Raw genomic sequence first — 137,810 nt, 5'->3', positions numbered from 1 at the left:
GTCCTCAGTCCCGCCGTGATTCCCCCGACTCTGCTGTTGGACCCTCCCACCGACCCTTCCCGAAGGGTCCAGCGTCAAACCGGGGAGGGAAAAACCTCCTCTCCTGCCCCGGGAAGGGAGAAACCTCCTCTCCTGCCCTGGGAAGGGAAAAACCTCCTCTCCTGCCCCGGGAAGGGAGAAACCTCCTCTCCTGCCCTGGGAAGGGAAAAACCTCCTCTCCTGCCCCGGGAAGGGGAGCCAGAAGCCAGCCCTGCTCCAGCCGCCGGGCGAGGTGATGAAGGGCACCTCGAGGTGATGAAGGGCACTTCAAGATGATGAAGGGCACCTCGAGGTGATGAAGGGCACTTCAAGATGATGAAGGGCACCTCGAGGTGATGAAGGGCACCTCGGAGCCTTCCTCCTCCTCGGGAGGGGTCGCTGGCACGGAGCTGCCCACCCCGTGTCTGGGGCACAGGCGCTTCCCACGAGCAGCTCTGCCTGGAAAACCAGCCCTGGAGTGTTACTCCAGCCTCCTGTCCCGCCAGGGGAGAGCCAGGAGAGACTTGATTTGCTTAAGAAACCTGTGTAGGTCTTAAGGGTCGCTTCAAAAACCAGTCCCAGTCCCTGCTGGAGGTCAATGGACGCTCCCCCAGCACTGCCCACTCGCTCCAGGGAAGAACAAAGAATTCCTGCTCCCTGTGTTGGTTTTCCAGGCAGCTCCAGCCTCGGAGGGTCCCCAGGCTGGGCTGGGGGTCCCTGTCCTGGGAAGCCCTGTGGGTTTTAGTCCCTCAGACCGAGCTGTCCCGTTGCTGCCCACCCTCAGCTCCCTGCTGGGGACAGGGCAGCGGATCCAGGGCGTTAATTCCATGTTCTAATTGCCGGGTTGGTTTTCCCGTGGTTGGTCTGTCGTGTGGACTCGGCTCCGGGCTCGTGGTGTGAGCCAGGGGGGGGAAATTCCTGGCTGGGGCTGGTGGGAACTGTCCCAGGCTGTGGCAGGACCCGTCACCTCCTCCGGGCAGTGTCCAAGGGGCGTCTCAGTGCCAGGAATCCTCGGCTTCCAGTGGGATTTGTGGGAAATGAAGGGACCTGCTGTCCCAGGACGGGCCGGAGCAGAGCTGGGACAGGGCAGGATGGGGGGAATGAGAGTCCCTGGTCACCACAGGGGGGGATAAACTCGATTTTACAGCGTTGGCTTTGAGCTGGTGGCCAGTTTTGTGGGGGGGGGTGAGGTGACAGCTCTGCTGTGAGGGCCAGGAAGGGACTGGGGGTGTGACAGGGGGGGACACGGGGACCCCTCTGCCCAACTGGGGCAGGGACCCCCCGGGCTGTGTGTCCTGAGGGCAGGGCACTGTGTGAGGCAAGACTTTGATGGTTTGATGTGCTTGGAGTTGATGGCCTTGAGAGAGAAAGCGTGGGGTGCTGTGATTGTGTCAAAAAGAGCTGATTTGGGGGGAGGGAGGAAGGAGAAACCTGGCTCCGGGTCTACCCCTGGATCCAGGGGGGGATGTCTGTGGCACGTGGGGCTTCCCAGCAGCTTTGTGTGGGAAGAGCAGCCACCAGGGATGGTTTGGTGTGGGAAGAGCAGTCCCTTCCCTGCCACCAGGGATGGTTTGGTGTGGGAAGAGCAGCCCCTTCCCTGCCACCAGGGATGGGTTTGGGGTGGGAAGAGCAGCCCCTTCCCTGCCACCACGGATGCTGTTGTTGACCCTGGACGGTGTGGAGATGTGGGAGAGGCTGTGGGAGCAGCACCAAGGGGTTAACAGGTCCCCGAGGGGGGGGGGGGAGCCTGGAGGGACTCACACCCTCTGCCCAATCCCGGGAATCCCTCTGTGCTAATTGAGCACTAAGCAGATCAAAGGCTCCAATCAGGGAATCAACACCCCCCTGGCCTCATCTCCGGGTCCCCAGCCCGGGCTGCCCTTTGTCTGGAGAAGGAGAGCAGGGCAATGTGGCTTCTCCCCAGCCTGGCCTGGGCTCTCCTGAGCCCCGTCCTGGGGTCGGAGCTGAGCGTGCAGGAGAGTTTGTTGTTGAAATCCTTGGGCCTGAGCACCAAGCCCAGCCCGAAAACCCCCACCCCAGTGCCTCCCCTGCTCTGGAGGATCTTCCAGAAGAGAAAGACGCCTCCCCCGATGGACAAAGACCCCCTGGATGCCTGTAGGGTGGAGGAATTTAATGTCCCCGGGAACATCATCCGAGTCCTCGCTGACCAAGGTACAGACACGCTTTTGGGGCTTTTGGAGGCCCCTCATTCTCTGGGATGAGAGGCTTTGCCTCATTCCTTCCTTTCCCTGAGGCTGAGGGAGGACAGGGCAGTGCCCAGAGCTGGTTTCCAGGAGAAATCCCTGCAGTGTGAACTCGGGTCCCTGGGGATGTTGCAGATGGATTATTCTCAGTTTAAGGGTGAGGGTGTGGGGCTGTCTTGGAACCCCCTAAAGCCACCCAGAGGTGCTGATTGGATCCCAGGTGACTGGAGTGGCCTGCTGGGCTCACGGTGGTGGAGGTGACTCCTCACCTGGGCAGGGGGATGTGGCTCCATGGCCGGGTCTGTGGGTGCAGGGTGCTCGACCCTTTGGCTGTGTCCCCCCTTCTCCTCATTGATCCCACACCTCTGGCTGACCCCACAGCTCATCTGGCTGACCCCACAGCACCTCTGGCTGACCCCACAGCACCTCTGGCTGACCCCACAGCACCTCTGGCTGCTCAGCCCCTCAGAGCCCTTCTCAGTTCACTGGGAACTGTTCGGTCCCTTTGAGGTCTCGAGGCACCAGAGAACTCCTTTCTCTTGTGGTTCCAGTTTTCCCTGTGGAAACCAAGGGCTGGATAAACCAGGCAGCTCCTCGGATTTGCTGCTGTTTTGCCCTCCTTTCCCCTCCATCCCAAACCCCTCCCTGTCCTGGGGGAGGTGGTTGTAGCTGGGGAAAAATAACACCTTGAGATGTGAAGTAGCGCCCAGAGGAGATGCTGGAATGGCAGCAGCAGCCCAGTGCCACAGGCTGGAGCCCAGTTTGTGCCTCCAGCCCTTCCTGAAGGCCATGCCAGGGGGCTGATCGCCCTCCCTGCAGCCTCATCAGCTCCATCCAACCCTGCCAGCCCCGTCTTCCTCTTGCTGTGCTCAAATTGGAGCCCTGGGAGGCCGATCCTGCCCAGCCCGAGGGTCCAACCGCCCCCACCTCTATTTCTCCCTCTCTGTCAGGCCCCTTCATGCCCGAGGAGCAGCCCCAGGGGTGGCTGTGCCTGCGGAAGCGCCTGTTCTTCAACCTCTCCGTGCTGGAGGAGGGCGAGCGCTTGACCATGGCCCAGCTGGAGATCAAATTCCACCACAATTCCTACCACCCCTCCCGCCAGGGGCAGGTCTTTGAGCTGAGGCTCTTCCAGACCCCCGAGGTGTCCCCCCCGGGGGTCCCCGAGCCCAGGCAGAGCCCGCTGGTGGAACAGTCCTTTGCTCAGCTGCACAAGTCCCTCCTCTTCAACCTGAGCGCGGCGGCGAAGGAGCGGAGGACGCGCGGCGGGAGCTTGGGATTGATCCTGGAGATCTCGGTGGGCGTCATCGGGGCTTTGGGAGCCCCGCGGGGCCTCTGCTCCGGCATCGACTCCTTCCTGGACACCTCCCTGCTGGTGGTGACCCTGAGCCAGCAGTGCCAGGCCCCCCGGAGGAGGAGGAGGAGGAGGAGGAGGAGTGCCGGGCTGCCCCCGCTCACCCCGAGCAACCTGTGCAGGGCGCGGCGGCTCCACATCAGCTTCAGCGACGTGGGCTGGGAGAACTGGATCATCGCCCCCCAGGGCTACCTGGCCAACTACTGCCGGGGGGAGTGTCCCTTCCCCCTGACGGCCGAGCTCAACAGCACCAACCACGCCGTCCTGCAGACCATGGTGCACTCGCTGGACCCCCAGGGCACCCCCCAGCCCTGCTGCGTCCCCGTCAGGCTCTCCCCCATCTCCATCCTCTACTACGACAACAGCGACAACGTGGTGCTGCGGCACTACGAGGACATGGTGGTGGACGAGTGTGGCTGCAGGTAGAGGGGGAGCAGGGGGGTGGCTGCCGGGTGGAACAACCCCCCCCGGGTGGTTCCATCCCCTCCGTGCCGCCGTTCGGGGAGTTTCCCGTGGGTGCGTCGGGGGTCGGAGAGCTCTGGGGTGGCAGGAGTGAGTTGTGGTTTAGGGCTGAAGTTGTGATTTAGGGCTGAAGTTGTGTTTTTTAGGGCTGGACTTGTGATTTAGGGCTGAAGTTGTGATTTAGGGCTGGACTTGTGCTTTAGGGCTGGACTTGTGCTTTAGGGCTGGACTTGTGCTTTAGGACTACCTGGGCGCTGGGCTGGGATTATGATCAAGCCTGGTGCTGGTTTTCCATTCCCTGCTCCACAGGGGGTGGCAGGACCAGGCTGTGAGTCCCAGACCCCCCCTGAGCTGTTGGTGCTTTGGGTTCCTTGGCTCGGCACCTTTCTCGGGGCACAAACGGCTTTTGGGGGTGAAACGGGGCTGGGGGGTCCCCGGGCGTGGCCGTGAGGGGAGGAGGTGACTGGTGCTGAGGGCACGAGCTCTGGGTGACCAAATCCCACCCCCGGGGGGGAGGCAGAGCCCGGGGTGGGACACACGAGGTTTTCTCCCTGGCTGGGGGAGCTCAGCCCTGAGCTGGTTTTATGGTGACAGGGTGGCTTGGGGGGCCAGAGGGGGTGGGGGGCCAAATGCAACGGAGGTTTTGCCCCAAAAAAGCCCCCTGGGAGCTGCAGGATGGACGCTGTGGCCGAGGGGGGGGCTGTGGGGGAGGGTGGGCACGGGCAGGGAGTCGGTGGCATCTTCTCCCCTCCCAACCTGCTGTGTCAGTATTAATTTACCTCATTTGCAAATGGATGAGTGTCCCTCTGTCCCCGCGTGTCCCTCTGTCCCTGTGTGTCCCTCTGTCTCTGTGTGTCCCTCTGTCCCCGCGTGTCCCTCTGTCCCTGTGTCCCTCTGTCCCCGCGTGTCCCTCTGTCCCTGTGTCCCTCTGTCTCTGTGTCCCTCTGTCCCTGCGTGTCCTTCTGTGTGTCCCTCTGTCCCTGTGTGTCCCTCTGTCCCTGCGTGTCCCTCTGTCCCTGTGTGTCCCTCTGTCCCTGCGTGTCCCTCTGTCCCTGTGTGTCCCTCTGTCCCTGCGTGTCCCTCTGTCCCCGCGTGTCCCTCTGTCTCTGTGTGTCCCTCTGTCCCTGTGTGTCCCTCTGTCCCTGCGTGTCCTTCTGTGTGTCCCTCTGTCCCTGCGTGTCCCTCTGTCTCTGTGTGTCCTTCTGTCCCCGCGTGTCCCTCTGTCCCTGTGTCCCTCTGTCCCCGCGTGTCCCTCTGTCCCTGAGTGTCCCTCTGTCCCCGCGTGTCCCTCTGTCTCTGCGTGTCCCTCTGTCTCTGCGTGTCCCTCTGTCCCCGTGTGTCCCTCTGTCTCTGTGTGTCCCTCTGTCCCCGCGTGTCCCTCTGTCCCTGTGTCCCCCCCAGGTGGCAGCCGAGCACCAGGCACGGCCAGAGCTCTCAGGCCCTTGTGCATTTTAGGGTTATTTGGGGTTTATTTGTTGCTTTCTGGGTTGGGCCCAGGCCCCTGCAGTGGTATTTAACGCCCCTAACGAGCAGCCCCGGGCAGCAGGGCCCCAAATCTGCCCCATCTCCTCTTGTTGACCACTTTTCTTCCACTTCCCAGCGCGTGGGCTCCGAGTTTTCCAGCGGCTCGAGGTTTAAGTCCTGGGCCTGGCTCCTGAGTGTCTGTTCAAAGCCACCCCCAGCCCTTCAGGTGGGGCTTTCCTGACACCACTTTCGGGGTTTGTTTGGTTTTTTTTTATTTTAGGGTAAGGGGTGGGAACAGAACAGGAATCCGAGTTAGACTTGAATTTTTTCGCCTTTTTTTTTTTTTTTTTTTGGAACTGTGAACCTGCCCCTGCGGCCTCTGTTTATTTTCTCTGCTGTTTTTGCGTCTTCTTCGAGGTCTGATGAAGTTTTACCACCTCCTTTCCCCTCTCCCGTGGCGAGCACTGAGGGTTTAACCACTGTGGGGGTCCCCTGTGATGGTGTTTTTTTTGCTTAACAACACCCCCTAAAATGTGTAGCTGAAGACCAAGACCGGAGCAGCTCGGGTACTTTTAGGTGTAGCTTTTACTAATCTTTTCCCACCCAGGTGTTTTCCTGAGAGTTCCAGGGCAAGCCCAGCCCAGCCCTGCTCCTGCTGAAACCCACCTCAACCACTGAAGATGTTCTAAGGGCTTAGAGTAGGGATTAACTCCGGGGAGTTAAATCCTAGATTTGAGATCAAGAGAAAAAAAAAAAAAAAAAACAAACCTTGAAGTATTAATTGTTTTGTTCCTGTGCTGGGGCCAGGAGGGGACTCCTGACCTGCTCCTCCAACACCACGAAGGGCAAGTGTCCCCCTCCAGCAGCCAGGGAGCCACTGGAGCCACCCTGGAGTAGCTACAAGGAGTTTATGCCCAGGGTGGTGCCCAGACCTGGCCTAAACCCCCCCAGGGTGGTCCCAGGAGCAGCTCTGCTGAGCCCCCAGCCCTGTGCCACAGGGAAAAGCCATGTCCATGTTTACTGCAGTGCTGGACTGGGCCCCTCCAGGTCCAGCCTTTCCCAAATCCTGGGGGCTCCCACCCTGCACCCCCCCACCCCCAGGGCTCGGAGCAGGGAAGAGGGTTGGGGCATTTCCCAGTTTTCCCAGTTGAGTTGCTCACCCCCCCCCCTCCCCCATGCTATGCACACCCCCCCCACCACCACTTTTGTACTAGTCTGTGTTTAAAAAAAGTAATAAACTTGAAGTTTATACAATCAGACTAAGCTTTAATGAACGTTGCATGGTTTCCTCATTGAAACTTAAGGGGCCACCTTGAATGCAAGAGCTGTTTATTTTCATATTTTATTGATGACAAACAGGTTTTAAAACAAACTGAGACCAAAAAAAAAAAAAAAAAAAAAAAAAAATCAAAATATAGTTTGTTTTTTTTTTTTAAAAAACACGTGCTAGCACTGATGTCTGGATTTGTAAAACTCAGAGTTAACTGCGCTACAAAGGAAAAAACCAGCACAAAGCAGAGGCCAAGCATTCCCAGCAGTGAAATAAAGGGGTGAGGGGAGAGGAGGGGGCTACATTACTCATGGATGGCGTTGCACAGAGGGGTCCAGCTCAAACCTATCAGAAAAGTCTACGCCAACTACGCAGCCTACGGAAGGAAAAAAAAAAAATTAAAAAGCCCTTCGGCAAATGTTAATAAATAAAACAGTCCATCCCACGAGGAAGGAAGGTGGCCTGTGTCTCCATTCTTTCACTGTTTTGTTTTTTTAGAAGTCTAAACTCTGGAGGCTTTTGATGAGAAAAGAATGGGGTTGTGGGTTTGGTTTTTTTTGCAGTTCTCGGACTCCGGTCGGGGCAGGACCGAAGGCAAAGGGTGAATCTGTGTCCTGGGGTACTGGGGGGGCTGCACTGGGTGGGGGGAGACACCCTGGGGAAACTACAGCAAGAACAGGTTGTGAAAAAGCAGGGGCAACAACCCACGGAAAGGACAGGAATGGAAGGGCTGCCCCCCTCCCCCCCCCCAGGTACAAAAAGTGGGGTTTTCACGGCGTCGAAGTACATTCATATGAGAGGTATTTTTGAGTTCTCCCCCCCCAAAAAAAAAGACTAGAAACACTTGGAGCCCTTTTGAGTATAAAGCTAACTTATCTCCAACTCGAAAAACACCCAGGTTAGCGGATCACTCTCTCCTGTTCTTGGCCAATTGGGAGGTAGAGGTCAGTCTGATTCGGGGGTCTGGTAAAAAGGGGGCTCTGCAGGAATTGTCGCTTCTCCGCGCTGCTTCTAGAAAGGTTTAGACAGAAATAAAACGCTCCCAGTGTTCCCATACGACTCGTTAAGACATGGGCACAACTTAGAAATTGGATGGCTTCTCTTCAATGTGCTGTTCTCAGTCCTGACTCCTCAGCCAGCATGGATGGCACGGCCGTGGCCGCCACCTGAAAAAAAGCTGCTCCGGGTTCGCTTTGCCAACACCTGGCTCTGGCACCTCCCTGCTCTCCTCACCGAAGAAGCCACGCCAAAGCCTGACCCATTATCTCTAATTAAACCCAGCTCCTCAGAGGCCACCTTCCACCAACTGCCTGCTTTGTCCGTGAGTCCCACCTGGAGCCGTGGAGTCTTTCCTTCCGCACCAATATAATCCCCGGATTCCGCTCCTTCTCCCCACATCTGCGGCGGCCAAAGCAGGGGCTGTTTTGGTTTTGCATCTTCCCTCCAGGGGCCGAAGGGCACAGGAACCCAATCCCCTTATCAAGCACGAAGTTCATCTGACAGAAAGGCTTGTTTTTTTTTCACAGAGTAGAGTCCAGACAGTAGCCAATTAAAGCAGACAGAAAACACTTTGAAACCCTCCTCCTGCCCGAGCGCGCAGGCTCCTCTCACTCTAACTGCTATCCAATGTAGGAAGAAGAGGCTGATTGCTGCAACTTTAAATCACACTGAAAAAGTTCTCAAGGTTTGGTGCTCTAATTTAAGTTTTGTTTGAAACAATATTTTTTTGTTGTTTTGTTTTGCTTTTGTTTTTTTTTTTTTGTTTGTTTGTTTTTTTTTTTAATATAAGCTTCTCAGAACAAGGATCTCCCAGGTCCACCACTAAGAATTCAGAGACAAACTTCTTTTCTTTAAAAAAAACAAAACAAAACAAAACAAAACAAAAAAAACCCAAAACAACAAACAAAAAAAAAAAAAAAACAACTCAGTGCTCCTTTTTTTGAAAGGATCTCTTTTAAAACCACCTCGTCACGAAAGACCCGTTCAGAATGTGGGCGACACGATGACAACTAAGATTTCAGAGCCAGTGTTGGACAACAAAACCTGCATCTCAGAGTTGAGCATCAGCTGGATCCCGCTGGATTTCTGCTTGGCTTTGCTGTCACCGAGTCAGGGACTCTCCCTCCCTCCCTCTCTCTCTCTCTCTTTTTCTCTCAGATACTCTGCTTCTAAAATGTAAACAGTTACTGCTAAAATATAGTACCCCTTAGAAACGAGACCAACTCTGAGATGAGGGTTTTCCTCTCCCCCGTCTGCTCTGAAAAGTAGTAGCAATGCCCTGCTCGCAAAGAGAAGGATGGAATGAAGTGAAACCTGCTTTTTTTTTTTTTTTTTTAAGGCCCTTCTCTCGAGCGTGGGGGTGACTGGGGGAGCAGGGACTCGGCTGACCACTCAGTTTGGGGTGAGTTCCTTCCCAGCGAGGCGCCAGCAGGTCCGTCAGGGCTCTCTCTCCTCCGCGGTCTCCTTGTCTCAGTGAGCTATAGCAGTGGGCTCTCTCGCGCGCTCCTTTCTTTCTCTCTCTCTCTCTTTCTCTCTCTCTCTCTTTCCGTTGGTTGGTTTCTTTCTCCTGTTGCTCTCACACAGTGGTGCTTCAGTTTTAGCAGTGGAAAACAGGTATCCATTTTATTTTATTTTTTTTATTACCCAGAATAAAATGCTGATGAACTAAGCTCCACGCAAGCTTAGCTCTTCTTCCTCAACCTGGAAGCGAGGAGACAAAAAAGGGGGCTGTGTTAGGGACAGCACCGCTCACACAAACCTTTCAGGAGCTTGGAGGAGGGGGAGGAAGCAGAGGAGGGACCCCCCGAGGTTCTTACACTCTAATACTGTGACAGTCCCGTCACTCCACCATGTTGATATGCACGTTCACCCTGGTAAGTTGAGTCCTGTGACAGCGCCACGTCAATCTGGGATTTAAACTCATCACCAAGGTAACTGTCCTGGAAGGGAAAGGCTGTGTAAAGCTCCTCATCACCCCCAGGTGCTCCCTCACGAAGCTTTTAGAACACCTGGGGGCCCAGGTTAAAGTCTGAGGGTCTGCTTGGGTTTTTAAAATCCAGTTTGGTGTGGAATTTGCGTCAAAAAGGGGGTTTTTTGGTGGCTCAAAGTTAAGGCTTCGAGTCGGGGACTCTCCCTCCCTCTCTCTCTTTCTCTCAGATACTCTGCTTCTAAAATGTAAACTATAGTACCCCTTAGAAATGAGACCAACTGTGAGATGAGGGTTTTCCTCTCCCTGTCTGCTCTGAAAAGTAGTTAATGTCCTGCTCGCAAAGAGAAGGATGGAATTAAGTGAAACCTGCTTTTTTTTTAAGGCTGAGGGCTGGACATGCAGCACTTCACCTTTCTGCCCCAGTGTGCTCTGAGTGTCACACAGTGCAGGAGCACGAAATGGTTTCAGTTTCATTTCCCCCAGTGCCAGAACAAGGCTGTGCCTGCCCACAGACACCAACATAAATCCCAGGAAAAGGTCAGACTGGACCAGACTACTCCCCCAACGCTGCTTACCTGTGATAATTCTGGTTGGGAGAGCCCAGGCTGACTCATCTGTGAAGGCTGACTCATGGAGATATAGCCCTGAGTCAGGGGGCCCTGGGAGAAAGGCTGGGACACCACATCTTGGCTCGCTTGGCTGTTGGGAAGGTTGGACTGACTCGTCCCGGGAATCCCAAAACGGTTTTTCTGGCGCCCGCCACGACCGGTCTTTCCTTTGGGAGCCCCACGTCCTGCAAGGAGGGGTGGATCCCAACCAGCAGTGAGGAGTTTGGCTCATGCAAACAGGTTCCTTGATCCCTCCCAGCCCTGGAAAGGGGGGTTCTGCCCCCTCCCAGCCCCTGTACCTGCGGCGGGTCCGTTGGCCTGGCCGAAGTATCCCGGGGGTGGCATCGGGGGCATCACCAGGTTGAAGGGGATGGGAATGTTCATGGCAGTGACGTGGCTGGGGCCAGCACTGATCATCCCAATCTGGTCGTGGGTTTGGAAGTACATGTTGGATGGGCGCCCTGCAGAGGGGGAAGGAGGAGGAAAAGTGATCTCAGGCATCCTGAATATTTAAAAATCAATTTATAGCCCTGCTTTTTATTATCAGGCTCGTGAGCAGGATGAACCAGAAATGGTAAGGACAGGCCAGGAAGCACCAGTATTTCTGGTTCACTGTTTCTTCCACGCTTGAAAATTCCATAAGCTCATCTAACACATGTTCATTCCCACAGTTACTCTGTCACAGAACCATCTGAGATTCCTGAAATGCTTCACACGCTCCCTTTTCCCCTTCATTTTTCAGACATCCAGTTAGACTGGTAGGGGTTCTATATATACAGAGAGCAAAAACCAGGCAGATTGTGAACATTTTCAGTCCTAAAATTCCATATTTTTCTGTAGTGGCTCTTGTAACATTTAAAAGCTTAAAGTGTGTAAAATACCACACACCTCAAGGACCAGTCAGGGGGAACAAACAAACAAAAAAAATCAATCTATAAAGGTGCTAATTTTGATAATTACCTTGACTGCTCCTGTCATAGACAGATCCTGGAATAATGGCCTCACGTGCATCATACATGGCAGTGGTCATGAAACGGGCACCCTGCAAGGATTAGGGGAGTTAGACAAAGCCTCTGCCTTGAAAACTCTGCCCTGCAACCTCAGTGAAACAAAAACCCAGTAAAACCCCACAGATCACGTCCAGTTTGCAAGTGTTGAGGAAATGAATTAGTCCCAAGACATGGAAAACCTCTGGTTATTTTTTCAGCTGCAGCTTGACCACGAGGAGTTAAGATTTTACAGGCAGCCTCTCTCCAAGTGTGAAACATTTGATGGGTTTTCAGCCTATTTGAAGGCTCTGGTGATAGTTTTTCCCCTTGTTCTACTCACACCACTGCCCTGTGAGGGCTGACAAGCTCCCCCCCAACAACTCCTTATTTTATGTTAAACAATCAAGTATAAAACTTGCAGGTTGAGGGTTTGATGCAACGCTGTGATGTTCCATCTGCCTCATGAGCTTGCCATTTCTACACAGAGCAGTTCCTTTGTGCTTCATTCACCTCAGAACTCACCCCTCAGGAAACTGTAGCTTAAAAACCCCCAAAATTCCAACCTAGGGACAGCTGAAGCAGCCGCTTCCCGGGGTCCCACCGCACCAACCAGGCCATGCAAAGTTCCAGGGGTGTGAGGCTGTGCTGGGGACTGTTCATTCCACCCGTTTGCAACTGATAATTAATCAATCAAGCCCCAAGTGCCCCCTGTGGCAGCCCCCAGGGGCAGCAGGGCTCACTCACGGGGTTGATGGTGTTGACGAGCTTGCGGGGTTTGCTGAACTGCATGAGGCTCTCCCGGAGGTTGTTCAGTGGTCCCTCCACCAGCACCTTCTGCTCCTTGTAGTAATTCAGGAGGTGATTCCAGAGTGGCTGCTTAGACAGGGCTTTGGGGTTCCCCACAATAATTACTCCATACCTGTGTGCAGCAGCAGAGGAGCTCGAGTTAAGTTCGTTAAAAATCAATCGATGTAAATCAAATTAAACACTGCTGGTGGAGCAGCCTCCAAATCCATCTCTCAGCTGAAGCAGCCAAGAGAGCAGGAGGTGCAACTGGTTTGTTTACAGCAGATGTTTTCCACAGCATGACAAAACACCTGGAAGGAGGTTGCTGCAGCCACTTTCTCAACAGTCACAGACTTCCTCCTTCAGGCTTGCCCAACCCGTCAGTGTGTGCCAACAACCACCACCTCCTGCTGGGTTCCAAAGCTCCCAGGAAACAAGGGAGACAACCAACATCGTGTTGGATTCCACATCACCTCTCTTGGAATCAAATCCCTTCGAAGCAAAATGGTCCAAAAATGGTTTTTGGAAGGGGTAAAGAAGCAGGGAAGGGATCTGTCCCGAGAACAGAGGGGAAGGACACAGTCTGAAAACTACTGATGCCAAATGGGAACACTGCCTGGGCTGAGAGGAACAGAGAGAGATGGCACAGAATGGTTTGGGATGGAAAGGGTCTTAAGGCCCATCCAATCCCACCCCCTGCCATGGGCAGGGACACCTTCCACTAGCCCAGGTTGCTCCAACCTGGCCTTGGACACTTCCAGGGCTGGGGCAGCCACAGCTTCTCTGGGCAACCTGTGCCAGGGCCTCCCCACCCTCCCAGGGAAGAATTTCTTCCCAATATTCCACCTAACCAGTCAGTGAAGCCATTCCACCTTGTCCTGTCCCTCCAGGCCCCTGTCCAAAGTCTCTCTCCATCTTTCCTGCAGGTTCCCTCCCTGCCCAATCCCGCTTTACCTCGCCCTGGTAAGGGCCACGTTGAGCCTCCTGGGGTCGTTGAGGAACCCAATTCCCTGGTGTTCGTTGGCCCTCACACAGGAAAGGATAATAAAGTCCTTCTCCCTGCCCTGGAAGGCATCCACACTCGCAATTTCCACTTCCTGAAAGGGAGGGAAAACACGTAAATCACGGAAGCCAAACAGTTCTGCCACCACCAGGCACTGCCAGACGTGCTGGCCACGCACTAACCCTGCCATCACTGGACAAAAATGTTACTTTTGGAATGAGGAATGATTTGGTAATTCCACTGGTCACGAAATAGTTTCCCTGGAGGAGAACAGAGAGCCTCAGTTTAGGAGGAATTGCTGTCGTGTTCACTGCTTTATGGTCCTCCCATTTCCCCCAAACTGTGGGAATCAGCCCTTTGCTGGGATGCTGCCAGGGAGAATTCTGAGTATTCCTAAACCCCACAGGAAGAGAGGTCCAAATTAGCACTGCTGCTCCCAGCTCCCAGAAACCTGAATCACAGGGACAGATCATTCCTGGCACGAGGAAAAGTATCTCCACCAAGTTTCCCTTCAGTGAAAACACTGAGCGAGTTCCCAATATTGCAAAACAAGACTGGATTAAACATATAATTGCCTTGTTTGCAGCAACTAATTCTGATGTTTGGTAGAGGAGTCCCACTGATGGGAGGACATGTTCCCAAGCAAATAAATAGTACGACCATCAGAATTTACAGAGCTTGTTTTCCTGTGTCTCTTTATCCAAAACACAAACTTTTCCACAGCTGGAGCCCCAGTGGCCTCTCCCTTCTGGGCCTCAGGACCCTTCCTTTCAACACAGATCTCAGCAGGGCTTCTTCCTTTTACCTGTTCAGCTGCTCCCCTGGCCCCTGCAACCACCTCCCAAACTCCTCTCCCTGCTCTGTTTTAACCAGTCAACTAAAAAGTGCAAAAATCCAACACGGACTGAAAATGAAAATATTTGTGAGGCTTTTCTGGCTTCTCTGTGCTCTCATCTGTACCTGGTAGAGCTTGGTGTGCAGGGAGCCACTGAACTGCATGTACTGCACCAGGTAGGAGCGCTGCCCTTCGTAAGGAGTGATGATGCCAATCTGGTCTGGTTTGGCACCAGCCTTCAGCAGCTTCGTGGTGATTTTCTCCACGTTGGCAGCTTCCGTCCTAGAGGGGAGAGAGGTTGGATTATCCAAGGAGGATTAGACACATTAGGTCTCATTTTTTGCAGCTTAATGGGTCTAAAGACCTTGAACACGGATGCTGTGAGGCCACTCCAATAAAAAGATCAATTCTGCACTGCTCAGACTAACTCAGCTCAGGAACATTCCCCACTGTCACCTCTCGACTCAGATCTCACCCCAGAGGGACACAGGCCAAACCCAACATCTCAGAGGTCTCAGAATGACACAAATTTCTCCTTAGGTGCACCTCCACCTTCTCAGAATTACACAACTGGACTTCCTGGAACAGCAAATGGAACTTTTGGTAGAGTCAGATGTCCACGTGTGCTTTTATAACCCAGACCATCCAAAACAACCCCAACCTGCCGTGCAAACGGATCCTTCAGGTGCTTTATCTCAAAGCTTCAAATGCAGAACTGTTTTTAATGTCAATCAGCCAATTATTGTGCTGTTTGTTTGTGCACAATCTGCTCTGCTGTCTCCAGTCTTGCACATGCTGCTCAGGAAAGCAGACTGGGATTAAAAATATCTCAGCAGTTATTTTTCAGAGCTTGGTCTTGGTTTCCCTTCCAGGCACATGAACAAAACATGTACAACCAAGAGGAACAAAGTGGTTTAAGCTCCTTCTTTGACAAAGAAGTTGGACTGTGCAGAAAAAAGGGGTAGGAAAAAGAAAATTTAAATTCCCATCCCTTCTGCACCACCACTAAAATCCAAGATTTAGGGCTCTGCTTCAGGAGCAGCTGGAATTCTGGCTTCAAAATGCAACTGGATCAGCATTTCCTGCTGTAACTGCAGTCAGTTTATTCATCCCACAGATCAGGCACTTTATCACCCCTTATACAACCTTACACAACCAGTGAAGGAAGACAAACTCCTCCACAGAGCAATTCAAACCCACTTAAGCTCTGAACTGCTCCCACTTGGTGCCTTTTTCTCCTGGTTTACTGTACAGGGAGCCCAGGGCAAACCAACCCCAACCTGCAGCTCAGGCTGCACCATCCTCCATGGCAGCTTTTGTTCAAGAGGCCCACGAGCCACTTCAACTGGTCATTAATTACCCCTGAGGTTTTATTAACTCAGAGCATGGGAATGAACAGCCCTGAGTCCTGGTGGCCCAGCACCCGAGTGTGGATGTCAGAGGGGAGTTTTATTTTACCTGCCTGAGTTTTATTTACCTGTTTAAGTAAGAGGTGCCTGAGCTGGCAATCTCCTCCTGTCCTTGGGTGACGTAGAAGAACATTGGTTTGTCAGGCTGTGGCCACTGGAAGTCAAAGCCTTTCTTCACACGGTCAGCTGAGGAGCAGGGGAACAGCAGGTGGAACAAAGTTAACAGGAACACTTGGATATTTCCATAAATACTCCAAACTAAGGGCAGTGGCAACTCTCTTCATTCCAAAGGAATAACCCAGGTTAAAGAAGCTTGTCTTTGACCTCCCCAGTGCCTCTGGGGGAGCAGAGTGGCTGCTCACCTGCAGTGACCCCGTTCTGGAGCGAGCCCTCGTAGAAGATGTTGGAAGGGAAGGCGCTGAGGGCGGGATGCATCCGGTACTGCACCTGGAGCCGGATGGGCCGGATCCCCAGCACCACCAGCCTCTCAAACAGGGACTGGGACAGCCCAGCCTTGGCAGCTTTCTTGCACATCACCACGGGCCCCAGCTGGCAGTGGTCACCCACCAGAATGAGCTGTGGGGAAGAAGAGCGCGTAGAGAAAGTTTATTTTCTGAAACTCGTTTAAAACAATGGCAATATCCTACTAAAATATAGAGAATCACAGGGTGGTTTGGGTTGGAAGGACCTTAAAAGATCATCCAGTTCCACTCCCTGCCACGGGCAGGGACACCTTCCACTCTCCCAGGTTGCTCCAACGTGGCCTTGGACACTTCCAGGGATGGGGTAGCCACAGCTTCTCTGGGCATCCTGTGCCAGGGCCTCATCACCCTCACAGGGAATAATTTCTCCTGAATATCCAATCTAAACCCACCCTCTGTCAGCTTAAACCACTGCCTGATGTATTAGGAACTTACCAGTCTGGCTTGTGATAAGCTTCAGGTCTCACCTAAGGCTTAGGAACCTTTAGTGTCAACTCGCTTTGCAGCTGATCATTTGGAAATAAAAGCTTATTCAGCCTCCAGATTGTTCCAAGAGCAGAAAATGTTCCAGGCAAAGATTACGCCATGGAAACCGAGAGCTGACAGGACTAACACAACCCAGAGTCGTTCAGGTTTGTACCACGGAGGTGTCTTTCAGGAAAAGGGAAGAATTCTGCATCCCTGCGTGCCTACACGGGGAATGTCACTGCTCGGTGCTGCCTGCTGGATTTAGAAACTCCTTCTGTGCTGGAATGCAAGGGGCTCACCTGCTTTGCTCCCAGCACAACGGGCACCATGCACTCGGGCTCGGTGGCCTGGGTGCTCTCATCGATGAGGATGGAGCGGAACTGCATCTTGGCCAGCCTGGGATCCCCGGCGCCCACGCAGGTGCAGCAGATCACATCCGCGTTCTGGGGCAGAAACACAGCACCAGTCACCCAGCTCCCGCCCTGGACAGCGTTCAAAACCAGCCCAGGAATGCCCCCCAGGTGCTCTGAGCTCCAGCAGTGAGCTGCAGCTCAGGTCAGGGGGGAGCAGAGCACGGGGATCCTCACCATGAGCAGCTCCCGCTCCGCGGTTCGTTTGAGCGCCCGGTAACGCTTCTCGTCGGCAGATGAGAGCTCTCCAGTCTCATCTTTGAGCTGCTGCAGTTTCTGAAGCTCTGGCATGCTGCAAAAAAAAATAAATAAATAAATCAGGAATTTTGCTTTAGGGCCTGACTGTTTGTAGGATCACAGGGAAAGTAATTTTTAACCAATCGTGACACGTACAGAAGAGCAAAGTCAAGCAAATAACTGAGCTACGACAACATCCACCAGTCGTGTCCCTCACAGCACCAGAACCAGGGGGTTCTGCTCGTTCCTCACCTGTCCATGTTCCTGATCTGGTTGTGCAGTGCCAGGAAGGACACGGGGGAGTCGATGGCCTCCCTGCTCTTCGCACACAGACGCACCACCTTCAGCCCGGTCTGGTGGATCTTCTCGGTGAGCTGGTCCACGGCGATGTTACTGGGGGCACACACCAGCACAGGCCTGGGGAAACACCAGCCAGCAAGGCTCAGCAAGCTGCAGATTTTTCTCCACTAGACTCATAGTGAAACAATGTGCAATGACACCCCCTCTGAAAATAATGGGCTGGGGAAGGGTATTTGCTGAACCCAGCCCAAGCCTTCCCAGAGAATGGCAGTAAATGATAGGAATGAGTTTGGGTTTTAAAATCAAGGTGATTCCTTCCATTAAGAAAGTCACCTCATGCATCAAGACTTGGAGAGAGCAGCTCTTACCCGTTGCCCTGTCTGGCCAGATGATACACGATGGTGGCTGATGTCACCGTCTTCCCAGTGCCAGGGGGACCCTGAATAAGGCTCAGAGGACGCTGCAGGACAGTTTTCACAGCATAAACCTATAAAAATGGGGTTTATTGCCAATTTAGCATTCAATGCATAGGATGTTGAAGTTGTTTAACCTCCATTCCTAAATCCTTCACGTAGCCAAGGGGAGAGGGGGTTACCTGAGAGTGGTTGAGATCAGGGAGTCCTTGTGCTGTGAAGCGCTTTGGCAACTGGCATTTAATAATCACATCTTCCACCTCGTGGCCCAGCAGCTTGTGATAGATGTACCCAGACACTGAGGTCTCATCCACAGCAAAGGTTTTGAGAGCACTCTGCATCCTGAAATGAGGGAAGGGATGAAAAATAAGTCAGGGAGATCAGCATGACCTCAAGTCAACCATCCCATGCCAAGGTTCAGCAGGCAGCGGGCACAAATTGAAATTACACTTCTTGGAAAAGAGAGCAGTGGAAAAAGACTTATTAAGAGAGTTAAGGGACAAAAAAGTTACACTCTCAGAACACAGAGCTTGTTTTTCTCCATGTGAACATTACAAAGGAACCAGAAAAACGTGTAGAGGGACACCAGCCTTTGGCAGAAGCTGGGACAGTGATTTTAGGTGCAAGATTTGAAGAAAAATTGCACTCATAATAAAGAATAGGATATATCACTACTACTACTACTAGGATATACTAATAAAAGGAAATTCTAATATCCTAACAACAGGATAATAAGCCAACCTACAAAATGCAGTACAGATGTGGCTGAAGCCCATTGACCCCAAATGTCTTGAAATTTTAACCAGTTAAAGCAACTCCAAGCTCAGGAATGCCAACTAAAACCAGGCATCACTTCCCTCCAGAGGAAGCTGAACGACAAAACTGTTTTTTCTTCTCACATTTCAAATATTACTAAACAGAAGGTGAATTCCCCCCTTTGCAGCAAACCTTAAGAGTGCCTTCAAAATGGGAAAAATTGACCATTTTAAGACATTCCATTTCTAGTCAAAAATCTAGTTGCTCTAGGAAGCAGGTGTTCCCACACTCCACACACTGAGATTTCTGATTGCTGGTGTCAAAGTAACACAACTTTTTTTGGATCAAAACCACCCATTGGAGGCAAAGAGAAAAAAAAACCCACAGAACCTGCACCGACCCCGTGCCAGGTTCTGAAGTGTTCTCCCAATACCTGTCAAAGGAAGTAGATTTCCATACAAAATCCACTTGGAAGTTGTGAGTAACTTCCACAGGGGCTCCCACGCTGCTCCTCAGCTCGATGGCAATCTCATCACCATAATCTGTAGAACCTTGTTAAGTAGTAATCTATAGCAACAATTTGAATTTTATTTTCCCCAATTCTGGTCATTTTTTTTTTTTTTTGACAGCAAGATCACCCCCCAGGACAAATTGAAATTATCTCAGAATTACTTCTGGACTTATTTAATGGCTTCTTGGAGAGGCTGCAGCTCCAGGCTGAGCTTTATTTAAGTAAAGGATACTATCAGGAACTTTGATAACGTGACCAATTCCTTTCCACAGCGGGGCCAGGTCTCCTTTGTACCTCAGGCAGATCTCATCTCCTTGCATGAGCCTCATGTCTGCAAAGGAAGGGGAAAAAAATGCTCTCAGCAACCATCTCTCACCATAAAAACCCTCCAAGAACTACCTGCTGTCCCAGGTCAGATCCTCACAGTTCTTCAAACATTGAGGTTTTTTTCACCAGGTATAAAAAAACCCCCCACAAAACAACCCAGTTGTGATTACCTGAGTCAGTCTTTGGCAAAGTGAAATAAGCAATTCTCTTCTTGTTCAAGCCCAGGTCCCATCTGACTGTGATGTTATCTTGGGTCTAAGGGTGAAAGAAAAAAAAAGGCATTTATTATGTTCTTAAAGAGCTGTTTATTATGTTCTTAAAGAGCTGTTTATTGTGTTCTTAAAGAGCTGTTTGCCAACTGTGCTTGAAAACACCAAAACCTGGTGTTCCAGTGTCACAGAAATCTGTATTTCTTGCTCTGGACTGAGCTGCCACCATCTGTAGGAGGTTAATTCTGTTCTACAAAAGCGAGTTGTGAGAAACAAAGCCCTAATCAGCACCTGGGTTATTCTGTCCTCCACCTCCCCAACACTCCTGAAGGGCTTCCATGACCTCACAGAACTCAGGTTTCACTGGCAGGTCCCACTGAGGTCCTGCAGGTCACCAGGGGAACAACACACAGGGGGGGCTCAAGTTGCAGCCCCGGGACAGAACATTGTTCTTGGAAAGAAAAACTTCCAACACAAAAAACATGGAAGCTCCCAAGTGTTTCAAGCTCTTAAAAAAAGAAAAACCTCAGCTGGAGGATTTTTCTTTCCTCTCCCACTGATATTAAAGTGCTGTTACAGCCCAGTAATTAAGATATTTATTCCACTTAAAGCTTCCTTCTGTGCTCGAACAGTGACCCTGAGTTTGACACCAGAGGACTGGTCAGAAAACCCCTCAAACAGGCAAATTTCAAGCAAATTACCTGAGATTCCTTGAGTTTCTTGTCATAATCTGCCTCAAGCTTGACTAGAGGACCAAATATATTTTGGTATTGATAAGCATCTTCGTATCTAAGCAGGACGTGCTGTGGTTCTTCATCCACACCAGGCTTTTCCAAGTCCTCCAGGGTTGCAGATGGATTTTCCTGGAATTTAAAGCACAGGTGTTTCGTTTCAAAGCCTGAAGGATAAAGAAGTGACACCAGGACTTGTGCCTTGGTACCACAGGGAGTTGCACCAAGGTGTAAAAGCTACACCAAGGCATTCCAATAAATCCAGCCAGGTCTGTCCTGCTCTAAGGGATGTACAGAGAAACCCCTCAAAAAATAATAATTAACAGCCCAGCTGCCCAACATCTAAAGCAGAAACACGTGGGAAGACTTGATACGGGGAAAGCTGCTTTTTCAGATGGCTGAAGAACCTAAAGGTGAAGCTTTCCCACTCTGAACAACTGAACCCTCTGGCAATTCCCCTTGTCCAGGGGTGTGATTTCAGTATTTCCCTGCCTTTCCCAGTGGCCAAAATCTTTTCCCTCCTTCCCAGCCCCCCGGAATTGGCACTCTGGGATAAGCTGAGCAGTGTTTGAGGAGCAGCAGGTACCTTCCAGAGCTCCTCCAGCTTGTTGATCTGCTGGGCCGTGATCTGGCGGGCCCGGAGCTGCTCCTGCTCCGACGGGATCTTCACCAGCCAGGAGAGGAAGCAGCGATCCTGGATGAGGGGCTGCCACTGGGAACTGTCCCAGTTGATGTCCTTCAGGCTGCTCTGGCTGGCACAGGGCTGCCTGCACGACCAAAACAAGGAAAAAAATGAATGATTACACACATGGAAGGAGTAAAACTGGGTTTAGTGTGTGGCTCCTGAAACAACTCAAATATCTCGGTTAAAAGGGGGGAAAAAAAAGGCAAAACAACCCCAGTCTGCTGTGAAAATTGAGTTTTTTAGCTCTTGTGTTTGTTGTTTCAACACTGGGAAGGGTCAGTGTTGTAAGAAGTGTTGGTTGGGTGTTTCTAGGGCTGAAAATGTCTGCATCTGAAATGTCAAATATGACACCCTTGGGAGTGGTTACAGCCCATTATAGCAGAAAATGGGATTACTTCCCATCTGCTGTTTAAACAAGTAGGACTCATTCCACAGAAACACACTGTCCACTGTCAGATACAAGCTAAGTGACAGCACTGAATTAAAATACAGTTATAAAACCTGACTGAACCTGTCAGAGAACAATTCCTGATTTACTGCTGTCTCCAATGATTCCATGAGCTGAGAGGAAAAACACCCTGTGGAAGAGTCACTACTCCAGAGTAACTTCCTGGACTGGTCTGTTCCTCTTCCAAAGCTGGAAAATCTCAGGTAAAAAAGGGGTAAAAAACCCCACCTTTCTCCCACCAAGGAATCCTTCCTTTGGGAGGAATATTTCTCTATAAAACTCCAATATCTGCCCAGCACAACAGAACTTTCCTTTCCTGCATTACCTGCTTGCAACCCTGAAGTCTGTGTGATCATCCCAAGGAAAAAGGGGTGGCAAAACAAGAGCATAAAAGGTACTTTGGTGCAAAATGAAGGCCAAGAGCTGCCCTTTAGAAAGCACAAAGGTGGCAGCAGAGGCCTCCTCTCACCTGCACAGCAGAACCACCACGGAGTCTGCCTTGGCTGGGATGAAGCCCAGGAGGAACACGTTCCGACAGCCGCAGTTGTAGCACTCCAGGACGGTCTCCCCCAGAGGTCCATCCTTGTGGAGAGTCACCTCTTTGCACTTGGCTCTCACCAGATGGTTCACAATGTGGCTGAAAGCAGAGAGGAGATCCATTTGTAGCCAGTTCGTGGGAACGTCACGTTTAGTCCCGACTGAATTGATTAAAGGCACAAATAAAATCTATTTATTGTGGCAGATGTTGCTCTTTTCACCCACCACCACTGGTCTCTCAGTGCACGGGTGTTTCGAGGTAGTTTAGTGTGAAAGAATAGGAAATGTGTCAAAAAATTCCTCACTTTTAAGTCACCAGGCTTTGTTTATCCCCTGAGTAAGTGGCAGCCACCACAACACTTCCAAACAAACCCTCCAAACCCGGAATTGTGCCAAGATTTCCCTCCTTTCCCCCCTTACCTGCCCGAGGTGTTCCCACGCCCGTTACAGAACCACTTCTTGCTGGTGTTGCAGTAAACCACACAGGCAGGGTCGTGGATCCCACAGTAACTGGAATTCAGGAGGAAAGAACCAGGAAGTGACTGGGTGATTGCTCCCAGGAAAATTCCAATGTGAGATCTAAGCCACTCAGCAGTGCCCAAAAATAAGGGGAAGTGAAGACTGGGGAACATGAGGGGTGGGAAGGGCCTGGGACACGAGCCAAGCTTCTGTTCTGAGGCACAAATATTTTAATCCTTCCCACCACTGCCATCCCTGGGGTGGCTGATCCTTGTGTTTCTTCCTCAAAGGAGTTCAGAGCTGACCCTCCCACCACTGCCATCCCTAAGTTGGCTGATCCTTGTGTTTATTCCTCAAAGGAGTTCAGAGCTGACCCTCCCACCACTGCCATCCCTAAGGTGGCTGATCCTTGTGTTTATTCCTCAAAGGAGTTCAGAGCTGACCCTCCCACCACTGCCATCCCTGGGGGGGCTGATCCTTGTCTTCATTCCCCCAGGGAGTTCAGAGCTGACCAGGAGTGGATGTGGCAGCTCTAAGTCTGTCCAGGAGCTCAGAGGGTCTCAAAATGCCCGAATCTCCCTTTCATTCCCACCAAATGCTCCTTCCCTCTGGGAATAAAGCCTGGGTTTTACCTGCAGGCATGCACAGGGAGATCCTTGGTGTAGTAGGTGTCTTCCTCATCCTCCTCAAAGTTGAGCTCTGCCAGGAGCTGGCTGGTCTTGGCCACGTTCTCATCCACAGCCCCGTTCTGCAGGATCCCATCGGGACCATTCACCTGGAACACAGCTCAGAGCTCCAGTTCTGCCCCCAAACCACCACAAAGCCAAGGAAAACCACCCCTACTCCTCCCAGCAAATGCTTGTGTTTCCTTTAAAACCCTCAACAGGGAAGAAAAATGTTCCTAAGAGCCGAAAAACACACATTATGGACTCAATCCATCAGCTCCTGGTTTACAGGAATATTTAAACTCCAGCTGATAAGTGGGGGGGAAAAGAGTTGCCAAAAGGAGATTGCTTTGCTGCAGTCCCATTTTTCCCCAGCCTTACATAACTCCTAATCAATACCTGCCCCATTACCTCCTGCTTCCTGGGATTAGTTAAACTCTCCAGCTGATAAGTGAGGGGGGGAAAAAAAGTTGCCAAAAGGAGATTGCTTTGCTGCAGTCCCATTTTTCCCCAGCCTTGCATAACAGAATTCCATTTAAACAATATTCCAGCAGGATCAAACACTGGGTTTGGTTTTTTTTTTTTTCTCCTATTTTTTTTTTTAATTTCAGGGATCCACCTGAAAACAGGATCTTTGCTGTACAGGACTGCCCTCACTTATTCCTGTTGTTGTTGACACACCAATGCCAGAATCAGGGAATTCTGCACCATTTGGTGCTGGGTCAGCAAGTTTTGCACCCCCATTCCCCCCCCCCGCCTTTCTCCTGGTAAAAATAACTCCTTTTTTGGGCACATTTCCCAGCAGGAAGGAGCAAAAGGGGTGTGGATGTCACTTGGATTTTGGCATGGCCAGGCCAGGTGGTGCCTCTTGGGCCTCCCAGGTGTCCTGGTTTCATTCCAGCAATGAGGGGCTTCAGCACCTTCAGCACCCCCCAAAAACTGTGCTCAGACACTTTGTTCTTGGACTTGTTCAGCCAAGATCCCACCAAACCTGAGGAGGGCTAAGTATGTCACAATCCAGGGTAATTTTGAGTGGAAAAAGGTGGGAAAGGGATCCCCACAGTGACAGCAGTGATTACACAATATTAACATGAAATCAGTGCTGAGGTAACTTCCCTATCACAGCAAATTCAGGTGTATTAACCCCTCCCAATGTTTCAGAAATATATTTGGTTGGACGAGATTTATCTACAAATGAGAGGATAAAAAAAAAAATCACTTTTTTTTCTGAGAAAACAGCATTTTAACAACTGGTTTGCACTGAGATTTAATGCAATTTATCAGATATCTGAAAGAAAACTGTCCCCAGTGAGAACACCAAACCTTTAGTCAAAAGAAAAATAAAAATCTGATTGAAACAGTTGCTGCAGCATTTTCAAGCTGTTGAGACTCCCAAGCAAAGCAAAACCACCTCACTCCTCTGAAAGTCTCCTTTGGGTTCCAGGCCAGGCAGTTGCAATATTAAAATTGAACAGGGTTAAAGTTAAAACCAAGCAGGAGCCACTTCACACTCGCCCTCAGCAGTTGGGGACTGGACTGGGCTGGGTTTCCTCCCCTCCAAATGAAATGAGGTGCGTTTGTAAAACACAGTTTAAATGCTCTTTTTATGGATGGCTTTGAGCAGAGAGAATCAACCAAGAGGAACCATCAGCAGAGGGGAAAAAGGAATTGAAAAAAACCCAACAAAACCCACTGAAGGAGGTGCAGCAGCAGCACAAGCCACCAGTGTGAGGAAGGCAAATGCCTCCCTGGGCAGCAGCATCTGCATGGATGTGAGGAGAGAAATATCCATTTAAATGGATATATCCATTTCAAATTGATAGTGCCATCTCAGAAAACAGGGCAACAGCTTCATAACTGAGCGTGGAACAGGTGGAATTCTGAAGCTTTAAGCTCAGCTGAATTTCTCAGAAGCAGCAGCACTACCAGGCTTTTTCTGGCCTGAAACAGGCACATTTTTCTATTCTGTTTTTTTCTACCCCAAAACAGGTGCATTTTTCTGTTCCAAAGACACTATTAATACACACCAGCTGACAAATTTAATTGGTCATTTCAATACATTTAATACATTTCTTGGGTGCTCCTAAAAAGGGAGCCAGAATACAATTGGAAAACTTGGGTTTTCTTAGGGTTTTTTTTTTGTTTGTTTGTTTTTTTCCTTTTTAGGGCAGAAAATGAAGAAATAACTGCAAGTTCCTTGTAGTTGTGCATAAGGTGACCGTGCTGGTGAGCCCCTGGCGAGCTCCTGCCCTCAGCTGGGCAGGGATGATGTCACTGATGTCACTGATGTCACCTGTCCCGGGAAGATCCAGCGGCAGCCAGAGGCCCTGGCAGGCTCCCAAGGAGGAAGTGATTGTTCCCAACCCTCCTGGGATGTCACTTTATGTGCACAGGATTAAAAATCTGGCAGCAGGAACTGTTGTGTGTGTGTGTGAGAGAGAAGGAGGGGGGGGGGAACTTCTCTATTTTCCAAGTGTTGGCTGCAACTTCTGGCACAGCAAGTTGAGCAGCTCCAAAGCTGAGGTGCCACAGAACCACCCCTGGGACTTCCCCGATCCTTTCCTGGCCTCTGGAATAGTGGTTGGGGGACAACAAAGTCCAAGCTGTGGCTGCCCCTGGATCCCTGGAAGTGTCCAAGGCCAGGCTGGAGCAGCCTGGGAGAGTGGAAGGTGTGGGACTGGACGGGCTTTAAGGTCCCTTCCAGGCCAAACCAGCCCAGGATTCTCAGGTGTGAGTCCCCAGAGAACATTCCCAGCCCCATTCCCGCTGGCTCTCCTGGCTCTCACACCCCACCCAGCCCAGGAGAGCACACCTGGAGCCACCTCCTGCACTTCCACTTGAAAGTGCTGCTTTTCAAGCTGGAACAGGAAAACTAATTGCACTTCAGGAGGTGCTGGGCTGCAAAAGGGCTTTTGCACCAAAGCCTTCGGCCCCAGCAGCCGTGGGGATGCGTTTGCAGATGGGCCCAATCCAGGGAATTCTCCTGGAATTATACTTAGGAAAACACGCATTTTTTTGGACTTGGATGGATAATCTGAGTTATTGTTTGTAGATTCTTTGCTCTGAGGCCCTGAAGTATTTACTGGAGGGTCTGATAATCCCTCTGAAGGCTGATCTGCTTTCCCTTTCAAAAGGAGGAAGTGGCTCTTGGTGAGAGCTCTGCCCCCACACCCCACCCTGGGCCGAGCTTCCAGATGGGACCCGAGCAACAAGAAGTCATTTTGCTGAGACAAAAAAGGGCTTTGTTAGGGCTGGAAATCAAACCCAGCCTCCAGAGTCTAGACCAAAAAAAAAAAACCACCCAAAAACCTGAGGGCTGCCCCAGCTTCCTTCAACCACTCCAGCAGCTTCAGCTCCCACAGCCACACCGGGGGCATGGCTGGGACAGGCCCTGGCTCAGGAGGGGAAAAACGAGGCAGAAATGAGAATTTCGGGGAATCAGAGATTGGGTTGGGTTGGAAAAACCTAAAAGGTCAACAAGTCCCACCCCCTGCCACGGGCAGGGACACTTTCCACTGGCCCAGGTTGCTCCAAGCTGGCCTTGGACACTCCCAGGGATGGAGCAGCCACAGCTTCTCTGGGCACCTTTAAATTCACCTTAAAACATTCAGGCAAATCCATTCTTATATTTCATTAGAGGGAAACAATGGGAATACAGTTTCCTGAATTAAAACCAGCAGAGAATGCCTGCCCTTTATCTTTTGTCCATTGGACACTAATCAATTTTAACAGCCTCTTAAACTATTAATTAAATATACAAAATAAAACTTTATTAACTAAATAAACTAAGTTTTTAGAGACTAATCCATCACATTTCCCTAAAAAAAAATAAAATAAAAAAAATCATGTGCCCTGCACTGCTCAACTACTTTTTTTTTTTTTAAACACCAGGACATGAAACAGCAGAGTAGAAGTTTACACCTTCAGCAGCTTCACCTATTTATTTAATTAGCTTTAATTATAATCACGGGAATAATATTTAATTAAGGAAAATGTGATCAGTTTGGAAGCTATCATTTAATAGTCCCCCTGCCAAAAGGCACAACAAGCTTCAGTTAATTTTGTTGAAGGCAGCAAAATTTCCCCCAGAACCTTTAAAAAAAAACAAAAAAAAAAACCAAACACACCAAACACACCTAATTTCTGATCTTATCACCCGTGAGGCCTCTGAAAGGGCAAGTCTGAGCAGATCCAGGGGGTTTGTTTGACTCCAGCTCAGGAGGAAACGATTCTTATTCCACTTCTGAGAGGGCCTTGTTGCAATAAATCCCTTCTCCCTCCACGCCCTCCCCAAAAACCCACGTTTCTAAAGTCAAACTGAGGACCAGAATGACCACGAGAGTTTGCAGAAATAGATTAAAAGGGAAAAAACAACCATAAAATCCCTTCCTCTTTGCCAGACACAGCAGCACCTGAATGTGCTCTCCAGATCTTTTAGGACTTTTTTTTTTTTTTTCCTTTTCACTTCAAAGGCTTTTCAAACATGTTTAGACAAAAAGAAAGAAAGAAAAAAAAAAAAGACCAATTATTAATCCTCTTGTCTGGTCTTTTAGCTTATGGGGCTTATTTTGGGGTGGTTTTTCTCCTTTTGCTGGCCATATGTTCTCTACTGGGGAGTTCTGGAGTGATCACAAGCCATTAAAGCTTTAAAAACTTGAGGTTTTATTACAAATTTTAAATCGATTCGTGTGTAGTCTGTACACAGACAGGATTTTTACTAAATAATTCTGATCTCTCAACGCTCAAAAGTGGAGAAATTCCACCCAAACGTGAACGTAAAAGAAAATAAACAAACAGCCCAGGCTCTGCCTTCTGAACACACTGCCCTGAGCACATCCTGTGACACCACCCAGGATGTCACCGAGTGCTCTCAGACACCAAAAGTGACTCACTTCGTCCCGGGATAAACCCCCAGGACAGGATAAAAACCCCTCCAGTCCCGCCCTCTGCACCTGTGGATCCCCAGCGCTGGGTCTGCCGCCCCTTTGCTCCTCTCGCAGCCCCCCGATGCTACAAAATTTGGCGAGCAAAAGGCGACCAAAAAAAATCGGCTCCGCGATAAAAAAAAAACAACTTACCTAAAACTTTCAACTCCTCCTTAAACTCAGCCCTTAACACGTGGATAATGTGCAAGCATTTGCTTGTTAATAATGGGACAACACGAGTGTAACGAGACTGAGCTTTCCACCGTCTTTAAAACGCAGAAAAGTGGGAGTTTTTTAAAGATATGGACGAGTTTTTCAGTGGTTTTGTCGCTTTTGCTACAGACACAGAGAAGGTGTAGCAGTGACAACGTCTTCACTCGCCCCTCTTCTTGTGAGCATGTAATATAAAATGTAACATAAATTCCCTCCCTCCCTTCGCTTTTGTGAACTGCTAAACAAATATAATGGGTTTTAATACCGAGTTATAGCAAAGAAAAAGAAAAAAAATAGGCCCTGAAAGCTGTTTTTAAGTCACGAGGAAGCAGAACTTAAACCTCAGGCCAATATCGACTGTCCCTCCGAGGCAAACCCCAAACGAAGCGGGGCGGCAGAAAAGGGGGGGGGAAAGGAGGATAAAACCAATAAGAACGGTAAACGAAACCCGTAAATTTTTAAACAGCAGAAGCGTATTTTAGTCAGGAGAAGTTAAAAAAAAAAATAAAAAAAAAATAAAAAATTAAAGCCGAACTCCCCTCAGCGCCCAACTTTCGACAACCAAAGCCACGTTTAAAGGAAAAAACAAAAAAAAAAAAAAAAAAAAAAAAGAAAAAAAAACAACCAAAACTGAAATAACATGGAGCTTTTGCGGTCGTTTTACCGCAAAAGCGGGATCCGTCGCTCCCTTTCCCGCTCCACACGCGGCTCCCGCTCCCCGCCCAAGCCCGACCCCAACCCGGGCCCCTTCCGGACTCCCCCCCCCCCATCGCCCTCGAAACCCCCCAAAAACCCTCCTCACCTGCGCTTCCAGCGGCCCCGGCGGGCCCTGCCCCGCGCCGGGGGGGCCTTGGCCTTGCTGCGGCCCCGCCTGGCCGGGCCCCGGCGGCGTCTGGGTCTGGCTGGGGAGGGTGAAGTCGGTGAACTCGAACTCGGAGCCCTGAGTGTCGGCGCCGAGCAGCTCGGCCTCCTCGGTGTCCAGGAAGGTGAGGGTCTGCGAGCTGGGGCCGTACGCCTCCACGCTCATGGCGGCGGCGGCGGAGCCTGGGCGGGCGCCTCTTCTCCTCCTCCCTTCCCCTCAGCGAGCGCCCGGGCGGCCGCGCTACGCGAGCGGCGGGATCCGCCGCGCGCACCAGGCCGCGCCGCCCCCCCCCGGCCACACACACACACACGCGCACACGCACACAGACGCACGGAGAGAAGGCAGAGACAAGAGAAACGAACCCGGCGCTCGGGGCGGGTCCCCCCCCGGAGGCGGCGGAGCGGCGGGGGCCGGTCGGGGGGGTGGCCGTGAAAGGGGGGGGATGTCCCGGCGGGGGCTCTCTCGGGCGGGGGGGGGTTGGGGGGGGGTCGGTGCGGCCGCGGCCGCCGCGCGCGCCAGGCCCGGAGCGGTGACGCGGGCGCGGGGGGGGGGGGGGGGGGGGGAGCGGGGGGTGACGCCACACGCACGGCGGCGGCGGCGGCGGCGGCGCCCCCTAACGGCCGGCAGGGGGCGCGCTCGCCCTCACACACAGAGGCAGCGAGGAGGGGGGCGGGGTTTTGGCGGTGAGTGATGGGAGCGGCGGCCAATGGGTTGTGGAGTTGAGCGGGCAGGGCGGGGCGTGAGGGTGGGTTGGCAATGAGATGGCGGAGGGGAGAGGCGGGGTTTGGGGCTGAGTGACGGGAGCGGCGGCCAATGGGTCTTCGAGGTGAGAAGGATGGGCGGGGCGGGGGTGGGTGTGATCCGCCCACACAGGCGGGAGGCGGGGCTTGGTTCTGAATGACAGGTGTGGCAGCCAATTGGTCTTCGAGGTGGGTGGGCCCCGCCCACACATGCGGGAGGCGGGGCTTAGTTTTGAGTGACGGGTGTAGCAGCCAATCCGCAGTGGAATAACTAATTCACAGCCTTCCAATTTTTATTCCCGCAGTTTCAGGGCTTTTTTTGTTTTTTTAATAATAAAATAGATTAGATTGAAATTTTGTCGATATAGAAGATAAATTTTTTTTTATTTAAAAAAAAATCCCAACACAGTTATTCTTTGCTCTTCCATTTATCACTGTGCAGGTGAGGGGAAATTTTAAGGAATTTTCATTTGGAGACTTGTTTCCAAGGCCAGGACGGGGCTTGGAGCAACCTGGGATAGCAGAAAGTGTGGAAGAGGGAAATCGGGGGGGACCAGAGCCCAGATGTGGAGGAAGGAGCTCTGGGAACATTCAACATCCCAACTGAGCAAGGGCTGGGCCAGCAATAAATCAATATTATAGAGCAAGAAATGCAGTCGGGACGTTTATTCTGCACATTTAATCTTGTTTCTCTCACTTCTCTATTTCATCTCTTTTTATTTCATGTCCAGGAGCTCGGAGTGTTTTAAAACTTAGAGGATCTCAGGATGGTTTGGGTGGGAAGGACCTTAAAGCTCATCCAGTTCCACCCCTTTCACACCTTTCCACACCTTCCACTATCCCAGGTTGCTCCAGCCCCGTCCTGGCCTTGGAAACAAATCTTCAGATGAAAATTCCTTAAACTTCTACCCCACCTGAATAGTAATAAATGGAAAAGAATACCTGTGTTGTTTTGGTTTGTTGTTTGTTTTTTTTTTTAAATAAGAAAATATTTCTCTTTTATACTGGCAAAATTTCAAGCAAATCTATTTTATTATTTAAAAAAAAAAAAAAAAAAAGCACTGAAACTGCAGGGAAAAAATGGTTGGAAGGCTGTGAATTAAGTTATTCCACTGCAGATGAGACACTTCTGCTCAGTTACCACGAGAGGGACACAGAAGGAAAGCTAAAAAGGAGCTGGGGAAAAAAATACTACAACACTCCAAAGCTTGACTTGGGATCGTAGCAACACACGCTGGCCTTTTGTTTGGGAATATCTGCCACCATCCCAACATTCCCAGAGCTTCCTTCATCCCCCTGTAATCCCTAAAAAGCTCCCCGGGCCTTGGAAAATGTGCTAATAAAGACGAAAATGGAGCTTTTCCCAGAACTTCATCGTCTCTTCCTGGGTTTTTTCCCCCTTGGAATGTCCTGGGACAGGGAGAGCTGGGCCTGGCTGGGGTTTTGTTCCATCCCGAGCCTTTGGAGCAGCAAATCCTGCAGGGCCGGGCCTGTGGAAAAGGGGCTCAGGGAGGGATTTTTGTTTATTCTGCTGAATCTTCGCTAATTAGCGGTTAATGAGGCAGATGCCGTGAGGGCCCAGCTCCCAGAAAACGAGCCCAGCTCCCAAAAAATGAGCCCAGCTCCCAAAAAACAAGCCCAGCTCCCAAAAAACGAGCCCAGCTCCCAAAAAACAGGCCCAGCTCCCAGAAAACGGGCCCAGCTCCCAGAAAACGGGCCCAGCTCCCAGAAAACAGGCTCAGCTCCCAAAAAACGGGCCCAGCTTCCAAAAAACGGGCCCAGCTCCCAGAAAACAAGCCCAGCTCCCAAAAAATGCCTCCGTGGAACAAGGGGAGCATCAAATCCTTCACAGTAAACACTGAGGGGTTTATTGGGCTCTCCTGGGATTAAAAGGCCCGGCCCTGAGATACTCTGGATTAATGCAGTTTATTAATTTAAGGATCTGCAGTTTATTAATCCTTAATGTCAGTAAGGATGGAATTCCAGCACAGCAGGGATGGGATCGGGAGAGAGCGCTGGGGAAAAAAGGGTTGTCCTGGGGAAAACTGGGGGGGGGAAACCCCTATTTTTTAAAATTTTCGACTTTATAGACTTCAGTTTTAACACTTGTGTTTCTTGGCAGGTGGTTTTGAAAAGATCTCAAGTGCTGTGATGCCAAGTGGTCGATTTTACAAAGGCCTGTAATGTAAAAAAAGCCCTTTTTTCACCAGCTAAAAACACCTCAGGTGTCATCCTGGAAATTGAAGAATTATCCTGGAAATTTAAGAATTATTCTGGAAATTGAAGAATTATTCTGGAAATTGAAGAATTTCTCGAAGGTGCCAGAATTGAAGTACAATGGGAAATGCAAATCCAGCCTTGATTTCAGGGATATGAGCAGTGAAGTAGTGAAAACTCAGGAAAAAAAAAGAGCTTTGATTCCTGGTCAAAGAATTTTCCTGGGATAATTCTGTTTGAACTGATTCACCTACAGGTTCAGCTGTGGCTGCATAAAGTGTTCCCAAAACAAGGCATGGAGATGTCACTTGGAGCAGTGAAGGAAAAGGAGGAGAAGATTTTGACATTTCTCCAGTGATCTGGAATGGAAAATGTCCTTGGAAATTAAGGTGATGAGGGACATTAAAAGATAACATCAATATATGAAAGCCAGGAAATGGAACTCGCTGTTTCACTAAGCACCAAAAAGCCAATAAACTTCTTAAAACGTAATTTAATATGGATTCTTAGTGTTAAGCTGTTATTATAAATATTTAATATGAAAATAGTAATTAAAACCACGGTATGTTGGTATAAAATTCGAAATCTTTCCCCTCAGAAATGTGTTTAAATCCTCCCTAACTCCCCTTCCTTGAAAACAGCTGAAGTGTGTGTTCATCCCAAACAAGGCCACGTTAGCACAGGGTCTGGATTCAAGGAATTAATGGAGGGAATTGTTGTTTTATGAACAGAACTCGTGGCATTAGGCAGGTTTTTAAGGTTGCAGAAGTACCCCATGAAGTGATCTACTCCTCTTTAACTGGCCCCAAAAGTTAAAGAGCACTAGAAAAAGGCAGAGTTTCTAAAATCTCAGCAAAAAACCAAATTCTCTGGAATTCACGGGTATATTCAGGAAGATATTTGAGAGTATCTGTGACCTATTAAATCTGGAAGGAGGAGATTTGTTTAAAAACACTCATTTTCTAAAGGGGCATCAACGTTTCTTTAAATGGGATCTCTCCAAACCAGATGTTGTTGTATCTGAGCATAAAAACAACATGTTGAAGGTCTCGGTTTTCCATGTTTGGTCGAATTCCTGGCACTTCTCCTGGGCAGATGGAGGTGATTGAGCATAATGGAAAAGCCAGGCCTTCACAAAGGGCTCGGGGTGTGTCTGAACTTCCTCAGGTTGGTGGGGGAAAAAAGGAAAAGTGGTGAGTTTTCAGGTGTCTCCTCGAAATTTAGGAATCCTTGGAGCGTTGGCAGCGTCGCCCCTGAGGTGGTGGCAGCTTGATTTCTCCTCAAAGCACCCCTGCTTGGAATTTTTTGGGTCAGGGTTAAAACAGGAGCTTGGGTTTGTGTCAGAACAGAACAAACCACTTGAAAAATCCCAGTATTTTTTTTTTCAGTCCCACCCCTGGCTTTTTCTTTGCTTTTTTTTTTTTTTGTTTAAGAATAACACGGATTCTCTGCATCTAAAGTAAATCCTTCCAAGCAAATCCTTCTTCCTGCTGTGGGAGAAGTCTGTTTATTTGGCACTTGCCTTAAAAATGGAGTGATGTCAGGAACCCAACATTTGGGGTTGGATCTGGGGGCTGATCTGAAGGTGCAAGGTGTGTTTGGCCTTAGAATGTGGCTCCAGGACTTACAGGAGGGGCTCAGGTTCCTGCTGGACTAAACACCTGCATCCAGGAAAAGGTCTGGAATACGAACCATTGAATGTTCTGGCCTCCAGCTCTCGAGAATTTTCCCCCTCTGACTTTCAGTTCTCAGCTCCTTTTGATGTTAAACACAAGAATTCCCCCTCTTCTCGTTGGAAATATTAAAAGTTTAGAAAACAAGGAGTGCAAGGAATTTTATCCTTTCCCTGCAGCAGCTACGGGGATGTCTGGTGATATCAACTTTATTTCTTGCCTGAAAAACCAAACCAGATCTAGAACTGAGGGAAACCAAACATTTTATTTTTTTTCCATCATGGGAACCCTTCAAAATTTGGGATGCCTGTGGGGGGGGTGATGCAGAGCAAGAAGGAGTTGGGTGCCTGAACCGGGCTGGTTCCATCAGGGCAGGGAGAAAGCTTGAAGTGGAAAGAATGTTTTCTTTGCGGAGTGTTGTGGGTTTGAAGGGGGGAACCAGGCCAGTGCTGAACTCATGAATGGCTGCAGTGTGGTTGTGTAACACCTTCCCAGAAGTCAGGAGTTCCTTGGAAATGTACCCAGCCCGCTGGGGGAATGTCATCCAACTGGAGGGTGGAAAGATCTGGAGACCGAGGGGTCCCGGGTTTTTTTGGTGTTTGCCCAGAGGGAACGTTTCAGTTGATTATTCCAGCAGCTCCCTAAACCCAGAGGGCTTCAGACATGCTGGATTCGCCCCTCTGGGCTGGGAAGGAGGTTCCCCTCTGTGCCACTGATGTTTAGGAGTGTTCCTTGGATAAAAATTCTCCCTTTTGCCACGCAGTCTCCCAGCCTGCTCCTCAGGAGGGATCCTCCCACCCCAACCTGGTTCCTGGGGCTCCCCTACACTGGATTTAAGACCCCCCAACCCTTCAATATTTGGGATGTCTGGGGGGGTGATGCAGAGCAAGAAGGAGTTGGGTGCCTGAACCAGGCTGGTTTCAGGGCAGGGAGAAAGCTTGAAGTGGAAAGAATGTTTTCTTTGCAGGACCTGCCCCTGACCAAGCTTCCAGCAGCACTTCCCAATGAATTCCCATTGCTCTTGGCTTCTCCCTGAGCTGTGTGAGGGGGCAGAGATCCCACAGGGAAGGGCAGCCAGCAGGACCAGGAATAAAGAGCTGGAAAGGGCCTGGAAGAGCCATGGAAAGGCAGAGAGATAAGGAGCCTGTCCAGGGTCACGTAGAACAGCCTTTAAAAAGTGGTGCCAGTCGGGATTCACCTTCCAGGAGCTGCCACGGGTGCCCTGATGGAAGTGGAGCCTGCTGGAATTCCAGGGCTCTGAGCGAGGCCCGTGTTGGAGTCTGGGAACAGCGAACTGGGGCTGTTTTCACCAAAAAAAAAAAAAAAAAAAAAAAAAGAAGGTCATTACTGGCCTTGATTTATGATCAAACAGAAGTTTGCAAACGGTTTCTCGAGCCTGGTCCAGAAATCCATGAGCTTTATGTCATCTGGAGGAGGCCCAGAAGACGGGATTATTTTTCCTGTAGTTGTTATTAGCCAGTGTTTATTAAGAAGATGAAATGTTGAACTGGAGCCCTTTCTTTTTTATTTTATTTTATTTTTCAGCCCTAGGGTGAGGGCAGAGCAAAGGTGCTCTGGGAAGCTCCTGGTGTGGAAGTGACACAGGGATTTTAGGCCACCCTCCTGGCACCACGGGAGCGCCCGACTTTGCTGGAAGAAGGGATTGCAAAAGGGACATGGAGGAGGTCTGGAGAGCAATAATTCTAAATAGCACCTCAGGAATGATGTCATTTCAACCGAACGTTGGACATTGGGCAATGAATTCCTTTGGAGCAAGAGCAACCCAGGGCCACCAGCCAAGAGGGGGGAAGAACTTCCACAGAACAGGGTAATAAAGAGCCTGTGGAAAGTCCAAAGCGTTGCAAGGTCATGGTGGAGGGAATAATCCTGAGGGGAGGCAGATAAATAACCTGGAATTCTCTCCGGGCGTGAGGGGTTACCAGGAAATGCAGGGGAGGGAGGTGTTACAGCTCCAGAACAAACAGCGGGTCTTGATCCATGTCAGGAGCCAAATCTTGGGGTAGATGGAGCACTGGAACAGCCTGAAAGATTGCTGTGATCCCAGAGGGGTCCTTGTGATCCCAGAGGGGTCCCATGATCCCAGAGGGGCCCTGTGATCCCCGAGTGATCCCTGTGATCCCAGAGTGATCCCTGTGGCCCCAGAGTGATCCCTGTGATCCCAAAGAGGTCCCCATGATCCCAGGGGGGTCCCTGTGATCCCAGAGGGGCCTGTGTGATCCCAGAGTGATCCCTGTGATCCCAGAGTGATCCCTGTGGTACCAGAGTGGTCCCCATGATCCTAGAGGGGCCCATGTGATCCCAGAGTGATCCCTGTGATCCCAAAGAGGTCCCCATGATCCCAGAGGGGCCCATGTGATCCCAGAGTGATCCCTGTGGTCCCAGAGTGATCCCTGTGGTCCCAGAGTGGTCCCCATGATCCCTGTGGACTTGATGAACTCAATGACTTGATGAAACATCAAAACCACCCCATAAAAAACTGTGTGTTGGTGGAGTTTTTAATTTGTAGGGTGACTCGTGGTGCTGCAAATGCTCTGAACCGGTGGCTCACCCTCAGGGTGGGGTGAAGGAATAGCCCTTTGACACATAACTCTGAACAAATCCCCACTAATTCAGCCATAAACAGCTGAAGGCCTGGTCAGCTTTGTGTAAACCTGCACATTTTGTCCTTTTTATCCCGTTTGTTCCCTTATCCCACCAGAGGCCACCACAAACCTCAGCTGGGGGGGGGGGAAAAAAACCCCCCAAAAAAAAAAAAAAAAAAAAAAAAAAAAAGAAAGAGGAAGAAAGCAAAGCAATGGAAGGGGCACCTGCAGCCCTGAATGGCCAAAGCTCCTGTTTTATGAGGAGATTCAGAAGTGGAACTTGGATCCCTCCAGAAACAGCTTCTCCTCCCGCTGCGTCGGGAGCGACTCCTGGATCGCGCCTCTCGGAGCCAGGGAATGATCTCAGGCCGCTGAGATCAGATTTTGCTGAGTGTGTACAGGGTTAGGCCTGATGTTCCCTGCCCTTTCCAGAGAAGTTCTCCCCTCTCCAAACCGTGCCTTGAGATTTGGTTTCCTCGGGAAGCCTTGGCCCTTGTGCTGCCTCGGCATCTCAGCCTTGGCCTTTGCCATCCCCGTTTATCCACCTGAGGCCTGGGGTTCCTGGAATTGCCTGTGCTTTTCCTGGAAGAAGCGTTGGAGGGACGGAATGGCTTGTGCAGGAAGCCTTCAAAGGGCTGAGAAGGTGTCCAGGAGGCACAGAGGCAGCTGGAGTTTGGATTCCACCCTCCCAAGGGGTATTTTCTGGCCCTCGTGGTCTCGGGAACCACTCACACCCCGACGTGCCCTGGCTTGAGGGGAAGGTTGATGGAAGATCCTGCCTGCTGTGCTGGCCAAAATTGGGCTTTATGGAAGGAACATTGCAAAAAAAAAAAATAAAAAAAAATAAAAAATGCAGAGGCTCAAACTCCTCGTTTCCATGGGGGGATTAAAATGAATTCATCACCACCGGGCTCGAGCTGTGCCCTCGCAGTCTTTGGGTGGGAAGAGCAGTTCAGGTGAAGCAAGGGCTGACTTCAGGCCTTTGCACAGGCCACGATCCCGAAAAATACCGGGGAAAAATAGCAGCTTTTTGCTCCTGTGGCTGTTTTTCAGCTTTGGGTGGGTGGGGTCGGGAGGAGGATTTGCCAGAACTCTCCAGAGCCAGTTCGTTCCTGTGAGATTTCTGGGGCTGATATTTTCTTGAAGACTCCAGAGGTTTGGATTAGTCTCCAGCCTCCATCATTCTGGAGGGCTTCCCACCCCTTGTGAGCGTGTACACTCCGTTTTTCCATTTCTCTGGGGGCGATTAAAAAAAAAAAAAAAATATCCCCAAAAACAACCCTCAGCCTGGATGATGCTGAATTTTCCTCTGAGTTCATAAGTGATGTGCAAAGAAGCACCATTTTTGGACAGGCAGCCAGTGATCTGTAATGTCTCAAAGCTTAGAAAATAAAACATGTGGGTGAGGAGAGACGGGTGATAAGATGAACTGAGGGTCAGGAGAACGGGGGGGTTTGGGAGCCAGGGCCTTCCACAAGCCCTGAGGTTGGTGAGAGGAGCAGTTCTGCAAGTGCAGCTGTTTAATTTAACCTCTTTAATTAATTCTTTTGACTTGCCCCCCTCAATAACCTTCTCTCAGCACTGTGGGAGCTCCAGTAGCTCAATGCTGAGTGGGGAGACCCTTGGCACGAGAAGAGCTGGGTGTTCAATGCTGTTCCCCAACTGGGCTCTGATTTCTGCTTGAAAATTCATCTCCTTGCTGGAGGAGGTCCCTCCTGCTCCTGAGGAGGGTCCCTGTCCCTCCCCACCCCCAGATGTGGGCCCTGGGAACATCTCTGTCTGTTCATCCCCAATCATCCCGGACAGAAAGGCTGTGGAACACCTCAGGCAGACCCTGGCAGGGGGGGACACGGCAAGGTTGGGTCCTGGAGGAGCTGGAAGCCTTTTGTGGTCAAGTTTTTTTGGGAATTGTTAATGAGGGCAGTCAAGGTAGTCTCCAGGAAGAAGGTTTTGTCTTGTTTCCTTGAGGTCTAAGATCAGTTTTAGGGGGGGATAAGCAAAAAAAGGTTGAGGCAAAGCTCTGCTCTCCCGCCCCCAGAAGAGGAGGGAGGGTTTTGGTGGAATCCTAAGGCTGTGTTATAATAAAAAACCCATTTTCTTACTCAGAATCCTCATTTTACATCTGGATTACGAGAGCACTTTAGAGAACAACCTTGACAATCTGCTGGTGCTTCCTTTATCCCTCTGTTCTTTGTGCCCTCCATGAATCCCCTGATTCCACAGCAGCTGAAGAAACCCTGGAGAATTTTCATTGTCATTCACAAAGGCTTTTTTCCCCCATTTCCCTTGTATAAGAAAAAGACATATTTCCGCACACAAGTGTTAAATGACTCATATTAAAACTGAATTTAAGAGTGCAGCCTCTTCCTGAGGTGGGGCAGAGAGGATCACACTTGGTCATGGATTTATTTCCCCCCCTTTTCTTTGTCCCATTGGAAGAGCTGAGTTTGGAGAAGGGGGGATTATCACGGGGTGATCGATCCTTTCTTCCTCTTTGTACAAGTTAAATCTAATTTCCAGCAGGGAAAAAGCTTCATGTCTCCTGCCAACAGCTGGCTGCCAAGCTCATTTTTACAGAGCACCTCTTTGATCACCGTTGTCCTGAAAAGACCTGATTGCTCGGGGCTGGTTTTGCTTAAGTCCAGCTGTTAAAATCCCCCTGGATATCTTCTTTTTGGTGGTTTGTTTTTTTTTTTTAATGTCAGCAGTGGAGCTAATTACTAGGGAGAGGGCAACTGGGAGGGGAAAAACAGCCCCTGTTTCAGTCAGCAAGAGGAAGTGCCCAGAGAACTGTCATTAATCTCGAATCAACACTTATTTAAAGGCTGTGGCTTTTTGCTGTGTGTGTGTTCAGGAGGCCCTGAGCAGGTTTGCTTAATATAACCCATGGCATGGAAAACCTCCCGGTGTTCCCTCGAGATTCCCAGAGAAAGGGAGGCTCTGTGGTCTGCCTGAGCTGCTGGGGAAGGCATCTCACCACTTCACACGGGGAAGTGGAGCCCAGACTTTTCCCTGTGGCTCCTTGGGATGTGCCCACAGAAAGCCCAGCTCTGTCTCCCGTGGATGGAGCCTCCATTCCTTGGCTCTCCCTGAAAACACGAGGTTTTCCCTGGAGCCCCAAGCCAAATGTTCCCCTTTTTGCCTGCCCTGTGTTGTGGGTCTGTCTCAGAGGTGTCAGTGTTCTGGGGGTGTTAGGTGGGAATATCACCGAGTTCTTGGGGATGCTCCTCGCTGAAAGGAACCATGCTGGGTCTGTTTTCCAAGCTGGATGTCCCAGGGCTGGAGGTCTGTGCCAGCTGGTGGCCAGTCTGAGGCCTCCTCTGGGCAGTGCCTGTGTCTGTGGCACAGAAATGTCATTATTCCTGCACAGGACGTGCCTTTCTGTGGGGCTGCTGGACCAGCCCCGTGCAGACAGCGAGGAGATCCCCTCAGCTCTGGGTTCTGCCTGTCCAGGGGTCAGTGCCAGATGTTCCTTGGGAGTTAATAACTCTTGGTACACGTTCAAACCCCAGTCAATGCTCCCTAAGAGAGGTCCCAGGGCTATTAAAGCGTGGACGTGCTGTCTGCCCACCTACACGTGTGAGCTCAGAGCCCCGAGCACTTCCAGTCCCGGCTGCAACGAGCCAAGTCCTGTTTGCACTCCTCCTGGAGACCCCTGCATTGCAGAATCAGGAGGTTTGACCACAGAGATCGATGGTGCACATCACTCAGGGGGAAAAGAAGTGCCAGTCTGCTTGGAAAAGCTTTTGTTTTCAGGCTTTGCCATCCCAGAGAGTTTTGGGAAGTGACTTTGGTGCCGAGGGGAGGCCAGGCAGGGAATCTTTGTTATTGTCATTATGGATCTGGGAGGTGTTTTTTAGGAGCAAAATCCAAAAAAGGGAGACCACAGCCAAAGCCCTTTCACTGGGAAAACCTGCCTGGTCCAAACATTAATGACAATCCCAATAATAATTCCCAGCAAGCCGTGATGGCTTAACCATCACAGCAGTTTTGCATCTCTCTTGGTCAAAACAGCCTTTTTTTTTTTCTTTTTTTTTTGTTTCCCCAGTACAATTCCAGTGAATTACTCCCAGTTTCCTCAATGTCTGGGCTCCTGCTGGCTCCTGGAGCAAGAGGAGCTCATTGTTGCAAAAGGAACTTAACCCAGCTTTGGAAATCTTTATTGTCCCCGATAGAAAAAGGGCATGAATAGCAAAGGAAAAAATGTGCAACGTTTCCTGCGAGGTTTTAACGACCCTCCTGGGTGTGGGATTACGACATGGGGCTGGGGAATAGCTTGGAGCAGGGTGATGGTGGGGAGAGGGAGCTCTGGCAGCTTTTCCACCCCCAGCTGTCAGGATCGTTGCAGGAGCTGCTGGACAGGGTGGCAAGGACTGGGATGGAGCTCTTCCTGATCCCAGAGTGCCACTGGTTGGACATCACTTGTCTTTGCCAGCCCTCTAGGAGCCTGAAGGGCTGGTGTGGGGTCTGTGGGACCTTCTGTTGGCCCCCTGCCCTGGTTTTTGTACAGGCCATATTAGCTCCAGGTGTCCCAGTTCTCCTCAGATCGTGCTGACACAACAGCTCAGGCATCTTGGAAGGGCTGGAGCACCAGTGTGGGACCCAGGAGGGTGGAATATTTGACGGTGCTGAGACCTTTCCAGAGGCAGAAAGAAGGTGATCAGAACTCAGCAAACCACGGGGAGGTTCTGGACCATGTTTGAAATAAAGGGCAGCGTCCAGGGTGATCCTGTGTCCCTGTTCCTGGGAAGGCTTTGGACCTGTGTTGTGGCTTTGTCACCTGTCCTGTGACTGGTCTCATCTGCTGCTGTTCCTGAGGAGACTCCCTGGATGGAGGTACAGGTGACCAAATCCCCCTGGAGAGTCCCTGGGAGCCTCATCCTGCTTCCTGCTGCTCTCCGGGTGCTGAAGCTCAGGATCTCACTGGGCACTCAGACACTCCTTATTTCATAGAATCAGGAAATCCCAGACTGGTTTGGGTTGGAAGGACCTTAAAGCCCATCCAGTCCCACCCCCTGCCACGGGCAGGGACACTTTCCACTCTCCCAGGTTGCTCCAGCCTGGCCTTGGGCACTTCCAGGGACGGGGCAGCCACAGCTTCTCTGGGAAATCCATCCCAGTGTCTCCCCACCCTCACAGTCAATAATTTCCTCCCAATATCCCACCTAAACCTCCTCTCTGTCAGTTTAGTGCCCATTTGTTGCTGGACTAGAGCTGTTGGATATTTTCTCCTCCTGTAGAAGTCCAGCTGATGCTCCTCAGAGTTCCTACATCCTTGTCCCGGCCCCCGGGGGTGGAATCTGCCACTTCCAGCAGGATCAGCCACTTCAGGCTGCCCAGACAATATGGACTATCACTTATTTCAGATGAATGTGCAGATCCTTTTCTTTTTTGAGCGTCTTTCCCTGCCAGTGTTTGTGAATGAAGCTTCCCCTCCTCTGGAGGAGGGAGATGGTTTAGTTATTCCAGTGCTGGCAGGAGCTTCGACCTTCCAGGCTCAACTGACCCTGTGTGGTGTGACCAGCACGGGCTGCTGAGCCTCTGAGGGACTCAGAGAGGCTGGGGAGGGGGTTCTTTAATCCTCAGGAGTGAAATGGGGCAGGAAAAAGTGAGTTCCTGGACTGGTTGTCCTGGTGGGAGTCTCAGTAATGAGAGAGAGGAAGAGGGAAAAGCCTCGTGGGGCAGGAGCTGCTTCTGTTTCTTGCTCGTGGTTTCCTGGAATCATGGAATGGTTTGGGTTGGAAGGGACCTTAAAAACCATCCAGTTCCACCCCCTGCCATGGGCAGGGACACTTTCCACTCTCCCAGGTTGCTCCAACCTGGCCTTGGACACTTCCAGGGCTGGGGCAGCCACAGCTTCTCTGGGAATTCCATTCCAGCCCCTCCCCACCCTCACAGGGAGGAATTCCTTTCCAATATCCCATCTAAACCCACCCTCTGTCAGTTTGAAGCCATTCCCCCTTGTCCTGTCCCTCCATCCCTTGTCCAAAGTCCCTCTCCATGTTCCTTGTCAGCCCCTTCAGGTCCTGGAAGGCCCCAATCAGGTCACCCCGAAGCTTCTCTTCTCCAGGCTGAACAACCCCAGCTCTCCAGCCTTTCCTCCCAGCAGAGCTGCTCCATGAATTTGACTTCCAAACCTCCACAGCTTATTAAATGTGCCTTAATTGTGTTTGCCATTCAATACTGGAAAACCCCTCTTGGGTCATGCTGGTCCTGGGGACTATTTTTGGCTGTGGGGTGAAACAAAGAGCTGGAATCTGTTCTTGGCTCATCAGTGTCTTTTTGGGGGGATTCCTCCCTCAGACTTTCAGAGGCACCTCTGGGCCCTCTCTCAGAGGCATTTTGCAGCTATTTTTGGGCACTGACATGACAGTGTTCGTGTTTTGTTGCGTTCAAAGAACGAAACTCTGAGGGAACATTCGGGTGAGACCCTCAAAATTCAGCTTTTCGTGCACAGAGAGGGTAGAAATCCTCAGATTTCTGATAGTTTTGGAGGAATAGGCAGGAAAGCGGGATCTGCTGGAATTCCAATCTCACCTGAGGGAAGGTCTCAGTGTCTGGGGTGTCAGGATTTCCTCCTGGGAAATGTCCTTGTCACAGGGTGCCCCAGTGGCTGTGTTGGTGTGCTCGTGGCCCCAGGGTTGTGCCACTGCCACAGCGAGTCATGTGGCTTTTATTTTCATTTATTTTAGGCTTTGGGGAACACGAGTCAAATCCCATTAACTAGGGAAGAAAACAGCAAGAGGAATAAATGCTAAAGCCAGCAAAGTGCACGATGGAGCCACGTCCAGCCTCGACTCCCCGTCGCTGCAGTTTGCCACTGATTAAATTAAGATTAAAAAAAAAAAAACCAACAGCATTAAAATCATTTATAAAAAGTCCTCAGTGCCCTGATCTCCTGAGGAAGTCAGAGCCAGAGACATAACCCAGACTGCAACAAGCTGTAACTCCTCAGACATGCAGCAAACCACAGCCTAGGATGGATTTATTCCATGGATGGAGGGGAGGGGGCCGTTCTTCCCGTTGGCTGCTGGGTTTATTTGGAATATTTGCACCACTCTGGGTGTTTGTATCAAATAAGGAATCTGCCTCCCCTGCCTGTGCTGCTGTTTCACACTGTTTAGTTCATCCCTGAGCTCCGAGTGGATCCTTTGGAATCCTGTTTTGCCGGGATTGTGTTTTAGCCACGGATATTTGTACACGACCAAGCCGTAAAAAAAGGTGGTTTGCAGATTTCTGGGAGCAGGGATTTTGTTCTGTCTGGAAGAGCACAGAGGTAGCACAAGGCTGAGGCCCCCAACTCCAGTGCCTGGTTCTTTTCCCGGGGTGTATTTTGGGAATCTGCACACAGGTCAAACATTGGCATCCAAAGGAAACGGGACTGAGCAGGAGCTGCTGTGGAATTCTGGTTCCTCTGGGGGGGTTTCTGGCTGAGCTGCTCCTGAATGAACTGGGTCAGGTTGGTCCAACTCCAGTTCGCAGAATCATGGGATGGGTTGGGTTGGAAGGAGCTTAAATTCCATCCCATCCCATCCCATCCCATCCCATCCCATCCCATCCCATCTCATCCCATCTCATCCCATCCCATCCCATCCCATCCCATCCCATCCCATCCCATCCCATCCCACCCCCTGCCATGGGCAGGGACACCTCCCCTTATCCCAGGTTGCTCCAGCCTGGCCTTGGACACTCCCAGGGATGGGAAGGGAACAGGGAAGAGCAGCCTTTGTGAAGAACCATTGCCCCTGGCCTGGGAGGAAAAGGCAAAGGAGATGCTTTTTGGGAATCTTTCCTTATATCTTTTACATCCTTTGATTTCCCACAACCACAGACGTACAAGAACCCTCGTGAAAACCCATCACATCCCATGTGATGCGAACATGGAGATGTTTTTCCCCTTATTTTTAGAACTTGACCTTCCAAGCCTGAAAAATAACTTTTTTCCTTCTTTCTGACTTTTGTCCTTCGCTTGGCAGAGGCCAGTTAAAAAAAAACACACTCAAGAGATGGAAAATATTTCGACTTTTAAAACCAGCGAGACCTTTTCTTCTCCTTGTTTGTTTGTGCCCTGCTCTCGTTTGTGATGTCAGCTCCAGGCAGGGGAAAAGGTGGAACGAGCCTGGCACAGCCCAGGGGCAAAACCACCTTCCCACCCAAGCCCAAATAAACACTGTTTGCTCCTCATTTTGTTTTTTTTTTAAATCATTAAGCCTTCAATAATTGTGCTGACCATCAGACAATCACGAGTTCAGGTGCATCAGCTCCTGAATTTATCCTTTTCAAACAGGCACAGGAACAACCAAGCCGTGAGCAGACAGTGTCTGATCTGCCCCTGCTGGGTTAAAGAGAGTGATTTGAGGGATTTCCAGCCCTCCCACCTGCATTTAGGAAGGTAGAAAACGAAGCCAGGGAAAATAAAGGTGGGAATGAGCTCACCCTGTGGAGCCACCGTGTCTTGCTCAGTCCAAGGAGCTCTGTAGGAACCAGCTGCATCTGAATTTTAGGCAGTTGTTTTGCTGCTGTCAGTGAACAAACCCATCCCAGGAGCTGCTGCAGCCTGAAAAAAAAATGTCTCTGGGTTTCCAGAAGGTAAAGAAAATGCCTTAATTCCTTTTAATGTCAAGACTTAATTCCTTTTAATGTCAAAACTTAATTCCTTTTAATGTCAATTATTTGAGTTCCTTCAGCCCGTGGCCAAAAATAACCCCAAAGAAAATTATCTGACTTCTCGATAATGTGGTTTCAATGAGTTAATTTAAGTTAAATAATAAAGCTATTAGAAAATATAGTGAATTTTCCCTGTCAGGTGATCACCAGTGTTATAAAATGAGATTCTGGGCAGCTGAAAGTGTTCAGGAAGGTGCTGAGCTTTGTCCAGGGGCAGCAGGACGACTCCTGATGGTCTTAGAGAGCTCTTCTTGAACACAGAACCAGCAGGGTTTGGGCCCCTGGAAACCCAAACCCACAGAATTTACCTGGCTGGCTGAAGGCTGGGCTTCCAGGAAGCTTTTTTTAATTGGGTGTTTGATTTAAAGGGGTTTTTTTTAATTAGGTTTTTATGGGGTTTGTGTCCTGATACTTGGCTGAGCTGGCAGAAAACACCATTTCTGCTCATCCTTTGTTTTATTTTCCTTGCACTGAACAATTCATGGTTGGGGAGGGGGTGGAATCTGGAAGGTGTCAGGGCTTTGAGGTCCCTTCCAGCCCAACCCATTCCATGATCCCACAGTTCCTCTTTTCCCTGCATCCCCTTTTTTTTTCTCAGGGGGAGGGTTTTTCACTCCCATCCCTCCACGTGGACACACATTTTTTCCACACAACAGCCTGACCTGGGTTGTTTCTGAGGTGACCTCAGGGGTGCCCCTTTTCCAGCCTCCATTCCCTGGGAGCCACAGCTCTTTCTTGCCAGAGTTTTACGGTTTCTCCCCAGTTGAAAAGCCAAAAAAAACCCCAAAAACCAGATTTTTTTTTTATTTTTTGTTTTTTTTTTCCTTTATTAACGACCTTATCAGGCTGGTGAAGTGATGTGCTTTCCCTCACAGCTCTCCACTGCCAGGACAGGGACTGATGGGCTTCCTTGGAGGCTCCAGGGACGAGAGTCTGGAAAGCCTGGATGCCTCTGGCTCCTCTTGACAGCAGCAGCTTCCAAGCCAAGCTGGATGGACGTGATTTATCCCAGCCCAGGGTGAAGGACTCGCTCCCTGGGGGACGTGTGACGGGGCATTTGTCCTTCACTCCCCGTTTGTCACTGGGAAATGCGAATTATAAAGAAGATTTCCCAGGGCATCACTGGGAAAAACAGCCATCTCTTATCTTTAAGAGTCAGCTGGAGGGGTCTGATTTGTCCAGCATGATGTTAAAACCTGGGAATGTCTGCCCTGGGCTCCAGCTGAGCCCCTGGAGCTCCCCACAAGTGTCAAACCCTCCGGGCTGATTTCCCTTGCTGGGTGTGACAGGAGGGGACCGGGGTGCAAATGGCTTTATTTTCGGGATGGATCCATGTGCTGCACCATCCCTGTGGGATAAACCTGAGGATATTTAGTGCTCACTGCCCCCTGTTCCCTCAGGGGTGGGCAGGTTTTCCCGGACAGGGGAGCTCTGAGGTCAAAAATGAGGGGAAAAAACCCCAAATCTTTGTGTCCATATCCAAGAATTCTGATATTCCAACACCTCAAAGACTGAGCTACTGTTTCCTGGGGCTTTCCTGTCCTGTCCCAGCGGGGTTGTGGGATCAACACACGATGGGTTTCACAACCCAGGAATCTCTCTGCTCTCCAGCCCGACCTTTTCTTGCAGGTAACCCTTTAACCTGCCCCTTCCCTGAGGGAGATTTTCCTGGGGCAGCTTTTCTTTGGCTGCTCCGGGTGGATTTCTCACCCCCCTCTGTGTCTCCTGGTGGAAAATGCCGGATGGAGGGTGGTGGAAAACGCTGGATGGGGACTCTGCTGCAGAGACAGAGAGAAGCAAAGCTTCCCTTCCTTCCCTTCCTTCCCTTCCATCACCTCTGCACTTCATCCTTCCTTTGGGCAGGGAATAAAAATCAGCCTTGGAGGATCTGCCCGATCCCTCCGAAATAGGATGTGGGAGCTCCCCTTTGGAGCTGGAAGATCATTCAAGAACTCTCCCTTGATTGTGAGCAGCGAAAGTGCCTTTGGGGAGTTCAAAAGAGCCTTTTCTGAAATCCTGGGCGAGCCCAGATGTCTCCTGTGAGCGGTTTGGGGAGGAAAAATCTGTGAGGGATCCGGCTGGGAATCATCCCGTCTGTCCCGCGTCTGGGAAGGAGGAAGAAAAAAAAAAAAAGAACCCTTTTAATTCTGGAATTTTCTGACCTATTTTGGTCTTTTTTTAAAAAAAAAAAAAAAAATTGTTAAAAAAAAAATAAATAAAAAAATTAAACTGCTGATGAGTTTCTCATCTTGTTTACTTTTGTAACGCTCTCCGTGGAGGAGCAGCCAGGAATGACGTCCACCCCTCGTCCAGCATCCGAGTAGGAACTTCAGAGGAAGGAATGCAGCTTCATAAATAGCAAACCACAGGCTCTAATGGGGAGCAGAGGCAAACCTGCAGGTCCAGAACTCGCTGCAGGAGCAGCTCCTCCGCCCACCCTGCCCCGAGATCCCAAGATGATTCCAGCCCTGGCCGTTGTTTTCCTCCTCTGCCTCTCCTGTCCTTTCTCCTCCTGTCAGCAGAGAAGGATAGGTGAGTGTTTCATTGTATATTTTCTGCGCTTTCCAGGCTCCTCGGGAGCAACACCCTCCCTCTGTGTGTTGCAGGAGGGAGTGAGGAGGACGGGAATGCTCCGGGAATGTTTGGGGATGTGGGGGTTCCGTAGGAAACTCGAGGCTTAACTGTGTAAATTCCCAGGCTCATATTTTCCCCCCAGTTTCCCCTCCTGAGCACTGAATTTTTTTTTATTTATTTATTTATTTTAAAGAGAAATATTTATCCTGGAAATTTCGTCGGGTTTTGTCGTGAGCTGCAAGGGACACTTCGCATTAATCTGCGTTTTTTATGTGATTTAAGTTAAAAAAAAAAAAACAAAACAGATTGTACAGAATGTCCCGTCACAGGATCCGTGGATATTCTCTTTTCCTGTGCACATGGAGCTCAGGGAAGCCCTGAATTCTAGGAATGTAGAAGTTCCAGTCCTCCAGGCGGGTTTTTTTTGGGGGGGGGGGGGAGTTCTGAGCTCAGAGAGGATCTGTGGGATCCATCAGAGCCACAGATCCAGGTGTGGGGGCAGGACGAGAAGGACTCACAGCAATGGAAAAGTCTGCAAAGGGCAGAGATTTCCTTTGGAGTGGTTGAGTCATTACAGTGAATTTGCATTTTAAACCCACCCCACCCCCCCCAAACTTTGATTTCAAATTCCCTCTTGCCACCAGGGATGGAAAATCCTTCCCAGGAATAACGGAAGCTGCCCCGAAGCCTTTCAGGCAGAGCTGAGCCAAAACCTCTGTTTGAGGTTACAAATCCTGTGCAAACTCTTTGCTTTCGGTAAATTAAGAAACATGCCTTTAATTCAGCCTTTCTGTCTAAGAATGACACGTTTGTGGGGCTTCCAAAGCCGGTTCCCAAACCAAAAAGTGTTGGAGAGGCTGCAAATACTCACCAAGTCCTTTTGGTTCCCTGCAGGGAAGACCCGCGAGGTTTTCAGGTTTGTCACGGGAGAAGGAGGCAGTTTTACTAAATCAGTGGCCTGGGCTCCCAAGTGGCTTTGGAGCTGGAAAACTCCCCGTGCTCAGGAATTGCAGACCCCAAATTCCAGCTGATTTCCCCCCCCTGTCTGTGGGAGACATTCCTATTTCTGTAGGCAAGGTGTGATTTATGTCCGAGGGTTGATCGATCGAGCAAAAATTAGAGAAATGCCGGAAAAAAACCTGGAGGAATGAGGTTGTGCCTTCCCATGGACAGCCAGGAACTGGACAGTGGGATTTCAGGAGATGAACTTGAATGGAACTCCGTGTCTAATTATTTTTCAAACTGAGAGTTTTCTCATAAACCACCTCAGTCTGGAAACAATGAGCTCCGTCCGTCCGCTCATCCCTGAGCCCAGCCCGGGCTTTAAGCAGGACTCAGCGGGCCTGGAATCCGGCAGAGGGGAGGGAAATTCCCGTTCAGCTGCCCCGGGTGCCCCTGTGAGGTGTTGTGTGTCCCGGGCCAGCACGGCCCGGGCGGGGTGTTCCGATGTTTCCGTGGATGATGAGCACATGTGTCCCTTTGTATCCCAAAGATCCCACGAGGCACTTTGAAAGGAAAGAACCCGCCTTCAGCAAGAAACCCCTCAGTGCCTCGGCAGCAGGTGAGGCAGCAGCTGATGTGCCCCTTTCCCACTCCAGGGGGAATGGAAGCACATCTGGGAGAGACCCAGCGACGGGCTCGGCCCTTCCCGGCGGCTCCCGCGGCACCGAGTCCTTCATTTGCTTCCTTTGGCAGCACCTCCTTCCCAAGTGTGAACTGCAGGGCCTGTGCCAGGGGAACAGCTCCCAGGGCCCTTCCCTCCCTCCCTCCCTTCCCTCCCAGCACTGCTGATTGTCACGTTATCAAAGCAAATTCCACCCCTTAGTCCGGTCCAGTCTCTCTCGATTCCAGCAAAGCTCCTTCCAGGAACCGGCAGAGGCCGGGGTGGAATCTGCACCTTGGATGCTGAGCTGTCGACATCAGGGGGTTGGTACAGCTCTGTGTGCTTTCTCCCGACGCTCTGGGTTTTTTAGGAGGTGAAGTTGGGCCAGAAATGCTGGAAGAGATGAGAGAAACCAACCGTGTGCTGATGGAGGTTCGGGAGCTGTTGAAGCAGCAGGTGGGTGAGAAAGGGACCTGATCCCTGAAGTTCTGCAGGAAAGAGGTCTTGGAATCTGCTCTGGAGTTGGGGAGCTGCTCCTGGGGCGGAATGAGGAGCAGGTTATTGTGCTGAGGTGGGGGCCCAGCAGGTCTGGAACTGCTGAGGCAAAGCTTGGAAAAACTTCGAGTTGGGGAAAAAAAAACCAACTTAACTCGGAGAACTTAAGCTGGAAAAAAACTTAAGGTGGGAAAACTTCGGTGGGAAAACTTAGGTGGGAAAACCTGGGTTGGAAAACTTAGGTTGGAAAACTTAGGTTGGGAAAAGCTGGGGGTTCCTGTGATTTCCAAGGGCTGTGTCCTCTGGGACCCAGCAAACACGGGCAGGGAACCTCCCACCAGGGACACGCACGGCGGGCACGGATCCAGCCGGAAAAACAGGTCACTTTTCCCTCGGTTTTGTGGGCTCAGGGAATCAGTGGAGAGTCCAAACTTGGAAGGTGGAGGAGCCCTTTGAGCCACCCCTCGGGGTCCTGTTCAGGGATGTCCTGTGGGGTCTAAACGAGCTCCGTGTTCCCTCTTCCCTCCTGTTGTTTTACTCCTTGTTGGCTCCCGGGAGGCTGGAGCTTTTTGGGTGCTTGGATCTCTTCCCACCCCAACGAGGAGATGGTGGTTTGCCTGCTCAGCTCTTCCCAGTGTAGAAAAAAGGTTCCATTCTGCCTGGGTTCTTCCCAGTGGGAGCTGAGGGATTCCCGTGCCAGGGAACTGGAATGGCAGCACAAACTGGGCAGCCTCTAATCCACAAAAACATCTGCTGCCCTGAGCTCCTCTCACATTCCAGGCTGCTGCATAAATACCCACTGTTTACTGGGAATCAGGTCAGACACAGCTCCTGGCACCTCCAGCAATGATTTCCAATGTTCCCTTCCAGCTGCTTCTCCCTGAGCAGCTCTTCTGTTTGTTCTTTCCCTCTTCCACCATTTTATTTTATTTTATTTTATTTTATTTTATTTTTATTTTATTTTATTTTTTATTTCATTTCATTTCATTTTATTATTTTATTTTATTTTACTTTATTTCATTTCATTTCATTTCATTTTTTATTTTATTTTATTTTATTTCATTTCATTTTACTTCATTTTATTTTATTTTATTTTATTTTATTTTATTTTATTTTATTTTATTTTACTTTATTTTATTTTATTTTGTTTTATTTTATTTTATTTTATTTTATTTTACTTTATCTTATTTTATTTTATTTTAATTCATGGCCTTTCTCTCAACAACACCCTCACAAAGCTCACCCTCAGGAGGCAAACTCGCATTTCCAGCTGGAAAAAAAACCAAGGTGGCGGGTCAGAATTCCTTAATCTGGGCAAAGATTTGCTAAAACTTTGCTCTTCCTTGGCCCAACAGCGTGAGATGAAAGGTCAGGTTGACTCTCCAGGATCAGATCGATTCCTCTGGATCAGAGGGAATCTGGAGGGAATCTCAGGATTAGATCCTAAAATCCTCTGAGCCAAATGCTGGAGGATCCTTGGCCCAGAGGAACCCCTGGTGTCCCTCAGCAGTGCCCTGAATTCCCTGCTCCAAGGGGAGAGCTGGGGGGATCCATCCCTGCATCCTTTATTCCATCACCTCAGGACACGCTGGGAGGCTGGAAAGGAAAACTCCTCCTAAACCTGGGAGCTGCAGAGAGAAGCTTTTGTGACACCACCCCATTCCCAGGGTGAGGAGGTGTCCTGGGCACCAGCTGTGGGCAGGCAGGCAGGGTTTTCCTGGGAAGGATCCTGCTGGGATTGCTGTCTGAGGTGCTGGAGAGCCAGGGAATGTCAGCTGGAGTCTGACTGAGCCTGTCCCTGTGCGGCAGGATCATGGAATCCTGGAATATCCTGAGCTGGGAGGGACCCCCAAGGATCATCAGTCCAACTCCTGGCCCTGCCCAGACACCCCAACAATCCCCCCCTGTCCCTCAGAGTGTTATCCAAGAGCTCTGGACATGTTCCCCAGGGTTTTCCTTTGTTCTTCTCCACCCCCTGCCCCTCTTTATTCAAGGAGTTGGGGCTTCATTTGTCCCCTGAGAACACAGAAACATCCCCAGCAACAATGCAGCAGGATTTCTGTAGAATCCTGGAATATCCTGAGCGGGAAGGGACCCCCAGGGATCATCAGGACACCCCAATGATCCCACCTTGTCCAAACCCTCCTGGAGCTCTGGCAGCCTTGGGGCCGTGCCCACTGCCCTGGGGAGCCTGGGCAGTGCCCAACCACCCTCTGGGGGAAGAACCTTTCCCTGAGATCCATCCCAAAACCCCTGGCACAGCTCCACATGTTCAACAGGAGCCCAGAGGAGATCTGGAGGGAATTCCAGGAGGAGATTCCAAACATCCTCATGGCACGAGGGCCAAAGAACGGCCCAGGCAGTGCCAGGGGTCACTCACGGAACCTCCTCCTGCCTTCACCCTCTGGAATTGCTGGCTCAGCATCCTCCAGAGCAGAAAACACGGATTTATTTCCCTTTCTCCACGACACTTGTCCCTGTTTGCTCCAGCCAAGTGTCTCCTGCCCCTGTGGCAGGACAGTTTTGTTATCCAGGGTGGAAACACTGCTCAGGGAGGGATTTAACGGGGCCACAGCCCAGCCCAGCTCCCAGAGGGAGCACCAGCAGCCTTTGGGGTGGGAGTTACTGCCTTTGGGACTCCTGGGCAGGCTCAGACCCCCCTGTCTGCTGGCACTGGGGCTCTTGGTGTGCCTGGCACCTTTGGCTGAGTGGTGGCTCTTGTTCCCTCCTAGATCAAGGAGATAACATTCCTGAAGAACACGGTCATGGAGTGCGACGCCTGCGGTGAGTTCCTGAGCTGAGCCCTGTGCTCCTCCAAACCCTCCGTGCCCTTTGTGTCCAAACAGGCAGCAAAATGCCAGCTGGGACCACCTCCCAGCTCCCAGAGTCACAGTTATCCCGAGAACTCGATATTTGGGATGTTTTTGGCATTCCCTGCAGGCAGGGACTGCTGCTCCCTGCACTTCCCGGGACCCCTTTGCAGGAGAAGCTTCAAAAAGCTTCAAACCCCCTCCAGCCTTTCCCTCTTTGCCCCTGCCAGGAGCTCTGGGGGTGGGTTTGTGCTCCTGGGAATGCCCTGGGCATCCCCTGGGATGGATCCTGAGCTCCAAGTGGAAGAGAACATCCCCCCCAAGAGGCCCTGCCCTGCTATTCCTCCCGTCCCAGTGCTGCCACCCTCCAGGCAGGGAGGTGGTTTACAGGGAATTCGGGAAACAGGATCATAAATTTCCCCCTATAAATCGTGCCCCCTGCTCCCCAGTGACCGTGTTTTCCCTGGGCTGGAGCTCACCCCGATGTCTCTGGCTCGCAGGAAGCTCCTGGAGCCGCTCTGTTATTTGCCAGCAGGCTCGGAGGGTGGAGCAAGAGCCTTTCCTGCACTTGGAGGGATTGTGCTTCTGCTGGAAAAGAGATTAACCAAAGCTTCTGGGACCCGCAGGACAGAAACACATTCATCCCCTGCAATTGCTTTAATAATTTGCTCATAAAACTGTCCTGAACTTTCTCTCTGTTACTCGATTTCTGCCTCCCTCGCTTGCTGTTCTGCTTTCTGGGTGTCCTCCTGTGCTCCCTCCTGCAGGGTTTGAGCCCTGAACAGCATCACTTGGGGGCTTCTCTCTTATTTTTCACGAAGACAAGCGTGAGCAGGGGAGATCTTTTCTATTTTTTAGTGAAGATTTTGCTGCTGGCAGAGTGTTGTTTGTTGTTTTGTTTCAGGGGTGGGTTTTTTTTTTTATGCTGAGCTTTCAAGCTGGAGAAAACAGGAGCAAAAAAGTGTCCTTGGCCCCGTGGCCTCGGCTCTGGGCTGGGAGCTCAGGCTTTGGAAGTGTCCAAGGCCAGGCTGGAAGGGACTTGGAGCAACCTGGTCTAGGTGGGAGCAGCCTGGAAGGTGTCCCTGCCCACGGCAGGGAGTGGGATGGGATGAGCTTTGCTGTCCTTCCAGCCCAACCCATTCCGTGATTCTGCGACTCCTGTGGCTTCTTATTTGCTTTTTGTCTGCCCTGAGTCAGAAACCTTTAAGGTCCCTTCCAACCTAAGCCACGATTCCGTGATTTTTATCCGTTCCCAGAGCAGGAGCTGCAGCTGCTCATCCCTCGGGAAGGGCGGGCAGGGATATTCCGTGTGTGTGGAGCGCTGGGACACTCCTGAGGCCTCTGGCTCCGTCCTTAACATCCCTCTCGTCCCCCAGGGATGCGCCCGGAGGTGACAGGCCCCGTCATCACCGTCACACAGTTCAACAGGTGCCTCCCAAATCCCTGTTTCCCGGGAGTGCCCTGCACCGAGACCGGCTCCGGCTTCCGCTGCGGGCCCTGTCCCCCCGGGTATTCCGGGAACGGGACCCACTGCACCGACATCAACGAGGTAAAAAACGGGCTGGGAGTCACAGAACTGCCTCGCTTTTCTCGGGGTGGCACAGGTTTGCCTCGTGGTTTGAAGGAGAAGCCTCTCAGCTCCTCCGGGAGCTGGAATTCCAGCGGAAATTCAGGGCTCTGGGTCTCCCCCTCCCCGAGCTCTGTCCATGGGGAGGGGGGTTATATCCAGGCCAGCTTGGAATTTCTTTCTCCACCAAGATAAATCCTTTGGTTTGTGCCACACAGGAAGGTGAGTTTGGGAAGGCCAGAGCAGCCTCCTCTGGCCTCACAGTCCTCCGAGCTGATGAGTTGTTGGAGATAAGATTTATTATGTGTGGAATGGAATCAAATCCTTCCCAAGCAGTCCTGGAAACAGCAAATCTCACCACACTGCTCGGATTGCTTTATTTCTGCCCTTAAATCAAACCTTGCTGGGCAGACACTGTGTGGGGTTTTGGGTTTTTTTTTAGGAATTGTGGCATTCCATCAAGTTTAGGCTCTGTGTGTAGGCGAAGCTCTGCTCATTAATTCCATGTGTCCATAGGACTCTCGTGGTTCCCAAACCATATTCCTAAGCTCCTTGATTATTCCACCAGGCAGAGCCATCTCATCTCTGTTGCATTTCCATTTAAAAACCCGCTGAAGGGCCGATGAGAGATTTCTGGGATTGATGATAATCTGGTAGTCCAAAATATGGGAACCGCTGTATTCACGGGACCCATCTGCCAGTGCAGAGAGGAAGAATTCAGGGAAAACAATGAAGTGTGGGAGAAAATGAAGCATTCACAGCAGTTTTGGAAAGACAGTTCCTTCCCAGAGTGGTAAACAAACAACTGCCTTGGAGTGTTACAGGTTTGTCTCGTGGTTTATGAGGAAAAGTCTTGAGGTTCCTCCGGGAGCTGGAATTCCACAGCGTATGGAATTGTCCAGTTCTCTGGGCTCAGAGGATTCCAGGAAGGGAAGTGTGAAGCCAGGACAGCCCCTGCCTGGGTGACTGATGCCACCTGAGGAGGATCAGTCCCGCCAGCTGCTTTGTTTGACTTTGCCTGCACGAATTTTGGGGGGGGAAGGACCGAGGTGGGGAAAAGCCGCCGTTCTCCAGCGGAGCTCCCGCGCGTTCCCGCCTCGCTCTTTAGAGCTTAAAAAACCCCCCAGGAGCTGGACCTGCCCCAGCTTGTGGAGCCCCCTCCCAGCCCTGGCCACCCTCTCTCTTGTTTCAGTGCAACGCAAACCCCTGCTTCCCGAAAGTCCAGTGCATTAACACCAACCCCGGCTTCCGCTGCGACCCCTGCCCGCCCGGCTTCACCGGGCAGCTGCTCCAGGGGGTGGGACTGGCCTATGCCAGGGCCAACAAACAGGTAAGGCCCAGGAACCCTCCTGTGCCCCCGGGAAGTCGGGCACTCTCTCCCCTCTGGCGCTGCCATCCGTGAGGAACGGGAGGGAAACGCAGGATGATGCTCCGTGCGAACGGATTCGTCCCCGGGAGGGTGGGGAGGGGGCCTGGGGTGGATTTCCCAGAGGAGCTGTGGCTGCCCCATCCCTGGAAGGCCAGGTTGGATGGAGCTCTGAGCAGCCTGGGCTAGGGCAAGGGGTCTTTAAGGGCTTTAAGGTGCCTTCCAGCCCAACCCGGTGCGTGATTCCGGGATCCCACACGTTGGTGGGAAGACGGATGCAGGGAGAGGAGAGACGTGCCCAGGATGTCCTGACACCTCAGCCCCAAAGCCACCCGCCCTCCAAGGCCTTCCCTGAGGCTGGACAGAACATTCTGTGGCTGTGACAGCCAGGCTTTCCTCGTGTGTCCCTTCCTGCTGGGACACAGAAGAGCTCATGCAGCTGCTGCCACCCCCCCCTCCCAGCTTCCCTGACAGCTCCTGATGGATCAGAGTCAAAAACCCGGCAGCCTGGGCTTGGGGTGGAGCACAGGAGCACACTGTCCCCCTCGGGGGTGCTCGTGGGTTGGGAGCCATTCCTGCTCCGTGGATCCCCTGCTGTCCCTCCACAGGGAGGATATTCTGGCAGCAAAGTGATTTTCCCCCTCTGGAGAGGGGGGAAGGAGCTTGCCCGGGGTCAGGAGCGCTGCTGGGATCTGCCTCGAGCTGCTCAGGAGGAAAACTTGCTAGCCCTGGGCTAGTAAGGTGTGCCGGGGCTTTGCTTCTGCTCCTGGTCGTGCCCAAATCCTGGGATGTGCCGTGGGGGCTGCTCAGGAGGGAATTTAACGGGTGTTTGGTTCTTCCCGGGCAGGTTTGCACCGACATCAACGAGTGTGAGACCGGGGCTGCCACCAACTGTGTCCCAAATTCCATCTGCATCAACACCCGGGTGAGTGCTCAGGGACACGGAGCTGCTCCCAGGGCTGGAGCCCCTCTGCTCCAGAGCCAGGCTGGGAGAGCTGGGATTCTCCAGTCTGGGCAAAGGAAGGCTCCAGAGAGAACCTGAGAGCCCCTTCCAAGGCCTAAAGGGGCTCCAGGAGAGCTGGAGAGGGACTTGGGACAAGGGATGGAGGGACAGGACATAGGGAATGGCTTCAAACTGCCAGAGGGCAGGGAGAGATGGGATATTGGGAGGGAATTCCCCCCTGTGAGGGTGGGGAGGGGCTGGGATGGATTTCCCAGAGAAGCTGTGGCTGCCCCATCCCTGGAAGTGCCCAAGGCCAGGTTGGAGCAACCTGGGCTAGTGGGAGATGAGCTTTAAAGGTCCCTTCCCACCCAAACCCGTCTGGGATTCCACAATTCCAGGACATCACCGGATCTCCCTCGTGGATCTCCCTTCCCAGGCCTTGGGGCCTCAGTTCCCCGGGACGGTGCCGGGGCCGAGGGAGGGCTGTGGGAGTCAATTCCTCCTTTGCTTTTCCCGCAGGGATCCTACAAGTGCGGGGCCTGCAAGCCGGGCTTTGTGGGGGACCAGGTGAGCGGCTGCCGGAGCCAGAGCCAGACGGGGCGACGCTGCCCCAACGGGGAGATCAGCCCCTGCCACGAGAAGGCCGAGTGCATCGTGGAGAGGGACGGCTCCCTGTCCTGCCAGGTGAGGGCTGACCTCGACAGTTTGGGGGCTGTCTGACCCCCTGAGTTTGGGGACTGTCTGACCCCCCAGGGTTGGGATCTGTCTGACCCCCAAGTTTGGGATCTGTCTGACCCCCAAGTTTGGGGTCTGTCTGACCCCCCAGGGTTGGGATCTGACACCAACCTTCCCAAGGCCGAGGTCTGGTCCAACCCTCCCCGAGTGTGGGGTCAGGCCCAACCCTGCCACGACTGGGGTCTGGCCCAGCCCCACTGTAATTGGGGTCTGGTTCATCCCTTCCTGAGACTGGGGTCTGGTCCCAATTCCCCTGGGATTGGGGTCTGGTCCCAACTCCCCTGGGATTGGGGTCTGGTCTGGCCCTCCTGAGGTTGGGGTCTGGTCCCAATTGGGGTCTGGTCTGGCCCTCCTGAGGTTGGGGTCTGGTCCCAATTGGGGTCTGGTCTGGCCCTCCTGCGGTTGGAGTCAGGTCCAACCCTCCTGTAACTGGGGTCTGGTCCCAACCTCCCGTGGTTGGGGTCTGCTCACACTCCCTCCAGTTGGGGTCTGGTCCCAACCTCCCCCGTGCCTGGGATCTGATCCCAACCTCCCCGAGGCTGGGGTTTGTTCCCAGCCCTCCCTGCCATCGGGGTCTGCCCCCTCCGCTTTCCCTCCCCTCGCTCTCCGGGGTCTGCCACCGCCCTCTCCTGGAGAACCCTCCTTCCCAAAACACCCCGGCCCTTCCCAAAACACCCCGGCCCTTCCCTGGCACCTGAGCCACAACCACGGCTCTCCCAGCGCTCCCTGGAGAGCTCCTGGCACCTCCAGATCCAGCCCTGCTCGTTCGGGGCTTTGGCTTTCCTGAAGCCCCACAAATCTGGGGAATGTCGGGGAACATCCCACAGAGCTGAGCAACCTCGGAGCCGAGTCCTGCTGCTGCCTCTGCCTTTACAGCCTCGGGAACAAGCAGAGGGTTTGGATCTGAGCTGTTGGAAAGGCTCTTTACACCAGAAACGCCCCTCCCAGGCGGGGTTTGCCCCGCGGGGCGTTTCGCGCCCGGATTTGCGGTGCTCGGTGCCGGTTCTCACGGAAAACCCCCTCGGTTTTGGAGGGACGTGGCCATCAGGGGACCCCACCCGGGCCTCACGGGGTGTCTGTGCTGCCTTCCAGTGCCTCGTGGGGTGGGCAGGGAACGGCTACGTGTGCGGGAAGGACACGGACATCGACGGGGTCCCCGACGAGAAGCAGCGCTGCTCCGACAAGAAATGCCGCAAGGTGAGACCGGCCCCGCCCGCATCGCTCAGGAAATCAGGGAATTCTGGGCGATTCCCACCCGGAAAAACGTGCCGGGGAGGCCCTGGGGAGTCGGGGTGAGTGGCATTCCCGGCGTTTTGTGCTCTCCCTTCCAGGACAACTGCGTGACCGTCCCCAACTCCGGGCAGGAGGACGCGGACAGGGACGGGATCGGAGACGCCTGCGACGACGATGCCGACGGAGACGGGATTCCAAACGCCGAGGTTGGGGCTCTGGTGTCAGGCTCTGCCCCACCTGAAGGCACCCAGGGGTCCTGCAGAGCAGCAGCAGCACCTTTAATGTGAATTTGGGGAACGCCCAGGTCACGGCGTGACCTTTTGCTTTTAAATTCGGGTGTTCTCTGCTGCGTAGGGAGCAGGGACAGGACCCAGGGAATGGCCTGGAGCTGTGTCAGGGCAGGGTCGGGATGGATCTCAGGGAAAGGTTCTTCCCCCAGAGGGTGGTTGGGCACTGACCAGGCTCCCCAGGGCAGTGGGCACAGCCCCAAGGCTGCCAGAGCTCCAGGAGGGTTTGGATGATCCTCTGAGGGACAGGGGGGGATTGTTGGGGTGTCCTGTGCAGGACCAGGAGCTAGACTGGATGATCCTTGTGTGTCTCTCCCAGCTCAGGCCATCCTGTGCTTCTGAAGGCTCTAAAAACCTGCGGAGAGCAGAGAACATCCCAGAGCACTGCAGGGCCTTCCCAAACCCTGCTCCCCTGGGAATTAGGGGGGGGGATTCTCCCGCTGCCATCGGGCCATCCTGGCATTCCCTGGGCAGGCAGTGGCCGGGACTGAGGGCGGCAGGAGCGGCTACAGGGAGCGACGGCTGGTCCCAAACCTCAGCCCCCGTGTCCCCCCTCGTCCCCCTGCAGGACAACTGTGTGTACACCCGGAACACGGACCAGCGCAACGCCGACAAGGACAACTTCGGGGACGCCTGTGACAACTGTCGGCAGGTGAAGAACAACGACCAGAAGGACATCGACGGAGACGGGAAGGGCGACGAGTGCGACGACGACATGGACGGGGACGGTGAGAGGGGCGGGGGACCCTCCTGGGAGGTGTTTATTTATTTGTTTATTTGTTGTCAGGGACTGGGAAGAGGCTTTCCCCGACAAGACTTTCTGCCTGGAAGAGGCGTCTTTTCCCAGAGGGGTTTTTGGGTGTTTTCTCCAGGGAAACCCTCCCTGGCGGGAGAGAAGGAGAAGTCCCTGCAGATAAATCCTTTATCATCCCCAGAGAGGGATGAGAAAAGCCCCGAGAACTCCAGGGTGGGTGGGCTTTCCCCAGGCCCACTGTTTGAAATTAATGATATTAAAGTCCAGTGTTCTCCCCTTTGGAAATAATTTTTCCTCCAGTCCTGCCACTGCCTGGAATTCCAGGGGTACCTGTGTGTTGTCATCTCAATTCACAGCATCTCTGCTGGGCCCTTCACACGGATCCTCCCAGGCCTTCAGAGGCCTCAGAACTAATTCCTGCTGGGATTCCAGCTCAGCTCTCGGCCACACCAGTGTCCTCCCAGTTCAGCCCTCGCAGGGTTTAAACGTCTCTCCCAGGGTGGTGCTCAGACCTCCACTGTGGGACAGTCTGGGGGTGGTTTAGGACCTGCTGATCTCCTAAGGGAGACCCTGAGGGACGTCCCTTAGAGCAGAACATTCACAAACACTGAATTTGTTGCTTTATCACACGCGTTCACCTGTCCTGGATTTTCTGATGGATCCGCTCTGCCCGTTTCCCAGGGATCAGAAACACAGTGGACAACTGCAGGAGAGTTCCTAACCCTGACCAAAGGGATGGGGATGGGGACGGTGTGGGAGATGCCTGTGACAGCTGCCCAACCCTCAGCAACCCAGACCAGGTAGGGAACCTTCCCGGGTTTTGCCTTCCAGGTTCATTCTCCTCCCTCAAACCTGTGCCTGTGTCACCTGCCAGGGTGTTCCCTCCTGGGGACTCACCCAGAGCACCTCTGGCACGTTTTGGCTGCCACCCTGCAGCACAAAAGGACGTTCCCCTGAGAGCAAACATCAGCTCAGAGAGGAAGTTTTGCACTCTGGGCTCTCCCTTCCTTCCCTGTTCGTCCGTGTTCGGCCACAGCAGCTTGTAAATCCTGCAGAAACCTTCCCCCCCTGGGCAGCTCTCCCTCTGTTCTCTCTCTTGCCTGTTCCTCCTCTTGATCTGTGGGGAAATTTAAATTGTTCTTCCTTTATTTTGGCAGAAAGACACCGACCACGACCTGGTGGGAGATGTCTGTGACACCAACCAGGACAGGTGAGGCCTCGCTGCAAAAATCCCTCCTGTCTGTGTGGAATCCTGGGGGGGGAAAGGGAGAAAAAGGGACAGCCTGGCTTGGCCTTATCCAGTAAAAAAGATTAAGAGGTTAAGAGAGGTGGAACTTTCTTCAGACCCCCCCAAAAAAGCGGCCAGTGGAAGGATGGACCCTCCCTGGGTTGCCCAGTGGGAATATTTCTGATCTGTTTTGGGTGTAACCAACACCCCGAGGCTCCTTAAAGCTGAAACCACCCAGTCCTGCTGCTCCTGCCGAGGATCCCAGCTCCTGGGAAGGTTTTCCCTGCTTGTTCCAAAGCACCTGGCAGTGGGTAACCTTTCTCCCTGCCCTTGTGTCCCTGCCAGCGACGGGGACGGCCACCAGGATTCCCGGGATAACTGCCCCACAGTGCCCAACAGCTCCCAGGTGGACACGGACGGTGACGGGGTGGGGGACGAGTGTGATGATGATGATGATGACGACGGGATCCCAGACGTGAAACCCCCGGGCCCCGACAACTGCAGGCTGGTCCCCAACCCCGGCCAGGAGGACTCGGATGGTAAGGGGATGGGTTCTCCTGGAGATCCACAGGGATTCAGAGCTGGGACAGGTTCAGATCCCACAGCCCTGCCATCAGGGTCACGCCTGGGAAAGGTTCTCCTCCAGGAGTGTCTGTGGGTTGAGGGGAGGAGAAGCCTCCTGGTTTGTCTGCAGCTGCCTCGGAGCGTCCCAGTGCTCCAAACCTCCCCCTGCAGCACCCGGGACTCCAAACGGAGCAAACCCGGGTGTGAGGGGCAGGAGAACCCGTGGAGAGCTCGTCGCTGCTCCTCTCGGCCCGCAGGGGACGGCGTGGGGAACGTGTGCGAGGACGACTTCGACAGGGACATGGTGATCGACAGGATCGACGTGTGCCCCGAGAACGCCGAGGTGACCCTGACGGACTTCAGGGCCTTCCAGACCGTGGTCTTGGACCCCGAGGGGGATGCACAGATTGACCCCAACTGGATCGTCCTCAACCAGGTAGGAGAGTGTCCCAGCACGGGTGGGATTCAGTTTTCCTTGGAAGGCTCTGCAGGTTTCGTGGCGCCGTTCGACGGTTCCCGGATCCTGGAGTGCTGGTCACTGAGCAAGAGGGAGGTTGGTATGTTGGGAAAGCACTGATGAGTCAACCTTCCTCTTCCTCAGGGCATGGAGATTGTCCAGACCATGAACAGCGATCCTGGCCTGGCTGTAGGTGAGGAATTCCCTTCGTCCTGTTGGAAAATCACCCCTCAGTGCAGCCCTGACGAGTATTTCAGCCGTGACTTAACGACTCCCTCCACCTCCTACAAAATACTCTGTGTAGTAAAGAAATCCTCAGATTTCACCAGGCAAAATCCATCCCCTGTCCTGAATCCATTAAAAAAAAAAAAAAGGATCAGCCTTGGCATACAGAGGGATTGTTTTCCCACCAGGTTACACAGCATTCAACGGGGTGGACTTTGAGGGCACGTTCCACGTCAACACGGCCACGGACGACGACTACGCCGGGTTCATATTTGGGTACCAGGACAGCTCCAGCTTCTATGTGGTCATGTGGAAGCAGATGGAACAGACCTACTGGCAGGCAAACCCCTTCCGAGCAGTAGCAGAACCTGGGATTCAGCTGAAGGTAAAGAAACCAAGGAAAAAAAATTCCACGGGGGGATTTTTGTGCCCTTTTCGGGAGAAGCGGCTGTGGCAGCTCCACACCTTCACCCACACGCTGAGCAGCCTCTTCCCCACCCCAGGCAGTGAAGTCCAAAACAGGCCCAGGTGAGTATCTCCGGAATTCCCTCTGGCACACGGGAGACACCACTGACCAGGTGAAGCTGCTCTGGAAGGACCCTCGGAATTCCGGCTGGAAGGACAAGACTTCCTATCGCTGGTTCCTGCAGCACCGGCCGCAGGTCGGGTACATCAGGTGAGGGGCTGCAGGGAACTCCCCCTGCTCAGCTCAGGGGGGGTTGGACACAAAAGGGGAGAGGAGAGACAGCGTCCTCCTGAGAGCAAATTCCACAGGGAAAATCAGCCTCGTGGAATCCCAGGACGGGTGGGGTCGGAAGGGACCTTAAAGCTCATCCAGGGACATGGGCAGGGACACCTCCCACTACCCCAGGGTGCTCCATCCTGGCTTTGGATGCTCTCAGGGGTGGGGCAGGTCTCGTGTTCACAGCCCTGTTGTCCCCCAGGGCTCGTTTCTACGAGGGCCCCGAGGTCGTGGCAGACACCGGAGTCGTCCTGGACACCACCATGCGAGGGGGACGCCTCGGGGTCTTCTGCTTCTCCCAGGAGAACATCATCTGGTCCAACCTGCGCTACCGCTGCAACGGTGGGTTCCCAAAGCCGAGTAGGGACACTTGGGCTGGTTTGCTTTCCAGTTATTCCTCCATCCCGGGGCCACCCCCGGGCTGGGACATCCCCCAGCAGCTGCTCCTGCTTTCCACTGCTCTTCCTGCCCCTCATCCCTGCCTGCTTTCCTCTCCCCAGACACCATCCCCGAGGACTACGAGACCTTCCGAGTCCAGCAGGACTAACAGCCCCTCGATGGAGCCAGCCCCTCCTGCTTCCCCGGACCCCGCTCCCGCTCTGGAATTCCGTAGGAAGAACCGTCGGCACGTCCTGCTGCGCCCTCACAGCACCTCCAGCACCTCTCCCTCGACAGCAACTCCCTTTTCATGCTACAAGAACCCTCTGGGAAGGGCAGAGACAGTGAGTGTGGCCCAGAAGCCTGAGCTGCTGCAGATCCCACTGGGAAAAGATCTGCTGGAAGCCCCCCCTGCAGCAGCCGGGATTGTTGGAGTGAGTTTAGCGTGGATGATCCCCAGGAATGTTTTTCCCCACTCCAAGTGTGAATGAATGTTTGTTCTCCTTTTCAAGACCTGCTGCAAAGCAAAGCCAGTGCCAGCGTGAGGAGGACACGGGGAGCAGCCTCAGTACAAAGTTGCTCGTTAAAAATAATTAAAAAACAACAAAAAAAAGCACTTTAAGGAGAGTATCTTTGTTCTGGGATGTTGGATAATAAATAACTAGATTCCTCCTTGGTCAGGTGTGTGTTCTTGTGCCTCCTCTGGAGGTTTTACGTCACAGATGTGTAAGAGAGACCCCCAAGGGCTGGAATCAGTGGGACTGGGAGAGCCCGGACTGGGAATTTTCTGGGCCAAGGCACAGGGGCACCTTTTCCTGAAGAACCTCCCTCTCCTTGGCCTGCCCTCCCTGGGTCTCCTCAGAACAAGAAATGAAAGGTTTAGGCTTGGTTTGCCTCGTAGAACCTGCCAGGACTCCCACAGGCAGCCGAGGAGCTGGAAAAACTGCTCCCATCCGCGTCGTGGGAGCTGGGAGGAGCAGCCAAAGGGTTTCCAGAGCTGGAAATCCGGGGAGCCTTAAATCCCTTAAATCCCTGTCCCTGCCAGGTAACCAACACCCCCCCAGCAGCACCTCAGCCTGCCTGGAGAGCCAATAAAAGCTGAATTCTGCAAGATGCTGCAGGTTCAAGGTGCTCACCACAGTAATTACCCTGAAACCTGCTCATGCTTTCGGGAGAGTCGCTCCTGGTTTGGGCAGGACTGAACAGAATTCCCCCTCTGGAACGAGGCTGTGGGATGAGCACCACACACTGGATGAGCTGCTGCTGCTGCCTGTCACCAAACAGCGGGAACAGACATCTCCTCCTCCTGGAGAGTCGAGGGCAAAGGCTGCACTTGGCCAGAATTCCAGGGCAGGGTTAGGATGGACCTCAGGGAAAGGTTCTTCCCCCAGAGAGTGTTTGGGCACTGCCCAGGCTCCCCAGGGCAGTGGGCACGGCCCCAAGGCTGCCAGAGCTCCAGGAGGGTTTGGACAATGCTCTGAGGAACAGGGTGGAAGTTCCACCTCGACCTCTTCCCATGGAGGGTGGAGAGCACTGGGACAGCTGCCCAGGGAAGGTGTGGAGTCTCCCTTCCTGGAGACATTCCAAACCCACCTGGATGTGCCTCTGCTCCAGGTGACCCTGCCTGGGCAGGGGGTTGGACCAAGTGAGCTCCAGAGGTCCCTCCCCACTATCCCAACCCAGCTATTCCATGGCCATGGCATTGCTGGGGTGTCCCATGCAGGGCCACTGATGATCCCTGTGGATATTCTGGGATTCTGGGACTCGGGCTCCCACACACTCCAGCAGACCCCACACTCCCCGTCGCAGTCCCCACCACGGAATTCTCTCCCCTTCCCACCGGGTTTATCCGAGTGCCCTCCGCCGCCCGCCGAAGGAAACAGCCGACGGATTTTGAACCCCTTCAGGCCTTTATTTTGATAAAATTGGTCAAGCCCACATAAGGCAACGCACACCACGCCCCCCCGCCCGCCCCGAACCCGCCTGGGGAAATAAATAACACAAACGAGGAGAGAGAGAGAGTGAGAGTGAGAGAGAGAGAGAGAGAGAGAGAGAGGAAGGACGTCCATGTAGTGTTGGGCTTTGCAGTATAGAAATTCCACACAAAGCTTCGTTGGGTTGGGTATTTTTTTTGTTGTTTGGTTTTTTTCTTGGGTTTGGGTGTTTTGTTTGGTTGTTTTTTTTTTTTGTTGTCTTTTCTCCTTCTGTTTAAAAAGGTAAAAATGGTTTCTAGTATAATACACAGTCAGAACGTCGTGGTTGCCCCCGCGTAGAAAAAACCCGACATGCAAATCCATGCCTACACTGCGCCGTTATTTATAAATAAGATGCAACTCAAAATACAAAGAACAGGAACACTACAAAGTCCATTCTAAAGGGAAGGGGTTGTGGGGGTTTTTTTGGGGTGTTTTTTTGTTGCTTTTTTTAAAAAGAACAGACACACGTAACAAAGGCTACCTGCGCTCTCACATTGCCATCACAGTGACGGGGGGGGGCCGCTGCTCCGAGGAATAAACGCGCTGGTTTTTAGGCTTTTTCTCCCCAAAAAAAAGCACAGAGTGGGTCGGGGCCTAGGGGGTGAGGAGGGGCCTTTCCGCTTCCTTCGTGTCCAGGGTCTTTCCTTAAGGGGCAGAGCTCAAGCCTGAATTGTTGGTTCTACGGAAATCCGAGTTTTTTGAGGGAAATGTCAGGGATTTTGGGTGTTATCGGGTGCTGCTTTAGGGAAATTGGGGCAGCTCTTGGTCTTGGAGTCACCGAATCAGGGTTGGGAAAAAAGGTACTGAGTTGGAAAAGAATCACCAAATCCAGGTTGGGAAAGAATCACTGAATCAAGGTTGGGAAAGAATCACCAAATTCAGGTTGGAAAAGAATCACCAAATCAAGGTTGGGAAAGAATCACCTAGTCAAGGTTGGGAAATAATCACCAAATTCAGGCTGGAAAAGAATCATCAAATCCAGGTTGGAGAAGAATCACTGAATCAAGGTTGGAAAAGAATCATTGAATCAAGGTTGGAAAAGAATCATTGAATCAAGGGTGGGAAAGAATCATTGAATCAAGGGTGGGAAAGAATCACCGAGTCAAGGTTGGGAAAGAATCACCAAATCCAGGTTGGAAAAGACCTGCAGGATCATCAAATCCAACCTCCTCTGAGCTCAAGGTTCACCCATGAGCTTTCTGGGCTCCTTAAAAATCAGTTAATTGAAGCCACTAAATTTCAATCAAAAAAACCACACAAAGAATGAACGATTTCTCGGCAGCCTCTTTCTGGAAACCTTTCCCCCCCCTCTTTGAACCCAAAATAAAAACTGGGGACCAAAGGCCAGCCCGAGGCTGTGTGTGCAGGGCAGGGGTGGCACTGGGAGGGGGGAAGGAGGGCTGGCAAGAGCTCCCTGCCATGCAGAAGCCGTGGGGGAGCCGGGCCCGGATCACACATGCGGGAGCCAGCGGGAAGAGGGAGCACGGAGGGGAAAACTATGTACAGGGAAAAAGGGCCTCCCCCCCAACCCCACCCAACCAGCACGAGGGCTGGGTTTTGCTTCTGCAAAAAAAAAACAAAAAACAACAAAACCAAAAAAAAAAAAAAAAAAAAAAAAAAAAAAAAAAAAAAAATAATTTTAAAAAAAAATCACAGTTTTTGATAAGCCCAAGGTTTATTCCTGTTATTCCCCATTGTATTGGCAAATGCAACAGTCTAGCTTGGGAATTTTTTAATTAATTTATATATATATAGAGAGAGATATAAAAACACATGTAGGGAGGGTGGGGTTCACTCAGCAGGGATGTTTGGACAGTCACCCTTTGAGACACCAGACAGTTTCAACAGCATTGAACTCAAAAACGTATCAATAATATCAATAACACTATTTTCTTCTTGATATTGGGTTGGGTTTGTTTTTTTTTTTTTGCTAAGTGATGGTTTTCTTCCCTTTCTGCTGCTCCTCCTGCTCCCACCAGTGCCCGGTGGGAAGGGACCCTCCCACACCCCCCGTTTAAAATGAGAACAGGACTGCTAAACTGGAAATAAAAATCCCATTATTTGTTCTGGAAACACTTGGCATCCGCTCCACGTTTCCATCTGACAACCCCACCAGATTTGGGGTTGCTCCAGATCAGCCTGATGCCACAGAAAACAGAATTTTAAGGGGAGAAGGGGGGGAAAATCCCCTCTGGGGCAGCTCCTACGCGATGTGTGTCAGGAAACCTCAGGGGGGAAGGTTCCCCTTGGGGAAGGGAAAGGCAGGAGCTGCTGGAATTCCTTCCCTGGATCTCAAAGAGTTGGGATGAAAAGCAGCTTTTACCTGCCCGAACCTGGGGATCCACAGGGGATCCAACACAGCCGGTCCCAGCGTTCCCACAACGACCTCACCTGCTCCTTCCCCCTCCCAAAGGCCCACACAAAGGGAGTAAAACCTGGATTTCTCTCAGCTGGATGGTCCCTAATTCCCACAGCTGCATCCAAGATGTGTCAGTCCGAAATTAAGGCCGTTTGCAACATCTGCTTCCAAGTCCAAGGAACAAAAAGAGCTCTTATGTACACACGGGAGTTAAAAAACCGGGACGGAGCGTGGGATCCACGGCTCCCCCCGGGAGGAATCTCAGCTCCTGCTCGGGTGCTTCACACTCTGAAGTGACTCTGGCTTTAAAAAAATAGATCACAGACAAGGGTTTCCACATGCACGAGAGCCATTCCAACGGGAGAGCGACACAGATCCCCCCCGGAGCTACGGGAGCGGCGGGAAGCGTTTCCAGCACCTTCAGCAAAGGGCTCCCAGTCACCTTTGTGCCCAAATCCCTCCTCCTGGTTTTTGTGGGGTTTTTTTTCCAGGATGAGCTGCCTTTTATCTCCTCCTTAAATTGGAAAAGCATTAGCCATCTGAAAGGAGCAGCCAGCAAGAGTCGACTGACCGGGCTTAAATCCTGCCCCCCCAAAAAACCCAAAACGCTTTCGGGAGATTTGAGGGAAAAAAACCTCTGGAGTGTGTGGGGAGGGAGGGAAAAAAACAAAAAAAGACACAGGAAAGCCAAGAGATCAAAGGAGAAAAAAAAAAAAACAAAACACATTTTTAGTGCAAATGGTCAACAAATGGCACAAAACGTGAGCGAACACACCGGGATCAGAGAGATCTCCCACCGCGATCCCGCTCCGCAGGGTCGGCGGGAATCTCGGGATGGCAGCCCACGGATTTCTGGAAGCACACAGAAACCTAGTATAACTCATTAGGAGCAGAGTAACTCCTTAATTGCAGGGTAACTCGTTAATGGAGGGGTGACTCCTCACGAGCAGCCCGGCTCCTCCCTCGCTGGAAACACGGAAAACCTTCCTGGGATGGGGGGAAGTGCTGAGGGGTTTTTTTTTGCTTGAGGGGTTGGGGTTTTTTTGCTTGAGGGGTTGGGTTTGGTTTTTTTTTTGCTTGAGGGTTGTTGGGTTTTGCCTGAAAGGGCTGAGAAAGGGAGGGGGTTTTTAGGCAAAAAGGCAAATCCGGGTGATGCGGAAGGAGCGGGAAGAGCAGCTGGGGATCAACCAACTCCAACTGGGCTGAACTGGGAATGGAGGTGGGGCTTTGCTGGGGGGACAGGTGACAAAATCCACGTGGCTGCTCGGCCCCTCCTGCCTGGAAGTGCTTCCCTCTCCACCCTCGGGGGGGTTGTGGGTTTAATTTGCTGATGAGCCTCAAAACAATGTTAATTCCCCGTGAATTCCTGACCCCTGAAGAGGTGCTGGGAGATCCTGGCCCTGGGCAGATCCAGGGGAACGAGGACAGTCCCTCCGTGCCCCACCAGGGCCCAGCAGTCCCCAGGAAATCCTGACATTAATTTTTTATGAGACCCAAGAGCAGAAATCTGGGAATCCCCATCAATCCAGCCACGAGAGTGGAGCAAAACCACCAATTCCCTGTCACAGGGGGGGTTTGGGTGGGATTTTTTAATGCTGCAGCACAGAATATTCCCAAGGACCACCAGAAATAGTCAATTATCCACTGAATTGAATGGAATCTCAGCCTTTTGGAGGATTCAATCCTGGTCACTGTGGAGCAAGAGATTTTTTCCCCCGGGGTGAAAGAAGGAATATCTAAGTTCCTGCCACCCTATTTTTTGCCTGTTTTTCAAAGGAAAACATCTAAACTTGCCTTAAGCTTCCTTATTTCTGCTCGACACCTGTTTAAAATTCCAGTTAGTTTTAAAAATACCTATATATATAATATATTTTCTGGAATAAAACCACAAAAAGATGTACTGTACAAGTAGTATGTAGAGTGCTTCAATTGGCTGTATGTAGTTTAGCTACTTTTCTAATATCCAAATACTTAAATAATAATAATAAAAAAAAGAACAACGACGACAAAAAAAAAGAATTATAAATAAGTAACAGAATAACTAATGAATAAAAAATAAAAAATAAGTCATCATGATTCTAACAAGCCTGGCATTGCTATGGGAATGCCCTTCCTGTTGCCCAGGAATCTCTCTCACAGAGTAAAATTAGAATTATGCAGGTTAGTCTCCTCTATATTTTTTTTTTTTTAGCTGCTTTAAAATGCTCTGATCCTTCCTCCGTGCTAATCAAGTAATGAATTATAGTACTTTTTTGTGTGCTCAGAAATGCTCTCTATATATGTAGACATATATAGAAATATATATATATTACATATATATTTAAAAACAAAAAACAAAAAAACCAAAAAACAAACAAACAAACAAACAAAAAAAAAAAAAACAAAAGCTGGGAAAATAGTGTTTATGGTGGATTTTTTGGGGGGTTTTGGCTGCTCTGCTTTGAGGAGGGAAGGGGACACCAGGGTGGGGACACACCTGGGGACAAACACGGCACGGGGGGGAAGGAAGGAGCCTTTCAGCCTACGAAGGAGGTGTCACAAAGCAGAGTCACAACACCAGGAGTGCTGCTGGAGGGGCCAGGGGAGGGGGCACAGATGGGGGGGCACAGATGGGGTGTCCCCTCCCCGCCTCAACCAGCAGCCAAAAAACTCGGGGTGTTGGCGCCAGAAACCTCTCGACCTTCCTCAGCCCCTTCCCTTAGTGCAAAGGAGACACCGACAACGTCACGCTGGAGCTTTTTTAGGGGGGGGGAGGGAAGGAGGGAAAAGGGAGGGGAAGGCTGATGGAAACTCCTTACTGGTGACCGGCAGCGCGGGGGGACGCCGGGCGGGGCGGGGGGGCTGCAGCGCGGCAAGCTCGGGACGACAAGCGCGGCTGGTGGGACGGGAGGGACGCGCGGGGCGGCCGCGGCTCCTGCTCGGCCACGGCGGCTCCTGCTCGGCCACGGTGGCTCCTGCTCGGCCACGGCGGCTCCTGCTCGGCCACGGCGGCTCCTGCTCGGCCACGGCGGCTCCTGCTCGGCCACGGCGGCCCCGCCGGCCCCGGTCCCCTCACAGCCGGTCCATCCGGAACGTGTCCTCTGTGGCGGGGTCGGTGAGGACCATGTCGGGGTCGTTGAGCATGTGCAGTCCATCCAAGGTCAAGGGGTCAATTTTGAGTTCATCCAGGGGGAACTGGGAATCCGTGTCGAAGCTGACGTCCCCCACTCCCGCCAGAGAGCTGGTCAGTTCTTTTGATAGGCTGGGGGGAGATTCTCCTGTCACTGCGGGGAGGAGAACGGAGACATGTCACCAGGGCTTCCCAAACACACACCCACCAGGCAAGCAAGCCATCAAACAGCTCCAAAGCCCTGGAGTTATTGACTGAGCTAAGGCTGAAGCTCAGATGGAGAACACACTCATCACACCAGGGACATCCTCATGACAGGAGGGACATCCTCATGAAAGGAGGGACATCCTCATCACACCAAGGACATCCTCCTCACATGAGGAGCATCCTCATCCCATGAGGGACAATCTCATCACATGAGGACCATCCTCCTCACATGAGGGACATCCTCACGACATGAGGGACATCCTCACAACAGGAGGGACATCCTCATCACACCAGGACCATCCTCATCCCACAAGGAGCATCCCCATCCCACGAGGGACAATCTCATCACACCAGAACCATCCTCCTCACATGAGGGACATCCACCCTCCTTCCCAACTGGATGAATTACAGGTTCCTCACAGCTTCCCCAAACCATCAGAACGACCAAACACAAAGCAAAATTCCTGCCTGCATGTCTGGTGTCTCCTTCCTCTCCCTCGAGTTTAGGAGGAACGACCTCAATTTCCATGGTTCCAAACAGCAATGCCTGGCTGCAGCACAGACTGAGCCAACAGTTGTCCCTGTGTCCCTGTGCAGGGATTGTTTCCAAAATCCAACTGTGACCAGATTCGCCACCATATGTGACACTCTGACCTGAGCCTGTCCCGTGTTCCCTCTTCACTCTGCCCATGGGACAGGTGATCTCTGCGCTGAAGGAAACCTGGATCATGGAATCATGGAATATCCTGAGCTGGAAGGGACCCTCAAGGACCATCCAGTCCAGCTCCTGGTCCTGCTCAGACACCCCAACAATCCCACCCTGTCCCTCAGAGTGTTGTCCAAACCCTCCTGGAGCTCTGGCAGCCTTGGGGCCGTGCCCACTGCCCTGGGGAGCCTGGGCAGTGCCCCAGCACCCTCTGGGGGAAGAACCTTTCCCTGAGATCCATCCCAACCCCCCTGGCACAGCTCCAGCCCTTCCCTGGGTCCTGCCCCTGCTCACAGAGAGCAGAGCTCGGAGCTGCCCCTCGGGAGAAGCCGCAGCCCCCGAGGAGTCTCCCCTCAGCTCCAGCTGAACAAACCCAGTGCCCTCAGCTGCTCCTCAGCCCCTTCCCAGCTCCCTGTCCCTCCTCTGGAATCCTCCAGCAGCTTGAGATCCTCGTGGAGTCCAAAGAGCCCTCAGGACTCGAGGTGAGGCCGCTCCAGCCCGGAGCAGAGCGGGACCATCCCCTCCCTTCTCCCCAGCTCCGGCAGGACGACATTCCCGGCCGAGTTGTACCTGTCAGGATGATGTTGGGGATGTTCCCGTGGCTGGAGTAGTTGAGCTGCTGCGAGTCCTGGAGGCTGCCGTGGCTGCCCGTCAGTCCCATCATGGCAGCCTGGGAGTAGTTGAGGGTGGAGCAGGGGCTGTAGAGGCTGTTGGAGCTGATGGCGTTCTCGATCATGTTGAACTGCTCCAGCTGCACACCAAGGGCACAAAGGGAATTGTCACTCCCGGCCCTCGGGAATTGCGGCCAAACGACTCGACAAGGCTCGAGGACGGGACGTGACGTGAGAGAGAGAGAGAGAGAGAGAGAGAGACAGGCAAACAAATTCATCTTTAGCTTCCCTTGCTCAAAAGAGGGGCTGTTTGCACGGAGCTTTCCGGAATGTTTCCTGCCCAATTCGGAGGAGGGGGGGGATGAGGGATGGGAAAATAAACTGGGGCGGGGGATGTTGGAAGAACGAAACAAAAGGGAGTTTTCGATGGGAAATAAGTGGAATCCACGCTCTGCCTGAGGGCTCTGCCCACCAGCATTCCCTCTGGGAACACAGCCCAGGTTCGTTATTCCAGAATTTACTCAACCCATGCTCTGCTTGGCCAAACCAAGAGCAATTTTTGGGCCCCAGGAGTGGGTTATTTGCAAATTCAGGAGTCAGTTTTGTTCCCACCTCCAAGTGAAGCCTTTCCCAACTGCAGCTGTGGCCAGAGATGGGCAGTTTCAAACAGGGCTTTCCATTATTTTAATTTTGCATTATGTTTTTATATTTTCATTATGTTTATATTTGCATTATGTTCTCTAAATTTTCAGGATTCAAAATTATTCAAAAATTATTTTCACTACTTAAAAAATTTAATTTTTTTTGGCCCTTTTCAAATTTATTTTCGCTATTTTCAAATTTACTTTGTTTTTTTTTCCTCTTTCAGATTTCATTATTTTTCCTTTTTAAAAATTTTCATCGTTTCAAAATTTCTTTTCACTCTTTTTCTTTTTTAAAATGGATTTTTTCTGAAAAAAAATTTCCTTTCATTATTTCCCCTTTTCAAACCTTGTCATTATTTTCAAAATTTCTTTTCACTCTTTATCTTAAGACAGATTTTTTAATAAAAATTTCATTATTTTTCCTTTTTTCTTTTCACTTTTTCTTTTTTAAAATGGATTTTTTTTAAAATGTCCTTTATTTTTCCTTTTTAAAACTTTTCATCATTTTCAAAATTCCTTTTCACTCTTTTTCTTAAGACAGATTTTTTAAAAAAAAATTTCATTATTTTTCCTTTCTAAAAATTCTCATAGTTTCAAAATTTCTTTTCACTCTTTTCCTTTTTTTAAAATGGATTTTTTTTTTAAATTTCATTATTTTTCCTTTCTAAAAATTCTCATAGTTTCAAAATTTCCTTTCACTTTTTCTTTTTTAACATGGATTTTTTTTTTTTTTAAATTTCCTACCATTATTTTTCCTTCGAAAAGCCGACTTTTATCGGTTTTATTTTTAAATCTTCGCCATTTTAATTGCTTTAATTGATTTTTATTCCTCTTCAATGCAAAGGCTGGAGGAACAACTTTACAAACACCTGCAGCTACGAGGGGCGAGGGGGAGGAAAAGGGGGGGGGAACCAAACAAACAAAAAAAGAAACTGTTGAGTGCCAGAAACTAAAAAGAACAGAAGGAAAACTCCACGTGGACAGAACGTGCTGCGACACAGAATAATCAGGAATTAACTGATCTTAATTTGAAGGTGGAAGAGGCCGCTGGGGCCGAGATGAATTTGCTCACCTGGTGGGAGAGGGCATTAGCCTGCCTAGCTGTCATCTGCTGCTCATAATAGGAGTCCCCAAAAACACTGCCCAGCATGGAAGAATGCTGAAAACAAAACAAGAGGCTTTATGGCGCAACCCCCCCACGGCTCCTCCGGCGCCAAGGGAGCTCCAGGACATCCAGGGAGCGGCAGGAACGCCCTGGCCCAGGCAGGGAACCCCAGCAGCTCCTCCCCGAGCCCGGACAACACGGAGGACTCGGGGGGTTAGGGACACACACACACGGGGAGGCACAGAATTAACTCGGGGGCTTCGGGGTTTGGGGGGATTTGGGGGGAGAAAAGTCACACTGGGGGCATCGAAGAGAGCCCAGGTGGGGCTGGGCTGGGGCTGCAAGGACAAGAGGCGTGGTTTAAAGTCATTTTACAGGAGCAGGAGAGGTGAGGAGGAAGCCCAGGGAAGTGTGGGATGGGCAAGAAGTCCAGGAGGAATTCCTCAGCCTTCCTAAAGTCACTGTCCCCTCCGGCACCACAAGGGTTTAGCATAACTCTCCATCACTTATCAATTGTTCTAAAGGTGACCAAGAATTCATCAGTTAAAGGTGACCAAGGATTCATCAATTAAAGGTGACCAAGGATTCATCAATTGTTCTAAAGGTGACCAAGAATTCATACATTATTTTAAGGGTGACTGAGAATTCATCAAGTGTTCTAAAAGTGTCCAAGAATTCATCAGCTGTTCTAAAGGTGACCAAAATTCATCAATTGTTTTTAGGGTGACCAAGAATTCATGAATTGTTCTAAAAGTGTCCAAGAATTCATCAGTTGTTCTAAAGGTGACCAAGAATTTATCAGTTGTTCTACAGGTAACCAAAATTCATAAATTGTTCTAAAAGTGACCAAAATTCATAAATTGTTTTAAAGGTGACCAAGAATTCATCAATTAAAGGTGACCAAGAATTCATTGATTGTTCTAAAGGTGACCAAGAATTCATCAATTAAAGGTGATCAAGAATTCATCAATTATTCTAAAGGTGACCAAGAATTCATCAATTAAAGGTGACCAAGAATTCATCAATGATTCTAAGGGTGATCAAGAATTCATAAATTGTTCTAAAAGTGTCCAAGAATTCATAAATTGTTCTAAAAGTGTCTAAGAATTCATCAGTTCTTCTAAAGGTGACCAAAAATTCATAAATTATTCTAAGGGTGACCAAAATTCATGAATTGTTCTAAAAGTGTCCAAGAATCCATCAGTTGTTTGAAAGGTGACCGAGAATGTGAGGACAGTGATTTAATACTATGGAATACTGTCCCCCCCAAAAAATGCCAGATAGAAAAGAAGTCAGAGATCACTTCTTTAAAATTTACAAACTCTGATATTCCAGCTGGGAAAAAAAAAATCCATTTATTGGCAAGGAGAATGTCTATTAAAGATAATTTGCGTGGAGAGATTGTCTCAGTCGTGAGGTGGAAATTCAGCTGCTGGTTTATTTTATGTACATGTTAAAAGCAGAAGGCTACAAATTTCCTCCTTAAAAACCTGAGCAGGATGGGAACAAACACCTGAAGGGATCAAACATCCAAAGGGATCAAACACCAGAAGGGATCAAACACCAGAAGGGATCAAACACCAGAAGAGATCAAACAACCACAAGAGCCACGCTAGAGCTGATAAGAGAAAAAGCAAAGCACTACTTAAATCAACTTATTTCAAGAAAAATTTGGGGGTTTTAACCCACTGAGCCCTTATTTGCTGCCCTGTCACGCCTGGATCAACTCTCCCAATTCCATCTTATCCAACCTGCTCCATCTGTTACTCCTCAAAAACCTGGAGTCAGAACCCAGAGCTCGCTCAGGCGATGGAGTGGCAGGAACAGCACCAGCACTGGGGGGTCACGGAATCAATGAGGTTGGAAAAGGCCTCTGAGATCATCAAATCCAACCTCTGGGTTATAATCACTTCTAAGGTCTGAATTTTGGGATGTCACCGGCTCGACGTGAAGCAAAAGCAGCACCAGAAATCCAGTTGCTATCCGAGAGCTCCGAAGAGGATTGAGGTATTTTTTTCCCTTTAAACCCCTGTCCTTTCATTTCCCAGGAGCTTTCCAGAAGTGCAGGGCAAACCCTAAAACCTCTGTGTTTCACTAAGCACCGTTCCCATCCTAAAAAACTCTGGGGAAGGTGAAAAACAATCCACAGGAGAGCAAGGGCGTGTTTGTGCAAGTCCGGGTCAGTAACTCCTAACAAAACACTGGATTTGCTCCTCGTGTGAAGTGTGCTCGGTTCCTACAGCTGCAAGCACTGGAATTCCCAAGGGAAACCTGCTGGAAATGTCATTGCTTCAACACTTCAGAGCCTTGGAATAACTTATCCACAGCTCCGGGAAGAAGGTCTGGCGAGCAGCGGGAACGCTGGGCCGAGGGTTCTGCCAGCAGGGGATCCCCCGGGGTCAATGCCGTGGGCACTGCAAGGAAAAACCAGCCCCCTGGCTGGAATGAGCCATTCCAAAAATACCTACCACGTTCTCCAGGTCAGAGGCACTAGAGCAGGCGGGTTTGGGAGCAGGAGCAGGATGCTGGGGGTGAGGGGAGGGCAGAGGAGGAGGAGGAGGAACTGAGGCGGTGGGGATGGGAAGCCGTGCAAACACAGAGCTGGGGCTGCAGGCAGAGCTTTCCAATCCCTGGCTGGACACACACACACACACACACACATGGCTGGAACATGGGAGCAAAGGATTTGGAGAGGTGGGAAGATGAAGGAGAAGCTCTGGTGAATGAACCGGGTGTGATCCGAAGGGAAACCCGGGGTTCGGGGTTTAAAGGATTCCCCTCGTAACATCGGAAGGGTGGAACCCAAAATTCCTGGGAGAAAGAGCAGCACCTACTTCATCCCACTCCTTACACTCGTTCCCTTACACTGGGGCACCCCCAAACCCAGCTTGGGTTTAATTTCCTGCTGCTGGCAGGTAAAAATCCCCCTTCAGAGGATCCCCAAACTGTGACTTCCACACAGGACACGTGGATGTGTGAGGAGACACTCACAGGAAGGAAGACCAGCTCTTCCACAACGGGAATATTCTCCTGCTTGGAAGGGTTCTGCCTTCCCTCTGGGCAGGTTAAAGGATCCTGGCACCTGGGAGCTGCCACAACCAACCCCAATCTTCCCTCCAAACTGGTTTCTCTTCCCCCCATTGCTTCTCTCCACATTTAAATATTTCTGACCATCACCAGTCATTGCTGGAGACAGCAAAGCCATCTTGGTTTTAATTTAGGAAAAAGAAAGGATTCTGTGGGTATTTAAGAGGCCAGTACTAGAGTATCAATAAATCCCCTTCCTTGCTCTCAGAGTTGTGGTGTCTCACTTGAAAAGAGCAAAACCTAAGGAAGATTTTATAGGATAAAACAGCCCCAGCAGGAAAAATCACAGCCCACTGTGTGTCCCACTTGCTGCACTTTGCACTGACCAGAGGTAACAAATCTGGGGACTAAACCAAGACAGAGTTATGGAGATGTCAAGGGGGAAAGAAAAACAACCTAAAAATCCAAATTGGATGTGCTGCCCACGTGAGAACTGAGTTTGCAGCAGCAGTGGCAGCAGCTCTGCCCCTCAGGACACCCCGAGGGTTAAATGTGGGGTTTGGAGCCACACACAGGACACAGCAGAACTCACAGAAGCAGAAGAAGAGAGAGGTTAAGAAGCAATTAAGCCAGGCTTGAGGAAATCCAGTCAGTCCTGACACTCAGCTCTAGGTCTGAGCTTACCAGTGACCTGAGCCTGGCTCAGGAGAGAGGGAGCTTCTGCTTTGGAACCATGAAGGGGCAACACTGACTCAGAAAGGATCCTCCTTACAGCCTTCAACGTTAAATGATGGGACAGAAAATGTATTTTCAGACTCCTGGGGTGCTCTGGAAGAACTCCCTGCACCTTGTTTCTGCAGGTGGGATTCTGCAGGGCAGCTATTCCAGCAGCACCAGTATGGAAAAATGCACTTTCTTACACTGGGGCACCCCCAAACCCTGCTTGTTTTTAACTTCTTGCTGCTGGCAGGTAAAAATGCCCCTTCAGAGGATCCCCAAACTGTGACTTCCATACAGGACACGTGGATCTGTGAGCAGATACACAGAGAGGAAGGAAAACCAGCTGGCAGGCAAGGGAGAGAGTGGTAACCCATTCCTTGCCAGCCACAAGGTACAGCTGCTTATTTGGGGAGCATTTTCTCCAGTGTTTTCCTTCACAGGGTGTGTTCCCACATTAAGAAGGTCCTGCTGCAAACAGATTTGGCCACACCAGGGACATTTAGTGCCCCAGGAGGCACTGGAGTCCCCCTCTGCCCTCCCAACCTTACCCATCAGCTCCCCCCCGCGATCCTGGGAATTGAAAGGCTTCTCCCTGGAGGTTCTGTCTGTGGAACACCCCAAAGAAACCCCACAAACCAGTCCTTCAAGCAGCAGCTTTGTCCCATAAAAAAAAAAAAGGCAATTCAGCAGCTATTGAAAACCTCTGGCCCTGAATGGAAGTGCAGCCGGGATGAGGCGTCGGAGATGCATGAGGAGCACACGGAGCCACAGCGAGACGACCACGGGGCAGTGATGGAGAGACTGGGCTAAAACACACACAAAGCAAGGCCTGTGGAAGCACAGAGTCCCTTACTTGAGGGGAGCTGCCAGGAGAGAAGCCTTGATTGGAGACAGGAGAGGTGGGAGACTGGTTGGCTGGGGAGCCAGCATTACTGCGGTACTGCTGGAGTGAGGCCTACAAAGGACACAGAGTTAAACAGCGTGGCACTGAGGGAGGCCTGCAAAAATCACACACTCCTGGCAAATCCAGCGGGGAAGGAACCATCCTCTTCAGCAGTCTGGGCTGTGGAGGAAGGCAGGATTACCGTGGATAACGCCCCAAAAAGGGAGAGAGCTCAGGGGACAGCGTGGCAGGGGCTGTCGGAGCTGTGGGCAAGCACAACTGGGGGAGATTTCCTCCCTGGGCTCAGTTATGCTCAATTAAAAAAAAATACATAAAAAAAATCAGGTCAGCCAAGGATTTAGGGCAAAGAAGTCTCAAAAGCTGGGAATAATTCAAAAAGAATGTCATTTATTCTTCAGTTCCACTGCCATGCCCACATGTGAGCTCACCCTGCTCTGGGATCCTGCTCTGCCCCGAGCTGAAGAGCCCGGGGGTGTTCTGAAGATTGGGGGGCAGGTGACAAACCTGTTTGACACACCTGGGGTGTCCCCCTGCAAGGTGGGATCCCCCCAAACTCCACTGCACCCCAGGACACCGGCTGGGAATTCCCCCTGTGTTTTGCAGCTTTGTATTAGTGACTTTTACACTGAGACGTGTTTTCAAAGATTTACCTTTTTCTCCATCATTAAAACCCCTGGATTTGAACAAATTAATAACATTAAGGGCATTTAAATAATGCTGTACTAATTAACATCAACAGTAGCCCAGCTCTCCTCACTCTACTTCCTCACAAATTAAAGATGACTGAGGAAAACCTGCAATCCAGTAAATTTAATCAGCTGCTTTGCAGTGTGGGAAGACACTGCACTTCCAGTGGTTTTGACACCAAATTCTGTAAATCTCTAGAAAATATCCTTCTGTTCTGCACTGCCACTTGCAGACTGCAAGCAGCCACCCAAACTACAAAGGAATTTCAATTCTGCTTTACAAAAGCTGGGTAGAAGTTGCCAGTGGGGCTGTGACAGCTCAGCTTTTTGGTTAAACTGCCTTTAAATCTGTTTACTTGGGAATTATTTCGGTTGCTTTAAAAGATATAAGCACAGCACCCTAAAAGTTAAGGTCATAAGGAGGTTTAGGATGAGGAAAGCAACACAGAAAGCAAAGGATGAAATCAGAACTGGCTGTACTGGTACTACATGAGGATTAGAACCAAAACACTGGGACATATTTTGAGTGGGAATCCTTTCCACTGCTGGATTGTCCTTCCCTCTTCCCCTTCCAGTCCTGAAAGGGAAGCAGCTGCTCTCAAGAAGGATTTATCAGCACAAACTGTCAAAAATTTCACCCCCAAAGGAAACCCCACAACCCAGTGACAGATCAATAAACAATGATCTCCTTCTCCAGCCAAGTCCTGTCACTGCAGCACTGCCAGGACACCACAGGTGGGACAACCAGGATCCTACACGGGGCAGAAGGAGCAGGAGGAGCTGGGACATCCCTCCCTCCCTGATCCTGGCTCTGCATTTGGGATTTTCAGCTGCTGAGACAGAACATTTCCCAACAGCCCACGGGAAAATGAGCAAGAAAAGGGATCTGCCCATAAATGTATGTCCAGACACACTCCATGTCTTCTGGGCACTGAGGGCAGCCACAAATCCCATTCTGGAAGGTAATAAGGGGTGCCCTAAAATTCCTTAAAATCAAAGGGTTCTGTGAAAACATCTGGTTCTTGATAACTTCTGGAATAACATTTCCTAAACGTTCTTTTGATTGGAAAATGCTTGTTGGCAGGTTTTTTTTCTCAAGGCTCTGTGGGCTCCCCCAGCCTGTCCCACAGTGTGTTGGGGGTACCTTGAACACCCTGAAAATCTCCCACAGCAACAGCCCAGCCAGGTGTAAAATAAAGGCTGATGTATTTAAGCTGCTCTAATCCAAACCTGGAATTGCAAGGGACAAATGGCCACTCTGAGAGCACATCAAACCCTAATTTTCCTCTAGGAATTTCCACTCCATGTGTCGTTCAAACCCTGCCTGAAACGATGCTCATCACGGGCTCAGGATGATCTGAGCTGTCCAGGCTGCTCCCTGCCCCTGCCCTGCTCCCTGCCAGCTCTTCCCAAGGAAAGCTGCTCCCAAACTTACCGAGTTGATGTCTATCCCCATGGAGGGCTGGCTCTGGCTCCCCGGAGGCGACTGTGGGATGGTGGAAGGTACCGTGACGGAGAGAGGGGGGAGCTGAGGGCCCCTCTGCAGCCCCGAGCTCGGCAGGATCGGGGGGTTCTGGGGCAGGGAACTGGCCACTGGTGGCTGCTGCTGCTGCTGGGAACTCGTCTGGGTGAAAAAGGGGTACGGGGGAAGCTGCTGCTCCAGGGACAATGCATCCATAGCCACGGCCTGGGAAAGGAGGAGGAGGATCAGCCACGCTGGAGGGATTCCCCTTCACACTCAGAGAACCAAAACAACCTCATTTTGCATTTTAAAAACGTTGCTTTTCACAGTTCAGAAACCTGGTCTAGTGGGAGGTGTCCCTGCCCATGGCAGGGGGTGAAACTAGATGAGCTTTAAGGTCTTTTCCAACCCAAACCATCCTCTAAGTCTACAATTCAAAAGAGACTCGGTATCACCCCCAATAAACAGACTACAATAAACAGTCTGTACAATAAACAGACACTTTAAAAGCCCAGTTGAATCTTGAGCTCAGAAATCACTGTGGGCAGTCACAGAGACACACTCAGGTTTAAAAAGTTAATCGAGGTTTTCTCATGAACTGGGGAAATGTCTTTCAAATTTCACAGCTGACTTTGGGACAACACTGTCACTGATACCTGTCCCAACAGGGGGGTTTTACCACAGTACTAGAAAAGAGAAAGCAAAATCTCCCTTTTTGAGGCTCTGAATTAAGGAACACTTTTAAAGAAGGAAATTATAGAACAAGAGACAGGAAATTCAGAGAATCCCAGAATGGTTTGGGCGGGAAGGGATGTTAAAGATCATGGAGTTCTGTGGGCAGGGACACCTTCCACTAGCCCAGGTTGCTCCAAATCCCATCCAACCTGGCCTTGAACACTTCCAGGGATGGAGCAGCCCCAGCTTCTCTGCCCAACCTGTGCCAGGGCCTCCCCACCCTCAGAGTCGGGAATTTTTTCCCGCTATCCCACCTAACCCCCCTCTCTGTCAGTTTGAGGCTGTGCAGAGTAAAAACAACGGATCTGGGAGGAAACCAACTCCAATCCTGCCACGAGGTCCTACCTGAGTGATGGGTGACAGAGGGGAGAGCGTGGGGGACATTTGCTGGGACTGTGGTCGCCTGGAGTCCGCGCCCAAGGACAGGGGGCTCACGGTGGGCGGGCGGTGCTGCTGGGAAGGGGCCGGCGTCGTCGTCATTCCTGCTGGGAATGAGCACACTGGCTTGAACAGGAACACAGCCACACTTTACTGATACTGTACCACAGGTAATCACCTCAGTGATGAACAACAAACGGCCTGAGTGACCAACAAATGGCCTGAGTGACCAACAAATGGCCTGAGTGTGCTCCACGCAAAGCGCTGGACGCGTCCAGGCCGATGGGCCCGGAGCTCGTTGGGTGATTTGTGATTAATTTGCTCGGGCTCGAGAGCGTCAGGATGAGAGGAAGATCCCTGTGGTTTAGCCTGGACCGAAGCCAGGCACAGGTTCGTGCACAGATGACTTGGAAGAGGAGGAGGCAGAGCGGCCTCGGCGCTTCCAGGCTCCGCAGGGATCGTCCTCACCCACCCCGGGCCCGGGAAAAGCAGGTTCTGCTCTGTTTGTACAGGCTCAGGCTCTGGGAATGACACCACAGATCATGGAGCCACGTTAATCAGAGGGCACTCGAGACATTATAAAAGCAAACACCTCTTTAATGGAAAAAGCAGAAGAAAAACTGGTTATGCAGGAAGAGCTCCATTTCGAATGGCACAGCGCAGGAAATATCCATCACGCTCCCGAGAGCCACGACCTAGCAGGGGGTAGGGACAAACAACTGAAATATCCCAATTTTGTTCAAATCAAGACAAAAATCTGGAAGTTTAGAAACCTCCTCTATTTTCTGCCTCAGCCCAGAGCAACCGAGTCACCCTGGGAAGTGATTCCAGGACAGTGGGGCGAGCGAGCTGCTCCTCCCGGAGCTGCCAGAAAGGAGGGATTCACGGAGAGCCTGAGAGCTCCCAGGCACTTGGCAAAGGTTCCAGGCTTCCAGGCAGGATGCCAGGGAGCCAGGAAGTCCGGGCTGCCAAGGAGCCAGCAGGCAAGAGTGGCTCCAAGCGTGAGGCTGTGTTTGCAAACCCCAACATCACCTCCCGGAACGTGCCCGCGAACCGGCGCCGAACCAACCCCTTGGGGTGGCACAAAGGGGCAGGTCTGAGGGGACACCACACGAGTGTTTGCTGCCCCACCTTCTGCCAGGGCTGCTCAGGATGTGCCTGGGCAGGGCACAGGGTTCAAAAAGGCCTGACTGAGGTTTCCTGCTTAAGAGCAGCGAGGGAAGTTTGGACAAATCAGTTGAAAAAGCACGGAACGCTGAGCACGGCGGTGCCCGAGCTGTGGGATGGGCTCCAAAGAGGAGCAGGAATATCTTGAATTTGTGATGTCTTTTCAAAGCAACTGCAGACTTACCAGTTGGGTTTTGCACCATTTACTTTGCTAAATGTGGGTACAGCAAAAAATTTAGTGACTCTGGTCTAATTCCTGATTTCTGCTGGAGTGACGGCCCATCCCTGAAACAGCCACTTTTGAGACCAAAAAACTTGTCCAAGGATGCTGAAATCACTGAGCCACTCTGCCCTCAAATGGTTAAACCCCCTTCTTGCTTCATTCTCAAACTTACCTGCTCAGTCATTAACCTGATTACAATAATTTCCTTTTCCCAACACAGGAGAGGATTGTCAAGTGGGAAAGGGAATCCTGCCCAGCACAGGAAATCAACTTGTATTTTTGGATACAATGCCTCATTTCTATTCTAGGAATCAACAGACTGCAACTGTCACTGACAATAAAAAAATTCAACCCTCTTCACAATTATTGGGAGTATAAACCAGTGAAATGATTTCAAAAATAATAATCAATAAACTGCCTATGAAGTTAACTAGTCCTGAAATGACCACCACTGTGAATATTCTACATTGCCAAGAAGGCAAATGATGTTTGTTTGTGGGGTTTTAAAAATCAAATTATCCATCTTGCCAAAGTCCTAAAAAACCCCAACAAACACAGCTCAGGTTCACTTGGAGTTATTTCCCGAAGCCCTGAATATTCAGGGTGTTTTCAGAACTCAAAGCAGTTCAAGCTCACAAAAAATTAGCACACCTTGGAAAGGCTCCACATTATTCCTGCCTGCCCAAAGGAGAAGATTTCGCTTCAGAGGAAGCAAACAATGTTCTCTCTCCCCAAGAGAACCCTCAACGTTTAAAAAATGCCATTTTAAAGGGAGGGGAATGAAAGGGCTGCTGAGGGTGTTCCCATGACACAGGGGCTGTTGGGGTTCAGTACAATTAAATACAAGAGAGGAACTCTTGTAGTATATATTAAAATTAATATATTAAACTCTTGGTTTAGATATTAATAAATAAATAAATAAATAAATAAATAAATAGATAGATAGATAGATAAATAGATAGATAGACAGATAGATAGATAAATAAATAGATAGATAGACAGATAGATAGATAGATAGATAGATAAATAGATAGATAGACAGATAGATAGATAAATAAATAGATAGATAGATAGATAGATAGATAAAACTCCCCCCCCCAAAAAAAACCCAAAAAACTCGAACAAAACCCCAAAACAAAACAAAACCCAAACCTAACAAAACAAACAAAAATAAAACAAAGAAAAAAAACCACCACAAAAAAACCCACACCCACACAAACAAAAAGAAAACAAAACCTCAAAATAAACCCAAAAATTTGGGTACCAAGAACGTGAGAGAAACGTCCTATAACTAAACACAGCTTTCTCACTTTGGTTTTTTTTTGTACATATATAAAACCTGTTTCTAAAGAAAAGTCAATGAGCAGTGAGGTGCAATTAACTCCCCGAAGAAACAGGAATATCCTAGGATGAAAATTCCACCGTTTTAGCCCCAAAATGCAGGTGCCACGTCCCCCGGGGAGCGATGAGCTCACCCTGGCTGGCAGTGCTGATGCCCAGGTGAGTCAGGTTGGCAGCGAGATTCCCGGTGCTGTTGGAGCTGCTGAGGGCTGGGAACGTGGATTCCTCGGGGTCCAGCGGCGTGGGCAGCGGGGAGGGGAAGTGGATGTTGGTCAGGTCGGGCAGGGACCCGCCCGTGTTGTGCGTGGCAGGAATCAGGGCTGTAGTGTTCTCCTGGTCGGCTGAGGGGAAGATGCTGGGGCAGGGAGAGAGGGGAGGGGAACAAAAGACACGTCTCAGTTGAAATTCCAGCTCTCCAAGGGGGGTTTTACAGAGAAAATTCCAGAGGTAAGGCTGGATGTTGGAGGGCAAACAGCCACAAAGGGGTGGCTCGCAAAGGGTCTCGTCCCACATCCGGGGCAGGGCTGGAGCAGGGAAGGGCTTCCCAGGGAACTCCAAGGCAAAAGGACATTCAGTATACAATATTCAATATAAAATATTCAATATACAATATTCTATATACACTATTCAATATAAAATATTCAATATAAAATATTCAATATACACTATGCAATATACAATATTGAATATAAAATATTCAATATAAAATATTCAATATACACTATTCAATATACAATATTGAATATAAAATATTCAATATAGATTATTCAATATAAAATATTCAATATAAAATATTCAATATAGATTATTCAATATAGATTATTCAATATAGATTATTCAATATACAATATTCAATATAAAATATTCAATATACACTATTCAATATACACTATTCAATGTACACTATTCAATATAAAATATTCAATATACACTATTCAATATACACTATTCAATATATAATATTTTTTCTTAGGAAGATCTCAGTGCTCTTCAAAAAAAGAAAAAAAAAATAATTGCTCAGGACTTACTTGATTCCTGGAACTTCACATGATTTAGGTCTGGATGACCCAGTCTAAAAGAGAAGGAAGAGAGTTTTTAAAGGCACAGAAGGAAGAGAGTTTTAAAGGCAAAGATACTGCTGGAAGTGAATGTTCAGGATATATTTCAGTTCAAAAGGTTTAATTTGATACATTTCTAGAGGAGAGCTGTTCTACACGAGAGCTGTGTGAAGCTCTTAGAAGATATTTATCACCTTTTTTTTGCTTTATTGTCCCAACAAATCTTAAATTTCAAGATTTTCTCCTGATGAAATCAATCACACATAAATACCTAAAAATGCCTTTCTGGTCTATTGCTTATGATTTGTTTCTAAACACAACATTTAATCTCAAATCTCTTCAAGTGGTGACAATATTTCAAGCATTCATTTGCCTCAATATGTTTAGAAAACAATATTTCTACATTTTGAAGGGTGCAATTCCCACCTTTTTAGTGTCCCAGCCTTGCTTGGAGAGGGTTTTGTCTGCATCTGAGGTGCCTTCCTCCATTCCAGGGACAGTCAGCAACAAAACTAAAACAGGACAACAAAAAAAATCACAGAATTAATAACCAATAACATGAAGCTTCTCAGGAAGACATTTTCAGACTGGAAATGTAACCATTTGAAAAATGCTGAGGAATTATCAGCGAGTTTGAAACAGTCACACTCATTAATAAAAAACAAAGATACCAGGAAGCAGAAGAGACTAAAATTGTGTTTAATTAACTAATTAATCAGTGAGACATTATCAGCTTTAAAAAAAGCCACTCAAATAATACTTTAAAAGACTTCTGGTCTCCAATTTAGCCTGCTAAGGCTAAAGATCTAAATGGATCTAAATGGATTCCATTTGGATTTAAGTGGAAGGGAGTATTTGGGGCCTGGTTTTTGCATCCTGCCCGAGTGATTTCCACCTGGGACATCTCATGGGCAGCCAAGAGGACAATTCCAGGGGGGAACAATCCAATCCATCCCCCCTGGGAGAGAGAAACACTATAAAGCTGCTGCTTCTCCACAGTCCAAGGCCATTTCTTTGTCACAAGGTGACAAAGAACCAGCAGAAGGAGCCCAGAGGGGGAGATGAATCCACAGGAACGTTTCACACCGACAGCCACAAACCCATATTTAGGGAATACTGTTGAACAGGACCATTTTTCCATGTTTTCCAGCTCCAGGAGCACACGGGAGAGGCACAGCACGGCGAGTTCGTGTTGCATGTTCATCCTTGCTGAAGGATTAAACTTCCCCACGGAGATTCCAGAGCTTCCCACAGAGCCAGGGAATTGTTAAGGCTGGAAAAGACCTTTGGGATGCTCAAGTGCTGCCGTGTCTCCCGAGCTGGAGCAGGCTCAAGGCCCAGCAGAGGGCACCAGAAGTGTGGTGCTCCAGCCTGGAGCTGGGAATGTCCTCAGTGCTGCTGGGAAGTGCTGCCTCCCAGGGGACGTTCCCTGGGGAATCTCCAGGCCGTAAATTAAGAACCGAGAGGAAGCCTCGCTCCCTCCCGGTGTTGAATCCCTGAGTGAGCTGCTGGGATCCCTGTGCTGCTCTGGAAGTCACTCCAAACCTTTGGTGGCACTGGGAGCACTCACCAGCCCAGGGAGAAGGGTCAGAATAACACCACTGGGGGCTCAGGGAAATGTTCTCGCTTCGTTTTGTGTCATTTCTTTCTGGGTTTCAGCACCCACAAAGATCATTATGATCCCTCACTCCCATTCCAGTGTCATGGATCCAGGGAGCAGCAGCAGACCTGTGTTTCCCAACCCCCCCTGGGAGATCATGGGAATGCTCTGGATGTCAGAAATACCTGTATCCCTTTTTCCCTGTTTACCTCTTTTCTGCTGCATGTCCTGGGACCCTCCAGAGAAGGATTCCTGCTGAGCTGGAGTCATGGTGCTCTGGTGCAAGGCAGAATCGGAATTTGTCCTGAAAACAAAAAAAAAAAAAGGCAAAACCCACGATATTTTTATTGCCAGCTGCTCTAAATAAAAGAATTTAAATCTCTCAGATCAACACAACCAGCTCAGTAAAACCTGAACACTCTGCATTAAAACCCAAAAATCTACATATGGCACATCCCAGGGACGATTTCCTCGTGAAACAATCAATTTGCAGGACAAATTTGAAGTCTGAAGAGCCATTGTTTCAATAAAGGGATTGAGAGGGATACAGGATAATTTGATTGCCCTCGTCAGAAAAGAATTTCCTCAGCTTTGTTAAGGTCATGCAGGATCATGCATGAGCAGAAAGCTGTTTATAAATACTTTGGTTACAGTTTGAAAAACAACTGTCCCTGTTTGGCAGGGAGGGAAAATGAGAGGTTTGGGATGCAGGGACACTGTGGAGATGGGAATGTCCGTGGGCATCACACCTCTGGTGATGAACCAGCCCTCAGTTGAGAACATAGGGCAACAAGTCACAGCTCAACAACTCCGGGCTGTGCCTTGGAATATCAAGGCTGACCTTGGAAAAGCTGACACACCTTCATTTCAAAGAGGGTCATCCACAAGGACCATAAGCAAAGGAAAACCCCATTTCTGGGTTGAGAAAGGCCCCCCAGCTCGTGCTGGGGGGAATGGTGAAGGTGTCTGTGCCCGTGGAGGTGCTGCAGGGTCAGGGAACAGCCCCAACACGCGCCCGAGGTGCCACCAACCTTCTCCAGCTGGTGTCCGACGGAGGGGACAGGTACACCGTTCCATAGGGACAGCTGTCCACGTGATCCCCGAGTTAAGGGGAACAACAGCACTTCCTCACTGAAGCAGGAGGCCCACTGGAAATCTTTTCCTAAGAATAATTCCAATTAGCCCGTCAGAAGGCACCGAGCTCGAGGGAGAAAAGCGAGCAGACGCCCCGAGAGGACACTCCAACCAAAGGATTACGTGGATTGTTGTGATGTTTGAGCAGCAAGAGAATGGTCCTCCTTTCCTACAGATCCAACTGCTCCCTGGGCAGCCACCACCCCCCACTGCCCCATTCCCACATCCCCTCCAGCCCCATCAACCCAACCCGACAGTGGCACATTTTGAGGCCGTCAGGAATAATCAGCTAATTGGTGTTCCCACGTGGCAAGAAGAAACATCGCTGGGCAAATGCCAAGGGGATGAATCAACCTGCAATCAAATGCACAACCAACTGCAAAAATTATCCCGGGCTGGATTTACTCGGATCCAAAGGGAAATTCTGCTTCCCTGAGACGGGCGTGACTTTTCAGAGAATCAGGGAATGGTTTGGGTTGGAAATAGATGATCTGTGTCCTTCTCATGTTGGGGGCCACAAAGCTGGTGAACTTGTGGAGGGTGCCCTCGATCCCACTGCCCATGTCACCAACAAAGACGTGGAACACTCCAAAACCCCGAGGGAGACACCCACTGCTGGTCTCCACCGAGCCACCGACTGCAGCTCTGGGAGCGTGGCCATCCAGGGAATTCCTCACCCACTGACAGGGCCATCCATCACATCCATGACTCTCCAGTTTAGAGGCAAGGATATCACGTGGGACACTGCCAAAAGCTTGGCACAAGTCCAGGGAGACGATGGCAGTGACCCCATCGTAGCAGGCTGCAGAATTGGGCAGGACTTGCCCCCAGGGAAGCCCTTGCTGGCTGTCACCAACCCAGCAAAGGATCCCAATCCCCCTCAGCTCCCTGTGCAGGATTATCCCCACTCGGAGCTGAGGAAACAGGGGAAGGGAAACGCTCCCTTTAGGTACTTCTAGCCCAGGCCACAGCTCAGGAAAAGAGGTGACACCAACAGGGACGGGAATGACTCGCCCCGGTGAGGAGGGGAAGGAGGGAACTGTGGGACTGGAAGCAGTGACGTTGTTGTTGGGAGTCCTGCCCCAAAGGATATCTGTCTTCCATGTTTATCCACGGAGAGGGGCCGGCGGTGGGGGGAGCCCAGGCGGTTCCTGTCCCGGTACACTCTGTCCACCAGCCCGTGGTGCCGGGTCGTCCTGCTCGTGTCCAACCCCGACGACTGGAACGGAGTCTGAGGGAGACACAGCAAGTCAGGAACGGGAAAATCCACACACGGGCTGCCCAGAACCTACTCGGGGTGTGTGCAAGGCTGTGATGTTCTGAGGAATCACACTCACACAAGATCTGGACAAGTGTCATCACGGCAACGTTCCCCTCCGTGGTTGGAAGGATGGCCAAGGCTGTCCTTCCAGAGGGGGACCATGCTGGACCTGCCCTCTCCTAGATCAGCTCTCAGGCCTCCCTATCCCTAAAACCCCCGTGTGAGGGTGGCAGGGAGCTGCCAGCTGTGTCCACATGCCCTGGGTGCAGCATGCAGGGTGCATCCAGAAGGAACATGCCGACCCCACGGGCAGGAGACGCAGGAAGGAGACGCGCGGCGAGTCCGACATTCCGAACGCGCCGCCTGCTCTCGGGGCTTCCTTTCACCCCTCCCTCTGGGAATTATTTTAAGGGGACACTGAGAGAATGAAAAGCAAAAGAAAAGCAGTTTCCTTCCTCCTCTGTCTAGAAAAAAGCGACGGCGTCTGATATTTCCGAGGTTACTCTCGGCTCCCTCCGGGACCCGGGGTGGGACGGTCCCACCTGGGCTCTTATCAGTGGAGACCTGTCAGCAAATATTTCAGAGGATGAGGACAGCAGAGAAAGGACAGGGGAAGATGAATTCCCAGGCTAAACTGGAAAACTCCCACATTTTCCAAAGCCCTTCCCTGCGTATACCTGGGGGGGGGCAAAGGAAGTACCGAGGGGTCGATCTCCGCTCGTCCTCCACCGGCAATTTATGGGTCTCTGAGGGGGGGAAAAAAAACCAAACCTCCCCAGTTTTCCACTCCTTGCCAATGTGAACAGCTTTGCTGAGTCCCTCAACACCATCTGTTTGGAAATCCAAAATTTCCTCCTCCTCCATTCAGGTGCTGCACGTGGCAAATGCACTGTCCTGTCTGCCAAGCCAGGGAACCATCTGGCTCCCACATTCAGCTCTTCTGGTTTTTCTTTCTTTTTTTTTTTCTTTTTTTTTCCAAGTGTCAGCTTTGGCTGTTTGAAATGATTCTTTTCCAAAAAAGCTTTACATTTATTTTTAAAAGCTTTGTTTGTAGTAACTTCTTAACGAGCCTTTCTGCTCCTCCGAACCCTTCTTCTCTCCTCACCCTCTCTGCACACACAGCCTGTGTTAACAGAAATGGAGGCAGAGCGGTTGTGGTGTTTATTTTTTCATTTCAAGGCCAACACTTTCTGTGCAGCAGAATATTTAAGTCAACCTGGGGCTGGAAAGGAGCACAGTGACTTTTTAATGCACTCTCAGCCCTCAGGATCAGACTTTTCGCTTTCTCGGACGAAGGTTGAGAAATCTTAAGTGGAATCTCAATTTTTTAAGTCATTTGAAATAAAACACGGTGGTTTAATCTCTGCTGCAAACACCACACGACAATCTAGCTCTGTCCCCGCACAGAACTGGGAATATTTATAATTCCAAGCCAACAAAAGGTCTCCAGCTCCTCCTTGCACTGTTGCCACAGCCCTGCGAGCCCAAAAGGCAGCAAAATTTGCAAAGACGTGCTTGGAAGGTCAACAGGAAAAGCAATTTCCTTGTCAGTGGTCTCACCACGGTGCTGCTAAAAAAAGGAGCAGGCAGCCCAAAGCACACGGAATGCAGCCCTCACCTGGAATTCAAAAGGAAGCCAATGCATAGGAGACAAAAAATTGAACGTAAAAATAGTTATTTCTTGTGGTTTGCCTTTTTTTTTTTGGCACAACCTCCTTATTAAAAACCCAGCAAAAGTCTCATTTGAGTGCAGCAGTGGAATAAATAAACATGGAGCGTGTTCCAGCTACAGTTTATAGGGTGAGGAACCTGGGGGCAATGGTGCCCTCTGGCTTTCCAGGAGCAAAGATCCCAAGTGAATCCCTGACTCAGGGAAACAGAAAACACTTCTGGATGTCACCTGCAACAGGTCTGGCTTCCCATAAAACTTCCTCTGGGCCCAACACCAGGACAACGTTCCCTGATTAAAATCCCAACCCCAGCAGGGCAAGAGATGTTTAACTGTAATTTAAAAAGTGGATTTAAAAACAAAAACAAAACCAAAAAACAGATCTGAGCATCGATTTTATTGGGAAAACGAAGAAGCAGAAGTGTTTCACTTCCCTGGAAAACATTAAAGGGTTTGAGACCAGACCCCAAAACCCCACAAACCATCAAAAAAAGCAGGTAAATACAGACAGGAAGGAAAAAGCTCCGAGCTCTACAACAGTGTCCTTTTGGGATTGGTCAAGACTTCAGGAATGAAGCCAAGGAGGTGGATGAGGGGGAAGGAGGAGTGGGGGGACCTACGACCGTTCATATTCCAGAGCCTCCCGGTGCCAAGCAGGATTTGGGAACTCATTCCCCACGGCCTTTCACACATGCACATGCTCAGAGCTCGCTGAACCCCCAGGCCAAGCCTGTGTGCCCCAAGGGAATCACTCACAGGGAATCTCAGGGAATCTCAGGGAATCTCAGGGAATCACAGGGCAGCAAGGCCAGGGAGGGAGCCTGGCCGGGAATTCCGACGCCCGTTCCGGCCTGGGATGCAGGGCCAGACCCCTGGCTTGGGGGGCCAGGGCAGGACTCCTGCCCGAGAGATGCTGTGCAGAGCAGAGCAGTGGGGCTGTGCTGAAATACGTATCGACCTGGGCAAACAGGGCCAGTCCTAAATACGTATTTGCACAAACCTAAATGCTTGTTTACCAAAGAGACAGGAACTGCTCCAAAGGCTTCTGCCAGAGCTCCGTTGTGCTGTAAATCAAAGAACCAACATGCTCAGACACCAGCGCTCCCACAGCAGACACAACAAACCACTCTCAGGCTCTTCGCCTCGGAATTCTTCTTTTTAACTTAAAAAAATAATAATAAAAAAAAAAAATCTCCAGTGTTTTTAACTTAAGGTTTGGGGAAGGGAAGAACTCACCACTCATGCAAACACAGGGGTTTGTGTTGTTGCTTCTCACTGTTTGTTATCAGGGACAACATAAATTTTGGATTTTTTTCTCTGTGTGTGTGTGTGTGAAAAATCTATAAATCCTTGGAGTTTGGCATTTTTTCTATGTGTGTGTGTGTGTGAAAAAAATCTCTAAACCCCTGGAGTTTTGTATTTTTTCTATATATGTGTGTGTGTGTGAAAAATCTCTAAACTCCTGGAGTTTTGTATTTTTTCTATGTGTGTGTGTGTGTGTGTGAAAAAAATCTCTAAACCCCTGGAGTTTTGTATTTTTTCTATATATGTGTGTGTGTGTGAAAAATCTCTAAACTCCTGGAGTTTTGTATTTTTTCTATAATGTGTGTGTGTGAAAAATCTCTAAACCCCTGGAGTTTTGTATTTTTTTCTATATATGTGTGTGTGTGTATAAAAAATCCCTAAACCCCTGGAGTTTTGTATTTTTTCTATGTGTGTGTGAAAAAAAAAATCTACAACCCCCTGGAGTTTTGTCTGTGTGTCCTCCTCCAGTCATTGGGAAATTTGGGGATATTCCCTTTGTCAGTTCAGGAGTAAAACAGTGTATGCAGTAACCACCAGAAAAGCACTGAAATGCTATTTCAGAAATACTGAAATACTATTGCTTAAAAGGAACAGGAACTCTGAACCTCCCTAACAAGGAGTTAAAGGGAAAATCTTGGAAGAGAGATGTGGAGTAACCCCAAGGACTTCACTCCCAAGCCCTGCACTGTATTCCCAAGAGGCAACCAGATTAAAACAGGCTTTTGCTTCTCCTCCTGCCCAAGGTTCAAGCTGTTAACCTGCCCAAATTCAGTTGTCTCCACCTATTTCAACAGGCAGGTCAGCGAGTTTCTCCACATTTATTAACCAGCCCTTCATCAGAAAACCACAAACTGCAAGATTTCCTTCTTACCACATCCTTGTGAGCTGAACTGTAACTGTTACTGCTCAAAAAAGGAAAACTGACGCAGAAATGTTAATTATTTTGAGCGCCCTGAATCAACTAATTACAGAAATCAGAGTGCTCAGAGGATCCATGTACAACATCTCCTGTCCAGACGTGCTTCAAACAGCAAAATGTTCACCTAAAACACTGATTTTCTGTTTCTGGAGTCACTCTGGAGTCACAAAGACAGCCAGGACACCTCAAAGCTTCCTCCTCAGCCAGCCCAAAAAAAAGGGACTGTTCTGCTACCACTTTGTGTCCCACTGCCCTTCTCCTCTCCCAGGATCACTCCCAGGGAACACACACCCCACCAGCAGCTCCCAGCAGGCTCCACATCACCTGAACTTGCTTCCAGTTTGCTTGAATTTACAGAGATTTCCTCAGGAATTTGGTACTGAGCAAAAACACCCCACCCCACGCCCCCTGGATATTCCCTGACAAAGGAATTGCATCACTCGGAGCGTTCCTGACCCAAAAGCCTCCCAACCCCACACAGAACCATCCCCACAATCCCAATTGCCAAAGGAGCAAAGAGTTCTTAAAGCAGGGGGCTGTGCTGAGGGTTCTGACCCAGCACCCAGGCACGGAATGAGTCCACAAATGCAAAGGAACCCCCCCTGGACTCACCTGGAAGGGGAGATCCATGGCACTGTTCCCAATCTGATTCACATTTGGCAGAGAGCCACCGTAGTACTGGCCACGACTCTGGCCCAGTTGCAAATACTGGGTTTTCTGCAGCTGTAGCTGAAAAGAAAAAAAAACAAAGGAGGAGGAAAAATATGATTGGAACTGTTTGAACTGACACAACTGAGAAGGGAAACCATCCCTAACCAGCGCGGATCCGAGCGTGGATCCCAGGGAATGGCAAACCTCCTCCACACTGCTCTGCTTTCTTGCTCCAGGAAAAGCCCTGGAGAAAGGGCAGAGACAGGTCTGCAAAGAAAAGGCAGAGAGGCTTTCAAAGAAAACCCCAAAGGAAAACCAAACCACCAGGGAAACATGGAAATGAAGGTGATGGTCTGCAAAGTGTCACTAAGTTACAGGTATCCAGTCCTGAGTGTCACCTCTCCACTGAAAACATTCCAGGATATCTGCCCATGGTCACAGACAATTCTGGTGTGCAAAAAAGTGTGCAAGAGAGAAAAATGGTTCTTTTCTACTCACACATCAACCTACTTTCACTGTCACTTCCTTCAGAAAGGCTGAAAACTCCTTCGTGAAATCCATGACTTTGGATTAATCCTGATTGATCTTTTACTTCTCCATTTTTTTTCAGTTCAGTAGCACCAATATTCAAACGAAATCCTCACTCAGTTCTGTGCTGTGGCCACTCAACACCTGGGATTTAACACCCCAAAGGCCTGTTTTATTTGCCAAGCAGAATTTGCCACCACCTGACCCACACCCCCCCTGCTCTCAGTGATGCCTCTTCCAAGGGCTCCAGAAACTCCAATTAAAGCTGCAAAGAGCTGAGCTCACATAAAGGGTGCTCAGGGTGCTCAGGGGTGCTGACAGGATGGACACAAAGGGACCAGCCTGTTTCTATCACCCCAACACTTCGGGGTGAACACACGGATCACAGAATCCCAGAATGGTTTGGCTTGGAAGGATCTTAAAAGGTCACGGAGTTCCAACCCCCTGCCGTGGGCAGGGACACCTTCCACCAGCCCAGGCTGCTCCAACCTGGCCTTGGACACTTCCAGGGATGGGGCAACCAGGGCCTCCCCACCCTCCCAGGGAGGAATATTATACTGGAGTAGTCCCTGAACAGAGGAGGAGAAATCCAGATCACCCTGGAGGACAACAGTGCACACATTTCTCTGATGTTCAAACTCTCCCTAGAAAACTCAAACACCCTTTTATTCCCAGAATTTTCCCTGGAAGACACCAATTTCCAGCTACACAGACAGTTCCAATCTCTGCTCCAACTGAGGGACTGAACTGATCCCCAGTTTAGGAGACGACTCGTGGAGAAGAAACCTCTCCATGGACCACAGAATTATTCAGGTTGGAAAAGACTCCCAAGATCATGTCCAGCCTTTGACCAGGAGCTCTCAAAAGCCTCAACTATTCAAGCAAGACACCAGTCACTAAGTGGCTGATGGGTTTTTTCCTTCCCAAGAGGGCAGATCTTCAAGGTCCCTCCAACCCAGCCCCTTCTTGGTCGGTGTGATTTTCAGAGCTGCTTTCCCCCTCAGCCCCAAGCCTTAGGAAACATTCCCAGTGTGAAGAATCCCAAATGGCTCAGGAACATCCCACCTCAGGAGCAGGAAAAGCCCCCCCTCGGTGCTTTTAGTGTGGATTTGCCCCACAAATCCAACCCAGCGAGACGTGGAAGGAAGAGAAACACTGTGCTGGTCTCACTGAATGAGTCACAGCCCCTCCAGCTCGGAGCTGCAGAGCACAAAAAGCACAATATCAGAACTAGCTGTGCTTTTTCCCTGGCCCCTACATATGTTTTTGTTGTTAAAAGAAGGGGGAAAAAAAAAAAAAAAAAAAAAAAAAAAAAAACAACAAAAAAAAGGCTTGTTTGGGATTTGGGCCAAACGTTGAAGTAACTATTTCAACAGGTGTTGGTTTCCTTTCAAGCAGCTCCGAAAGGCACCCGGGGAGGAGGGGGGGGGCTTGATGTTTTTTTAATATTTTGGCTTCCCCTCGCTCTGTACCCACCTCAAAGCACCCCAGGACAGGGGAGGTCACGACCATTTGTCTTCCTGCTGCACTTTAACGTGGAAATGAGGGAACACAGGGGCCAGGGAACCGAGAGGAGCCCGTGGAATGGCTCTGCTGGCCCATCAATTTTAGCAACTCTCCTTCCCATAAACACTGGGGGGGTTGTGTGCCAGAACCCAGAGAGCTGCTGGCTGTTATTGCTCTCATCCATCACGACACCGGGGCGAGGGGGGCTGTGTTTGCTCCTCTCCTGCCTTCCAGGAGCCGCTTATTGGAGCCCATCAACAACTGCCACTTGCAATCTGGGAAGATCAAGTGTGAGGTGTCCTGAGCAACTTCTGGGGAAAAAAAACAAAACCAAAAAAAGAAAAAAAAGGCATTTTTAAATGTTACAGAGCCCCTCCTGTCACTCTGACAGGAAACCTCGAGGCAAAGCAGTTCGTGTTTGCCTTTCTCAGCGAGAAAAAAGAGAGTCCAGATCTCGTGGTGGTGCTTTGATCTGATGGGAGGGAGCTGAGCACGGGGGAAAGCAGCTCTGGAAATCACACCCCCCAAGAAGGGCTTGGGTTGGAAGGACCTTCAAGATCATCCACGGGCAGGGGCACCTTCACTAGAGGAGGTTGCTCCTTGGGCAACCCCAGGGGTGGGGCGGCCGCAGCTTCTCCGGGCAAACTTTTCCAGGGTTTCCCACCCCCAGGAAAACAAGATGTTGTGACTAAAGTGACCCTTCCTTCTCCTCTCCAACCGCCTCGTGAGGTGGATCCAGTCCACTGCACAACTGGAGGTTTTAGGAGGGGGTTGATTTTCAAAGAAAATCGACCAAAAAAAAGCCTTTTCCGAACAGACAAATTCCGGTTCCTCTCCAAATGTTAACGAGCCTCCCGAGGACTCCCCTGCTCTCTCCTGGGGTTGGATTCAATTAGTGCAACTTGGATTCCCTGTGAATTTAGATACTGGAGGGTGATAAGGAATTACTTAGTGTTCTCCAGATTTATTAATTTCTTGAACCATGAGAGCTCGGTGACTCTGCATCACAGCTCTGCCATTTCTGGGTTACGTGGCCAAGAAAACAGCTCCTTGACAGCTGAAAATACTGCTAAATATTCCAGCCCTTTCCCAAGGAAGTTTTTGGTAAGGAAACAGCTTTTGCTTGTTAAACCACTTGATTTCTGCTTGGCTTTCTTGTTCAGAAAAAATGTTTCCCAAACGACAGATCCAAACTGAATCCGTAATTCTCCCTCCACCGGAGTTTCTCTTACTCAAAATCCTCATTTTTTTTTTCTTTAAAATCCAATTGAATCATTAAAAATCTTTTATGTGAGCATTTATATAACCACCTCGATTTTTCCCTTTGGGTTCAGGTTTGCTGGACACACAGATGTGTTGGTAGGGAGAGATTCAAGTTATACAATTTAAAAAAAATAAAAACCACAAGAAAGGAACACATCCCTAAATCCAAATCCAGTTTTCCTCCAGCCTTTCTGAGCGTCCAAAACACGCAGATGGGAACCAAAGGGAGAATTTATTAAAAAATAAATAAATTGGAGAAATTCTTCACAAAAGGATTCTGGGCCAATTTACAAAACTCGTGGCCAGAACTCAGGTGGAAGATTTGGTAAGTCAACCCAAAGCCACTACAAATGTCTCTTTTTAAAATGCTTTAAAATTGGATTCCCATCCTCATAATGAAAGGGTGGAGTGTCCGTTTGATAGAGCCCCAGATATCTGATGACTACAGGAAGGCAGATCTCAGTGATAAGGGTTCTTTTGCTGCCTTGCAGTTTCCACACCAAGCTTTGCTTCTGAATTTTCCCTTTTCCCCTCAGCACACCCAGCGCAGATTAACGGCAGAAAAGTATTATTCCAGCTTAATTGGGAATTAAATTCCGTTTAAAGGATTAACTGGAAGTTTCAGAGGCTGCATTAAAGGTAAATCCCTGTTGTTCTAATCAGTTCAAAGTTTCCCCCCCCCTGCTTGGACAGGTCTGGGATTTCTCAGGGAGGTTTTCACCCCCAGCCCCCACAGAGGCAGGACCTGCCCCAGACAGGAATCCTCAGGCCTGGAGTTTTGGAATGGGTTGGGATTGATCTCAGAAGGGGAATTTTTGATGTTACACTGAACAGGAACATCCCAGGCCAAGCTGTGCCTCCCCAAACCCCTGGTCTGGCTTCCTTCTGAACCAAACACCAAGTCAAACAAACCCTCAAGACTGGTGGAATCCCTGGGGAATTGTTTCCCTCTCTCCCCATTCACAGTCCTCATGTTGATAAGAAAAGCAAATAGAGTCTTAAAAAGAAAAAAGGGACCTTCACATGGACCTAATGAATCACATAATTTTGATTTAGTGGCGAGGCAGCCTCGAGCCACAAATCACCTCATTAACCCTGTAACTGTCACTTAAAATAGTTCTTTCAGTTGCCAAAAATTCCCCAACAGTTAGCAACTCTGACAACCAGGAGTTTGGCTCCTCCTTCCCCTCAAGTGAACCCTTCCCTGTTAATATTCCAAAGTTCACAGCAAAATGTGAATTTTAAACGCTGGGCACTCGCTACTCCAACAGTTCCTAAAATTAATATACATTAAAATAACTGCTCCTGTGTTAAACCACCACGAAAACTGTCTGGGTTTGTTTAATTAAACGAGGAAGGAATCACAAATCAATGAGAGTGAAGCCCAGTAAGCCAAGGAAAGGAAAATCTCAGTGTTGGCCACAAGTTCATTAATTACAGTAGGTTTTCAGACACAATCTTATTAAAGATGGGCTTAAAATGAGGATCAATAATGAGGAGACACGAAGTTATGAGCAGAGAACAAGTTTCACAAGCAGAGGATGCAGTTTTGGGGCTATGTGATAAATTAATTAAAGATATCCTACTGCTCACAGAGAGGAGATGAATGAGGACTTTTGGAATGCCTGCCTTTTTAATCTATATAATGCTTTTACAGCTGATAAGTGAATGCTGATTGTTTTTACAGTTTTGCCCTGGTTTTGACCATTTACTGCAAATAATTAAAAATACTTCCACTATTTACATTTTACTGATTAAAATTCCCATGCACCCAGTTGAACAAAGAGATGGATTTGCAACTTGAGCCTTTTATCTTAATTTTCCAGGTCATTAAAAGTTAACATTGGGCAATGTAATAACATCAATACTTTCACCCAAGCAGGTGCATATTATATAATTATATAATATATATAATTATATAAGTGTATTATTGTATAGATTGTATATAACAGTTTATCTTCAATCCAGAAAACACCCTGAAATGGGGGAAATAATCCTTATGGTGTAAACCCACAGTGCCTTCCAGGGCATTTCATGCTCCTCTGCCAAAGGAAAAGGCACAATATCAGGAAGCTGCAGTTCAAGTTCTTTGATAAAAGACACCAACTCTGAGCACAGAGGGAGATAAAAAACCTCTGGAATTCCAGAGGTGAGGAGATAGAAAAAAGGGAGCTGTGAAATCCCTGTTCCTCCCTGAGTGACACTGGGCTTTTCTCTCGGAATAATCACCCGTTCACGGCAAGGAGGAAGGGAAGGAGGCACAGGGGGGAATTCTGGGATGGAAGGAGCACAGGCAGCTCCTTCACCCCCTTCCCAGCCAAGGGAGGAGACTCCACAGCCTCCTTTATCCCGGAGAAAGAGAGAGGAGCCCTCGTGTTGCTCCCTCTGTCACACTCAGGAAGAAAGGCCCTGGAGCCAGATTTCTAAAGTCACTTATTTCCTGCAGTTCCCAGGCGTGCTCCAAGAGCAGCAGAGGATCCAAAAGCACAGCTGTTCCTCCCAGGAAGGCGGGGAGAGGAAATGAAGGCTGAGGTTGAGAGGAAAGGTATAATCCACAGTGATAGCAGCTGCTCTGCCTGGCTCGCCTGGGAGTTCAACTATTCCAGCAGCAGCTTTGTAACAAGAACGTTTTGCGAGGGTTTGCGGGGTTTTTGGGGATGTCAGTGGTGTTTTCATTTTCATAAAAGTGGAGGTTTGAACACAAGTGCCCAGTAAAAGTTTCCCTTGTTGCCTCTGCCAACCACTTTCTGGCCTCCCCTGGGTGTCCTGGAGCAGTGGAGATGGCAGGGAAAGGGCCAACCAAGCCAGGACAGGAAGCCAAATGTCTACTACAAACTAAGTGAAAATTACCCCGAAAAAAAACAAACTGCAGACATATGGTATGAACTGGCTGTGACCCCCCAGGCCCAGAACTGCTACATCATTGTTTACTCCTCCATCCCCACCACTGTCAGCTCAGTCACTCTCAAGTATTTGTTCCATTATCCCATCACCCTGTCAGGACACAAACAGGACTCTCGGGCCAGCCAAAGGCAGCCAGTAAGAACAAAAATGCAGGAAAAGGCCAAAAAAAAAAGCATTTCTGTTTCTTTTTTTCTTTTTTTTTTAGGGAAGGAAGCTGTTGTAATACATTGGAATTTAGCAGCCACAAAAGAGCAACAGCTTTGTTTCTGCCACGCTGAAACACTCCACAAGCAGCTCCTTCCTCAGAGCAAACACGAGGCCAGCCCTGCTCCTGATTTCCACCAGGATGCTCCAGCACACTCCCAAAGGCACTGCTCGAGGGCTGCAGTGTTAAAACACCCGAATTTGCTCCAAAACTTCAGGGATTAACACCAAAAAGGGAGGTGACACGTTCGGGGAGCAGAGGCAAAGGGATTCTGCTGCAGCCTGGGAGTGTCCCAGCTCACATGGGCCCAGCACTGGGGCTCTCTGGAGAGAGGGGGAAGCAGAATCCTGCTCTTCCATCTCACAGAGCGGGGAAGGAAACAGGAGCTCCCTCCAGGTGCCACGAAAAAACAAACTGGGAATCTGAAGAAGGGCTTTTCATCATTAAGAGCAATGCAAACTGCCAGGCAGAGGCGAGGGGGCAGCCAGGCAGCTGACCTGGGGCTTGATAAATCTGATTAGTGAAAGGTTACCTGATAGCACTGCTCGTATCCTGCAGTTCCAGTCACTTACCAGGAAAATCCCGAGCTCTCCAAGGCTGGAACACCTGCAGGAGGCCCCTGCAGCTGCAAAAAAGCCTCTCTGAAATGAGGCAAATCTGAATATTCAGTGCTTTGACAAGGGGGAAGGAGATGATGGAGTAAGTCCTTATCCCGGTCTCCACCGTGATGCCGGGCAGCTGAGGAAGGCATTCCTATTCCGAGGTTGGCTTGGGACTGGCTAAAACCACGGAATTTTGGCAGGTAGCACGTCCATGAAGCAGAGAGGTGGGAGGCAAGGACCATTTTTGAGGGGCAGCCCTATCCCGGGCTCCTCCTCGGTCACTTGGGTGGCCCGTGGAGCAGAGAACGGGAGAAAAAGCAAACCCAAAAAAAGCTGAGCCAGCCCTGACCCCCCCCCAGAGCTGAGGTGCAACAGGTCACTGCTCCAACCCAACCCCAGAGAAACCTGTCCCAGAAACACCGAGCTGGAAGGGACCCTCCGGGATCCTCGAGTCCAACTCCTGGCCCTGCCCAGGACACCCCACACGGATCACAGCGAGTCCCAACTGCACCACAACCACACTTTGCTAAAAGCATTACAGGGCAGGCAAATAAATCTCATTCATAAGAGCTGAGACACGTATTGATCAGCAAAGCTGAGCAGGAATCATCTGAGGCCCGGCCAAGCCGCGAGCGCTGCACTTTTAGCACTCCAAGAGAGCCAATTATTACTCATGAGTTCATGTTTTCTTCACCTTCCTGCTGAAGAGATTATTTAAGACCTCAAATCACTTAACTGGATTGTTTTGTCCCGTTATGAGTCATCTACAAATTCCAAGGCCCCATTAGATTCTCCTGCAGGAGCTGCGAGCAACTCCCCAGACGCCTCGGCCATAAAACCGTGAGGAAACGGGGTTATAAAACTCGCACACGGGCCCGGCCCTCTCCCCCCAGAGGGCTCCAAAATTCATGTGAAAGTGCAAAGATCTCACACCCCAACAGACACTTCATATTCACAAACCACCTCAAATCCACGCTGCACTCAAATCCAAACCCCTTTCATGGCTGTGAACCCAAAGAAAACAAAGTGGAATGTGGGATTTTAGCGGAGAAAGAGGAGGGCTGAAGGGAGAAGGGAACAGCATTTAATGCTGCAGTTGTTTTTTCTTATTTATTTCTGGTTTATTTCTTTTCTGTTCTATTCTGAGCACTTCTTCACACACTAACTGCATTTAACTTCCTCCCAGAAATTAATTAACATGAACTGTCTGGGGGTCCGAGGGCGACGCATCAGCGAGAACACACCTTGCAGAATTCCAATAAATAAATCGAGTGCTAATTATAAAGACCCAAAATTTAATGCACAGGCTGTGGCTCCGTGTTTGAAAACACTTTGCTATTTCTGGTGAACAAAGGTTTACTGTTTAAAACTTAACAGTCACAACTGAGTAGCAAGTAAAAACAGGATACAGCAAACTGGAGCCTTAAAATAGTGACTATTCTTCCGAGTTGTGCTCTATCGCCGGGCAGGGAGCCAAGCAAAGCTACAACAGGCACCAAACCTGATTTCACTGCTTTCAAAAACAAACCCGAGCCCGTGGCAGCTCAGCAAGTGCCACCCTTGCTTTTCTGCAAGATTTCAGCCCGGGGAGCTGTGGGCGCTGCTGATAATTCAGTGTAATCCAGCACGGGGGCCCCGCGCTCGGAGCTCGGTTATTATTTGATATTTAGAAGGCAAAGAGTTCTTTTTGTTGTATTTAGGGGTGGCGTGACACCCTCCAAAATCTGTTTGTTTTTATGGTCATTATTAGCTAACGGTGTGGTTTTAAAGGAAACAGTCATTTTGAGCAGGCAATGCACCCGTTTGCTGCTCGATGGACAACGGCGGAAAACCAACGTCCAGCTCCAATCAAAAGTTCCTAAACCATCCCCATTCCTCCCATTGGAATGCCTCAAAAAAGCTGAAATAAAAGCAGAGATGCCCTCATTAAGCAAGATAAAAATAGCTTTTATGTTCCATTTTTTATTTTTAGCTAAAGAATGAAAATTCAGTTATGTAACCCTACAAGTTTCGTAAATTGGGAGCCGAGCAGGGCACGTTTGGTGCTCTTTGGGGTTTATCAGTAATGAGAGAGCACCTAAATCTGCACTGAGAGTGGCCACGAGCTCCAGGAAACTGCAGCTTTGAAGATGAGGCATCAGACAAATCCTCCAGGTATCAAAAATATCTGCCATGAGAGCCCAAATTCTTCGAATGCAGGAGGCTCGTTCAGCACAATCATCTCTCCCTGCACCAGAGGAAAATCTAATTACAAGGAGAAGGTCAATAAGACATTTCAGTCAGAGCTGCCTGCTGGAAACCTGGGCAAGATTGAAGATATGAAATAAATATTAAATCAGGTATTATGGATCCCTCTTCCCTCACTTAGTGGAGGGGGAACAGGGCAGGTACAAACCCAGTACCACCACTCCAACCAGTGGCTGCTGACTGGATGCCAGGAATACAATCTACACTGAGACTCTGCAAGGAATAAAAAGGTGAGAAGTCAGTCTTATGGAACAATCTCTGTCTTCCCTTCTCCCACTGAGGATTTTTTATTGCTTTTAATCCAGCTTATGGATGTTGAAATATCACTTCAAGGCTCCAGAGCTGGGAAAAAAAAATCTCCTGCACAGCTTCACGTGCTGCTTCTGCAACGGGGCTGAAGAGGCCCCAGCGTGTCACCAATCCACTGTCTGAGCTGGGAGCTATCACCATCTGCCTGGAAATTCATATATTTCGGGATATCAACTCCAATTCCCTCCCCTCCGAGACCGGGGCCGTCCAAGGAAAATAATATTCACATAAAATAGTAATAGCTGGGTATCAAAACTAATTGAAAATTCATCTGACAGAGCTGCATCTGCCGTTAACACATCGTGCCGGGAGTAACCCCAGCGAGAACACCAGCGAGGAGCCCAGCAGGGACAGCACTGAGGAGATTTTCCCAATCATCAGGAAAAGTGAGAGACCAGGCAAGGAAGCAAAACACACTCTGAGAAAATCTGCCTGTAAAACACAGACTTTGAGACGGAGGGTTGCAAAGTGCTGTAGGATTATTACTGCAGCCTGAAGCTGCAGCACTTCATCCTCCTCCACTTCATTATTTAAGCCCCGTTTTTGGTGGGGGTGTGTTGTTGTTGTTTTGTTGCAGAGGATTGTTCTGGTACAAGGGGGAGAATTTTCAGTTCCCGAGAAATAATTTGCAAAACAAAGGCTATTATCAACACTCAGTTAAAACTTGGTGATTTATAAGGTCCCGATGAGATCAGGCCAAAACATCCCTGGTTGATAAACAGGGGCTTCTGCAAAGCAGATGGAGATCCTCATGGAGATCTTATTCCTGGAAATCACCTCCAACAGCCCCAAAGGCCAAGCATTTCAAACAAACCAAAGCAACATTTCAGATATTAACTCCGAGGCACTGTCAGAGACACTGATTTAGCTGATGAGTTTAATAAAGGCTCACAAGTCCAGCTGCCACCTCAAGCTCACACCATCATAGGATGGTTTGGGTGGGAAGGGATCTTAATGATAATCCAGTCCCACCCCCTGCCACGGGCAGGGACACCTTCCACTAGCCCAGGTTGCTCCAACCTGGCCTTGGACACTCCCAGGGATGGGGCACCAAAGCCTTTGGGACCACATTTGTTTAGCAAAGTGTGAGGGCTTTAGGACCAAAAGCAAAAGGGAAGCAGCACCGAGGTCACAAAATGCTGTGAGGTCACAAAATGAACGCTGCTGCAAGCACCTGCTCCCCAAAAATCCAGCAGATTTTTGGCAGTTTGCATCTTTTCACTCACTCACTCCAACCCCTCAGTGACCACACGCCCTCAGCTGCACGGCCACAGCTCCTCCAGCACAGCTACAAAAACCCCGGGGTAAAACTCCAGCCACCACAACCAGGACCGTGCCTTTAAAACAGAAAAGCTGCTTTTCTTTCCTGTTTTTGTTTTTCTTTTAAAAAGGTACAGTATTACTTTTGCTGAAAAGCACCCTGAAGTCGACTTGAGTTTCAGACCCTGCATTAGGCACAGAAATATCGATGCCAGCCTGGACCAGCCCATTAGGGAGGGATCGATGCTGGCGGGGACAGCGAAACCGCCCCAGTGCTGCCCAAGGAAAGGCTCCTTTGCAGTCAGAGGTGGAGAGTGGAGAACAGGGATAAATATTTAGCCTTGAAGACATGTTGGTTAAATCCCTATTGATCAGAGGATGTCCACTTGTTGCCCAATTGGGATTCGATTCCCGCTCCGATGAAAGCGCTTGGTAACACTCGATGATTTCACAGAGTCGGACAATCGAGGAATGGTTTGGGTTGGAAGGACCTCAAAGATTGTCTGATTCCACCCCCTGCCCTGGCCAGGGACACCTCCCACGAGCCCAGGTTGCTCCAACCTGGCCTTGGACACCTCCAGGGATGAGGCAGCCACAGCTTCTCTGCCCAACCTGTGCCAGGGCCTCCCCCCCTCCCTCCCAGGGAGGAATTTCCCATGGAAAACTCACACCCCTCATCCGAGCAGGAAGTTTCTGGGTTAAAGCGGCCTCCAAACACCCCAACCCCTCAGTCTGGTTTAATATGGTCGATCCCTGCTGTCCCCCCCACGTGGCTCAGGAGGGAAAGCTCCCACTGGAACGTTCACTGTGCTGCTGCCTCGATATTCCTCAAGTGCAGTCGAGGCTTTCTAACTAAAATCAATGCCACTGATAAATTGATTATAAACCCAGCGACAAACGGTCAGCACAGGAAGCAGCAGTTGAGTGACCAGCACATTTCAACGAGCTCTGTTTCCAAACCAGCACAGGTGATGCAGGACGGTGAGAGAAGAATAAAAATGCACTTTTATGTGACGAAGAATTTAAATAAGAAATCACGCGACCGAGAAACCAAACTGCGGCTAAAAATGGTTTGCCCTCACACAATCACCCTCTGGGCTTTCCAGGCCTTGGGGGTTTCCCCCCTCTTTTTTTTTTTTTTTTTTGAGCTCTGAAGAACAGCCCTTTTCCATTCTACCTGAAGATAGTTTGCCCCCCCCAGGCCACGTTTTTTCAGTACCAGATATTCTTGAAAACTACTTTAGGAACAGTTCCCGTTGTACCCTTTTGTGGTGGGATGTTTTCCTCACGCAGAGATGGCTCGTTCACCTCTGCCCTGCTGATACCAGCCTGTAATTCAGATTAACACACCCTGCTCACTGATGGGTTTTGTCACCTCTGGAACTTCTACAGGAGCTCTGCAGCTCCTGGCACTCAAAGACATCAATGTACAAAATTCAAACGGTGACTAGAAAACCAAGAAAATCAGCACCCAGACCAAAAACTTTTCAGGGTGGTGACCACAGGCCCAGCTCAGCTCTGCATGAACAGCTTGTTTCGAGGGAAAACCCCAAACCAGCCCCAAAGGGTTGGAAGAACTGACTGTACATCACCCTGAGAACGTCTTCTCTTACTAAATGAGTACCCTCTATAAATGCAAATTACTCCACACTCCAGTGCTGGCGCTGAATAAAACCGAGAGGCAGCAGCCGGAGCAGAGTTCCACACGTTCACCCTGAGAATTCCAAGGAAACACGGAGATGCAGCAGTTGTACAATCACTCTCACGTGCCTACAGACCCCTCTCAGCTTTGCTACATCATTAAAACCGACAGATTTGGCCACTGCACAGAGGAAGACTTTGTCCGGAGCTGCAGCAGCTGCAGTGCGTGGGAGGGAGGGGATAATCATAAAAAAAAGGCATTGTCTCCTTAAAAAAAATTTAAAAAAAAATATTAAAAACCACAACGAAACCTGCCTGGGTTTCCCAGAAGAAACCTTGCCCTGCTCTCTCAAGTGTGTGAGTTCCCCAGCAGGGCAGATCAGAGCTGGCTCCGTGTTTACCTTGGACAGCTCAGCCCGGCCCGGGGTTGCACAAGAACAGGGATCCTTTGTGCCCCGTGGGTCCCTCACCTCTGCCTTCCCCTGCTCGAGCTACAACCATTCCTTCAAAGAATCAGGACACTGCACATCCCACCTGCAGCACCTTCAGTGTTGTTCTCACCCAAGGCCGGTGGTTGTGGCACGTGGAGCATCTTTGGTGGCTTGGAAACAACTGGTTTGGTTCTTGGGTGACAGGATGTCAACACAGGACAAGGGGAACGGCCTCGAGCTGTGCCAGGGGAGGGTCAGGCTGGACATCAGGAGGGATTTCTCCATGGAAAGGGTGCTCAGGCACTGGAAGGGGCTGCCCAGGGAGGTTTGGAGTCCCCAGCCCTGGAGGTGTCCAAGGAACCCCTGGATGTGGCACTGAGTGCTCTGGGCTGGGGGATAAGGTGGGGATGGGGCACAGGATGGACTTTACGGTCCTGGAGGGCTTTTCCAGCCTCAGGGATTCTGGGATTCATCAGAGCCATCAGGGGACGGTCACAGATAAAGCCTAACCCACCTATTTCCTGGTCTGGAAACGTGCAAACTCGGGATCCAAACCCTGTGCCCGGGAAAGTTCAAACACACCATCTGGGGCTTGACAAACCACCATTTCTGATTTGAGAGAAACTCACTATTAACTCGAATTTCCAACTGCAAGCATCAACCTCCGTGCTCGGAGGGCTCAGCCCTGATTGTGATGCATCTCTTTAATATCCCTCAGACATTCAAAACCACCATTACGTCGTCAGGAATTTCTTTTTTATCAAATTATTTAATAAAAACCCCGCTGGAGACATTAGGAGCCACTGTGGCTCTGTATCATCATCATCATCATCATCATTAGTGTTTCTCATTTTTAAAAGCAGATTAGCATTCCTGATTTAACTGAGCTTTTAAATACTGTTTTGCATATTATCTACATCTAAGGATGAGCTGGGGATGTACAAAGAGATATTCTGATCTCTTCCCCAACCAGCAGGAACAAGGAAATGAGTAACTGTCTCATCTGTAAGTACAAATTTCACTGCAGGGGGCCACGTGTGTTTTACACACACAAACACAAAACTGCAGCGTTTTCCTTTATTTTTATTTCATTCCACTTCGGTCAAATGGCCACCTGTGCCATCACAACACATTCCACCTGGGAAAACCCAGCTCAAAGTAGGATTTTGTATTTGAAACCGCCCAGGTTTAAAATAAAAACGTCGAGTTTTTACTTCACGCGGGTTTTCAAGAACTCACAAAAACACAACTTTTGATAAAGACACACAAGCAAACGTTTTTGTTTGCAAACCATGTTTCCAATTTGATTTTAATTCCCTGTTTTCATTCCAGGGCAGGTGGGGCTGGGAAACAGCCACCTCCACTTTGGAGGAGCTTTTTGGAGTCTGGGGGGACAAAGGGGGCCTTTTTTTTTCCCCAAGGTAAGACTGCAAGGCCCATCAGAGGGAGCTCAAACACAGCTCCCACTGAAAGCCCTCGAAATTAAGTGACTTTAACTATGGATTTAAAAAAAATAACCAATCCTGGAAAGCTGTGAAAATCACCAACTGAACAAGAACCACCCTTAAAATGCAGGTCACAAATTGTCTTTAAAAATCCTACATTTTTCAGCATTTCAAGAGCCACACATCGAAGGGCTCGAGCGCTCTCTTCGTTAGAGCTGCACGTTAATGTTTTGTTAATTACGATTTTAAAGGGCAGCAACAGCCTGCTGTGAGTAAATAGATGCATCAAGCACCACTGGGGCTGAGTTACACCAGGAACTGAGAGTAAACAAGCCCAGAAATCAGTCCTGAAATCCTAAGCTTCACACGAGGAAAAAAAAAAAAAAGCAAGGAGCAGAACCACAAACAAAATACAGGAGTCAATGTCACGTAGGGAAAAAAAAACCACCAAAAAAATCACTCCCCCTCTCCTCCCCCACTTTGTTACTATGGGACTGGCAGAAAGCTCTGGATTATAAACACCAAGGTCCCACTCACAAGACAATTAAGCAGCTCCAGAGCTTCCATCGACCACCCACCTCCGCGCTCTGCGCAAGGTCTGCGCCTCCCAGGGAAGCTGAAACGCCAGAAATCCCCAGTGCCAGCTGAGAAACAGCCCTTTGGTGCTCCAGGGAACGGGGGCACCCTTTGCAAACCAAAGCTGGGGCTTTTTCCAAGGAGTTCTTATTTATTTTGTCCCCCCCTAACTGGGGTGAGGGCGATGAAGGAGGGGTTAATGCCACGCTCCGGTTTGTCCCGGGCAGGAAAGATGGATCAGGGCTTAAAAATCCCACATGGACCCGAGAGTAGGAATAGGGGGAAGATGAGCAAGACAGAAAGGAAGCTCAGAAACAGCGTGTGCAGGCACAAGAGATGGAGGAACAGCAAATTTCTGCCTCTGCTCCGACCAGTAACCAACAATAAACCAGACAAGATGGTAAACATTGCAAAAAGACAATTACTAATAATGAAAAGGCAGCAGAGATTTTGGGCCACTTCCACCAACTGAGTAAGGCGTTTTCAAACTGACAGCAAAGTGCTGGTTGCCAAATGAAAATGAGAGCAAACAGCAAAGTTGTGCTTAACCCCTTTCTGCTTTTATGCTGCATTTTAAACCCAGATGAAATCATGGAATTTAGAAGAAAAAGCCTACAAAGGAGACATTTTACTCAGCTCTTTTGGTCAGTGTTTCCATCACTTCAGTACCCAGAATCCTCAGAAAAGTTATTCATCTTGGGTCCTTTCCTCAAAACCAGGTTCTTGAAAGCACGATGGGTTTCCATGTGCAAAACCCAGGTCAGGGGCACCCGGATTTGGGAGGAACTGAACTGGGATTCTGAGTTATCTTGCAGAAGGTGAATGCTTAATGTGTGAGTTAACTGAAGCACAACCAAGAACTCCCTGAGGAACAGCTCTGGAGTGGCAGCTCTGACCACTAAAGGTGAAATCCCGGGATACTGAGCCAGGCAGGTGTGCAGAGGTGTGAGAAACAGGACAACTCCAGGCACTGCAAACATCTCCAAATCATCCTCACTCTGCTCCCAACTAACTCCAACAGGAACTCCAAGAGCATCCTCTGGGAAACACCAACACCCAGGTGAGCGTGAGCCCCGGCCTCACGCCTTCCCAGGCAGGAGCTGACAGAGGCAGGTGCTTTTCCTTTACACCCAGCCAGCAGCAGAACCAATTCAGAACAAATATTTACCCTCTCCCGACACGGAGGAATAAAAGGAAAACATTCTACTGCAAACCCGACCGCGCGTCCCTGCAAAGCCTCGGCCGCAAGAACAGGATTGTGAATTTTCTTTAAACGGTTAAAAGCCAACGATGTTGACACGAGCAGGTGAGACGAGAGAGCGGGCACAGAACAGCCCCGACATCCCAGAAATCTGCACCAGAAGAGGCGTCTCTCGTGCCCGCCGGGGAAAGCGCATTCGTTACGCCGGGAATTTCTGCTGATGGGCTTTTGCGGAGACATCACAAGCCAGGGGAGGGTTTGGAAGTGCAGCAATTTGCACCTACGACAACCGGGAGTGAAAGGGGAGCAACGCGAGCGGCAGCGAGCCCCGGCAGCCCCACACGGCCGAGGGGGCTCCGTGCCCGCGGCTGGGGATGCTCCGAGGGGCTCCAAAGCGGGGGGTGCAGGGCTGGGACCCCCCACCTCAACCCGGTGAGGAACCCGGAGCCCACCTCGGCCTCCACTGAAGGCACCAGGACACCTCCCCAGCCCCAGGACCCCCCTCAGCCCTCGGCCTGTGCCGGTGTGAGGAGCTGGGGCACCCCCCAGACCGGGCTGGAGGAACTGGGATCCCCCTCAGCTCTGGGACAAGGAACCGGCCCCCCCTCACAGCGGGGCGATGGTACCGGGACCCCCCTCAGCCCCCGGGGACGGAACTGAGCTCCCCCTCAGAGCCGGGGCCTGTCCTGAGGTGACACACCAGGACCCTCCTCATCCCTCGGCCTGTCCTGAGGTGATGAAACCGGGATTCTCCCTCATCCCGCGGCGAAGAAACCGGGACACCCCCCCCTTCATCCCCCTCGCAGGGTCCCCCCCGCCGCAGCCCAGCCCGGCGGGGCCCGCTCCGCGATGCCGCGACCCTCCGGCCTGGGGGGGAGAGACACCGGAGGGCCTCCCCCCGCGGCAGGTGCGGGTCTCCGGAGGATGCTGCGGGCGCGGTGGCCGGGCCCGGTGCCGCCGAACCGGGATGGAGGAGGCCGGGGGGGGGTTTCGGGGGGGTGTTACCGTGAGGGGGGGGCTGAGGGGGGGCCGCCCCCCCCTCACGGGTGCCGCCCGCCCCCGCCAGGGGGCGCTGCCCGCCCCGCCCGCCGCGCGCCGCCGCTGCCCCCGGCCCGAGGGGCTCCGGGGGGTGGGGGGGGGCGCCGCCCCTCACAAACCCCCCCCGCCCGCCCGCCCGCCCGCCTCAACCGGGGGCGGCCCGCGCCGAAGCCTCACCCGGTGCGCGCGGGTCAGGCTCAGGTCCTTCATGACCTCCTCGAAGGCCGCCGTCTCCTCCGCCTGCTTCTGGTTGTGCAGCGCGATCTTCTCGCTGAATTTCCGCGGGTTGTTCGAGGCCGCCATCTTCCCCCGTCCGCATCCCCCTCCCCGCCGGCCGAGGGGGGGGGCGGCGCGCATGCGCCTGCGCGAGGAGGGGAAAGGCGGGGAGCCGGGCGGGGAGGGGAGGGGGCGGGCGCAGGGCGCGTGCGCGGCGGCGGCGGCGGGGCGGGAGGGGGCGGTGAGGGGGCGGAGGTTGCGCATGCGCGGAAGGAGGGAGGGAAGGCGCGTGCGCGGGGGGGGCGCGGGGGCGCGCGCGGGGCGCGGGAGCGGGCACGGGTTGTCCCGGTCCCTGTCCCGGTCCTGATCCCTGGCACTGTCCCGGTCCCTGTCCCGGTCCTGATCCCTGGCACTGTCCTGATCCCCGTCCTGATCCCTGGCACTGTCCCGGTCCCTGTCCCGGTCCTGATCCCGCTCCTGATCCCTGGCACTGTCCTGATCCCCGTCCTGATCCCTGGCACTGTCCCGGTCCCTGTCCCGGTCCCGATCCCGGTCCTGATCCCTGTCCCGGGTCCTGGTCCCTGTCCCGGGACCTGGCATTGTCACTGTGCCTGCCCTGATCCCTGGCACTGTCCTGATCCCGGTCCTGATCCCTGTCCTGCTTCTGATCCCAGTCCCTGTGCCGGTCCTGATCCCTCTCCTCATCCCTGTCACTGTCCCTGTCCTGATCCCGGTCCCTGTCCCGATCCCTGTCCTGATCCCTGTCCTGGTCCTGATCCCAGTCCCTGTCCCAGTCCTGATCCCTCTCCTGATCCCTGTCACTGTACTGCTTCTCATCTGTGTCCCGATCCCTGTCACTGTCCCTGTCTGTCCCAGTCCTGATCCCAGTCCCTGTGCCGGTCCTGATCCCTCTCCTTATCCCTGTCACTGTCCTGGTCCTCATCCCTGTCCCGATCCCTGTCACTGTCCCTGTCCTGATCCCGGTCCCTGTCTCGATCCCTCTCCCGATCCCTGTCCTGATCCCTGTCCTGGTCCTGATCCCAGTCCCTGTCCCAGTCCTGATCCCTCTCCTGATCCCTGTCACTGTACTGGTCCTCATCCCTGTCCCAATCCCTGTCACTGTCCCTGTCTTTGTCCCAGTCCTGATCCCAGTCCCAGTCCCTGTCCTAATCCCTATCCCGGTCCCTGTCCCCGTTCCTGTTCCTGTCCCAGTCCTCATCCCCATTCCTTTTAACAGAGATAAAGTGGACACTTCATTTTTCAATGCAACTCATTTTTCAGTGCACCCTGAAAGGTGCATTTTCCAGTCACCATGTCCTTGTTCCAGTCACCAAATCCTGTCAGGGCTGAATTATCCTATCGAAGAAATTAGACCCCTGCTCTCCCTTCCACTCTCACCTTTGTGGCCTTGGTTCCACCAGTTCAACTGACTAACTGAACATTTATAAGCATTTTCCACCCCTGTTATAATTACCCACCACTCCAGGGCCGGGATGGACCATTGAATCCTCACCCCAGGACCGGGATGAGCCGCAAAGTCACGTCCTGCCCTCGATTCCAGCTGCCAACCTGCACTTAAAAGTTTATAACAGGGGCTGAGATACCATCAGGGAAAGCAGAGCCGGGACTGACACCATCCCTGGCAGGATTAGCTGCTCCTCCCTCACTCCTGACAGATGTTAATCCAACCACTTCTTGCCTTTTTCACCGGGAATAAACACCCGGCACGCACATCCCGTGAAACCCCCTCTGGCTGTGTACATGAACAGCACATGACCTGCACAATCGGCCTGTCGTGGCTAAAAGCACATAAATCACCGAGATTTAACACGAAGATACCGATTATCCACATTGTTTCTGCTCCAGGGGCGAGACAATGACAAATAAGGGGTTGAGTTATCCTGGATTTCCTCCCGTAGGTGCCGATATCCGACGTCTCCAGGCCCAGCTGCCACTCTGCCTCTTCCACGGCACCACAAGATTAAGTGCCTACGATGGAACTTGATAAATTCTCCCCTCTTGGATCTCCTGAGGTTGGAGAACAGCGAAATCTCCTCTCCTGGTTCCAGGGAAGGAATGCAGATGGCCAGGGGGATGAGGGGGGGTGGGGGGTTTGCAGCTTCCTCCCTCTAAAAACTCCCTGTTCTTATTGTTTGCCTTTGCAGCTTTATCAGATGGAATTCCAGCCTGACCTGGGCCCTGCTTCCCTCCCTCCCCGATTTTACCCCAAACTTCTCTTCAGTGCTGGAATTCCTCAGCCCCCGATTTTACCCCAAACTTCTCTTCAGTGCTGGAATTTCTCAGCCCCCGATTTTACCCCAAACTTCTCTTCAGTGCTGGAATTCCTCAGCCCCCGATTTTACCCCAAACTTCTCTTCAGTGCTGGAATTTCTCAGCCCCTGATTTTACCCCAAACTTCTCTTCAGTGCTGGAATTCCTCAGCCCCTCCCAAGCTCCGGGTTTTGGGGCTGGGGGTGGATCTGGAGGCTGCTGAGAGGGTCCTGCAGGCAATGGAAAATAAACCCTGAGGGCATCAAGGCACTGGCAGGGAGGGTTCAGTCGGGTGCCCAGCCCAAGCAAACCCAGTCACACGGAGGTTCTGCTCCCTTTTTCTCCTTCCAGTTTCCTTCCTTTGCCATTCCCTGTGAATCCCGGAATTCCACGAGGCAAGAAAAGCGCCGAGAGAAATTAATTCTCATTTCTCCAGCTCACATCCTGTGCTGCTCTGAAATCCTCTGGCAGCCACGCAGAGGGTTCTGTTACAGGTTATTTTTCCCAGGATCGGGGTTTGGCTCCGTGCCCCGGCCATGGGAGGAGTATTCCCGGGATGCCAAGGTGGTGTTGGAGAGACGGGAAAGCAGCAGTGCCTTCCCAGGGGCAACACTGGGATGGGAGGCAGAGCTCTCCCCGTGAGGGAATAACCAGAGCCAGTGCTAAAAGGGAGGATGGAATGCCCATTCCAGAGGGCAGGGATAGATGGGATGTTGGGAAGGAATTCTTCCCTGGGAGGGTGGGCAGGCCCTGGCACAGGTTGGGCAGAGAAGCTGTGGCTGCCCCATCCCTGGAAGTGTCCAAGGAGAAGAGAAGGCTCCAGGGAGACCTGAGAGCTCCTTCCAGGGCCTGAAGGGGCTCCAGGAGAGCTGGAGAGGGACTGGGAACAAGGGATGGAGAGACAGGACACAGAGAATGGCTTCCCACTGCCAGAGGGATAGATGGGATATTGGGAAGGAATTCCTGGCTGGGAGGGTGGGGAGGCCCTGGCCCAGGTTGCCCAGAGAAGCTGTGGCTGCCCCATCCCTGGAAGTGTCCAAGGCCAGGTTGGAGCAACCTGGGACAGTGGGAGGTGTCCCTGCCCGTGGAACTGGATGAGCTTTAAGGTCCTTCCCAACCCAAAGCATTCCAGGATTCTGTGACACTCCCCTGGGTCACCTCCCAGAGCAAAGCCAAGCTCTGCTGTGGCCATGGCTTAGGCCAGGGGTTTAGGACAAGCTCAGAGCCTGATTATTAATAAGGTTTTAACAAGGAATAAACGGGAGTGTGAAGGAGAACTCAGTGAAGGAGAACTCGGGGTGGGGTTGGTTTTTTTTTTTGCAGTTCCAGGTAATTTCTGCCTGAAATCCTGATGACCATTTAAACACACTGAGGCACCTCCTGAGTTTCCATCCTTGCTGGAGCATCACTGGAGGGGATTTCTCAGCAGGAGCTCAGCAAACCCCCGGGTTCTTAGGATGGAGCTGTTTCCCTTTGCCCCCCACAGCCCAATGTCATTCCCACCCCACACAAACAGGGTGTGCAGGTGCTGCCCAGGTTACACCTCTGGGAGGAGATGGAGGGCAAACTTTTGCTGCCAGTAAAGCTCCAGGCTCTGCAGGGGCCTCTTGGAGAGCAGCAGAGCCACAGTCACCCATTGGGGCTCTAATTGCTGTCCTGGAAAAGCCTTGGAAGGAAGGGAACAACTTGTTTTTCCCTGTGAGAAGGGGAGGTTCTCCCCTGCTGGAGAGCTGGCCCGGGGTCAGCTTTGATGGTCACTCATGGGACAGCATTTCTGGGTTATTAATACCACAAAAAAAGGGAAAGATCACGGAAAACATGGAATCCCGGAACCCAAAAAATCCCAGAACCCAGGTTTGGGTTGGAAGGACCTTAAAGGTCACCCAGTCCCACACCCCTGCCATGGGCAGGGACACCTCCCACTATCCCAGGTTGCTCCTTTCATCCAAGCTGGGCTCGAACACTTGCAGGGATGAGGCAGCCACAGCTTCTCTTGCCCACCTGAGCCAGGGCCTCGCCACCCTCCCAGGGAGGAGTTTCTTCCCAAATATCCAAGGTAAACCTCTCCTCTGTCAGTTTGATGGGGTCCCTCCTGCTTCCTCCTCCTTCCCCCGGGACAGCGCTGGCCTGGGAGATGGAGAGCACCTCTCCTCACCCAGGGATCAAACCTGCCCCCCTTCCCTGGGGCAGGCTCTGATTCCCTCCCTCTGGAACACCAAGCACACACTTCTGGCAGCAGGAACTTCTCCCTCACCTTTGAAACCCCGGGAGAGTGAAAATCCCACCTGGGACTCGCCAAGGGCACCTCGGGGCAAACTCCTCCCTTCCAAACCTCGGCGAAATCCAAACATTCCTTCTAAATCCCGTTGTAAAACCACCGTCCCCGAGGCACTGACAGCTGAATGCCAGCACTGATACTGCCAGGGAGCAAATCTGCACCCCTGAGCAGGATCAGGACCCCAGGCCAGGGGGAAAAGGAAGGAGGCTGCATTCAGAGCTAATAATTGCCAACTTTGCAGCCCCAGATTAGCAGCCTGATTGCAAACATGAAATAACCACGGGTAAAACACTCCTTAGGTCATTTTTCAACGCTGTGACTGACAGCCACCGAGGACAGCAAGGGATAAATTCTGCCCTGGCTGCTCCAGAGTTAACCTGGTGCAGCTCCAGTGGCTCCCAAGGCCCTGCTCCAGCTCCGGCTCGGGGCAGCCAGCACAGCCTGGCTGGCAGCCTGCACAAACAACCAAAAAAGTCAAGATTTTCAGATGTTAAGAAGCCACATAAACTAGTTCTAGCTAATTACAGGGGCCTGGGTGTGAAACAGCAACTGCAAAGCCTCAGGGACCGAGCCAAGGAGCTTTGATTTCTCTCTACAGCTTAGAAAAACCTCCTTGAAAACTTCTGCTCCGACAGCTTTTCTGCTTTCCTAGAATCCCAGGATGGTTTGGGTGGGAAGGGACTTTAAAGCTCATCCAGTGCCACAGGGACACTCCCACTATCCCAGGTAGCTCCAACCTGGCCTTGGACACTTCCAGGGATGGGACACCCTCCACTTCATCCTCAGCCTTTGTCTCAGAGCCTGAGGCTGAGCTGAGGTTGCACAGCTGAACCAGCAGCTGTTTCCCAGCAGAAAGCTCATTTTGTGTTGGGTTTTGTGGAATATTCAGGGTTGGAGCAGCTGGAATTGTACCTGCCCCACACACAAACTTCAAAACTTCTCCGGGAGGCTCCCCGGAGTTGAAATACTGAACTGAAAAGTGCCAAGTGCCTGTTCCTGAAGTTCAGTTGTTGGGTTGGAATGAGAAACAACAGCTCTGGAGGCTGTGGGATGAATCTGTGCCTACTCACCATTAAAATGCAGAGTGGAATCGAAGCTGCCTCTGTAAAAAAAAAAAAATCCCTCGAAGGGGAGATATTTGTGTGATGTTTATATGATCCCAGGTGAAATTCAGGAGAGCTCAGCCCTCCTTGGAAGGCAAGACCAGCCTGCTCTGCTCCCTCTCTCTCCTGACGTGCCAACACGCCCAGACTGTGAATTTATCCAGCCACATCCACTTTTCCTGCTCCTTCAGCCACAAGTGATGAAATCCCATTCATTTGTGCAAGCAACTGGAAGATTTATTGTAAATAAAGTTCTGCACATTACACAACTGGCTAAAAATCATAATTAGAGCTGCACTGGGGAACATGTTTTATTTATTCTGACAGTAGTCTGGCTCCAATAATCCTTCCGTGATGAATGTCCCGAAAGTTTGCGGAGTTTCAGCAACTCCAGACCTTATCAGAGACATGGAAGTTGGGAATGCCTGACAGGGTTTGATGTGGCTTCTCGAGGTCCCTCACAGTCGTGTTCCACAGCAGCGTTTTTAAATCAGCTCCAGGGGCCTGGGAGCTGCTGTGGGAGCGTCTTCGCTCCCTGGGAACCAAAGGCAGGGAAGTTTTTCCACTGCTGTTACAACTTCCAGGGGCTGCAGCACGAGAGCTGGGCCATGTCTGGGTGAATTATCCAGGTTCTGGGATAGGGAGAAGTGACAGTGGGATTGGGAGCCGACAGACCCTCTGGAAAAGGGTCAGTGACACCATTAATAGGATGCAGACATTCCCAATCTCGAGCTGCTCTGCACCCTGCCAAGAGTTTTCCAGGGCTTCCTTTCTAGTTTTAAGCACAGTTTCAGGCCCATAAAACATCAGAGAAGACAGGAGTTATTATCCCAGCCCTGACAGGAGTCCCGGGGGGGACACAGCTCTGCCTGCTCCCCACCTGCTCGAGGGCATTTCCAAATGCACCGAATCAGCTTCACCCCCAGAACGTTTATTGCTGCTCTGAGACCCATAAATGACTCCGAGTGCAGTCAAACATTTATCTGGCTTTGCTCATTCCTGAGGAAAAGAGGAGCCCAGTCCACTTGCTCTCCGAGTGGGGCATCCTGGGAAGTGTTTTCTCCCATCACATGGGAAGACCCTCCTCGAGCAGTCAAATTGTTGGATCAGCAAAAGCATCAAACCCATTTATTGTCAGAGGAACAGAGAGGGGTTTTGCCCAGAGCCACAGCTCCAGCCTTCCCAGGGGTCAACCCGAATTTACTACCCCAAATATTTACCATCTGCAAATATTTTAGCCCCTGCTAAATTTAGAGCAGCAGGAATATTTCTGGCTGACTCGGTGAAAAACAATTATTTACGCTGCTATAAAAAGAACGTCCCAGCAACAAAGAGCTGCGGTGCCCCAAGATCCAGAGATCCCCAGATCCTGTTCCCAGCTCCTGCTCTGCAGTGCCAGGGAGCAGGGATGTGAATCCCAGGCATGTGTGTATTAAATCCAGTTCCAGAAGGGCTTTGTGTGTCCTCCCATTGCAAAGCCACGGGAATGGACACTCAGCTTACATTTATTTTTGCAAGGTTAACCTTAAAAGTGAGAGAAAATGCGCTTTTCCGTATTTTTTTCAAGGATTCTTCTCTTCCCCCCTTTGCCCCCAACACACACACACGTACCTGAGAAGCCTGGAGTGAGGAATAAAGCTCAGTTCCCTCGGGAAGAGATGCCAGGGATGGTTCCATCAGGCAGTTCTCCAGCTGGGATGAGCTGCAGCTCACGGGAAGCACATCCTGAAAAACCCAGGGATGAGAGAACACCCAAAGCACCAGCTGCTGCCTCAGGAATCCTCTTGGTGGGAACATTCAGATAAAACAGGGGAGAGTATTTAAGTGCTGTAGAATCACAGAATGCTGGAATGGTGAAGGACAGAAGGGACCTTAAAGTTCATCCGGTTCCATCTCAGGGACACTTCCCACTATCTCAGGTTGCTCCAAGCCCTGCCCAACCCGGCCTTGGACACTGCCAGGGATGGGGCAGCCAGAGCTTCTCTGGGCAACCTGTGCCAGGGCCTCCCAGGGAAGGATTTTGTCCTAAAATCCAACCCAACCCCTCTCTCTTTCAGGGCGAAGCCGTTGCAGGAAGGCGACGACGACAGAACGACGCTCCCGTAAGAGGATTAAGTTTGTTCTGCAAATAGGAAAGCAAGGAACACTTGCATTTGTTACCAAGCTGAGAAAGCCACCGTTTTCATGAACATATGGAAGCATTAAAAAGAAAACCCCATCATTTTGTAACTTTGAAGCTTGACTCGAGCTCCATTTCACCCTCTCAGGGCCTGCTTGTCTCTGCCAAGCCCGTTCTTCGTGTTTCCGGCCAGACCAAAGGAACAAAGGACTGGAATTAACTGCCTGAGAGCCCAAATGCCCACTGACTTCAGCAACAACAAGGACTTTTCATCAGTTTATTATTGGCAAACCAGCAAACAGACGGGAACAGATGAAGTGATGCATCATTTGACCCGAAATTTGGAGTGCAGAGTTTCCCCCCGAGCTCACGTGCCCTCCCCGCGTCCTACCCAGGGCTGCCTCGGCTCCATCATTCCAGAAAAATCTCTTCCAGGGACTCCAAGGTGTGGAGCTCATGCTTCACACAGACCTCTCAATGATTCATCAGCAGAGCAGACATTACACGTTGCCACTGAAAGGTTACGGCCCGGGATTTATTTCCCAGCAGAACGCAACGGCCTCGCTGAAAGGGAGCCTGCCTGCATCCAACTCAAACATGACAGAGACACAAAACAAAGCCCTTGAAACAGAACTCCTGACAAAAGGAGAACCTTTCAATTCATTAATCAAATTAAAGAGGAAAGATGGCTTGGAGGAAAGGGAAGTTCAGGAAGTAACAGTCCTTCGCAAAGATGACGGGAGTCGTCTTAAAAATTAATCTCTCGAATTTAAAACCCCCCCCGCGACAACAAACCCCTGTTCTGCTCAGAATTCCAACATTTTATCGTGCCAGGTGTCTTATTTCCATGGCAAGGAAGAAAACCTTCAGGCTGATGACTGAGTAGCACCCACCTCCTTCGCTGCAGGAAGAGTTTGGCTGAGGGTGTGTTGGTGAGAGCAGAAAGGTGAAGGTCCTGACCCACGGACTGCAGGAGCTCTTGGCCCCGTGGGTCAGCCCAGATGGACGATTGCAGAGCTCTTATTGCCAGGGAAGCCAAGTTTTTTGGCAGGTATAAAACCAGATAATCATGCCTGTTTATACATAATCAAGCTTTCAGACATGGCTTTAGTGCTGCAAACTCTGCAGGCCCCGAGGGAGGGAGAATTTCTGGACCAGAGCGTCTGGAGGGGGCAAGGAGGGGGTGAGATCCAAGCAACGGAGACCAGAGGTGTGCAGGGCTGAGTATTCCCTTTTTCCAGGGAGGAAAAAAAGGGAAAGTCACCTTTGAAAAACGGGAATATGCTTTCACAGTCCAAGCACCCGAGCTCTTGTAGCTCCCACCGTCCCTTTTATTGCTTCTGGAGGTCAGCGTGTTACACAGGTTTTGGCTGTTTGGTTTTTTTTTTTGTCCGCTAAAAAAACCCACAACGAACACAACGATTTTCCCGTTTGTTCGTTCGTTTGTTTTTTTGGGAGCTGTTAATAAAAAAAAAACAAAAAACAAAAAACCAAAAAAGCAAGAAACACCTGATCTGTCTGAAACAGACCCCAGCGCTGAGTGAACTCCTGAGCCGCCACCGTTTGCAGCGCGGAACGGCGATAAAAATAGAAAAATTTGGCAAAATGCTCCCCCCCTCGATGGAAAAAAACCCGGAGAGGGGAGAGAAGAGCCTGCACCCCCCTCCCAGTGAAAAAAAAACCCGGAGAGGAGAGGGAAGAGCCTTTCCCAGCTGTGACATCTGCTCGGCGTGACCAGCTGGCGAGTGCCGCTGCCGGGCCGCGCTCGCCACGACCCCACGGGAGGAGGGACTCCACGGAGCGGGGCACCTGAGCTGGTTTTCTCCTCCCCTCTCCCCCAAAAACACACCATTTGCAGGCAGCAAAGGGCACCACGAGGGGAGCCCGGGGCCGGCGGTCACCTCTGGCTCGGCGCCTGCGGCAGGATGACGGGAGCGCAGGCGATCCCGGCGAAGGACTCCGGGAAGTGCAAGTCCCTCTCCCACTCGTCGGTCTCGGTGTTGTAGACCTGCACGATGCTGGTGACGTTGTTCAGGTGCCAGTTGTAACCCCCCACGATGTAGATCTTCTTCTCCAGCAGGCAGCAGCCGGCCTCCGACTGCCCGGCGCGCATGGGGCTCACCGTGGTCCACTGGTCGGTCTCGGGCACGTAATACTCCACGGCCAGCACGTCGAAGCAGCGGTCCACGTGGTCCATGCGCCCGCCCAGGGCGTAAACGCGGCCGTTGGCGCTGACCATGGCGTGCAGCACCCTGGGCTCGTTCATGGGCGTCTTGAACTCCCACTGGTCGGCGGCGGGGTCGTAGCAGTGCAGGGCCTTCTTGTCCTCCACGGAGATCCCGTAACCCCCCGAGATGTACAGCCTGTCCCCCGCCGTGGCCCCGGCGTGGCCCCACGTCCTGCGCTTCAGGGAGCACACGTAGGTCCACTCGTTGTCCTTGGGGCAGTACTTCTCCACGGAGGCCAAGCTCCCCGAGCGGTTCCTGCCGCCCGTGGCGTACACCATGCCGCGCAGGACGTTCAGCTGGAACTGGATCCTGCTCTCCTGCATGGCCTGGATGCGCAGCCACCGGTTGAGGTGCGGGTCGTAGCGGTAGGAGACATCCACAGCCCCCTCCCCGCTGCGGTACTGCAGCTGCTGCCCGCCCACCAGGTAGACGAAGTTGTCCAGCACGGCCACGCAGGAGTGGCTGCTGCCCACCTCCATCTCCGTGAGCTCCTTGAACTGGCGGCCGCCCGCGTCGGGCAGGCAGTAGACCTTGGCGCTGACGGTGCGGTCGTTGTCCGTGTAGGGCGTCCCGCCGAAGGTGACGAGGGACAGCACGTCGGAGCGGATGGCCGTGCGCGGGGACTGCATCTCGTGCTGCCGGAAGGGCAGGATCTGGTAGTTGAAGGCCTCCAGCAGGTACTGGCGGCACAGGACGTCCTCCACCATGATGTCCAGGGTCTGCACGCTGTCCACCAGCTCCGAGGACTTCATGAGCGGGAAGCGGATGTGGCACAGGACGCGGCTGGCGCTGGCGCGGCGCGCGGGGTCGTGCTGCAGCCAGCGCACGGCGGCGCGGAACAGGTCGATCTCGCTGCAGCTCTTCAGCTTGTTGCTCTGCAGGAAGAACACCAGGCGCTCCAGGGGCAGGTGGAGGAAGTCCTCCTCCTCGGAGATCTGCAGGAAGTGCCTGAAAGTGAAGGCGTCCACGGATTCCTTCAGGGAGGAGAGGCTGAAGGTGGTGGCCATCTGCCCGATGTTGAGGCACGTCTCCACGCTCATGGCAGACTTCAGGAACTCCTCGCAGAGCTCCACGACGGGCACCATCTGGAGGAAGACGGCGGCTCCCAGCACGTCCTGGATGCAGTCGAGATCGAGAGTCACTTCGGCGCTGTAGGCGAAGTCGATGATGTGCTTCAGGCCCTTTGCAGACACACCTTTCAGCTCGATCACGTCCTGGCTGGCCTCTCTCATCCCGCCCGTGAACATTGCCCTGGAGGTCCAAGAACACAAAGGAAAAAAAAAAACCCTCTTAAATAAATGATGTATCGCTTCGGGATTTTATTTTATTTAACACACTGATTCTTTTAGGGAGGATGAGGAAGGGGAGGGGGGGATAAATCAAGGCTAAACCTCTACAAGCCAGGAGAAATTAGCAGTGCAAGGCTTGCAGTGCACCAAGGAGGAATATTCAGCTATCAGAGAAGTTTTTCAATCCCTCTGGCAGGAGGAGGAGGAGCAGAGCACAGGACAAAGCTGCAAGAAGAGGGAGAGTTCCCAGAGCAGGACATGAGTGAGTATCATGAATCCATGACATTCAACAACAGAGGATCCCACGGGATCTGCACCAGCAGAGACTGGGAGTGCATCCTAAAGGGTTTAGGTCTGCAGGGTGTGTGAGCACAAGGAAGACCCCTGGTCAGGAGGGCAGTGACCCCTGGCAGCAAAGCCTTGAGGCCCAGACCCGTTATCCTGTTATATTGCAGGGAATTAGGGAATGGGTTAAATATTGCAGGTGCAACACGTCTTACAAACAGCTTTGGCCACCCAACAGAGCCTCCCCTCCAAGGTTCCTTCCCCACACCTTAAAAAGGAGGAGCTGCAGCCCCTCCAGCAGCTCTGTCACGCTGCGGGACGACGGCAGGGGGCTGACAGGGAATCACACAAAAACAGGGAGAGAAGAGCTTTGGTTACAGCACAGCTGCAGGAACACCACTGGACCAGGCCACTGCAGAGATTAGGCCCTGGATCACCTCCTTGGGAGGCTTCTAAATTCCACAGGAAGCACATTCCACGCCAAGGACTGCGCCCACGCCTCCCTGAACCGCCCTGGCAGAGCCGCAGCTCCCGGGGCCGGGGGGCTGGGGGTGTGATGGGGGTGTAGCTGCACATCGAGGGGGGGGTTTCAGCCATTTCCATCCCGTTTCAGCAGGTTCTGTTAGGTATGGGGGGGCTCAGGGGCAAAGGTTTGCACCCTGGAATATCCAACAAGGGGGTTCTGGGGAAGGCAGAGTCAGGGCAGGAGGAGCTGGGCCATGGGGTGACCCCGGTCCCTGCTGCTGCACAGCAAGGCCACGTCCTACAAAAGACCTTAAAACTGCACATTTTGGACCGGTTTTTCCACCTTTTCCGCTGGAAAGGTAAATCCGTGGTGTCATCAGAGCCGCCTCGGGAGCTGCACCGGCTCCAAGGTGCAAGTCAGGCAGAAAAAATGCTGAACAGACCCTGCATCAACACAGGAATAAAGGAATATCTCGGGAACGCTGTCAAAAGACAGGAGTTCCAAGTTTCCCGTCCAAACCAGGCTGGAAAACCTGTCCAGCACAAACCCGAGAAATCCTAAATGACCTCAATGAGGAAATATCTGCACACGAAATCAGCTTTTCTGTAACCGAGTGACCGGGAATCCTGTTCCCAATTATTTGCCTGTGCAGCAGGATGAGAGCATTCCCTTCAAATCCCTCCGTCTCCCACGTCCCGGCCCCGATCCCTCGCCCCGGAGGACACACGGACACACGTGCGTGAGCTGAACGTGCACGAGGAGAGGAGAGAGTTGTTGTTGTTGTTGTTGCCACGCTGAAGACAAAACCATCCACTAGAATGCAACACCCTTCAAAAGTTATGGTTCTAAAATGCTGATTATATAAATGGCTCGGTTTCACTCCGCTTTCCCTCCCCCTTCCTGCAGGAAAACGGGAGTGTTTTCAAAGGCTGGATTATTCTGCCCGTCGTTCCCCAGGACAACCTTCCTCGGCACCGCAGAAGTTACAACAAGGAACCTGCTCAGCAGTCATAGTTTAGAGTGAAAACACCTTGGCAGCGGCCCTGCACCCAGCAGGGAGGAATAAAACAGTGCCAGTGGCATCTGGGAGGGGGGAGAGCAGCTCCAGGATTAATTGTGGTCCTCGTTTGGGGAGAGAGAAAAGCTCGGGAGGTTTATGTTCCCAAAGGGAACTGCCCAGAAAATGGGTGTGAACACAAGACAGACGCCATCAGAGGAGCTAAGGAGATGGACAAAGGGATACCAGAGAAGTGTCAAGGGACAGGGAAGTCCCTTGCTCTTGTTTACCTGCTCAGCAAACCAGTCTGGAAGGTTCCTACAGGTCAAGGGGTTGGAAGGGACCTGCGTGTCACGGGGCTGCAAACCCCGTTGGACAGCCCTTGTCCACCCCTCCTGCTGCCTGGAACAACACCCAGCTCGAGCCCTCTGGGGTTCTGAGCCTTCCCCCAGTGCCTCCAGCACGTCCCTCACTTCACCCTGCTCCTGGTGCTGCCCAAAAGGATCCCCAATTCCAAGTCATCCTGAGCCACAGAGACATTACAAAAGAGCCTGACAGAGAGAGGCATGTGAGGAGGGGCTGAGGGAGCTGGGGGGGCTCAGCCTGGAGAAAAGGAGGCTCAGGGGGGACCTTCTGGCTCTGCAGCTCCCTGACAGGAGGGGGGAGCTGGGGGGGTTCGGGCTCTACTCCCAGGGAACAAGGGACAGGACAAAGGGAAACGGCCTCCAGCTGTGCCAGGGGAGGGTCAGGCTGGATATCAGGAGGGATTTCTCCATGGAAAAGGTGCTCAGGCACTGGAAGGGGCTGCCCAGGGAGGTGGTGGAGTCCCCATCCCTGGAAGTGTTCAAGGAACCCCTGGATGTGGCACTCAGTGCTCCGGGCTGGGGGACAAGGTGGGGGTCGGGCACAGGGGGGACTCTGTGATCTTGGAGGTCTTTTCCAACCTCAGTGATTCCATGATTCTGTGACAGAGGCAAGATGGATAAATATGTATTTTCACTTAGGAGTGAATTCCCTGCTCTGCAGTTGGCTCACTCTGCATGAATTTGGCTGCAAAAACTCATCTCAGGGCTTCAGTTTTCAACCCACACGAGCTGGGACGACGCTCCCGGATCTCCTGGGGAGGTCACACCCACTCCTTGGTGCTCCCAGAGCCCCAAGCACTGCAGACACATCAGTGGTGGTTAAAGAGAACAGGAGTGTGTTTACAGTGGGCATCTCACTCCAAGAGCTGAGTAATTTTGGAGCCCTCACTTCCCAGTCAGCTCAAGTAGCTCCAGGACAAAACACCTCCGACATCTGCCCAGGTGGGTTCAAGACCTGGCCTTGAACTTGTGCCTTGGCCCAGCAGCTGTAGTTGAGCAAACCTCATCTGTGTGCAGAGGGACTGATCCTGAACCTCTACCTGCCTGCAGGGAATCCCTGGGGCAAACCAAACCTGGTTCTGTGGGGCGGGATTTTTGGGAAGGTCGGGGTGGGGGAGGACGGGGAAACAGCAAACCAACGGGAAACGTACAAATGCCTGCTTCCCTATCAGATTCTCACCTGAAATAGTCACTGCAGGCAGCCAAGACAACTTTATGAACCTGAAACACTTCATTATTTATAGTGAGGATGACATCAAGCAGCTGAGCCTGAGCTCGGAGCGAGGCCAGTCCCTGCAGCAGAGTGGTGCTGTGGCCAGGAGCAGAGAACGTGCATTTCAGGGTGCTGTTCTTGTCAGCCATGCTAAAAACAGAACAAGAGAGACAGGCTGGTGTGAAATGAAAACAGTATGTGGCATTACCTACCCAGTGCTGGGGGAGGCACCGCAGCGGGAGCCGGTCGGGACGCGAATTCCCAGCCCGGCAGCCACACGTGGGACAGCGGGACAGCAGCACCTCACACTGGGCCCCCTTCTCCCAGCACTAAAGAGACTTGCAGATTTTTGAGGGATGCTCTGGCACTGCTGACACCCCGACCCTGCAGCACACACGGGGCTCCAGGGGCCACCCAGCCATCCCCTGGGGCCGGAACCACCACGGGACGTCGGTGTCCCCACGCTGAGCCCGCCCTGACCTCGCCTTCACCCACGACACTGAGTCACAGTTGCTTGTTCTTCTCACCACCTTCCCCTCCTGCAGCTGCTGGAGCTGCTGCCGCGGCCAAGGCCGGCCCTGCCAGCCCGGTTTGATCCTTCCCTTCTGCCTGAGCCTCAGGAGAAGAGCAAAAGCAAACTATTGCACAGCCCTGGCTGCTGCAAATAACATCAACTGCTCGAGCTGCACTGTCAACAGTCCCCTCCCAGCGTAAATATTTCCTCGCTTTTCCCAACGCCTCTCGCACGTGTTCCCCAGCACACGGAGCATCACCCCGAGCTCCGCTTGGCCTCAGATGCACTTGTCGGTGGGAACGCCGCGTTCGGAGGCAGCAGGAGCCCTGCACAAGTGGAAGAGGCCGTTGGATGCTCTGTGCTCCTCTGGAAACAGCTCCAGAAACAGCTGCAGGTTCCCCGAGCCCACCAAACCGACGCCAGCAGAGGTGGGGGAATCCCAAACTCATCCACAAATTTAATCCAGCTCCGAAGGGCTTTTCAGGGTCTTCCCTCCCGGGAAGAAAATACACCCAGGGGCCAATGTTCAGGATGGGGTTTATGTTTTCAGAAGCATCCTGCTGTTTGGTGTCTGCCTTCCAAGGGGTACTTTATGGAAACGTGACATAAAAAAATCCCAGGGAGATTATCCCGAGTCTGGAAAGCTGCATGAGTTGCTCCCAAACCCACGGTGGGAGAGCACACTCAGGGCTGCACTTAAAGGGTATTATTGTTATTATTATTATTATTTAGGTGGAATAAACCAATGAAGCAAAGAAGTGAGTAGGATGCAGCGTGCTGGGGCTGTGGAATTCCAGGGTCTGCTCCAACCCTCCCTCAGAGCTCGGCTGCATAATCCCGGTTTTGCTCCAACCCCCCCCTCAGATCTTGGCTAAATAATCCCAGGGTCTGCTCCAACCCTCCCTCAGAGTTTGGATGTGCAATCCCGGGGTCTGCTCCAACCCTCCCTCAGAGTTTGGATGTGCAATCCCGGGGTCTGCTCCAACCCTCAGAGCTCCCGACCAAAACAGCAACAGCCACTGCACAATGGCCCAAACAAACCCGGCGGGGTCAGGGAGGAGTCAGGGAGATGGGATAACAAAAAAGGGGGATGTAAACAATCCTCAAACAATGAGGAACAATGGACAGGGCTCGCTCCTTGCCTAACTTATCGGACTGCAATTTCCTGGAAGCTTTAAGGAGAGGCGAGCGAGGGGAAATCTGGGATGTTCATCAGAGCCGGGAGGGCAGCGCTCTGCGCCTGCAGCGGCTCTGGAGCTCGCTGGGATGCAGAGAGCAAACCTTGGCAGGCTGGTTCCAACTCCTCAGGCTTGGGAATGTGCCTCAGAATCCATCCGAGTTCCTGCTGGGATGGCTGATAATGGTCAGCTGCGCTTCTGGTAGCACAGGTCCGAAATCCCTCCCCTAAAATCAAAGTGTGCTAAAGAGTCCTGGATCAGAGCGTGGAGTATTCCTTGCTGGAATAAAAAGGATTAGCAAAAAAGCAGTTGTTGACAAGACCTTTATCCATACTCTGTGAGCCAAGAATTGTCTGTCCACTCGGGCTCTTCCCATGGAGGAAGAGGGAAGAGCTTGGAGGGAGCGGATCCGCATCGTGTCAAACTCCTCTCACTCTCCTGCCTGGAACTTTGATCCTCTGCAGGTGAAAGGAGGAAACATCCACCACCAGCAAGGAAATGATGTTCCCTCTGGACACAGAGCACCAGACACGGAGCAAACCCGCTCTGCTCCAGGTTGGGCAGGTGAGATCCACCCAGACAGATCCGGGGATTCATCCGGGAATGGCAGGTCCCGAGTCCACTGGAACTTCATCAGACTCCACCTCCTGCAAAAGTCCTCTCCTGGGAATTCCCTTCAGTGCTTGTTTTTATGCTGGCTTCAGATATTCCTTTTCCCAGCCTTAGGGTTTCATCCCTCCAGGAATGCTGTCACTGGATCCACAGCCCTCCCAGCATGGGTACAAACCACAAGCTTTACCTGCACAAATATTCCCCTTTATCCTCTTCCTCAATTAACTTTTACAGGCATTGTGAACGACCAGAGTGCAAGTTTGAAGTAAAGGAGGGGTGGGTTGGTACATCTGCGTGGAATAAACGTGTTTGCATGTGAGATTCATTTCAATAGGTAACTGTGAACAGCTACTCCAGGAAAAACTCCCTGTACAAGTTCCTTTGTCTATTTACAGATACAGAATAAAAGGATCCGATGATTACACAACACTCTGAAGGGGGGGAAAAAGGAAACCAAAAGAGAAGCATTGATAATGCTCAGTTTTCTTCAGCCTGGATTAAAAAAAATAGAAAAAAAAAAAGAGATTTTAAGATGAACAACACAAGCTGGAAACAAAACAAAAACCCCACGAAGCACGAGAGAAACAGAGTGAGGGATTTACAGAAAACAAAGAGGGAGGAGGAGAGGTGAGAGAACAGCAAGGAGCAGTGTTTGCACTGCGGGGAGAAAAAAGGGATTTGTGATAAGAGCAGGCTCGGCTGGACACGGGCAGGGCAGGGCAGGAGCGTGTGGATCCCCAGCCTTGGCTCCCACTGCTGCACGGAGGGAGAAGGGGAGCAGCAGTTGGATGTCAGAGAGTGAAAAAAAAAACCCAACAAAAACCAAAAGGAAGCCTTGAACGTGCCTCTGTGAGGCTGCCCCTGTCCCAGCCCGGACCTCACCAGGCCCCTGGACTTGTTGCTTCACAGCTTGTTAGAGCAGGAACAGCCCTGCAGACAAAACTTGGGAAGAGTTGCATCTCCTCCTCCCCTCGGAGATAAAAGCCTTTCATCACACACCAGCGAGAAAAGTGTTTATTCCGCTTCCCTTTCCCAGGGAGGCAGGGCTGGAGAGCCTCTGGAATTTTCCTTGGTCGGGCGTCTTTGTCCTCGAGTGGAGGTCCTTCCCCTGCCACGGGGGTTTTTCTGTGGCCAGAGCATCCTTCAGCAGGGCCTCAGCACAGCCAGCTTGGAGCGGGGTCAAGCGTGTGCTGCTCCCAAATTCATCCGTTGGAAAAATGTAAACCACCAAAAAAAAAATAAAAATAAAAAAAAAAAATAAAAATCACACCCACATCAAGGTCCCAGGGGCCTCCCGGAGATCCCAACGTGTTTACATGACTGGGGCCTCTGACACGAGTATGTTGGTATAAAGGTGGCTCTGCAGGAACAGAAATCCCACTTTCCACGTGGAAGTAGCTGCAGCAGTGAAAGGGATCTTTATATCCGTGTAACTGCAGCCATGGCACACAAGGCAGCTGGAATTCAACAGGTATATTGATTCCCAAGGTGATGCCTTTTGGGCAGCAGCCTCAGAGGCTCTGGTAACATCCCTGGTACCCCAGTTCCACACAGGGACTGCCAGGGAACAAGTAATGGGATTGAGGATTTGCCTCCAAGCCGCTGCTCTGAAGCCAGATTGCTTTCAATCCTCTCCGGTCACTGCAGGATAGAGCTCAGCATGGGGTGCTGGGGGGAAAAGCAACCCAGAACCCCAACCCCAGCACTGGAGATGTTCCAGCAAGGGTTAAGGGAGTGGTTGCAGCCAGACAGCAGGCAGGGAAGGCAAACAAGCCCTGAAATCCTCCTGCTGCTGCACCCAGGGCAGGAGCTCGCCCCGCGCTCGCCCTCGCCCCGAGCACGCTGACCACAGGCAGCTCTCTGGGCAAGGACTGCTCCACTTCTGACCAGGAAGGCTTCTGGGCACCCAAGAGGCCTCTGGAGCTGAGGGGCTGGGAGATTTGAAGGGCCACACTTCAGGACCCAGCCCAGGCCCAGAGAACACCCCAAGGAACCTCCTGCGTTCCCCGCGGCGTCACGTGGGACCCGGGATGCGCTCGGAGCTAATGAATCATTTTTTTTACCAAATCTGCGCCGATGATTAAAAACATCAAAGCTGGAATTAAAGGCTTTAACCAGGCACGAGTTCATATTTCAGCAGCGTTTGCAACCGCTGCACACAAAAGTGGAGAGAATTAGAGCAGGACAGATTGTAACATTTCAGCGATTGAATTAAGGAGGGGGGAAAAAAAAAATCTCTCCGGCTGCTCGACTGTCTGGTCGTGTCCTTCCCCTTCTTGTGGTTCTCCTTGCAAGGAGGGGTAGTTTGGTGCTCTCCAGTCCCAGTTCAACATCCCCATGTCTTCCCCCCTTTTTGGGGGCAGGTGGTGCTCGGTCATTTTTCATCCAGGCCAAACTGGAGGGGGGTTGGCAGCATTCCCGAGCAGGGCAAACTTCCAAGAGCCCGAACTCTTCCCATAAACACGAGTTCCAGAGGTGGGACCCCGACGGGGAACGGCCGGGGGACAACACAGGAAGGAGGAAAACCAGCAGAATATTTGTGTGTGTGTTCACATCCAGCAGGGTATGGAATGGCACAGCTTTTCCATGGCTGAACAAAAAGCTTTGGGATTATTGCAAAATAGCCACCGAGGCACCTGCAAGGAATTTTTTTTTTGGTGGTGAGAGAAGCAGAACCACCACAAAGCTGGAGAGCAACTTTATTTAGAACGTGAAGTATGAATATTAAGGACCCTCTCTAAGAACCTTTGACAGGCAGCATTATAGATATTTTAATAATGCAAATCATTTAATGCCTTTAGTTTCATGCCTAAGTAAAAAAAAAAAAACGCATTTAGATTCTGATTTTTAAACTACAATTAAGACACTTAAAATCAAAACAAAAGTCAAACTCCCTCAGATAAGTCACTGGTAGCCATGGTGACTGTAATATTTCAGAGCCTGAGGCTTTATATCACATGCCCAAAGGATGAAAATGAGTTTTCAGCACTTCACACTAACAAATGTGACGTTAGGGCAGAGAGGCTGATCCCTTCACTGCAGATTTGAGACTCTTAGTGGGACTTTTGGACGCTCCCATGGCCTTTGCACCCCCCCACCCCTAAAAAGAGGCATCCAGAGGTTTCCTGGAAGTTTAGGGGCAAGGAAGACAAGGTGCTGCCAGGCCCTGAGGCACAAAAATACCTGCCCTGTTAACCTACTTCTGCTCCCAGCAGCAAGACTGTCACCAGCACCCATCAGCCACAGCATTTCCCAGCACTTCCCTGTCCAAATTAGCAACCACAGTAAGCACTTAATGATCAGCAACTAATTAAATATTAACACACCCGACGAAGGGGGATGTTTCCCAGAGAAACAGAATCATCCTGGGGAAAGATGCACGAGAAAAAAAAGGCATTTAATCGATTTCTTTGTTCCCTTTTCCACCTCCTTCCCTTAATTTCTCCTGTTTCTCTCCTCTGCCTCCACTCATTTTCCACTCCTGACACCACCTCTTTCATCCAAGCAATAAATACAAGTAGAAAAGCCCGAGACTAATATTGCTGTTTAAAAGTGGCAATTTGGAGCGCTCAAATAAAGGGATTATAAATGGGCCTGAGCTTCAGAAGGAGCAACACTCTGTGTGGAAATAATGGTCTTCTGGAAAACGCCTCGAGTCGAAGAATAATAATAAAAGTTTGAAAAGTCTCCAGTCTCTGAATTTTAAGGAAACTTCACGTTTTGCGAGGGGGGAACGAGTAACGTTCTCTATTTAGAAAAGGAAAATGGCAAAGCCCAACAGACTGAGCTTTTTGTAGTTTGCATTTCAGGGCCTGAAAACAGCACTTCGAGATGTCAGGAGGTACCTGGTTCTTTTGAAAGTGCTTTCTGACTCTGATTCCCTCCCAAGCTGGAGCCAAGGAAACCCTGCAGCCCAAAGGGAAAGGCAGCGAGTTGTAGCAAGAGGCTTTTCAATTTATTTATTTTTCAAATGTTATTTTTTTTTTTTAACACCCTTAGAAGCCCCAGACATTTTCAAATCTAGGTTTTTCCTTTCCTTTCAGAGCTGGACTCGCACAGGGCCCAGCAGACACACACACACACACACACACACACACACACATGAATATATTCTGCTCCCAGGCATCAATCAGTAGGTTGTTTGCAAGCCAAAGGAGGTGGGATTTTTGGGTTTTGCACTAATAAAACTGGATGGCTGTCAAAAAGCTGGCTGGCCTGGTAAAGCAGAGCTGTTGGAGCAACAAAAAAAAAGAAAAAAAGCTGAGGGTGAAAGATGTGAACACATTAAACTCCGTGCCACCTCCCGGAGCTTCAACGTGAGGGACTGGGCAGGACGTGCTGTACCCAGGACAGATTGTGCAGGAGGGGGGCAAAAACCAGCATTAAAAAAAACAGAATAAGATTTTTAAACTGCTTCTGTGGCAGAGACAGAGTCTGTGGTCATCTTTATGCTGGGGAAAAGCAGTTTGGGGCTGGTCGTTCGCCACCCAAAAAGAACTCTCAGGTGAGGGCACCAGCAGCACCAGGGGCTTGGAGGGGCACAAAACATCACATTCAACAGGGTTTGCCATTTCTCTTCTCTCCACCCATCTCCAGAGCTACCACAGAGGACCCTGTCCTGCACAGGGATTCTCCTCAGTCCTGCCCTAAACCTCCTGTGAGCTCCGAGTGAGCGTGGAGCAGGCGCCGGTGACACCCCTGTCACTGCCAACACCCTGCCCTGCCACACCCTCAGCCTGCCCTCCTCACAGCGACCGAGGATGGCAGGATACTCCCCACCCCCCAAACTTGACCGTGATTATACTCCTGTCAGCCCCAAAGCCTAATCCCTGTGAGCCAGGAACGAACGGAGCAAATATCCAAATCCCCCGAAGCACATGGATGCCTCTGGCAGGCACGGGCAGTGTCACAGCAGAGTGACAGCAGAATCAGCTGCTGCTCCCCAGCTCAGCCAGGCACGCAGGGACCCCCAGAAGGACGGGGGGGGTTTACACCACCTAAATGTGCCTGTTTGTCCCTGCCCACCCCTAAGCAGAGGCTCCTTACGCACTCGATACTCCCCTGGCAGCGCTGCCTTCCACAGCTCCACGTTTGCCCACCTGACAGTCAAACCCTGCCAGGCCCCAGCTCAGCGAAAAGCAAAATGTGCCTCAAAAGCGACCCGAAGACCAGAGTCACCCTTTGGTGACCCAAAGAGCAGAGTCACCCTTTGGTGACCCAGCGCCGGGGTTGTGGGAGCAGCCCGAGGGCTCGGCGGGCGCTCCCTGCGCCATCCCCGCGCCTCTCCCGGCACCGCAAAGGCCGGGAGGCACCTAGTGGTGTTGGGAAGCACAGCAGAGCCACCAAGGCCACCCCAAAAGTGTCACCCGGGCCACGCACAGGCACTGCTGGCCTCCTGGATACCGCCCTGCTCTTCCCTCCACCCCTCCAGCACGGCTCCACCTTTGGGAGCAAAGCAAAGCTGATCGTGGGCGCGTCCATCCAAAAATCCAGCGGGGCCTGTCTTGGCTCCTGTGTCACCTTCCCACCGGGGACGGCCCCGTTTGAGCTCTGCCAGCAGCTCCAGCCGGGCACAAAGTTCCCCACACCGAGAAAACCACCACCCCCCCCGACCTTCTCCCGCACAACCGCCCCAGGCCCTTCGCTCCACACCTTTGGAAGAGCTCGGGAAAACCTCAGGCTCGGACTAGGAGGTCCTGGGAGCAGCGTCTGCCTCTGCCTGTCTCTGTGGCACCCAATTGCTCGGTCTGGGCAGTGTTGCAATAAAACAGGAGTTGTTACTCGCAGAGTAGGTGCTCCGGCGAGCAGCGATGCGCGGACACCTCCCCTCTCCCTGCACCTCCACCCTCCGGATTATTGCCTGGGAGCAGCCAGGGAAGTCGGGCAAGAGCAACATGAAGTGATGAAACGGCAGAGGACAGCGGCAAACCCACCACCCCTCCCATGCCAAGGAAGGAAATGGTGTTTTCCAGCAGCTGGGAGCCGAGCGCCCCGGCCCTTGGCGTGGCAACACCAGTTCCAGCTCAGGAATCCTCCCAGGATCAAATCTGTCCACAGCCTGCTCCTCTGAATCCTCTGCACTCACCTTCTGACAGGTTTACACCCATCCTGACATCATTATGTTCCCCAGATCCCGGGGCAGCTCCTTTCTGCACAGGCTTTGTGCCGCCCTCCCCTGAGCAGAGTCACCCCAAGGCCACCAGAAGAGCAGCAACAGCTTTAATTAAATGTCCCCCCATTCCTCTGCAACTTCAGCATTTACCTGCCACGTAAACCAGAAACTGGGAAAGCCACTTTAACCACCACCCCTTACGAAGCTACACAACACTTGGGGGTAGGGCAGGAACCTTTAAAGCATCACCTGAGTTCACTTTCGCTCTAAAATAAAACCTCCAGCTCAGGACTCTCCCAGCGTTGCAAAAGCAAAAGCAGCGAGTTATTTTTGCAGCGATTCAATCAGAGCGTAAACATTTACACCACGTCTACCAGATCCAACGACTAAATCTGTTTGAGACTTGCCATGTGGCAGAGTATGGATCATGGAAACCCCACAAAGCTCAACTTCAGCTCCAGAAGGGGGAAAAAAATACCGAGTCTGATTGAAGGCTGAAGCTTGTAGGAGATGACAGGAACACGAGAGCAAGGCAGACTCCCAGCCCTTACACTCCCCCCCATGTGGTTTTACTCCATCCTCCTGCACATTTCTCTCCTTCCCACCGCTTTCTCAGAAGGAATCAGGTTTGGGAAGTTCAGGTCCACGTTCCCTTGATGTGAACCCAGACATATGGACTTTATGATAAGGAAGACATGCAGGTCTCCCTTGTCCATTCATCCTGGGTTTGACAGCAAACACAATTTTTTGGGAGGTTTGTGAAAAGTGTTTATACAACCTGGCTGCCTTCCTTCCTTGAAGGGATTATTCCCAATTATCTCTTCATCAGTTTGTCTGGACACCTCAATTAATTCCCACATAAAGGCCTGCACATCCAGCATCCGGGATGGTGTTTTTCCAAGATTTTTGCCACCCTGCTTTGCACAACCCCACCTCACCAACATTGCAGCAACGTTCCTTGTTGTCTCAGGCACAGCAGCTTCTCCTGCCGAGGGTCCCGATGGGTTCCACTGTTTCCTCTCCCCGATCCCAAATCACATCCCCAGGAGCAGCACCACCACTGAGTGAATTCTGCAAGCTTGGAACTCTCCCTCTACGTGATAAAGAGGGCTGGGAGTAAAATATGCAACCCATTTTGTAACTCATGAAATTCTACCCAAGGAGGAAGAAAGGAAAAAAAAAAAAAAAAACAAAACCCAAGTTTATTTCAAAATAGAAGATTGGGGCCATTTGTTTTTCAATGCCCAGGAATGGCCTTATCTGATGCCATCGGAGAGCCTTTTGTCCCCAGCTCCCACGGTCTGTTCCTTATTGAATGAAGGAGCAGGATCCCAGCAGAGAAGTTAATTTTCCTGCTCTGGGGCAGCCACGTGCTCCCTCCCGGGTAACCCGCAGCAGCCACGCGGTGGGAATTCCAAAGATGGAAATTCTGCCCCATGCTGTTGGAATTACAGTGCACCACCGAAATGGCATGTGTGCAACAGCGGGAGAGGGCTCTGTCCTCTTGCCTTAGAGAGTAAATACTCAGTAAGTGTCAAAAAGTCACAAGTGGAAGCACCTAACAAGGAATCACTGCCGACAGGGAATGCCCTTGAAATCCTCCTGGTGCTCTCTAGAGACAGTGCAGCACATCCAACAGCCCCCATCGGGTTTCTCCCTGTACTCCCCAATAAATCCATCTCTAAATCAGGAGGCTACCAACCAACAAGAAGCAGGATCCAAATTTCAACGGGCTTTACTTTTAAAATTAACAAAGAAAATAAACACACGGCGATAGAGAACACGAGGGAGCTCCAGCTCGGGGAATAAAAACTGCTGCAGCTTCAGCCTGGGTGATTTATCACAGCCCTGAAACAAATTACTTCCATTTCTCAGCGCTGCACACCCGGCACTGAGAACTCCCGAGTGCTACCAACACCTGGGTGAGAGAAGTGCCGGAGTTCCTGCCTTAGAGGGAGGAAAAGGAGGTGCAGAGGGATAAAATGAGATGCCACAGGTGACGCAGCCTGGAGCTTCATGGGCCACAGGTGGTCATTAGGAGAAAAAAAATTGGGATGTATCTCTAAGGTGAGAATTCTGAGAGAGCTGAACAATGAGTGTGAGAGCTTCCCCTCCACATGGGTGGTTATTTCAGGAGCCAACGCTGAGGGAAGCTGAGGAGAAACGATGCTCTGAAGCGAAGTGACAGACTGACAGTGAGAGAGTAACATCCCTGAGATGGACAGCACCACTCCCTGAACAGTGTCCACAGGGACTTGGGATGGCCACAGATGGGAACACCCCGGGGACAGAAACTCCTCGGTGAGCAGGTACCACCTACAACACCCTCTGCATCACCCCAGCAGGTACCACATCACCCCGACAGGTACCACAGGGTGACAGGTACCACATCACCCCGACAGGTACCATGGGGTGATAGGTATCACGTCACCCTCACAGGTGTCACATCACCCCAACAGGCACCACCTGCTCTGTGTCACCTTCAAAGGCTGAGTGACCCCGTGAGGACCAAACCCAGGGACCAGGAGTGGGGGCATCTGCAGGCTGGGGAGGGGACACCGGAGGGGATGGGGAGGGGGGCCCCAAAACGGGCCTGAAACCCCAAAAACTCGGTGTGTCTGCAACTCGCACACCTGGTGCCTCTACAAACCCACAGAGCTGGTGGCTCGGCAGAGCCGGGGGGGGTCTGTCCCAGGGTGGGATTCTGAGGGTGAGATTCACCGGGTGGGATTCAGAGGGTGGGATTCTGAGGGTGAGATTCACCGGGTGGGATCCCCAGGGTGGGTGAACCTATTCACGCTATCTCACGTTTTTGAGCCTCCCCCAACCCTCAGCCTCCCTCCTCGCACACCCGCCACGAGGAGCAGCGCCGCTGGCTCATCGCGGCCGTTCCCTTCCCCGCGGGCCCCGCTCAGGAGAATCCCCGACCCCCGGCGGAGCGGTTCCAAGAGCCCGGGGGCCGGCGGAGCCCCGCGGCCCGGCCCGGCCCCGCTCCGCGGCCCCGCTGCCCGGCCTAGGCCGCGCCGGCCCCGCTCACCTGCTCGGCCGCTCCGCGCCGAACTCGGCCCCGCCGGACTCCGCCATCTCCGGGAGCCGCCGCCGGGCCCGCGCTGCGCTGGAACGGCGGGGCCGCCGCCTTCGAAGGCGCAGGAGCGGCGGGGACCGGGAGCCGCGGGCTCCGCTCCGCGCCCGCCGGGCCTGGCGCCGCCTCCGCCGCCGCCACCACCGGGGCTGTCACCGCCCCGCGGGCCCCCGGGACCGCCGTGTGGCGGCGGCGGCGGCACGGCCGCGGGGGTGGCACTGCCACGGGGCCGGGGGGATGTCACCCCTGCGCGGCTGAGGGGACCCGGGGCTGTCACCTCCCACCCCATGGCTGAGGGGACCCGGGGCTGTCACCTCCCACCCCATGGCTGAGGGGACCAGGGGCTGTCACCTCCCACCCCATGGCTGAGGGGAGCAGGGGCTGTCACCTCCCACCCCATGGCTGAGGGGACCCGGGGCTGTCACCTCCCACCCCATGGCTGAGGGGACCCGGGGCTGTCACCTCCCACCCCATGGCTGAGGGGACCAGGGGCTGTCACCTCCCACCCCATGGCTGAGGGGAGCAGGGGCTGTCACCCCTCC

The 137,810-nt window shown here is 51.3% G+C and overlaps 6 protein-coding genes and 1 long non-coding RNA gene across 19 annotated transcripts in view; 4 read left to right on the top strand and 3 right to left on the bottom strand.

The window, feature by feature from the left end:
• CERS1 (ceramide synthase 1) overlaps nt 1-170 on the top strand; it is a 12,648-nt gene extending 12,478 nt beyond the window's left edge. Inside the window, exon 7 of the mRNA XM_027723263.2 lies at nt 1-170. This exon is cut by the window's left edge and continues 331 nt beyond it. The gene's annotated coding sequence lies outside the window, so the exon portion shown is untranslated.
• Nucleotides 171-186: 16 nt separating this feature from the next.
• On the top strand, nt 187-4,748 carry GDF1 (growth differentiation factor 1). The gene is made up of 3 exons (XM_027723247.2): nt 187-291; nt 372-2,190; nt 3,173-4,748. The coding sequence occupies exons 2-3, from the start codon at nt 1,926-1,928 to the stop codon at nt 3,997-3,999; spliced, it is 1,092 nt and encodes a 363-aa protein (XP_027579048.2). The 5' UTR covers nt 187-291; nt 372-1,925; the 3' UTR covers nt 4,000-4,748.
• A 3,769-nt stretch (nt 4,749-8,517) lies between these two features.
• On the bottom strand, nt 8,518-29,432 carry UPF1 (UPF1 RNA helicase and ATPase). Of its 2 annotated transcripts, none has more exons than XM_027723278.2 (24): nt 28,907-29,432; nt 22,934-23,076; nt 22,263-22,352; nt 21,775-21,942; nt 20,759-20,939; nt 20,143-20,304; nt 19,403-19,487; nt 19,138-19,236; nt 18,828-18,945; nt 17,821-17,980; nt 17,594-17,712; nt 17,178-17,342; nt 16,866-16,980; nt 16,578-16,721; nt 15,691-15,904; nt 15,397-15,514; nt 14,045-14,201; nt 13,036-13,178; nt 12,040-12,214; nt 11,267-11,348; nt 10,606-10,767; nt 10,274-10,491; nt 9,586-9,708; nt 8,518-9,469 (listed from the first exon to the last, which is right to left on the bottom strand). In XM_027723278.2, the coding sequence occupies exons 1-23, from the start codon at nt 29,129-29,131 to the stop codon at nt 9,589-9,591; spliced, it is 3,363 nt and encodes a 1,120-aa protein (XP_027579079.1). In that variant the 5' UTR covers nt 29,132-29,432; the 3' UTR covers nt 8,518-9,469; nt 9,586-9,588. The 2 variants fall into 2 exon arrangements, with proteins under 2 accessions (XP_027579079.1, XP_027579089.1); XM_027723288.2 differs by having other exon boundaries at nt 18,828-18,936.
• LOC113989071 lies at nt 28,907-32,420 on the top strand. Its single transcript, XR_005566218.1, has 2 exons — nt 28,907-29,090; nt 31,829-32,420. It is a non-coding gene; the product is annotated as an uncharacterized LOC113989071 (long non-coding RNA).
• A 14,805-nt stretch (nt 32,421-47,225) lies between these two features.
• Nucleotides 47,226-63,464, top strand: LOC113989073 (cartilage oligomeric matrix protein). 2 transcript variants are annotated; one of them, XM_027723311.2, is made up of 20 exons: nt 47,226-47,398; nt 48,933-49,001; nt 49,414-49,499; nt 52,271-52,322; nt 53,725-53,897; nt 55,108-55,245; nt 56,129-56,206; nt 56,744-56,908; nt 58,052-58,156; nt 58,291-58,398; nt 59,048-59,207; nt 59,915-60,033; nt 60,391-60,443; nt 60,807-61,000; nt 61,283-61,461; nt 61,627-61,675; nt 61,896-62,092; nt 62,211-62,383; nt 62,652-62,791; nt 62,950-63,464. In XM_027723311.2, the coding sequence occupies exons 1-20, from the start codon at nt 47,242-47,244 to the stop codon at nt 62,994-62,996; spliced, it is 2,442 nt and encodes an 813-aa protein (XP_027579112.1). In that variant the 5' UTR covers nt 47,226-47,241; the 3' UTR covers nt 62,997-63,464. The 2 variants fall into 2 exon arrangements, with proteins under 2 accessions (XP_027579112.1, XP_027579117.1); XM_027723316.2 differs by lacking the exon at nt 48,933-49,001.
• A 6,422-nt stretch (nt 63,465-69,886) lies between these two features.
• Nucleotides 69,887-111,317, bottom strand: CRTC1 (CREB regulated transcription coactivator 1). Of its 8 annotated transcripts, XM_027723367.2 has the most exons (15): nt 111,118-111,317; nt 93,746-93,862; nt 91,926-91,973; nt 89,073-89,210; nt 87,877-87,938; nt 87,055-87,149; nt 85,672-85,757; nt 85,216-85,259; nt 84,322-84,542; nt 81,424-81,560; nt 80,317-80,568; nt 78,145-78,246; nt 73,512-73,598; nt 71,755-71,935; nt 69,887-70,425 (listed from the first exon to the last, which is right to left on the bottom strand). In XM_027723367.2, exons 1-15 carry the CDS (start codon nt 111,295-111,297, stop codon nt 70,214-70,216), a joined length of 1,962 nt encoding a protein of 653 aa, XP_027579168.1. In that variant the 5' UTR covers nt 111,298-111,317; the 3' UTR covers nt 69,887-70,213. The 8 variants fall into 8 exon arrangements, with proteins under 8 accessions (XP_027579168.1, XP_027579175.1, XP_027579183.1 ...); XM_027723374.2 differs by lacking the exon at nt 91,926-91,973 and having other exon boundaries at nt 81,424-81,563; nt 111,118-111,316; XM_027723382.2 differs by lacking the exon at nt 91,926-91,973 and having other exon boundaries at nt 111,118-111,316.
• A 7,873-nt stretch (nt 111,318-119,190) lies between these two features.
• Nucleotides 119,191-137,358, bottom strand: KLHL26 (kelch like family member 26). Of its 4 annotated transcripts, none has more exons than XM_027723334.2 (3): nt 137,224-137,358; nt 125,738-125,920; nt 119,191-122,406 (listed from the first exon to the last, which is right to left on the bottom strand). In XM_027723334.2, exons 1-3 carry the CDS (start codon nt 137,268-137,270, stop codon nt 120,825-120,827), a joined length of 1,812 nt encoding a protein of 603 aa, XP_027579135.1. In that variant the 5' UTR covers nt 137,271-137,358; the 3' UTR covers nt 119,191-120,824. The 4 variants fall into 4 exon arrangements, with proteins under 4 accessions (XP_027579135.1, XP_027579127.2, XP_039244507.1 ...); XM_027723326.2 differs by lacking the exon at nt 137,224-137,358 and adding an exon at nt 127,797-129,808; XM_039388573.1 differs by lacking the exon at nt 137,224-137,358 and adding an exon at nt 127,566-127,580.
• Between the last annotated feature and the right edge of the window lie 452 nt (nt 137,359-137,810).

This window comes from Pipra filicauda, unplaced genomic scaffold (genome assembly GCF_003945595.2).
Source record: "Pipra filicauda isolate LSUMZ 115617 unplaced genomic scaffold, ASM394559v2 scaffold667_size348046_pilon, whole genome shotgun sequence".
In the NCBI taxonomy this organism is placed as follows: domain Eukaryota; kingdom Metazoa; phylum Chordata; class Aves; order Passeriformes; family Pipridae; genus Pipra; species Pipra filicauda.
This window is presented reverse-complemented; position numbering and strand designations above follow the sequence as displayed.

Bases quoted from the DNA above. Each gene is read 5' to 3' on its own strand.
- KLHL26 (XM_027723326.2), bottom strand. From the start codon at position 128,059: ATGAATCCCCGGATCTGTCTGGGTGGATCTCACCTGCCCAACCTGGAG. The intron at 125,921-127,796 runs GTATGGATAAAG...TTCTGTTTTTAG, and splicing joins GACAATTCTTGGCTCACAGA to CATGGCTGACAAGAACAGCA. The intron at 122,407-125,737 runs GTGAGAATCTGA...TTGGACCTCCAG, and splicing joins GCCTGCAGTGACTATTTCAG to GGCAATGTTCACGGGCGGGA.
- LOC113989073 (XM_027723311.2), top strand. From the start codon at position 47,242: ATGGGGAGCAGAGGCAAACCTGCAGGTCCAGAACTCGCTGCAGGAGCA. The intron at 58,157-58,290 runs GTGAGACCGGCC...TCTCCCTTCCAG, and splicing joins CCGACAAGAAATGCCGCAAG to GACAACTGCGTGACCGTCCC. The intron at 60,034-60,390 runs GTAGGGAACCTT...TTATTTTGGCAG, and splicing joins CCCTCAGCAACCCAGACCAG to AAAGACACCGACCACGACCT.
- UPF1 (XM_027723278.2), bottom strand. From the start codon at position 29,131: ATGAGCGTGGAGGCGTACGGCCCCAGCTCGCAGACCCTCACCTTCCTG. The intron at 16,722-16,865 runs GTGAGGATCCCC...TTTCTGCCCCAG, and splicing joins CGGAGCGGGAGCTGCTCATG to AACGCGGATGTGATCTGCTG. The intron at 10,492-10,605 runs GTACAGGGGCTG...CCCTCCTTGCAG, and splicing joins GGCCAACGGACCCGCCGCAG to GACGTGGGGCTCCCAAAGGA.
- CRTC1 (XM_027723367.2), bottom strand. From the start codon at position 111,297: ATGCGCGCCGCCCCCCCCCTCGGCCGGCGGGGAGGGGGATGCGGACGG. The intron at 87,150-87,876 runs GTTGGTGGCACC...TTTTGTTTTCAG, and splicing joins TCGGACACCAGCTGGAGAAG to GACAAATTCCGATTCTGCCT. The intron at 80,569-81,423 runs GTAGGACCTCGT...CTCCTTTCCCAG, and splicing joins CTCTGTCACCCATCACTCAG to GCCGTGGCTATGGATGCATT.
- GDF1 (XM_027723247.2), top strand. From the start codon at position 1,926: ATGTGGCTTCTCCCCAGCCTGGCCTGGGCTCTCCTGAGCCCCGTCCTG. The intron at 2,191-3,172 runs GTACAGACACGC...CCTCTCTGTCAG, and splicing joins CCGAGTCCTCGCTGACCAAG to GCCCCTTCATGCCCGAGGAG.